Source organism: Monodelphis domestica, chromosome 1, assembly GCF_027887165.1.
Source record: "Monodelphis domestica isolate mMonDom1 chromosome 1, mMonDom1.pri, whole genome shotgun sequence".
Taxonomy (NCBI): domain Eukaryota; kingdom Metazoa; phylum Chordata; class Mammalia; order Didelphimorphia; family Didelphidae; genus Monodelphis; species Monodelphis domestica.
Window position 1 is genome coordinate 381,356,223 of NC_077227.1, and position 144,179 is coordinate 381,500,401.

Consider the following 144,179-nt stretch of genomic DNA (forward strand, 5'->3'; position numbering starts at 1 on the left):
AAACATTTTGGTACTTCAATGGGTATGGCACCAAATAACTAAATTAATTTGGGCAGGATTGTCATTTTTATTATGTTAGCTCATCCTAGCCATGAGCAATCAATGTTTTTTCCACTGCCTCTCGAGGCTTAGCACTCTAGTTGGGGTTGGAGGAGTCCTGGAACCTTCCTTCTGCCTTCCCCTTAAACCCAAATATCCTTGAATTCCAGCTTTTGGGGGGGCGTACCTTTTGAATTGAGTCCAGCAGGAGGGTTCCTTGGCTCTGTCTTGTTGTTAGGTTTGATTTTGAGTCCCCTAGGAGCATTAGTTTGTAATTGGTAAGGAAGGGTATTCAGAGGTTTGAACTTTTGCTGCTTTTACACCGCCATCTTGACTCTTCCCCGTGATAAATCCATTTAAATACCCCATCTGCACCTCAAATTTAATATATCTCAGATGGAACTGAACTTCTCACCTAAGTCTTCCTCTCTACATAACTCTTTCCTTTCTAAAAATTCCAAAGTTTTCCTCTGAGTATGCCAGGCCTATAACCTGAGTCACTTTTAGCTTTCTTTCTTACTTCATAATCTAAATAGTTGTCGTCTTGTTAATTCTTACCTTGACATCTTTAGCATCTATTCTTTGCTTTCCATTCCTACTGCATATGGTTTTGAACATCAATACCTCTTCCCTGGAATATTGTGATAGTCCCTTATTTGTTCTGCACTCCTCTATTTCATCTGCCTCCATGCTGTCCTTCACATTATAGCCCTGATATTCTTTTTAATACAGTCTCCTCTATTAAGAACTTCAGGACTTTCTACTGTTTACTGTTCAAACTTCTTATGTTAGCATTCTAGGCCTTTCAAAATCTGGTTCCAACCTGCTTAGCTTTTATCCAATACTATTTCCTTTCATTCATTTCAATGGAACTAGTCACTATGCCCAGTTCTTGCCCAGGCCAGGACTCTCAGCTTTATGCCTTTACCATAAATATACTAATATTATTATTATATAATTATGTAACATTATATAATAACAATAAATATTATTCCCCAGACTTGGAATGAATATGTCTTTATCTAGTCTCTCTTCTTCTATCTTCCTTCTGAAATATGTCCTTTAAGGGGTTGACTCAGGTACTACCTCATCCTTGAAAACATTCTTAATATTTTCCTTCGCCTCTAAGATGAAAGTGATTTCTTTGATCTCTTCTTCCTCACATTTCAGAAAACATGTTTCCTGACCCTTTATTTAACTCATATCACCTTCTGTTTTTACCAATAATTTTTGTATTTCCTGTCCATGTCATCAAATTATAAACTTGATGGCAAGTACTATGTTTTTTCATCTCCATATCCCCAGCATTGACCACATGGTCTCGTACATAATGGATGCTTAATAAAGGTTTATTGAATAGAATTTAAATGTAGAAGAAGCTCCATGAGAGTAGCATTGAGAATGCATGGTCAATTAGCACAATACTAAATACTATATCTGTCCTGAGAGGCAGTTAGGTAGGATAGTGGATAGAACCCTGGACTTGGAAACAGGAATTCCCAAGCTCAAATCCAGCCTCAGGTACTACAAGTGTAATCCTAGGCAACTCTACCTACCTTAATTTCCTCATCTGTATGATGGGAAAATAATAATAGGACCTACCTCCCAGGTTTGTAAGGATCAGATGAGATGAATATTTGTGAAGTACTTAGCCTAATGCCTGGCACATAGTAAGCAATATGTGAATGCTAGCTATTATTATTATTAAAGCCTTGAATTAGATTTTGTCAGGTTCTGTGTCTTCGTTTCTCATTTTTTTTCCTGAGAAGAGTAGCTAGTTAACTGGTATACAAAGATCTAAAATGTCATATTGCTGCCCTCAACCAACAGATAAGAAGACACTGTTATGTTTAGACACATTTGATACAAGGTTGAATGTGATTGTTATGAAGGAGTTCAGACCATCAAGTGCAACAAAATGTAGCTAATTTCTAAGTTCAATAGGTTTACAATAATAAGATCCAGGGTGTTGCCTTGTTTTCAGTCAGAATTCAAAGTGTCTTGCCTTATTTAGGCTTCCATGATACAGTCTTCATTAAGTTCTCTGGTACTATTCAGATCATTTTTGTGTGTGTGAGAAATGGCAAATTTGCATTAACAAAATGTATAAGATTTTCCCTCTGAGGGCTTTCTATGCTTCAGAAGAAATTAAGTATTGCTTTTCTCTGAACATGTAACTCCCACCCCCAACTCCCAGGTACCTGGATGCTGTGAATGATTATTAGGGGCTTGGGTGATTTTATAAATAGGGTTTAGCTTTGGACCTAGTTTTCAAAGTGGTACAAATATGGAAAAGATATCTTCTATTTTTTGATGGATGAATCAAGATCCAGAAAGATTGTTGATAAGATAGATGTATCCTTATTAAATTTTAAGCCTCAAGCTTGGCTTAAAAAAAGAACACAACAAAATAAAACAGCACAGGTACAGATGAAGACACAATCCATGTAGGAAAAGACCTGGGGATTTTAGTATCATATCAGTTTAGTAAGACACATGGTCCTATTGTGTGACATGGCAACTACGAAAGTGAGTTTAATTTCTGACTCCATAATAGGGGCAGTGTCCATTAGGAGGACCATGAGTCATTATTCTCTGTTCTAGTCAGATCTTATCTGAATTCTGGACACCACCTCTGTGGGAAAATGTCTATTGTCAGCTAGGTGGTGCAGTGGAGAGAGTTTTGGGGGCTTGAAGTTAAGAAGACCTAAGCTCAACTTCTGTCTCAGGTACTTAACAGCTATGAAACCCTGACCAAATCATTAAGTTCACTCAGCCTCAGTTATCTTATCTTTAAATTGAAGATGATGATAATAATACCTATCATGCAGGGTTATTGTGAGAATCAAATAAGATAATATGTAAAATACTTTGTAAATGTAAAATCATTGTACAAATGCTGCTGCTACTGCAGCTACTACAACATATCTAGAGGGACTATTGTTTTTTAAAAAAAAAAAGAAGGAAGGGATGTACCTTGACGAGAGGAAGGCTTGGACCATGAGGTATGGAGAGGGGGAAGGAGAGGAGAACCACCCCTTCCCACAAAGTGGGGTCCTGGGGAGACAGCAGCTGTAAAACTCAGAGAGAGGAGAGGGGTTTGAAGATTTTTCCCCTTTCTGCCTTCCCTCCTTAGCTAAAGCTGCTCTCCCCAATTCACTCTTGTCCTTCTTGCCCCCCCCCCCCCTCCACTACTCAAGACCAAAAGGCCTCCCTTCGATTCCGTTCACTCACACTCAGCTTGGGGAACAGATAACTTTTAATGTTAACTCACTCAGGTAATACAAAAAGGAATAATGGGCAGGGAAGAATGGGAAAAGGAAAGTGGGAAAAGGGGTCCCTGTCTCTATCTAAACCCTTTCTCTCCCTCCTCGAGTTTGGGGGGAACTCAGGCCTTGGCAGCCTGAGCCCCCCTGAGAGAAAGTCAGGTTGACTCACCACTGGGCCATAGGAGCTGAGGTAAAGTCTGCTCAGGTTTCTCTTCAGAAAGTCCCTTCAATTTGGATGTGTTGGGGGGAAAGATTTCCAGTCACCAGCAGGAAAAATGGAGAAAGTCTTTATCCACCTTCTCTCTTCTACATCTCAAGACAGAGAGACCCTCACTACTCTCCTGCCAGAGTCTTCTCTCCTCAGGAAATTCCCTCCTGGGGCCCCTCCCTTATTGAGGTGATCAATTTCATATACTCTTCAATTTGGCACTTTTTCTCTAGTGCCAGCCTCTATCACACTATAGAGGAAACTATAACATAGGAGAACTGTTTCATTGAACTGGAAATGACTCACCTCTTGAAGACTTAGTGGGCATTATTAGTGAGGGATTCATATTTCCTTCAGGCATTTGAAGAGGGATTAGAATTTTTTTTACTTGGTGCCAAAGGGCAAAAGAAGCCAAAATAGGTATAAATTGCAAAGGTCTTGGTTCCATTTAAGGAACAACAAAGACTAAAAATTAACAACTGAAAGCCTTCCAAAAATGAAATATCCACTTGTAATATGTGGTGTTTGCTCATATCATTGCTAAGTTGTAGAATGGAGATTAGATGACTACTTGTTGGGGAGGTTGTAGAAAGACTTCCTTCATGTATCAGTTGGACCAAATGGTCTTTGAGGTACCTTTCAGATGAGAGGTTCTTGGTCTGGAGTTTTAGAATGTAAGCTCTTTAAGAGTGAGAATTGTTTCCTTCTTTGCCTCTATATCTCTAGTACCTAGTATAGGGCCTAGCACATAGTAGGCATTTAAATGCTCCTTAGGCTGCCTTAAACTTTAATGATCTGAAGCCAATCTGCTTTGTCCATGCCTGTAGCCTGTAGCATTGTCCTGTAGCTTTGTCCATGACTCTTCCATTGTGCTTCTGGGGTTATTTCTGTCCATCTGTTCTATTATCCCTTTCCCATGTATTCTTCCATTTTCCCTCCTGTTATTCAGCTTTCCTAATTGGAACCCTGAAGTTACAAGGATTTGTTATGGCACAGGTCATCTGATTCCCCATGTCATACAATCTGATTCCCTCTATGTCATACAATCGAGGTAACCAAGCTTTTTCTTTCTGCTGTAGGCTTACCTGACTCCTATATCAATTCTTTGTGTTTAGAGTCTGCTCCACAGCAACAGATACACATTTGTTGTTGGGTTGTAAAGGGGTAAGGAGAATGGGGGAAACAGGGAGAAAAAATAATTCCTACAGGGTTTTTTTTGTCAGCTTTATCATTCATAGTGACCCAAATTCAAATCTGAAATTCCTCACTAGATTCCTACTAGAGATGATTTCCTTTGAGTTGAGAGCCCTTTGTCTAACTCAGTTCCCTAAATGTAGACCAGCCATTCTCCAGTGAATGGATGATAGGATGATGCCTTTCAGAAACATTTGTATGAAACCTACAGAGTCGCTTTGAGGAGATACCTTAACTCAGTGAAGGTATGTAGGAATGGGACATTAACTATGAAAAAGATGCCCTTGTGTTTCCATTTCTCAATATCACTACATGCTCCAGCAAAGCCAAACACTCCTCTTTTCACTGTCACTCACTCTTCCTACTAGGGAAGGGGAAGGACCAAGATGAGTATTTAGGCCAGACCTCTTGTAGGAAGTGGCACTTGTAATGAGCCTTGAAATAGAGTGTAGGAAGGGAATAATTGGCAAAGGATATAGAAAGATAGGTTTTAAAGAAATTTAAATGCCAAACAGAAAAGTTTGCAATTTATCCTAAAAGCATTAGGGGGCCCCTTAAGCTTGGGAGCAATATAGTCAGACTTTTGATTTAGGAAGATCAATTTGGCATCTGCGTGGAGGATAAACTGGAGAGGTAAGAGATTGATGGCATAGAGCCCAATGAAGAGGGTAATTCAGTAGTCCAGATGAAAGGTGATGAAGGTCTGAACTAGAGTGGTGGTTGTGTGAATAAATAGAGAGAAGATGAATGTGAAATATGTTGCAGAGGCAGAATCAAGACTTCATAAACTGGAGTTAGGAGTGAACTAGAGACTCAAGGAAGTTTTTGAGACTGTTAAACTGGATAACTGGATAGATGATAGTTCCTTCTACAGAAATAGAGAAGATATGTCTTCCTTCTAGTGGTCCATAACATCTGAATAGAGTACACAATTTGGCCTTTTATATAACTTAGCACATAAGCATCCTGTATCATTCACTATGGAATGGTCTTCATCCCCAAATTAAAGTGTAAACAAACGCAGGGATTGGACTGTGTCATTTCCACTATATAAAAAATCCAAACTTCTTAGCCTGTTAGTTATGGTCATCTATGTCTTTTCTTCCTATCTTTCCAGCCTTAATTCATGCTATTTCCCTATCCATATCTGACAATCCAGCCAAAATTCACCATAGTGAGAAGAGCTATGGAGTAAAAGGACCTGGATTCAAGTCCCAGACTTGCTACTTACTCCCTATGTAACCTTAATCAAACCACTTGCAGTTCAGAGAGCTGCTGTTCTGGCTCTTTTTGGTTGATTTCTACAGTAGTTTGAATCTTCCAGATTCTTCCAGGACTGGTGTGGTGTGATGCGGTGTGGATTTGAGCTCTATTTCAAACCCAGACTTAAGTCCTGCCTGTTTTTTTCTGTTCTTCCACTCTCCTGCAGAGATCTTTTGCAGCACAGAATATTGCTGCTCTAGTGCTTGCTCTCTGTCACAGTGCCAGCAAGCTTGCTAAGCCTGGAGCCTGTATCTTCATGACACTGGAAAGAAAAAGGGAGAACCAGAGTGTAGGGTTTTGTTTTGTTACAAATGTCTGTGTTGGGTCCTTGGGTCAGCTTGTACAGCCTCATTGATGGAAACATTGAATTTTTATGAGGATGTAACCACCCCCAGCATGCCCCCCCACCCCCAACCCCTTCAGGTGCTTGAGCACTGTGGGATGTTTACTAAGGGGCCTGGATGAATTTATAAACAAGTTTCATTGCTGGGCCCAGTTCTTAAAGTGGCACAAATCTGAAAGAAATATCCATATTTTGATGGTAGAATCAGGATCCGAATACTTCCCTTTAGATGATTAAATGTAAAGCCTTGGGCTTGGTTAAAAAAACCCAAACAAACAGCACAAGCAACAGGAAAGGAATAACAATCCATGTAGAAAAAGACCTTTTGATTTTAGTAATAGAATTTTTGCTCAATTGCTCACATGAATTTATCTTTCTATGTTTCTTTTGATTCCTTTGTTGGCATTTCAAAATTTCTCCATAACTCTGGTCTTTTCATTGCAAATGCCTGAGTATTTTTTTTTCTATTAAAGGTTCATGGTTTCCTATTTAGTATTATACTTATATTTGCAGCATAAGTTTTCTCAGTTATAAGCCTTTATCTTTTGTAGTATTATATTCCAAGATTTTCTCTTCTTTATAGTAGTTTTAGCATAGCTTGGTATGATTTTGGCTGTGCTTTCTTGATATTTAAACTCTTGCTTCTGGATGCATATAGTATTTTTCATTTGACTATATTTTAGTTGTACTATTATTGGGCATTTTCAGTGTTTTTTTTTCCCCAAGAGGTGACTAGTAGATGTTTTTCTATTTTTTACTTTGCCTTCTGGTTGTAAAATGAATGAGCAGCTTTCTTTTATGATTTCTGCAAGTATATTCTTCAAGTTTTTTGTTCAGTCATAGTTTTCAGGGAATCTTGGGATTCTTAAATGTATCTCTCTTTGATCCAAGTCAGCTATTCCTGGTAATGCATATCTTACATTTACTTCTATTTTTCAGCCTTTTACTTTTTTCTAAAATTTCTTGTTATCATGTATAACCATTGAATTCTGATTATTCTATTCTGTTTTTCAGGGAGCTCATTACTTATGCAAGGTTTCCTCCATTCTCTTCTAATATTTTTTTCTTCTTCTATTTTCCTCCATAGTTCTTACTTCATACTTATTTTATTTTTATTCATTGATTTCCTGTAGCCATTCTGTATTTCCTGTGGGCAAGCCATTTTTCTCTATTGTTCTATTAGTAATTATTGTGGAGATATTCTCTTCATATGGGTTTATCTCTTGGACTCCTCTTAATCTATAGTATTTCTTTTTTAGTTTGCTTATACATTTCCCCCCTAATGCAGCCACTTCTATCAAAGTTTGTAAGATTCAGATTTGTTTTCTAAGTTTTGGGTTGACTTGCCTGGTGTGAACCCCTATGTTGAAAACAGTGTTGGGTTTCTATTTCTATTTGCTTTGTGTACTTTGTAGTTATTTTATTTGGCATACTCTTCATATAGTAGGTTATGTAGGAGAGAGCCGGGCTCTTCTACTTTCCTTCACCAAGTCATCAGAAATAGAAATGGGGAGTGAATTCTCTTCTTTGATTTCCTCAGAATAGTGTTGAAAAGCTCAGACTAGAGGTTTTGGACCTTGGTCACCCAACTATTGTTATGGGATGGGCAGAAGAAAGGCAGGTGATATGTAAAGGAATGGAACCTGAGGAAGGGAAAAGGTTTTGCTGAGCATATCATCCCACTGCCTTTTGGACTAAAAGTAGGACAGGGATCATGTAAGAATGTTCTAATCTGGAGCAATACCTTAATGGTCTGATTAGAGGTTAGGGAGAGAGGAAGAGGATTCTTGCTTATAAATAAGCCCCTAGGACTGAATGCTTAACATTTAAGCTTCTGGTCCTGGTAGCCCTGCAAGAAGAGGGGAAGAAGACACTTGCAGGGAAGTTTTTGGGGTCAACATTTCCTTAGATCTTATCAGGGTAGTCCTCCTTAGTTTTGTTTATCTTTCCTAAAATGTGGTTGTGTGAACAAAATACAGACCTCCAGATGTCATCTGACTTATAGCAGGGCTATGACTTCGCTAGTCCACCTAATAGGCTCACCTTAAGAAAGGAGTGAGGTCAGGGTGCTGGTCTCAATGGAAAGTCCTGATACTGATACATACTAGTTATGTGACTGAGAAAATCACCTCTCAGTATCCAAGACAACCCTAGAAAAATATAGGTTTCAGAACAGTTGCTGATCTATTTAGATATATAGAGCTTTCTGTCTGGGAGTTTCCTACATAAATTATAGATCACAGAAATCACATCTTTGGACTAAAAAATTAGACTGCCTAAGTTTGAACACACTTTTTTGGCTGTCATTTGACACTGTTGACTCACATTGAACCTGTAGTACACTACAACTCCCAGATCTTTTCCGTCTAAATTATGGTTCAGTTCCTTCCATTTATGCATATGATACTGGTGCTTTTGAACCCAAGTATAAGACTTCAAATTTCATCTTATTTGATTTGGATTAATGTTACGGATTGTCATTTTTTTGGTTAGTTTCTTGACTGTTATACAGTAGATGAGCTATTGCTTCTAACTGTGAAATTTAGCAATATGTTATCTAGTCAGTGACACCAATTGAGTTTGGATAGGGATTGGATTTATGATTGCATTAATATGGAAATCTCCTGAGGAAACTCTCTATTAATGTAGTATAGGTAGCAAAGTTGCTCGGGGGCTAGAGTACCAGGTGTGAAGTCCAGAGGACCTGGGTTCAAAAAAATCTGACCTCAGATACTTCCTAGCTATATGACCCTGAGCACACCACTTAACTGTGTTTGCCTAGCTCTTGCACTTCTGTGTTAGAGTTATTATTAGAACAGAAAGTAAGAGTTTTAAATTTTAAAAAAGGATAGCACTTGCTTCATACCTTATGTATGTATGTAATAATATGGTATTATGGTATCAAGATTCATATAGAATCACTGAAAATCTACATATTGACTTACAAATTACTATTATCTAATTGAGTTGTATTTTTATTTATTTTTTAAGCATTTTTCAATTAAATTTTTATCTGATATCCACAGGCTTCTGGTCTAGAGCACTAAGAGATTAAATGACATGATGAGAGTCATATAGCTAGTATGTATCAAAGTCAGAACTTTAACCCAGATCTTCCTGGCTCCAAGGCTAGCCCTCTATTCTTTCTCACTTTTTAAAAAAATATTTTATTTTCCAAATTATATGTAATAACAATTTTCAACACATACTTTCCAAAATTATAAGATCTGAATTGTCTATTTGGAAGCAGGAAATTGATGGTTTTAGATGAATACTTCTTGTCAATTTGAAGGAATGGCCCATTTATTTCTACGCCTTTTAGTGTTTTTAATAGAAAGGGGTGTTACATTTTGTTGAAGAAAATTTCTGTGTCTATTCAGATAATCATGTGATTTCTGTTAGTTTGATTATTGATATGGTCAATTATGGTAATCATTTTCCTAATATTAAATCAGCCCCACATTCCTGGTGCAAATCCCACCTGGTTATAGTGAATAATCCTTGTGATATATTGTTATAGTCTTCTTGCTAGTATTTTATTTAAATTTTTTGCATCTATAGTTATTAATGAGAGTAAGTCAAATCACACAGAGTTATGCACAGACCTATGAATCACTACTATACTAGAGACTTTCCAAGATGAAACTGAACCATTAATGACAAATTTGGGGGTTTGTCCAGGCAACCACTTCTAAAGTCTTAAAATGATGTAAATTATTAATTGATCTGTTGGGTCTCAAATAATGGAAATCTCCCCCATGAAAGGGGGCTCAAGGTTTATTTGTCCACCCTTGTGTTCTACCAATGAATTCATTGAGCTATGCTTGTTGATGGTAGGGACAGCTGTGGTATATAATTGGTTCTCAGTCTTGTTGCTTCCAGTTTATTTTAAAGGAAAGAACCACAGAGAAATCCCTCTGGATAAGGGGAAGCATGCTAAATTCTTTGGACAGACCATGATGGCAGCAATGGGGAGTAGTGCTTCAATCACACTTTATTAAGGCGCAGAGTACAGAGGCAAGTGTCATAGAAATTATAGAAGCAGAGAATGTGGAAATGGGAAATGAGGTAGTAAAGGGAGCTAAGCAGCAGGGAGAAGAAGAGGGGCTCAGAGAATCACTTACATAATCTTGGATTAGAGTTGGGAGCATTTGGGTAGCATGGACCCATGGTAAAGAGAGCTTACTATTATTAGACAGGAGTTTGGTGTTCCATTTCTGTAAGGTTTTGGTGGAGTATAGACTTAACTCTTATCCAAACCATCTTTGGCTTAGTTCATTAACATATCAGTAAAGTTATCAATACCACCTTAGGGTTCCCTCATTTACATAATGTGTTACTGGTTTTAATGTATATGTCTAAAGTTTATCTATAACTTACAGTCAGAGTAGTTAGTGAGATTGAAGTCTAGCGGGCTTTCTCTAATTTAGCATACAGTCTCAGGATGTGGTCTCAGTTAATTTATGAGGCAGTTGCTAGTGACTCCTATGCTCCCCTCATTTGTGAGACCATTTATAAGAAACTGTTATGCTCATTTAATTTATGGAACAATTTTAAGTGACTTTTCTGTTCCTCTTTTTCAATCTTTTTTCTTACTGTTACTTTAGACTAGCTACTAATAAATTTACTATACCAACTAGAGGAGGGAGAGAGCCAAGATACAGTTTTAAAACTCTATAGTTATCCAGACAACTTTTTTCCATATTGTTCTTGAGAACGACATCAGTGACTTTCTTGAACTATTTGCTGAAATATGGGTAAACTATGTCTTTGACATTCCCTTCATAACCAATTTTGAAACTGTGACTGAAATGAAAATAAGGTTAGCCTGGCATGACCTATTTGTTTTTTTTTAAATAGAATGTTTTTTGCACAGTGGCTGTATTAGTTATGTCTGTATCATTCCATTTTTAGTGTATGTGCTACTGAATGACCCTATTTTTGATGAAGCCTTACTGGTTATTTGTGATCATCGCTTCCTTTGCTATTAATTCCCAAACCATATCCTTAATAATGCAGTCTTGAATTTTGCCAGGAATCAAAGATACGCCCACTGGTCTATAATTGTCAGCTTCCATTTGCTTCCCTTTTGTGAAAATCAAGATATTTGTTCTATCTTTTACTGCCACTCTCATTCTCCATAATTTTTCCTTTTTTTTTTAATTAAACCTTTGCCTTCCATCTTAAAATTGATTGATTCTAAGGCAGCAGAGTCATAAAGGCTGGGAAATTGGGGTTAAGTGACTTGCCCAGGATCACACAGCTAGGAAGCATTTGAGGCCAAATTTAAACCCAGGTACTCTCTGGCTCCAGTCTTGGTGCTGTTATCTGTGCCACCTAGCTCCTCCCTCCACTCCCCTTCCCCAGTAATTTTTTGAAGATTGCTGACAGGTTATCCTTTGTGTCTAGATTGCATTTCCTCTTCATGTGCTACTAAGAATCCTTAGGTTCCTTAAAAATTTATCTCAAGGCCCATCTCCTTCATGAGGCCTTCCAGATGCCCCTCCCTAAGTTATTTTATATGTATTTTAGATTCGTACTAATGTTTATGTATTGTTTACCCAAATATAATGTCAGTAGGTATTGTTTCTTGTTTGTGTGCTATTAGCACCTACCTAGTCTAGTGCCTGGCACATAGAAGGCATTTAAAGTAGACATGTAGGTCAATTGGCAATGTGACTCAGAAATCACAAATTTAATTCTTTTAGTACATGAGGCTGTAGTAACCTAGGCTTAGTAATTTGAAATAAAGGAGGGAATCAAGGTCATTTTTTACTCTCTCCCTGCTTATCTTGAGTCTCAGCCCCCCATGCCATTTCTTTAGCTATTTATTACATTCCAAAGACCATTTTCCTTGTCAGAGAACACAGAAGCAAAGAGTTTGTCCTTTTTCTCATCAGTGGTTAGCATGTTGTAGTCCTATTCATACCTAAATAACAGTTTGAGCCTGTTTTTTGACCTCTCTTTTTCTTTTATGAATCTTATGAATACTTATGAATCAATTACTTAAGTCAAATTAATAAGTATCAAACATGTTTAAAGCACTGTGCTAGCTGCTGTGAATACAACTACAAAGGTAAACTAGTCTCAGCCCTCAAGGAGAATACATTCTAATGGGGGAGTGTGTAATTAGAAAGAATCTTGTACCTTTGGACTCCATCTCCCAGAATTCTTTTTTCATCTCCCAGCATCCCTTTCCCTTCTCCACCATGTTGCATGTTCATGTTTGTATATAAGTTTTGGTGACTCCTTCCTTCTCTCTCATTTCCCCTGTGTGCAGCTGGAAAGGTTGTTTTACCCAGGCTGTTTACTTCAAGTTATTTATAATAAACTTTATAAATATATACATGGAATATTTTGGACATTAACTTTTAATCTACATATTTGGCTACCACTTTGAGATAGTACTCTCAAAATTTTTTTAAGCCTTTGAGAAAAGAATAGATAGCCTAGATAAATTTTGCAAGTGGCATTTTCTCTCCTGCCACTTCTCTGGTCCATCTGCTTGAGCCAGCATTTCTGCTGCTGCTGCTATTGCTGCTGCTGTTCATGCCATTGCTCCCTCCCTGGTCTCCCTATTGCTGAGGTGTGCTGGGAAGTCTGAAAGTTGTTTGGAGTTTGGAAGCACCTTCTTGGTCCTGCACAGAGGGTGATGTATAAATCCTTTTATCCCCCTTTCCCTCCCAATGTGAGTTTCAAACCTGTGCTAACCACTTTTCAGTGGGGGAACACTGTGGAACAGCAAACCTGTGGTATTCAGCCCTACCCTCCTCATTTCTAAGCTGAATTCCTAAGCTGACCCTGCCATTTTTTTTTCACCCTACAACCCAACATAACAGGGAGGGCAGATGGCCCAAATCAATGGATTTGAAGTTGGAGTTTTTGGGATTTTGTCTCTGATTTTTGTCATTTTTTCCTGACCCTAAAAAATTACTAAGAGAAACCAGTCTCTCATATTAAAATACCCTGTTGTTCTCCCTGGCAGCTTTGCCATTAGTAAGGAGGTGAAAGATCAATACTTTTCCAAGCCTCCTAGCTAATTGCTAACCTCCAAGTCAGGGTCTTTTGTTTTTCCTGTAAATGAAACCCATTGAACCTTATTTGAGGAGTAAACATGCTTAAAAGCATGGCTTGGTTTCTTGCCTATCTCAAACATCTCTCATTCTGGTCAAGCATTACAGAGGTAGCACAGCTCAAAGTTTGGGAGTGTCTTTTCTTCCTTTTGTTCCTGGGGTTTTCTGTGCTGATTGGATACCTTACAGTTGATAGCTTGACTAATCTTAAGATTCAGATAGGAGATCCATCTCCTTACACTCTCTTGTCATTTTGGCCTCCTCAGTTTCTGCACCAAACCCAATATGAGAATTGTTCAGAACTCCAGAGGTGTGACAAAAGAAATGAAAATGGATGATAAATACTGGGGAGGGGAAGGAACCTTAAAGAAATCTGGAAGCTTATTGATGTTAAATGTTTGAGTTTATTCCTCTCCAAAGACAGTGAACAAGTCTTTTCAACATGACTATTGAAATTGGAAAAAGGACTTTTGAATTCAATGCCTATATCCTGTCATGCTTATTGTATTTTGTTGATTATTTGCTTTAAGCTTTAATTTTATTTTTTTAAGTTCATATATTAATCTAATCAATACTATTCTGTTACACTGAATTATTTTAAGCTACTGTGTTTTGACTCTTAGATATATTCTTTTACATCATCATTCTTTGTTCCTTTCCCATATTATTATACTGAAGAACATATTATTGTGAAAGTCCATAAACACCTTGCACAAACCGTTTTCAGTGGCAAAACCATGACTCCTTAGGTATGTTGGATTTGTCACCTGATCCATTGAGGTTACATTTTGCTTTTTTACATACAGCCTTTTGTTTCTTTTTGCCTTTGTTAATTATCACATAGATGATGAATGGACTCCATTAAAACTGGTTATAACCTGTATACAACCTTTGGAAAATTTAATCAGCTGAGAATTGAAATTAATTTTAATTATATATATACATATATATGTATATGTATATACATATATATACATATGTATTATAAAGAATGTTGTATTTAAAGGTAGAGAAGAAAATAGAAATTACTGCCACAAAAGTTTTATATAAAGCATGAAACCAAAGTAACTTCTGCATATTTTAACTCTTCAGTTTAATGGACTTCCACCAGAAAAATCTAGATTCTTAGTGATGTTTTAGACACAAACTATTTTCATAAAAAATACAGAGAGATGTGTGTGTGTGTATGTGTGTGTGTGTGTGTGTGTGTGTGTGTGTGTGTGTGTGTGTATGTGTTTTCCCCCTAGGCTCCTCTGCCAAATTTTGGAAGGATGTCAGTAATAGACTTTGTTAAAAATGTCTTTGCTGAGGTTGAAAGATTCACAACATCTGTAGAACTTGTGACAATTATCCATCAGTTCATATATTTTTAAATGTCAAAAAGCAGGTGGATATATAGCAACTCATATGAATCCTATATGATAGTGGGTTTTGTTTGCTATTGTTATTAACTGGGCTATTGTGAATTTTTGGAATTTTTTAACTTCTTTGAATGTGCATCATCTACTGTACTACTGTTTTTATAAAGCTGTTACTTTGTGAAAAATCATTTTCACTCACACAGTGTTCATGGCCAAGTTAAAAAGTAAATGGATCTCATTTTTGGGTGAGAAACCTTTGTATTCTACCTTTCCTTGGCTGACAGTATGTCACTAATGGTAAGCTAAATATTTTTTATTTTTAAAAGATTTTAAAAATTATTTTTCTTCCTGGTATGTGCAGTATAGTATTTGAGTTTTATTTTTTCTTTCCTATTTTGAACTTGAAGCACATGTTACCAGTATTATTAAGGTTTTTTTTTTTTTTTGATTTTGCACTAGAGTAAGTTAAATGTCCATTAACCCTAATGTCAATGAATACCCAAAAGCTTTAGACTATAGAAACCTGCCATTCATTGTTTAAAAATTATGGGACTTTGTTTAATGATTCTGTCTGATTCCAGGAGAAGGGAATAAAAAAAGAGCCAAAGAAGCACAAAGCTAACCTGCATAGTGCTAATTTAATATAAGGTCAAAGAGACCAACCAATCCCAGTAGAATTGATAAAATTTTGAGCCAAGACAAAAGGACTTGAACTTGTTTGGGGTTCAAAGTGTGGCTGTTTGGACATGTCAGAGGCAGGTCTTCCCTGAGCCATATTATACCTAGCACCTCACTTTGGCTGCCATCCTGGCTCTAGGATCCCTGAAAGAAAAGGTAAAATCAGACCAAGGAATAATGCTATTTCCCAATTTGCTATTGACACCTAGCCCCTTTTCTGTCTTTCATAGTGTGGCAAACTTTCTATAGTCCTGGATATTGATTGGGTAAGTGCATAATTACATAAATCATTCTAATCAGGCCCTGATTCAAGAACCTGTTATAGATTTATTTTTCCTTAGCTTAGAATTTTTACACATAAGACTTTTGATATTTTATCCACAAATTGTTTTTTCTCTTTTATTTGGATTTTTTGATGTTTTTGATTTTCTTTAGCCAATTGATTCATATACCTCATAACTCAGCCATGCATCTGTGAGTGATCCCTGAGTGGTCCTTGTGTTTTCAACATCCTCTTTGGGGGGAGGACTATGTTATTGTTGTGAACTTTGATTTGAATTTGAGTGTAATTTAAAATAAGAGACTACCTCCCAGAATCTAGAAGGTGAATTTTTTGGAGAAGGTGCCACAGAGATATGCCTACAGAGACCACATGCTGCACCAGAAGATCCAGTGTGAACTTTGAGTTGTGGTGAATTTGAACTATGGGGGGGGGGTTGAATGTATTCGTTTTGAATGTATACTCTTATGCCAAAAAGGGGACTTCCCCCTAATTGGTTTTTTGTCAATGCACCAACCATTGGTTTTGTTCTTCCTTTTTTGGTCTCCCCAAGAACACAGGGGGGGGGGGACTGTGCAATTAGAAAAAAATCTTGTACTGTTGGCCTCCATCTCCCAGAATTCTTTCTCATTTCCCAGCATTCCTTTCCTTTCTCTACCATGTTGCGTGTTCACGTTTATATATAAGTTTTGGTGACTTCCCCCCCCCCCCCCTTTTCCCATGTGCATGGCTGGGAAGGCTGGTTTTACTCAGGCTTTTTATTTCAAGTTAGTTTTAATAAAAATTATAAATATAATACTTGGAGCATTTTGGATATTAATTTTTAATCTATAGGAGACAACATGCCCATATCGAGTTATATATCAAGCACATAAAACAGATGCAAGATAAGATTGGGGGAGGCTCTAGCACCTGGGATAAGGGGAATGGGAGACACTTAGGAGCAGCCTTAAATAGATGATAGATCTTCAGTTGAATCTTGAAAAGAACAAAAGATTCCATGAGGAGGAAGTGTAGTGGAAATACATTTCAGGAGTGAGGGACAACCACAGCAAGGACACAGAGACAGAAGAGTGTGGAGGTCAATGTGGTTGAACCACAGAGTGTATGGAGAGGAGTAATGTATAATAAATCTGGAGAATTAGAAGGGGCCGGTTTGTGAGGAGTTTTAAGTGGCATACAAAGAAGGTGATATTTGTTACTAAAGATAATAGTTAACCACTAAAATTTATTGAATAGGGAGGGGAGAATGACATGATTAGATCTATGCTTTAGGAAGATCACTTTGGTAGCTCTGCGTATTAATTTAAGACAGGGAGCTAGATGAGAAGGCTATTTGCAGAGGTGAGAAGACTTAAAGGACTGAAAAAAGCAGTAGATGTGGAGGTAGAGAGAAGATGATGAAGATGATGATGAATGCAAGAGATGTTTCTGTGTAGAAATTACAAGATTTGGCAATTGATTTTAAGTGTGGGGTGAATGAAAAAATGAGGGACTAATGATTGGGCCCTCAACAGAAACGGAACCTTGAAAATGAGCGGACTTTGGGAAAAATAATGAATTTTGTTTTATACATTTTTATTTTGAGTGGCATGTTGCCCATCCAGTTTTAAATGTATGAAAATCAGTTGGCAAGCTGGGAGTCCTCTAAATAGAGATTCTAATGAAACCTTTGGGGAAGATAAAGTATATGGAGAAAATGAGAATAGTGTTCAGGACAGAGCTCTGGGGACACCTACACTGGGGGCATAACACAAATGATGACTGAGCAAAGGAAATTGAGAAGTGATGGTCAGACACATATGAGGGGAGAACAAGAAAGTACCAAACAATGGCATTAACATTTTTGTTGTTAACATTTCTTGCCGGCCTCAGCTCATTTTGAGCTTCAGCTCTCCTAACATTATTCTTATTCTTTGCTTTAGTAAAGCTTTTACTGATACCTCCTATGTTTTTGACAACATAGTAGCAATCCCCAATTTCCTTTTCCCTTGCTCTGTTCCTCTTTCAGAGAGATATCACATATAACAAATAGTTTTTAAAGACAAAAATAGAGGGGGAAAAAAGAAAAAAAGCCCAAGTGATCAATACATTGAAAACATGTATAATATATAGCATCTGTGGACCTTCTACTTCAGTAGCGTGGTGAGTTGGGGATAGACCGCCATATTCTTTATTCAAGTCACAGTCACATATCATCTTTATGATTTTGTTACATTCACTTTTGATTTTTTTTTTGAAGTGGCTCTTTCACTGGATATACCTCATTCCACAATTTCTCCAATATTTATTCTTGCCATTTTTTGGTCATCTCTCCCCCTCTCCCCCCACCAGCATTGTAAACTTTAAAATGTCTTAAACTTATAAATGTTGGAAATTTCACCATTGGGAAATTTCATACTTGAAAAATTTCCTATTGATAGTGGGAACTCTATTGGAATGTGAACCCCATTGGCATGGGAGGTTCCTCCTCCTCCCTTCTTAAGATTACTTTAGGACAGAAACCTTTTGCTGAACAATGGAAAGGGCTTTGACCTATGCTTAAGCATAGAACAGGAATTTCTTTGAGTCATGATTGATTTTAGAATTGATACAATAGAGATAATTGGAATGACAGAGCCAGGTCTTGGAAAATACAATTTCCACCCCACTCAGTCCTAACAGGATTTAGGAAGGGCTGCAGCAAAGGATCAAGATTTAATTATTTGAGAATATGACCTTCAACAGACATGTGCAAAGCCACAGACCTCTGGGCGGTCCTGGGTTAAGCTAAAGCCACCATTGGCACAGGGAAGACATGGATAGTGATTGGTAGATGTGAGAACTGAGGGGAGGGAACTTGGATGGTTTCCTTAAAGATAGAGGGGTCTGAGGACTGAGGGGGTGGTTGGTTGGAGAGGTTTTGGCTCTGAGAGGTGGTGCTTTGAGAGTTGGCTCTGAAGGAAGCTGGAGGTGGAGGCCCCTGAGACTGTTTCTCCATTTTGGTCATGTGAATGATAGGGACTGATCTCTTTTCTTTGCCTCAGCTATCTAAGGGCTTGGGCCTTTTGGCCCAGCCTAAACAGAAGGGGTATTTAAGCCCTATTCCCTTCTCTCCCCTTTCTCTCTCCCTCTCTCTCTCTATCTCTAATTCCTTTCTTCCTCCTGTTTGTAATTAAAATCTATAAAAGGTTGACTGCTGACTTGAGTTTTCATTTAGGAATTACATAGCTGAATTCCTTGGCGACCTTAAATTAATATATATCAGTCTTTTAAAGTGAATTCCTTGTCACAGTATTTAGGATGTAAGGTGAAACCTCAGTGCTGTTTTGGTTTGAAGTTCTGTTATTAATAGTGATTTGTAGCATTTTTTCATATGATTATGTATACTTGGCAATTATTTTGATAACTATTTGTTCATATCTTTTGACCCTCTTGTCAAATGGGGAGTGGCTATTAGCCATTTATATTTTTTATTTTTATATATTTGATACCAAACCCTTATCAGATATTTGATACAAAGATATTTTTTTCTCCTTTGATCACTTCCTTTTTCCCTCAAGTCCATTAATTTTGTTTGGATAGAAGCTTTTTGTTTTCAAGTAATTAGTTATCTATTTTATCTTTTGTAATTGCCTCTATCTCATATTTGGTTAAGAATATATCTCCTATCTATATGTGAGAGGTATATGATCTGCTTCTCTTCTATCTTTCTTATAGTGTGATAACTTTAATGTATTAAGGTCATGTGTCTATTCAGAATATATTGTAGAAAATGGCACAAGAATTAAACCTAATTTCTACCAGACTGCTTTCCAATTTTCCCAATAGTTTTTTATCAAATAAGTTTTTTTCTAAGTAAGTTAAATTTTCCATTTTAGCAAACATTGGATTATTGAGTTGCATTATTATTGATTCTTTCTTTTCTAGTCTGTTCTATTGGACTGTCTATTTTTTAATCAGTATCATAGGGTTTTGATGACCTCTACTGTATTTGAGGACTAGTAGTAATATTCTTCTTTTGTCCTTACTTACTTCTTTTCATCATTGTAATTCATTGTAGTTCCAAGATATCTCCTCTCCCACACACGTGACAGAAAGCATCAATCGACTATATGTGTATATGTGTGTGTATGTATGCATGTGTATATATAAAACTATATCTTGCTTATTTCTATTTATCAGTTCTTTTTCTGGAGGTGGACATACACAAATTATTCTCCAAACAATATTTCTGTTGTGATATAATGTTCTCTTTTCATTTTACTCTTCATTATTTCATGTAGATCTTACTGTGTTTTTTTTTTTAATAACATGCTTGTCATTTATTAAGTTGCGGTAGTATTCCATCACAACCATATGCCACCACTTGTTTAGCCATTAATTCCCTAATTGATAAGCATCCCTTCAATTTCCAGGTCTTTGCCACTACAAAGAGAGTGGCTGAAATATTTTAGAATATATAGGTTTTTTTTTTCTCTGATCACCTTAAGAAACAAACCTAGTAGTGGGTGACATTGCTGGATAAGACTGTATACATAATTTTATAACTTTGAACATAATTCCAAATTTCTTTCCAAAATGGATCAGTTCGTATTTCCACCTACAGTGTATTAGTGTCCCCATTTTCCCACATCCCTTTCAACTTTTGTCATTTTGCCATTTTTATAATTATAGCCAATCTGATAGTTGTGAGGTGATATTGTAAAGTTGTTTTGATTTTTATTTATCTGATCAATACTGATTTACAGTATTTTTTCATATGACTATATATAGCTTTGATTTCCTTATTTAAAAAATTTCATCTGTATCTTTTGACCATTTTACAGTTGGGGAATGACTCACATTCTTATAAATTTGACAATTTTCTTTATATGATTATTTTAAATATGAATGTGATCTCTATCCAAGAAACTGTCTATAAAATTTCCCCCAACTTTCTTTTCCTTCTAATATTGCCTACATTAGTGTTATTTGTACCAAACATTTTTAATTTAATGCAATAAAAATTACCCATTTTATATCTCACAATGCTTTCTATCTCTTCTTTATTCATAAATTTTTCTTCTTTCTACAAATCTTATAGATAATATATTCCCTGTTCTGATTGGCTTATCATATCTCACTTTATGTCTATCATACATTCATTTTGAGCTATCTTGGTAAATGGTATAAGATATTGGTCTGTACCTAGTTTCTGCCAGAACACTTTCCAGTTTTCCCACAATTTTTTACTGAATAGAATTCTTTCCCCCAAAGTGTGAGTCTTTACTTTTGTCAGACACAAGGTTGCTAAAATCCTTTATTACTATTTGTTGTATGTCTGTTATGTTTCACTGACCTAATTTTATATTTCTTAGCCACTTCCAGATAGTTTTGATAATTACTGCTTTATAATACAGTTTAAAACCTAGTGCTGCTGCATCACCTTCTTTTAATTTTTTTATTAACCCCTTTGAAATATCTTGACCTTTTTTCTTCCACATTAATTTTGTTTTAATTTTTTAAACTTAATAAAATTATTTAAATCTTACTTTATTTGTTTAAAAGGTGTTTTATAATTATGTTCATTTAGTTCCTAGGTTTTTTTGGGCATGCATTTTCCTAGGTATTTTATTGTCTATGAGTTTTTAAATTTATTTTTATTATCATACAAAACACACTTCCATAGTGGTCATTGTTGTAAGAGCAGATTCATATAGAATGAAAACCCCAAAATGAAACCATATATACACTGATGTGAAAGATAGTATGCATTGTTCCATCTGCATTCAACCCCTCTATGACTATTTTAAGCAAATGATCTCTTACTGTCTTTTCTTGAGGACTTTGTTCATGATATATAGATATGCTATGTGATTTTCATGAGTTTATTTTATATCATGCTACTTTGCTAAAATTATTAAAGTTTCAACTAGTTATCTAGTTCAATCTCTAGGATTTTACATAGTATTAATCTTATTGTCTATAAAAAAATTTTTTTGGTGATAATGGGCATCTTTGTTTTACTTCTGATCTTATATGGAAATCTCCTGACTTATTACTATTTAGAGATGTTTGCTGATGGTTTTTCGTATATGCTTCTCACCCTTCTAAGGAAAAATCCATTAATATCTATGCTTTCCAGTGTTTTTAATAGAAATAAATGAGTACCATATTTTATCAAAATCCTTTTCTGCACCTATTGATATGATTTTTGTAACTTTTGTTGTTGATGTAATCAATCATGGTAATAGTTTTCCTTGTATTAAACCATTCCTGCATAATTAATATAAATCTTGTTTGATTACAGCGTATATAATGTTTGTGACTAATTGTAATTTCCTGGCTAATATTTTATTTAGTATTTTATATCTATATTCATTAATGAAATTGGTCTATAATTTTCTTTCTATGTTTTTACTCTTCCTTCTTTAGTTATCAGTACCATGTTTGTTCCATAAAAGGAGTTTGGCAGAAATCCTTCTTTACCAATTATTCTAAATAATTTACTTAATATTAGAATTAGATGTTTGGTAGAATTAACTTCATCTGGTCCTAATGTTTTTTTCTTAGAAAGTTCATTTGTGTCTTGTTTAATTTCTTCTCATAAAATAGATTTATTTAGATATTCTATTTCCTTCCCTGTTAATCTATGCAGTTTATATTTTTGAAAGCAATCTTCCATTTCACTTAAACTGTTAAATATACAGGTACATAATTTGGCAAAATAACTCCTAATAATTGGTTTGATTTCATTCTTTTTAATGGTAAATTCACCCTTTCATTTTTGATACTTGTGATTTGGTTTTCTTCCCTCTCATTTTTAATCATTCTAGCCACTGATTTATCTATTTTGTTGTTCTTTTTTAAAATAGAATCAACCCAGTTTTATATGACTTCAATGATTTTCTTAAACTCAGATTTATTAATTTCATCTTTAATTTTTATTTCTTTTGATATTTCAGAATTTTGTTTTTAAGGAATTTTATTCTTATCTTTCCTAATCTTATCATCTTATCTTTTATCAATTTCTTATCTCATCTTGTTATCTTATCTTTTATCAATTTCTATAATGTATCTCCTTGGTAATTTGATTGGTCAGCATTAATAGTATAAATCAACTTGTATTATCATTTTTATTCTATTAGCATTGCCTATCCATGAGCACTGAATATTCTTCCTGCCATTTAGATTGTTCTTCAGTTTTTTTGTGGAGCACTTTGTAATTAATGCCATGTTTTTATTCACACTGTTAACTGCTTTTGCTTCCATCTTATGTATGTGTGTTTTAAAAACCTAAGTTGATTGATGGATTCAGCATTTTCATTTTTCATGTCTCTAGTTTATATAGACAATTCCTCATTTTCCTTCTCAGAATTATTTCTGTTTTCAGAATTCCGTTCTTGATAACAACCCTCCTGAATTAAATTCTTCTATAAATTTTTAGTTCATGTGATCCTACTTATTCTTTCTCTTAATTTTTTTTTAAATTAAGGAATCTAGGATATATGTCAGATTATTGAATTTTATTTCTCTTGCTTTTCACAAACTCTAAGTTAGAGTCAACTAAAAAAGTAGTTGAAACAATAACTTCAGTATAGTTGTAGGATATACAACAAATGCTCATTATATGCCATTAGCATTTCTATTATTTAAAAAGTTCAGCAAGAAGTGCTTTAAAGGGAAATTCCATTTAAAATAACTGTAGAAAATATAAAATACTTGGGAGTCTACCTATCAAGACAAGTCCAGGAACTATTTAAGCTTAATAAGAAAATACTTTTCCAACAGATAAATACAAATATAAATCATTGGAGAAAATGTACTTGTTCATAGGTAGGTTGATCCAATATAGTAAAAAATAATTCTGGCCAAATTATTTTACTGATTCAGTGCCATACTAATTAAACTAACAACAATTGTTTTAAAGAGCTAGAAAAAATTCATCTGGAAGAACAAAAGGTCAAGAATATCAAAGGAATTAATGAAAAAGTGTAAAGAAAGGTTACCTAGCAATACCAGATCTCAAACTATATTACAATATGGCAATCATGAAAACAGTCTGGTACTGGCTCAGAAATAGAGTGGTAGATCAATGGAAAATATTTGGTCCATAATGCACAGTAATAAATGACCATAGTAATCTAGAGTTTAATAAGCACAAAGATCTAAGCTTTTGGGACATTTCATTATTTGATAAAAATTCCTGGAAAAAGCACTAGGTATAGACCTCATCTCACATCATATGCCAAGATGAGATCAATGTGGGTACATGTTTTAGATATAGTAAATTAGTGGAGCATAGAAAATTTTACCTATCAGATCTATAGATAAGTGAAGAAATTATGACTAAATAAGAAACAGAGAGGATCATGGGATATAAAATGGGTAATTTTAATTACATTAAGTAAAAAGTTTTTGCAAAAACAAAACCAATGCAGCCAAGAGTAGAAGGAAAGTAGGAAACTATAGAAAACATTTACAGCAAGTTTCTCTTATAAAGACTTCATTTCTTAAATATATAGAGAACTAAACCAATTTATAATAGTGCAATAATTCCCCAATTGATAGATAGTCAAAGTATATTAACAGGAAGCTTTGAGAAGGAAAAAAAACAAAGCATACTACATACTACAGATAATAGTCATGAAAAAATGCTTTAACTCATTATTGCTTAGAGGAAGGCAAAGCAAACCTAACAGATTGGCTAATCTGATGTAAAAAGAAAATGATGAATGTTGGAGGTGATGTGCAAAAATTTGGGGCACTAATACACTATTGGTGGAGTTATAAACTGATACCATTCTGAAAAGCAATTTGGAACTGAGCCCAAAGGGCTATAAAACTATGCATCCCCTTGGATATAGTAATGCCACTACTAGGTTTGTTTCCAAAATAAATTAAAATAAAAAAGGAAAAGGTCTTACAAAAACTTTTATAGGAGCTCTTTATGTTGTGGCAAAGAATTGAAAATTGATCAGATGCACATCAATTGGGGAATGGCTGAACAAATTATGGTATGTGATTGTGATGGGATACTATTGTGTTATAAGAAATAATGAGCAAGATGATTTCAGAGAAACTTGGAAAGACTTATATGAACTCATGCAAAGTATGAGGAGACCCAGGAGACCATTGTGCAAAGTAACGGCAATATTGTAAAATGATTAGCTGTGAATAATGTAACTATTTTGAGCAATACAACGATGTATGATAATTCTGAAGGACCATGATGAAAAGTTCTCCATGTACAGAGAAAGATCTGATGAAGTCTGAAAGCAGATTGAAGCATATTTTTTCATTTTCTTTATTTTTCTTACTTTTTTGTAACATAGCTACTATGAAAAAATATTTTGCATGATTTCACATGGATAATTTGATGTTACAATTTTTGCCTTCACAATGGAGAGTGGAGAGGTGGAGAGAGGAAGGGAGTTTGGAATTTAAAAATTTTAAAAATCAATGTTAAAAATTAAAATATATTAAGACTAGATGTTGACTTTTCTATCTTTTATAAGATAAAAGTATAATATAAGCTCAGAATTGTTTCATTGTTTGTCCCAGCACAGTGTTCGACATATAATTGACACTTCAAGGAAGAAGAGGAAGAGAATGAACACTTATTAACTACCTACTCTTTACATTACAAATATTATTTCATTTGATCTTCACAACCTCTCTTGAGGGATAGATCTGATTATTATACAAAGTGAATTTAAGACAGACACAGATTTTAAGTGACTTGCCCAGGTTCAAATAGCTAGTAAGTATCTGAAGCTGGATTTGACTGAAAACATTAGTTATTACTCTCTTTGGGCAGAGAAAGAGCTTTAGCAGTCTCCCATCATCAAAGATCTAGAGCTGGAAGGGACCTCAGAAGCCAGCTAGTCTAATTCTCATTTTATGGTTAAAGAAACTGAAGCTGAAAGAGTCTAAGTGATGTGCCCAGCATAAGAATTAGGATTTGAACTCAGGTTCTCTCACTCAAGAGCCATTACTTTCTTCAATGTACCATATCTACTTTATGCCTTTGCCAAGATTCTGATAAGTTTCACAAATCCCTTATGTGTTTTCCTTCTCTTTTTTTCTCCTTCCATTGATCATCACCCAAATACTGTCTTCCATATTTTCCTCTTCTGGTTCCTGAATATTCTATTTCCATCAGTTTACTTATTTACATTGTCTCAGTTTCTTCTGTAATAGAAAAATTATACCATATTCCCTGATTGAAGAGATTCAATTTCAGGAATTGAATGAAGAGTCTGTAGATGGATTTGATTTGGACATTTTTTCTTATTTCTCTGTGATAGCATGTGAGTTCCCTTAAGCTTATTCTTCAATGACAGGTATGTGTAGAAGAGTCAACTCACTAAGAGCTAAGTCTAGGACTCCAGTGAGGTTCTTTCATAAACAGTAATTTTAGAAACAAAATATTTTCCAGATTTTCTGGAATTTTCTATTCTTTCCAACCTCTTTCTTAAAGCCTCCCTCCTGTGAATACCAGCTTCAGACAATCTGACTTTTCCCTTAACCCTGAAACAAGGACTTCTAAACACCCTTAGAACCTTCAATATTTTTCACATTTTACAAATGATAAAAAATTCCCAAATATATGCTTTTGGTTCTGACCTCATTTATTACAAATGTCTGGATGATTCCTTTACTCCAAGATAGCAGCAATAGAAACAGACCTAACTCTGAATGAATTTTAGTCCCACTTTGATGAATACAATTGTTTCTATGAACAAACCTGGCTATGAGAGCAAATTCCAAGTATCCAAAATTTGGCTTTGGTTTCTGTTGTGATCCTGGATCACAATTTATTTCTGGAAGGAATATCCTTTTCTTTTCCATTTCCTTTGAAGGCTTAAGGTGGCGTTGCTTGGTAAGTGTTTATATATATATATATATATATATATACACATACATATAAATATATGTGGTTTATATATACATATGTAATATGGTTTAATGTATTATATATTTTTATTCCACTCTATTCCCTTATTAATTCTTTTTTTTTTTCACTCTTTAAACTGTATTTTCTATGTGGCAGTTGCGGCCATGCATCAGAAACAGCAGGTGGTGCCAAATGCCAGATGGAATGGGAAGGAGAGAGAGAGAGAGAGAGAGAGAGAGAGAGAGAGAGAGAGAGAGAGAGAGAGAGAGAGAGAGAGAGAGAGAGAGAGAGAGAGAGAGAGAGAGAGAGAGAGAGAGAGAGAGGCAGAGAGAGAGAGAGAGGGAGAGAGAGAGAGAGAGGGAGAGAGGGAGAGTGTGCTCTGTGTGCTTATTGCAGGCAGGAGCTACTATACTCTGCTCTTAGCTCACTGTCAGTAGCTCTTGTATTCAGGCTGCTACACCCAGGAGCTCTGTCCCTTCAGCACCATCAGCCTGAAGCTCCTGATTGAGAGAAAACCAACCCTGCTCCTCAGATTGGCCTGAATCTGGCCTGACCCTTCAAGCGTGGTTTGCTGTAAGTACAAGGGTTTACTTTACTCCATTTCCCCCCCATCTCACCCTACCCCACCCTCTTTATGACACCCCTGGTTTTTTTCTTTTCTCATCAACAGGATTGATAAGTGAAATCAGGTCAAGCTAAGCTGCATTGTGGTTCTAAATGGAGGATTCTTCCTTTGACTCAGAACGAGTCAGAGAGGAGAAATGCAGGGTATTTATTTAGTTAGGCATTGTGCAGTTTGATATAAAAACACATATGCTCATACTGTGTTGTAGCAAATCCAGTGGCGGTTATGTTGATTGAATCAAAGAACTAGATAATAATGAGGATGAAAATGCTAAAAAGACTATGGATACACATAATGAACATGTGCACATTCCTTTATGAATTTATACATGGACACATGCACATGCAAACAATGCACTTCTTAGTGGAAGCTTTGCTAAAGAGAAACTGTAAACAAAAAAATAGCAGTTCAAATAGTGAGGTGAAATGTATCATGCTGCATGATGCTTGAGAGTATTATGATTTTGTTCTACCTTCTTGTAATGTCTTTTCCAAATGAACAGCTTGCATTTTTAGCTGATGTTTTAAATTATTTCTGTTTTGCATGTATTTTAAAATCACATCTTTAATCAATTTGCTTTTGGCTTACTCCATACTGTGACCGTTGAATCCTATATGCACCATGACAAGGGAAACAGTTAAATGAGTCATTTTACAATTGGAATGATGTCTGGAAACCCAACAAAGGTGTCATCAAAGAAAGGATTACTGAAAGATCTGAAGAATTATGTGTTAGCCTCAAAAGAGCAGAATTCAAATTCAGTCTCAGATACTAGCTGAGTGATCCTAGGAAAGTCATTGCATCTCACTAAGCCTCAAGTTTTTCCTTTGGGAAGAAGGGTTAATAATATCTGCTTGGTTTATTTACCTTAAAGAGTTGTGAAAAAAGAGCTTGGTCATCTTTTAAATTCTAAAGAAATGTAAGCTATGAGCTATAAGTTATGAGCTTTGATTATAATGTCAACCAGTATGGAACTATTTAGGAAGGAACTATTTCCATGTCTGTAATTTTTTTTCCTGCACTCTCCTTCTGCTGTCACCTTATTCATATGGACTGTTTCAGGTCTGGGAAGTGAGGCACAAGAATGGTGAAGCTGGGGAGTAATTTGAGTGACAAGAACAACAAACAGCCTTCTGGTGAGGACGGCTTTCAGACTGTCCCTTTGATAACACCCTTGGAAGTAAATCACCTGCAGTTTCCTGCTCCAGAAAAGGTAAAACCAATTATTTCCCCTCTTCTCCCAAAAGTCAAACAGATTATTTTCTTACAAATGTGTTTGTCTTATGGTGTCCCCTGAATCCTGTCAATGAGATATAAAGTATTTTTTCTTTTGCAGAGTTTTAACATAGCAAATGAAACATAGCATCATAGTTTTAGAGCTAAAAAGGACCCTAAACATTGTATAACTGAACATTTTCATGTTGTGTATATTTAAACCAGGCCCATAAACTTTAAGTGACATATCCAGGTTATACAGGGGATTTGGAATTAGACCCATCTCCTATAAATCTGAATCTAGCTCACTTTGCACTCATTGCACAGCACCTCAATGAATGGAATTGGAATACAAAGAGAGTGTTGTAGCAGAAGGGGTTTTCTAACATAGGAAATAGACTGAAATAGTTGGAAGGGATCATATCAGGAATCATTTCTGTATTGGAACGTATCCAGAATGTAGAGCTGAATGGGGCTATAGAGATTATCCAATCTAATTACCTCATTTTATAGATGAGGAAACTAAGACTTGGAGAGGGAGAAGTAACTTTATCAAGGTCACACAGAAAGGGTATAGCAGAGTTGGGGTTCAAATATTGGATCCAGAATGGACCTGAGAGCAAAGAGTGTCATTCCCTGAATGGACCTGAAGAACAGCTATCTAGTTCAAACTTCCAAATTCACAGAAGTAAGCTGAGGCCAAAAGAAGAAAAGTAAATTGACCAAGATCACAATACAATTCTGAGAGTTGTAGAGTCTAGCTGACTTTGAGAAATATATTTAGTCAGTCATATGAAAGATTTCAAGCATGTCTATGGAATATCAGTTAAAAGAAGGTAGAAACTATTATAAAGAAGACATAAGTACTTAGCCTCTAGGGTGAGACTTGTCTTTTCAAAAAAGATGAAGAAGATAATTTATGATAGGTCTGGAATTTTTTTGTGCTGAGTTTTTAATATGTATTTGGTTAAAGTGTCCTGAATATATCTGGAAAGAAAACAATGGAATCTTCTGCAGGAAATATAAAAATGATTTTTCTGATGATTTTATTTTTTCATTGGCAAATGTGAGGGAACAATGAGAGTTTTAGCTAATCAATTCAATTAGAATTGAGTGGAACCTTAGAGTGATCTGAAGTGCATGGCTCACTGATGAGGATTATTAGTTATTTTTTGAAAGTGCAATAGATATTAATATAAAATCTCTGTCATATAAAAAATGCAGAGTCTCAAAGGACATTGAGAAATCCACAGTTCTTTCTTCCAGAAAGAACATGGGTTCTATTCCCACCTCTGCCCTTAACTGGCTGTATGGCCTTGAGCAAGTCACTTCATAGGATCATAGATCATAGAATCATAGATTCAGAGTTGGAAAGAACCTTGCAGCTATGAAATCTAACACTCATTTTATAGCTGAGGAAACTGAGGCACAGACAGATTAAGTGACTTGCACAGGGAGCCCATAGCTAGTAAGTGTTTGAGGTAAGATTTGAACCCAAGTTTTCCTGATTCCAAGTTCAGCATCCTGTTCACTACTTTTGCTACCAAAGACTTCAGCCTCTGAGCCTCTGTTTTTCCATATATTGAATGAGACAGTCTTGGACCAGAACTAGATACATGCACTCTAAAGTCCCTTCTAGCTCTACTAGTCTCTGTTCCATGGTCTTAGAACCTTTTTCGATCAAGCATTTTGTTCTCTTAAGGCTGTAGCCATTTCCAAGAATCTGTTCTGAGGCCTCTTCTTGCACTGATGTTTTTTCTAAGTTCTAAGTTCCTTTCTGACTCTGATTTTCTATACTCTGTTTTAAAGTCTCTTTTAGTTCTATTGTTTCATTTTTAAAGCTATCTTTCCCTTCTAACATCTTATGAATCCATGATCATGACTTCCTATAAATATAATGCTCTAGATTTTGTCAGGATTCAAGTGGAATCATCCTCTCAAGGCATCAGTCTATTCATGGTTCTTGTATTTGCATATCTCTATGAGATAAACAGAAAAGAAATAATAAAGTGCTCCACCTCCAGGATAAATCTGAAGCCCCTGTGGTAATGATCAGAGAGCAGAGTGGCTGCAGGGGCATGCATATTCTTGTTCATCAAGGATGTGACTTTTTTCTGCTTTATTCCCTCTTCTCCCCAGCTTCCAGCCCATAGGGTTGGACATTGAGTCAGAGTCATATTTTATTAGCAGTGTGGCCCATCTGGAATGGGGATGGACAAAGTCATTTTCTTACAATGTCTCTCTCTTCTGTGGTCATGGTGTAGAACCAAGTTGATCAGAGGATTTGGTTGATTCCATTTCACTACTGCAACCCTTGACCATGTATGAGGCAGAAAGCAGCCACCAGATCAGAGGCCTTGTAGCTGGAAAGGATCTCTAGAGGTCTAGGATCCTCTATCCAACCCTATCATTTCAAGATAGGTGCTGGTTTACATAACAGGATAACAAAGCTTCAAAGATCTTTGAAATTTTAAATCCAACTGATTCTGACAATGTTTATAGTTGCACTTCCACTAATGAGATTCATCACTCCTGAATGTTTCATGTACAACATTAATAATTATATAGTACATTTATTTTATACTTTGAAGTTTTAAAAGAAAGTTCATAGCCACTGACTCATTTGAGCCTCACCATGCCTCTGTGATAGAGAGAGGGGTAGGGATGATAATTCTCATTTTATAGATAAAAAAATAAGGTTTAATAAGGGTGAAATTACTTGCCTTAGATCACATGCCTACTAACTGAGGAGCCTGGACTCAAATTCAGATCTTCAAATTTTGAGTTCACTGCTTTTTCCTCTACTTCATGCTGCTTCTCCTAAGTTTCCATAGTAACTATCTACTAGGGATTTGGAGTGGGACTTTAGAGAGCATCTAGTCTAATCCCTAATTTTATAGATGAGGAAATTGAGGTCTAGGTAGGGGAAATGACTTTTAGAACACACAACTAATAAGTGATAGAAACAATATTCAAACTTAGTTCCTTTGTAGATCAAAGGCAGTATGCCACTTGGTCTTTATATTGGGCTAGCTTATATTTATAAAAATGTAAGAATAAAAATTATAATAAACAGTCTTTTAATTCGGATGCAACAAGATTGTATTTCTAAGTAACTCAGTTCTTCCTCTGAATTCAGAACTAGAAAGGACTTTGCTAAATCATCTACTTTTCCTGACTGCTTTAGTTTAAACTCTCATTCAAATCATCTTTTAAAAAATCAAGTCCTTGAGCATTTATTAAAGTGAGCTATTTACATTTTAGAAAGAAAATAAATGCCATGAGTTTCCTGGCAATTTATTCCTCTGTATTTTTGTGATCCTCATCAAAAGAATTATAACAAAATTTGGCTAGCAAAGTAGAAGCTCATGTATCCATAAGAAAATTAGCATCGTCTTAATTCTGTAGCTGTCATTGAGCATAGTACAGTAACTGGCTTCTCTCTTGGCCCATTTGCTCCTCACCAATCAAGAAATCAAAGAGATTCTTTGGACACCTTGAATTTGTTCTCTGTGCTACAGGAATTAAAATTGGGCTTAACTTTGTTTTAAAGATGGGGAAATTGAGTTACCAAGCAGGAAAGTGATTTGTCCTAGGTCATTGGCATGTGTTCACAACAGAGTTAGATCTTTAATCTCTCAACATTTTGTGCCTTTCATTTTTCTACTAAAGCTCAATCTCTAGTCCAATCAGGCAGTCTGGATATGTATACACTGGAGTAGTTTGCTTGTGTGTGTGTGTGTGTGTGTGTGTGTGTGTGTGTGTGTGTGTGTGTATGTGCATCCATGATGGTAATTTGAGATAAGCTATTAAATTTCTAGCCTTCCTTTTAAGCCTAACTCAAACACCACTTCTTTCATGAATCATTTCTGACCTCCCTAGTGCTCAGATCATACAGAGTACTCAGTCTATACTTTCCAATTCCCTTATGCAATATTGCATATTACATATGATGTCCCTCTACCACACAGCTCCTAGAGGGCAGGGACTATTAGGTCTTATCTAAACTTTTTATTTTCTCTAGATCTTAACATAGTGCTCAGTGCACATGAAGCATTTAAACATTTGATGGATTGAACTGCATTAAATAGTTTCTCCTAGAAACTTGCATCCAACATTTATTTGTCTCCTGCTATGTAAAAGGCACTGTCATAAGCTCTGAGGAGACAAAAAAAGATTTTATATAGGCATTGCCCTCAAATGACTTAACCATCTGAGAGGAAAGATAAGAAAAGGATAAACACACAAATAATTGTGATACAAAGTTGGTTAAGATAGATCTAGAGAAGAGGCAAGCAAAAGAGCTAGGAAAACCGAGGTGGAAGAGATTACTTTCCCATTGGGAATGTGATGGTCAGAGAAGATGACAAAGCTTTTTGAAAGAGATATCCCTTGAATTGTGCATCGAAGGAAATGAGAACTTTCAACAGATGGGGATGGTAGGAAGATTGTGGGACGGAAAGCATTCCTGGCATTGGACACAGCATGAGAAAAGACTTAACATTAGAGATCATAGAAGTCAAGAAAATGGAGAATAAGACAGTTTGATTGGAATATAAAATATGCAGAGTGTAAGATGGAGCCAGTAGTAGTTGGGAGTCAGATTATAGAGGGCCTTGAATGCTAGGATCATAAGTTTATATTTTACTTGTTTAGGAATAGAAGACTCACTAATTATTTTAAGGTAAAACAGTGACGCATTTATGACAACACATTAAGAAAATGACAAAGTGAATTGTATGGAGGATAAACTGGAGATGATAAAGGAGAAAAGAGTCAGGAAGGTCAGGTAAGAGGCAATAGTCTAGGTGAAGAGATGGGGTTCTGAAGTTTGATAATAACATTTCTGATCAATAAAAGTATTTGCATATATGTGTATGTATATTCCATCCCTATCTCCCTCCCTCCCTCCCTCCCTCTCTCCCTCCCTCCCTCCCTTCCTTCCTTCCTTCCTCCCTCCCTTCCTCCCTCCCTCCCTCCCTCCCTTCCTTCCTTCCTTCCTTCCTTCCTTCCTTCCTTCCTTCCTTCCTTCCTTCCTTCCTTCCTTCCTTCCTTCCTTCCTTCCTTCCTTCCTTCCTTCCTTCCTTCCTCCTTCCTTCCTTCCTTCCTTCCTTCCTTCCTTCCTTCCTTCCTTCCTTCCTTCCTTCCTTCCTCCCTCCCTTTTATCCCTTTCATCCCTCCCTTTTATCCCTTTCATCCCTCCCTCTCTTCTTATTAGATTTGACTCAATACTCTTGTCTAATATTAGCTGGCCCGACTCCTGGATATATAGGGGAAGGCCCAATGGTCTGGTAATTATAGAAATCTAGTGTTCAAAGGGATCTTAGAAATCATCCAGTTCAACCCATACCCCCCAAAAGAATCCTTATTGCAACATATCAGCAAATAGACATCCCTCCTTTAATTAAAAACTATAATGAAGCTCTTGTGCAGACCAATACTTTCTGGAACAGCCTGATCCACTTTTGGGGAGCTCTAATTTTTAGGAAGTTTTTTGTTTACATCTAACATAAATTAATTTTTTTTCAATTTCTACACACAGCTTTGAAATTTTGCCTTCAGAAAGGCATTTTCAAAACGGAACCAGAATAGACTGTTCTTTTCAGTCTTATTCCTTTTTAAGGAACTAGCAGCTTGCCCTCTGGTGTTTTCTACCCCATTAATAATAATAATATCAAATTAATCATTGATATTAATTTAATAATAATAATGACTACTTTCCATTGATTATATATATCTCCAGTGCCCAGCACATAGTAGACACATAATAAATGCTTGTGATTATTCTTTCATTTTCTTGTATACTCTCACATCAAAGCATTTTACACACAGTACCTGTTTGTTTAATCTCCTTGAAATCCTTGTCCTTTGGGGGCCAAACAGAATAAATCTCATCCATCTTTTATATGATAGCTTTTCAAGTACTGGAAAGCAACCATCACGTTGCCTGTGAATCTTTCTTCTCCATCTTAATCATCCCCATTTCCTAATTCAGTAGACTTCTCTATGTTTGAGTTCCAGCTATGCTACTAACTTGTGGCATGAGTTCAGCTTCTTCATCTTGCCAGGCCTCAGTTTTCTCATCTGTCAAATGATGAGATAGAAACTATACATCTTAAAGATTCCTTCTCTTCAGTGGTTTTTCAAGTTCTCTTAAGATCTGGGATATAGGGTTTTCTCTTCAGTTCTAATAACGTATTCACTGTATTATCTCAGGCAAATTATTTACCTTCTATGAACATGTTTCTTCCCTACAAAATGGGGACAATAAGAATTGAAACAACTCTCTCAGAGAGGTGTTATAGGAGAATCACATTGTAAATCTTAAAGTACTGCTGAAATTAGGCATGTTGATAGCAAATGGAATCACTGAGAAGTCTCATACTAGCCTTTTTCTAGAAGTTCTAGCAACTTAGAGAGATGTTGCTCTAATTTTGTTTCAGCATTTTCTGTTTCCTGCTACCCAGTTCATACTGACACAGGACATTCAAAGGACCATAGTTGTTTTGAACTGGAAGAGACCTTAGAGATCCTCTAATTCAGCGTTCTCCTTTTAGAGCTAAGGAAACTGAGAGATCCAAGGTCACACAACTAGTACAATGGCAGAGCCAATATTCACATAGATTGTTTCCTTGATTCCTAACCCACAAATTTGGAAGGAGAATGTTCTTACATACAAGAAAACAGGAGATTCAGAGAATTGACCTGGACTATTCTCTCATAATAGTCCACCTCAATACTTGAGCATCAAACCTTGGAGCTCAGCTTAACAAGAAGAAAATCCTTACTTCTTCCTCAGCATTTCAACATTTTATATTTCTTCCCTGCCAATCATGAGGCTTCTTACAGTGAAGATCTCTCTATTATTAATAATTCTGGGAAGTAATATTTTAAATTTTTATGATCTGCACTTTACACAGTCGGAACTGCAATGTATTATATGAGCTTCTCTTTAGACGTCTAGAGTTACATCAGGGCAGTGTGGTCTTTTCAGAATGAATAATTTATAGCATTTTCACAATGCCAATTATGTCAAATCATATTACTTATTTCTTTATAGTCACTGCTCATGTTAATAGGAAGAGAAATTTCTAATAAAATCCTCCCTACATGTGAAAACCCCAAAGCTTATTTGACAAGTCATCATTAAAATATGACTTCTAATAAATATAATTGAGATAATTTATCCAGAACCACTTTTAGTACACAGACACACAAACATACAAACACAAATATACACATATGTAAATGTGCATATACCACACACATACACTCCTTTGCCTTAAATATTTTTCTTAACCAAAGAAGATAGTGCAGGAGACTATAAAAAACAGAAGATGAAACACTTACCTTCAGTCCTGGAATTGATATTCAGAATTGGTCCAGAGCAGAAAAGCAGTAAACTGGACTAGGCAATTGAGGTTAAGTGATTTGCCCAGGGTCACACAGCTAGGAAGTGTCTAAGGTCAGAGTTGAACTCAGGACCTTCCTTCCAGACTTAGCTCTCTATCCATTGAATTACTTAGCAGCTAAGTCTTAGCTGCTCCAGAACAATAAAATTCTGAGAAACCCTGGATTTGGATACTGGCTTTATTATTTACTATTTATGTGGTGCTAAACAAATAATTTCCTCTTTCTGGCTTGTCTGTAAAATGAACAGTTTTGATAAGTGATTTTGAAGGTTTCTTCCAGCTTTAAGATTCTGTGAACCTATAAAATTCAATGATTTGCAATTTCTTAGTTCCAGTTTTTATCTTCAGAAAGGCATTTCCATAATGGAGGCAGAATAGACTTTCTTTTCAGTCATTCCTTTTTTGGAAATTGGCAGATTACTTCCTTTTTTATTGCAATAATAATAATAATAATAATAACTTCCCATTTATTATGTGTTCCCAGGTTCTACTATGTAGTAGATCATCTAATCCCTTCATATCATAGATTGTAGTCAGCTCCACCCTGATTATCTTGTATACATCCCAAAGTTCTTTAATAAAGAGCTAATAGAGCAGCAGGGCCACCCAGGGTATGCCCATGGGAAACTTCCAGCCCCTTAACTAGCACTGTTTATGGCAGTGCACTCTATCTTCCCCTACATCTCTAATACAAGAGGGAAGAAACAGACCCAGGGAAAATTCTAAGTCCATTTCTCCAGACTCCTCTAGTACCTTCCTTAAAGGCAGTGGGGCTTTGCATAGTAGCCTGAGCCCTAGACTAGAAGTAAGATGACTCCAATGTGCCACGTCCCTTCAAGTTTCAGTTTTATCATCTGTAAAATAAAAAGTCTGGATGAGGCGAGCTACAAGGTCACACCCAGGACTGTCTTCAAGGTTTTGTTTCTCTGTGTGTCATGGAAAGAATGTTGGACTTGAAAATGATGAGACTTGGGTTCAAATCTGGGTTTTGAACCTTCTTACCCATGGGACCAAGGCATATGAATTTCTCTGAACCTCAGTTCTCCCCTCTGTAAAATGGGGATTCTATTATCTGCCTCATAAAGTTGTTATAAATAAGTGACTCCCAATTGCTTTACATCTATTATTTCATTTGGTCTAACAGCCATCCTATTAGGCAGTCTGTAGTCAGTACTGTGAATGATTGGAGGTATTTGGATATGATGATTTCTCTGCCCCCTTATGGTCCTGAGGCTTGTTATCTTCATGATGTCTACTTTTTGAGGGTGGGACAGGGACTAGACCTGTGACTTAATTAGTATAGGGAAATTCTGGGAGGGAACTGATACCATGGTGGGGGAGCCTCTTTATAAAATATCTCAAGCTTGGCATCAATTTGAATGTTGACTCTTATACTTACTAAGTGTATGACCTTGATCAAATCATTTAATATTTCCATTCATTAGTCTTCTCTTCTGTGAAATGAGAGCATTAGATTAGGTCATCTGAAAGGTTCCCTCCAATTCTACATTTCTGTATCTTTACCTGAAGTGTAAAAACTCACTGACTGGAGAGCAATAAGACTTGGATTTGAATTCTACCTCTGAAGCTGCATGTACTTGGATAAGTCTTTTCTACTCTTAGAGGACCTTATTCTTCAGTAAAATCATAATAATGATAATATTTGATTAATTAATTAATAATAATAAAACAGTTATATATAAATAAATATATGTGTATATATATACACATATATATGTGTGTGTATATATATATATATACATATATATATATATATATAATGCCACCTTAACAGGGTTATTTTGAGGAAAACATTTTATAAATCTTAAAGTCCTATAGACATGGGAGCAATTGTTACCACTGTTCTGGTCCTGATACTTAACTGTGGGGCTTTAGGCAAATTATTTCTCCACTCTGGGCTCAATTTTCCTAATTTTATCTTATCCCTCTCTCTCCATCCTACTGAACTCTAGCCCTGGGAAACTACCACCATTTATCTTCTCTGTTCCTCCTCCTCATGTGCCACTGAATGGTGCTGGAGGAAGGAAGTCTCACAGCCTGTTGTCTGTTTTGAACTGGGTCTACACTGCTTCAGGGTAATCCTTTTGTTCTTTCCCAATTGACTTCTCAAAGTGACTATTTTAAATCTCCACTTACCTCAAGCCTACTCTGCTCCTTTGCCCTTCCACTCAGAGATCATTAGTTATGAACACCTTCCCTCCTATTCTCTACTAAAATAACTCCTTGACATTATTCCTCATTATTTATTTCCTTTGCTCCAGTGTGTACATTGTTTGTAATTTTCTTAGTCTTTTATACAAATAAAATTAATATACAATTTTGTAGCCACAAATATTAAACATCTGATAAAAGTAATGCATAAAATAATGTAAATCTCTGTGCCACAATCACTGTGCTAGTATCAAAGGGTCAAAGATTTAGAGAGATAAGTTGTCTTAGAGGGCACTTGGTCCAGCCTCCTTATTTTGCAATTGAGGAGACTCAATTGGCCAAAGTTACACAGTGACACGGCAGTAAAGATTTGAAACTAGGTCTTCTAACTCCAAATCAAGCACTCTTCTGCAACATGCTGCCTCCTAAAGACACAATGAAAAGCAAAACAGCATCCTTTCCCCCTATGAATCTCCTAATTTTTAGATCTTTTAGGATGTATTAGGAACCCAGGACTGGCTGGGGTAGGGTAGGGGTAGGTAAAGGATTGTCACTCTAAAGCTAAAAAATTGAGAAGATAAAGGCACAGCCATATGGAACTGCTCCACCCTTCCACCCCAAACTCCCATTCCTGACCTCCTTCATCCAAGAGGATGTAGGAGACTTAGGAAATGTGAAAGATAGAATGGCACTAGAGGGGTCTATGGAACAGAAGTGTCCTAGCATCTGACTGATGGGATGCATCCTCAGACTTCCATATCCACAGTGCCTAGCTTCCAGCTCTACCCACCACATACAACCTATGAGAAGCAGCAAGTCAATATTTGGTTGTAAGTCATAGCCTTAAACATCTACCCCTTTCTCCAGTAAAAGGTCTAGGTCTTTTCCTGTAAGACCAAGACTTCTATTGAGAATATGAGTGAGAAGAAGGTATGAGTATCTGTGGCTACTTCTACCCTTGAGTCTCTTGCCCCTTTTTCTATTCATACACTACCAATTCTCAGTCCAGGATCACTCCCACCAATCTACTTTTTACATTCCTATTGGTGTCCTGATTACGCCAATGTCAACTGGTTCCAATACAAATTCTTGTTATCTAACTTTAGATAAGCCTGTCTGCTCCAGGAAGATCATTTTAATTTTACTCTTTTGATTACCTCAAAGACTCTCACTTTCTCTTTCTGAAGCCATCTCCCACCCCTTTTCACTATCTCCTCCCACTTCCCACTAAGTCTACTACTTGACTGAGAAAATTTAGTCAATCTATCAAGATCTCCCTTGTTTCCTTGCCTTCCTACCTCATAATCTCCCTGTGTCTTCATCCATCCTTCCTTTCTCTATGTATCTGATGAAGAAGAAGTCCCACCTTATCCCCATCTGTCTCATCCAGGAATTGGCCCTTCTCTTTCATTTCTTTAATCTTTTTCTATTTATTTACTCCTTTCCCACAGCCAGTAAATAGCTTTAGATTTCATTATCTTTAAAAAATGAACAAATAAAAAACCAAAAACAAACCTTTCCTTTATCCCACAATGTGATCAATCTAGCTCTCCTTTCCCATGTAAAGCCAAACTTAAAAAAATCATCTATACTCACTGCCTTTATTTTCTCACCACTGCCAATCCTTTATAATCTGGTTTTTGACACCCAATATTATACTGAAACTGCACTACTTAAAATAACCAATCATCTTAACTGCTAAACCCAATGGTCTTTCATCAGTCCTCATCCTCCTTTTACCATTGCCCATCTCACTACCTACTGTCTTTCCTGTGTTCCCTTTGATTTTGTGATAATGGTTCTGTCCTGGTACTTCCATGCCTTCTCTCCTTTATCTACATTTTTTCCCTTGATGACTTCTGATGCTTTACACAGAGCTCCTTTTTTGTTGTCTTGTAAAGGACTGACTCTCTGGGGAAAAGAGTGGGAGAGATATAGTTGAAAACCAAAAGATAGAGTTATTTTTTAAAGGAAGGGTGTAAAGTTCTTGAAGGCAGGGACTGCTTTATTTTAGTTATTGTATCCTGAGCCCTTGACATAGTTTCTTATATGCAGTTAGCATTTAATATATATTTTAAATGATTTAAAACATTGCTTTCTGATACATACCTTCAGAGTACTCTCTGCTTTGTCTTCTTGAAGCCAGCTAGGTGATGTGCTGGGCTTGGAGTCAGGAAGAACTAAGTTCAAATCCAGCCTCAGATATTTCCTATTTGAGTCACTTTGGGCAAGTCACCTAACCTGTGTTTTCCTCCATTTCTTCACCTTAAAATGAGAATTATAATAGTTCATACTTCACAGGGATGTTTTGAGGTAAGTTCTTAAATACTGAAGAAAGCAATCATTAATATTAGTAAGTTTATGACTTTGACCAATCATTTCCTTTCTCTTGACCTCAGTTCCTCATATATAAGTAGAAAAGGCTGGACTAGATGATCTCTAAAATCCTTTTCTATCTCTGATATCCAAAGATCAGCTGTACAATACCAGCTTTTTATCCATCCCTATGAACTTTCCATTCTTTTTTTCAGATAAAATATAGGAGCTTTTAATGATTTTTTGGTCTTGTGGATGGTTTCATTATCTTTTAAAATGTCTAATAGAAACATTTTTCTTTTTAAAAAAATAAATTTATTTATTTATTTATTTAATTTAGACTATTTTTCCATGGTTACATGATTCATGTTTTTTCCCTCCTCTCCTACCTTCCCCTTCCTATAGCCAGTGAGAATTTCAAGCAAAACAACGATTCAGTGTATCATTGATCAAGACCCATTTCCATAATATTAATATTTGCTGTAGAGTGATCCTTTGGAATGTAATAATTAAAATAGTGGAAGACTTAAATTGTGGCAGATATAAGAGTGGATGAGTAAATTGTGACTGCAGAAAATATGGTTTCAAGACAGTGTCTTGTTTTAAATCAAATATAAGGTGGTCGCCAGGGAAATATCCCTAATTATGAAATATACCCAAGTCAACTGGGTTTTATAGAGATTTTAATTCATACAATGATGAATTAAAGAAAATGAGAGAGCATAAGAAAGGAATGAAGGGCCTTAAAGCCAACATGGCCTAGACCTGAGTCTTAAGAGAGAGATCACTCAGTCCTTAATCACTCACCACAAGATCTGTATCAGGCCAGCTTCATCTCAGCTGACTCCACCAGCTCAATCCTGAATCTGAATGTGAATGTCAATGTCAATCTGAATGTCCCCAGCTCTTATCTGAGCTCCCTTTTAAAGCGAATTTTCTCCTATGTCACCTCCCCTAAGTTCTCCCATCTACCAATCACAGTAGACATTTTCAAAGGACAGACCATTCTTATTTCACACCTAACAAGGCTTTAAATTTTTTATTAAGTTCACACCAGAAAACTTCTGAGTAAGTTTCTCACCTCTTTGCCCCGTGTAAATTCACAAGTTGCCTGACCTTTATAGGTACTTAGCACCCTTTTGTATTATATCCAAAAATAGGCATAGCTTAAGAACTTTTGCCTTATTATAAGTATGGGTTTAAGTACTTTTCATTGTTCAGCAAGGAGTTTACAACTTTATCTTCCCCTAAAGTATGCTTAAGTAGGGGTGGAGTAGAGGTCTTCATATTCCTGATCTAAGTAGAAGTCTCACATTCCTGATCTAAGTTCCTTCATTGTTTAAAGTGGGGAATGGTCTTAACCCAACCTTATGAAGTAGGGTCTGAGATTTAAAAAATATTTTTTTTAAGGTTCACAGAGTCGACATCCCCACTCATGTCTCCTCAAACCATGTGATCAAGCAAATGTTTATCTTTTGTGTTTCTATTCCCACAGTTCTTCCTCTGAATGTGGATAGTGTTCTTACTCATAAGTCCCTCAGAATTGTCCTGGATCACTGTATTGCCACTAATGGAGAAGTCCATTACATTCGATTGTACCACAGTGTATCAGTTTGTGTACAATGTTCTCCTGGTTCTGCTCTTTTCACTCTGCATCAATTCCTGGAGGTCTTTCCAGTTTACATGGAATTCTTCCAGTTCATCATTCCTTTGAGCACAATAGTATTCCATCACCAACATATACCACAATTTGTTCAGCCATTCCCCAATTGAGGGACACCCCTGTCATTTCCCAATTTTTTTGCCACCACAAAGAGTAAAGCTGTAAATATTTTTGTGCAAGTCTTTTTCCTTATTATCTTTTTGGGGGTACAAACCCAGCAGTGGTATGACTGGATGAAAGTGCAGGCAGTCTTTTAAAGCCCCTTGGGCATAATTCCAAATTGCCCTGCAGAATGGTATAAACAACATTTTGTAGAAATTATTGGATTAAATGATGATATACACCAAACTGCCTAGCAATAAATAAAAACAATGCAAATGGAAATTATTGTACTGAAGGTCACAGAAAGATCATAGCAGAAGCAGTTAGCATGATAATATTTAGGGCAGAAATAACCTGGTGATATATATTAGAATTAGTTTTTTAATATAGGAGCAGGTACCACTATATGGAATATTTTCTCCAAACCTTTATCTAGACATTTGATTCTGTCTTTTTGAGTTTTTTTTCTTCTTTTTTTCCCCTTGGTATTGAAACCTCTTTGCTGGATGTCAGAATTTCATAGCCAGGTTTATAGTCAGGAATAATAAAAATATGGTTAGAAACAAGTAAGACTTAATATTTTCTTTTCTAATTTATGCCCTTCCTTGAAGGGCTCTACCAGTTAGGTGCAGAGGGAAAAATAATTCATGTATCTCAGAAATTTATTTACATCTAGTATCTATATTAAGCAGATTATTGGAATCAGAAGAGAGATAGTAAAGATGTATATAAAATAAGGAAGAGTGTTTATGTATGACTGTGACAGAATCTTATTGGACTGAAGAATTGAGGTATTAGGGTTTATCTTTAACTATTTCTCTCTAGCCTCCAAAGTCTTTCACCTAGAGCAAGGGACATTCTGCCTTTGAATAAGTTAACTTTTAGGGCAGACAAAACAATCTTGCATCCAAGTCTATCATGGGAAGATCCTTAGGACCATCAAGCAAGTTTATAGTGATTGTAGACCTTACCTTCCTTGTTGAGAAAAAAAAAAAGTAGAAATGAAACACATACCATTGCCAGTCATATCTGAAGTCCCACATTCTATATGCAATGGTCCTTACAACTCTGATATATGGACAGTTCCAATCAGATATCTAATTCCATTATTTCTGATATCTCAAACTTGTGCTCTTTCCACTGTGCTATGTTCCCTCTCTTAGTTTATCTAAATCCTGTCAATCCTTCTGTCAGAAAGGTGTAGTTATTGAGCACTTACTCTGTACACACTAGTTGATTAGAGGTATGTGGATAAAGGGGGCCAGAAGAGGTAGAGAGAAAAGGGAAATGTGGATATAAAAACAAGAAACTGAAAAGAAAGCAGGCCCTAACCTCAAAGATTTTAAAGCTAATTTGCTCCCTTACCTAGACATGAGGGGAATAAAGACATAGAAATAGTACAGAAGGTATTATGAATATTCTTGCTGTCATTAAAGAATAGAATATAAGCATACTTTCTCAAAGCATTTTGTAGGTGCTAATGGGCTGTCCTGCATAATTACTAGCACTCTCTTCTAAAGGGCATACAGGAAGGAGATTAGTTGCCAAATTAAACCAGAAAGAATTACAATTTATGTAATTTAAGCAGGATCTCTCTCTAAACATCCTGTGTTTTTAAAAAAATAGCTTTCAGCAAAAACTGGCTATAGCTAGTATCTTGTCTTCATTAAAGGCTTGTTCTTCAGTATCTAAATATCACTGACTAATAACAGCTGCTACCTTCAGGACATTTAGTGTACTTCATAGGTTATTGCTGAGAAAGACCTTTGAGGTAATCTGGTCCAACTTCTTCATTTTACAGATGGGAATATGGAAGGTCAGAACAGTTAAATGAATTGCTCTCACACAGCTAATGACACAAACCCAGACAACAATACTATACAATGTTGTGTTACAAATAAATATGAGAGTTCCAAAACTGTATGAGGTTTAAAGGAAAGCTCATTATTAACTGGAAGATCAGGGAAGACATAATGGAAGAGGTGACATTTGAATGGCCTATAAAAATGGGTAGGAATTTGATGAGTGAAGAGAAAGGTATGGCATTTTATGCAGGAGTTTGGAAAACACAAAGACTAATTTGGCTAGAGCATATAGTGTATGGAGGATAGTACTATGAGATAAAATTGGAAAGGAAGGATAACATCAAATTGAAAAAATCCTTGAATATTAGATAGTGGTCTTCAGATTTAAGCATTAAGATTTACATGGTAGCTCCAAAAGAATGGTTTGAAAAGAGGAAGGCAGGAAGGTAAGCTTCTTAGGAGCAGGTAGTAGTAGAAGCAAGACTAGAGGGGAAGGGACAAATGAAAGGGATGTTACAGAGATGGAATAGACCAACCCACTTGAATATTGAGGGAGAGGGAAAAGTAAAATATAACCTCAGAATTGCAAACATGAGAGACTAATGAATAGTTGTACTATAGATGCCTGCCTCTTTTAGGAAAAGTCATTCTGGTGGTAAAAAGAATAATTTTAATTGTGGATTCTATTGAAGATGAGACATCAATGGTCAGACATGCTGTGCTGACTCTGAAGAGAGATTATAGATGAAGAGATGAATTTTAGGGTCATCAAATAAAAGGGATAGTTGAGGGTGTGGGTGAGATTAAGATTACCTAGTGAGAGAACATAGAGAGTAAAGAGGAGCAAGGACAGATCTTGGGGAAGATCCACATTAAAAGGTTGGAAAGGTGATAGGCAGTCACAGAAAGGAATAGAGAAAGAACAATTAGAGAGGTTGAAAGAGAACCAATAAAGTATGATGCTGGGCTTACTGCAGCTCAGAACTCTTTAAATTCTAGAGATCTGTCAACTTCACCTTCCCAAAGAGCTAGGATTACAGGTGTTTACCACTATGCCTGGTTCTGTAATTATTTCTGTTCCTGTTGGATTTTGTTTGCAATGTACAGAAATATTGATACTTTATGTGAATTTATATATCATCTAGATTTGCTGAAGTTATTATTTTAATTAATATTAGTTGACTTTCTAGAGTTTTCTAATAAAAAAATATATCATCTATGAGAAGGTATAATTTTGTTTCTTCTTTGCCTCTGCTTATTCCATGAATTTCTTTGTTTTGCCTTATTACTTTACTTAGCACTTCATCAGTTAGTAATAGTGATAATGGCCATCCTTGCTTTTGCTTTGCTTTTATTGAAGAGGCCTCTGGTATATTCCTATTACATTTAGTGATGACTCATTTAAGAACAACAAGTCTATTTCTTCCTATGTTAATATTTTTAAAAAATATGGATATATTTTGTTAAAAGGTTTTTTATGTATGTTGACATAAGTATATGACTTTGTTGTTCTTATTAAAATAGCTTCTTATGTTTATAGTTTTCCTAATAATAATCCAATTCAATAATCTTGCTTTAAATTCAACTTCATCACAGTGTATAATTTTTTTGTGGTATATTGATGTAGCCTCTTTGTTAATCTTTTATTTAAAATTTATTTAATATATTGTTCTATAGTTTTCTTTCTTTGTTTTGACTCTCCCTGATTTAAGTAATGATACTGTATTTGTAGCAGATAAGAAATTTGATAGGATCTCTTTTTCCATTTTTGTAAATAATTATATAGTTATAATTATTTTTTCTTCAAATGTTGGGAAGAATTAATTAATATCTATCTGGTCCTGGAATATTTCTTTTTCTTTTGTGAATTCATTTATTATTTGCTCAGTTCATTTTTTTTCCTATGAGAAGGTTATTTAAATTCTTTATTTCTTATTCTTTTTGTATCATTATTCTATATTTTTGGAAATATTCATTTCATTTGTCAGATTAATTGGCATATTATTTGGTGAAATAGCTTTTAATAATGTCCTTTATTTCTTTCTAATGTCTGTTTTTACCTTTTTGTATTTATAATTTGGTTTTCCTCTTTTAAAAGACCAAATTACCTTATGGTTAAACTACCTGATTAAGAAAGATTCTAGTTCTATTTATTAATTCATTTTTATTGTGTTCAGTTTTATTAATTTAAAATTTTTTTCTAATTAATATTTTTGTGCTTACTTGGATTTTAAAATTTGTTTATTTCTGTAAGTTTTTTCCCCCTTTGGTTCAGTGTCCAATTCCTAATAGTCATTTCTCTTTTCTGTTGATTAAAGAGTTTGTGGCTATAACTCCCCCCCTAAAGATTGCTTTGACTGTATCCCACAAATTTTAATATATTATTTTATTATGCTATTTTTGAAGTTGTGTAATATTTCTATATATGGTTTTGACCTACTAATTCTTTATGATTACTTTATTTAGTCACCTTCTGAAATCTTTAATTCTCCATTTTTGATCATTTACTGAATAATTTTATGCCATGTGGCCAATAAAGGATATGTTTAACATTTTTGCTTTTCTGCCTGACTCTGTGAAGTTTTTATGCTCTAATAAATGTCAATTTTTGTAGAAGGTAAATGGACAGCTATTAAATATGTGCCCCTGTTAGCTTTTCCATTTAGAAACCACCAGAGATTTAGCATCCCTAGCTTTTCTAAATTTCTTTTCAGTCCTTTAATTTCTTTCTTATTCCTTTTTTTCTATTGTATTAGACTAGACTAGAGAAGAGGTAAATTGATATTCCTCACTACTATCATTTTACTATTTCACCTAAAATTTCAGTTTTAAGCATTTAGATACTATGCCATTACATGCATATATCTTAAGAACTGATGTTAATTCATTATCTATGGTACCTTTAAGAATAATACAGTTTTTCTGGTTTTTTTTACCAGCCTATTTTTTCTTCTGACTTGCCAAAGATTGTGTTTACTATCACTGCTTTATAAAATTAGAATTAAAGTATAATAATAGGTTTCCTGAAACTTATTATTTTAAATCTGTTTTATATGTTCTAATGTAAAACTTTCATTTCAGGCATGTTTTTTTATAAACATATTGTTTTATTCTGTTTTGTAATATATTTTACTATCCACTCCAGTTTTACCATCGAATTCATTTGCTCATGTTAAAGGCTATGATTGTTCACTGTGTATTTCCTTTTATCTCATTTGCTTTTTTCTTACTTTTTTCTCTCTGGTCGCCACACCCTCTTCACAAAGAAAAGGATGATGAGTGAGAGGGAATGAATACAGAAGTAGTGATCTTTGAAGTTCCTGCTCTTACTTAGGCTGTTTCTCTCCCTTGATCTTTGTTAATATGGTTGTGGGAGAGAATACTGGACAATACTGCTTTCTCCTACTCTGCCATTTTTATCACTTGCCCTCCTACTTCTCATCCTTACATTTTTCTAACTTCCCCAATCATTGGATACTACATTCTTCAGTATTACTGGTGATTTAGTAATCATTAAAGCCAAGGGCCTTTTCTTCTTCTTGATTTTCTAATCTTTTTCCAGCTTTTGGAACAGACAGCTTTCTTTCCACCCCCACCTCCATTATTTTTCCTCTCTGGCTTCATTGACATTTCTCTTTCCTTATTCTTCTCCTACCTGTATGACTACTTCTTCTTACTCTTCTTTGCTCAATCACCCTTCTCCCTTACATTGTTCAAGGGTGTTCTTTAGGACTCTTTCTAGGGCCTTCTTTGTTTATGACCATTCTTTTGACTGTCTTACCAGATCTCATAGCTTCATTTTTTAAATTTAACATAGATGACTCCAAAATCTATTTCTCTGTACCTGAGTTTCCTTCCACTATAGTCCTGCACCTAAAGTTCAACCTGTCTCAACTGGAGCCCATCATCTTTCCCCTAAATTTGCCCATCCTCCTAACTTCCCTATTTTCATTGAGAAAAAGAGATCATATAATAACATAAGTTCATTACTCTAGAATCATCCTTAATTGTTCTCTTTCCTTCCTGCCTCATATCTAGTTATTTTTCCAGTCTCAATGATTCTCCCTTTGCATATCTGTCCCTTCTTCTTACTTCACTTGTCAGGCTAGTAACGTATACTGCATCATGATATAGTTGACAAAACACTGGTTTTGGATTTCAAAGACCTTGTTTTTAACCCCAGACTGTTTACTTACCACCTGTATAAATGCCTTGGACAAGTAGCTTAAGCTCTTTGGGCCCTTGTACTTCATGATAAAATAAGGGTGAATTCAGTGATCTGTAAAGTAAGTTCCATCTCTAAGTGAATGATCTTATGATTCCAGGCTTGAATTCTTGCAGTGACCTTTGAATTCTTCTCCCTGCTTTTATTCTTTTTCTGCTCTACTTCATCCTTACTATGGATACTTAAGTAATTTTCCTAACCACCTTGTCATTTACCCCTTCAAAAACCTTTAGTGGCTCCCTGTAGCTTCTATATAATATACAGTGTGTCTCTCTAGTCTTTTCCCCCCATTACAGATATATTTTGAGTTCCAAATTCTTTCTTCAACCCTCCCTGAGATTGCAGGTAATTTGATATAGATTACACAGTGGTTATCATATAATACATATTTCTATATTCATCATTTTGTAGTAGAAGACATATATCACTTGAAAAAAACTTTCAGACTCCATCAGTTCTTTCTCTGGTATTAGATGACATTTTTCATCTTGAGTTCTTTGGAGTTGTTTTGGATCATTGTATTGTTCATAATTCCCAAGTCATTCACAGGTGGTTATTGACAGTATTGTTATTGCTGTGTATGATGTTCTTCTGGTTCTGCTCACTTCACTCTGCACCAGTTCATATAAGTCTTTCCAGGGTTTTTCTGAAATTGTCCTGTTCATCATTTCTTATAGCACAATAGTATTCCATTACAATTGTATACTGTGATGTGTTCAGTTGTTCCTCAATTGATGGACATCCCCATAATTTCCAATTCTTTGTGCAACAAAAAGAGCTGCTATAAATAGTTTTGTAAAATATGTCCTCTTTTTTTTTAAAGATCTCTTTGGGATATAGATGTAGCAGTGGTATTGCTAGATCAAAGTCTATGCACAGTATGAGAGCCCTTAAGGCAGGGTTCCAATTTGCTCTCCAGAATGGTTGAATAAATTTACAACTCTACATCCAGTGCTTTAGTGTCCCAGTTTTCCCACATCCCTTGATGTTTAAAGTCATTCATAATCGAGTTTCAACTTGTCTTTCAAAAATTATTTCACATATCTCCTCTGAAAACATTTTGTTTCTGTGGGCCAAATTTTGTCTACAAGATGAACTTTATATTCCATATCTTGTATTCAGGCCTATCCTCAAATTTCCTTTCAGTTATTTGTATGCATGCTGTAAATATACCTTCTCCCATCCCCCTTCTTGGGGGGAGGAACTTAATCACCCCTGTTTTTGTTTTTTAGCACCAAAGTGCCTTGCATTCAGCAGCTACTTGAAAAATTATTTTCCCTTATTAAATTAAATATATTTTCTTCTTTGACCAGAAAACAGAGTGTACAATGAGTTTTGTGGAATGGGAGTGGGGTGCTGGACAAGTTCATATGTTCATTGGCACCTCAGTAGAAGTAAAGGGAGTGGTGGAGGTAGAGGGCTAAGATTTTGCAAAGAAAAAAGAAGGGAAAAAGCTTGGGACAGACTTTGGAGAAATGATTTGCAACATTTGAAGAGAATTATAACAAAGCAATAATAGATTATTTAATAGCATTGAGTTTCCAGATGAAATTATTTAGCATAGATTTTTAGTGTTTGAATGCTTCCTTTTGTGCTTTGGGGCTTGGAAGAGGCTTTAGATAAAATATAAACATATCCTTTTGCAGATGATTAATCTGAGGCCAGAGCAAGAACTTTACTCCAAATTCCTTTCATTCTAAATTCAGTACTTAAAAAAAAACCCTTCATCATTCTTGAATTCCTATACATCCTAGTAAGACAACTAGAAATATTACCACCTCAAGAAAGCTTTTTTTTTGATGCCACTAGTCAATAGTAACCTTCCCTCCAAGATGACATCTATCCTTTTATTGGCAATTTCCTCTAGCATTTGTGCATCGTTTTTCATTATAATTACCTGTGTTTATGTCCTATTTGCTATCTGAGATCAAAGGGTAAGTTTAATCTATGCTTTGCATATCTTCTTTTGCCCTGCATATTGTAAGTGCTTCATAATATTTATTGAGTTAAATTTAACCTTACAGACTATAGGATAGAGGTCATAATTGTAGTTTTTGGAATGTCTTAAGGCTTGGATAGTTAATTTAGCCTTCAACCCAGGAAATTAGAAATTATTATATGTAGTGACTTGTATCATATTATATAATTATTATGTATAATATCATATTAAAAACAATAATAAGAGACATCATGGTATAGAGTCAAGAAGACCTGGGTTTAATTCTAACCTCCAACACATAATGGCTATGTGATGCTGTAAGTCATTGAACCCCAGGCAATTCTCCAAGACTAGAAGTTGTGGATTGCATCTAATCTTCATTGCTGGAGGGATTAAATATTACCCCCATCTCACAGAAAACTCATCAATTCTTGCCACCTATTATCTCAGATCCCCTCCTCCCTTATGTATCTAAACTCATTTAGCTATATAGGAAGTAGAGAAAATTGCCTACAAGGGTACCTCCACTTCCTCTCCTTTCATTCTCTTCTTGACTCTGCAGTCTAACTTCCTCCCTTATTCAACTCTCCAAAGTTATAGATGATCTCTTAATTGCTAAATCCAAAAGCTTTTTATCATTCTCATTCTTTTTCTTTCTGCAGCTTTTTGACATTGTCAGCCATCCTTTTAATAATCTCTTCTCTCTAATTTTTCAACTCATAAAGATTCAACTTTTATTTTTATGCTAATGATTCCCAAATCTTTTTATCTATCCTGGGCTTCTTTTCTGACCTCCAATTTCATGTATTCACCTCCCTACTGGACATATCAAACTGGAGATCCAACAGAAATCACAAATTCAACATGTCTAAAACTGAATTCCTTATCTTCAACTCTTTTCTACTGATTTCCTCAGCCCACCTCCATAGCCGGAACCTACTGCCATGTCTTGTCAATTCTAACTTTGTAACATCTAGTGCAGATTGTTATCACTTCTTGTCTGGGCTACTGTAGTAGCCTTCTAGGTTTCTCTTCCTCAAGGTTCTCCCTCATCCAGATAGGCTTTACTCAGCCAACAAATTGATCTTCTTATAGATCTGACCTTGTCTCTCTCCATTCCGATTCAATAAATTCCACCTTATTACCTCCAGGATCAAATGTGAAATACTCTGGCTTTCAAACCCTTCATAACTTGTCCGCTTCCTGTTTCCAATGTTCTTAATTATCTCAATATATTCTGTGATCAATTGACATTAGTTCCTTTAATTTTTTTGCACAAGAGACTCCATCTTCTAAATCTATGCACTTTCATTGGCTTTCCTCCTTTCCTGGAATGCTCTCCCTCTAATCTCCACCTACTGGCCTCTCTGGCTTCCTTCAAGTCCCACCTAAAATCTTACCTTTGGAGGCAGCTGGGTGGCTCAGTGGATTGAGAAGCCAGGCCTAGAGATGAGAGGTCCTGGGTTCAAATCTAGCCTCAGACACTTCCCAGCTGTGAGACCATGGCCAAGTCACTTAACCCCCATTGCCTAGCCCTTTACCACTCTTCTGCCTTGGAGCCAATACTCAGTATTGACTCCAAGATGGAAGGTAAGAGTTTAAAAAAAAAATCCTACCTTCTACAAGAAGCCTTTCGTAATACTCTTTAATACTAATGCCTTCCCTCTCTTGATTATCTCCAATTTATTGTCTCTATATTGTTTGTACATAATTGTTTGCATATTCTCTTCTCCATTAGACCATAAACTTCTTGAGAGCTGGGACTATTTTTTTGACTTTCTTCATATCTTTAGCACTTAGCATAGTGCCCAGTGCTTAATATGAACTTAATAAATTCTTGTCGACTGATAGAAATAAATAATCTTTTGGACCCAAAATGCAATATTTTAACATTATCTACAGAAAAGTTAAAAAACATTAATGGTATATAAATGTTTCAGGTGATTGTGAAGACAAGAACAGAATACCAGCCTGACCAGAAGAACAAAGGAAAACTACGGGTGCCAAAAATTGCCGAGTTTACAGTCAGTTTTACTGATGGAGTAACAGAAAGATTAAAGGTAAGATTGGCTACCATTAACTATGATATCTCTAGTAGATCTTGGCAAAAGTAATAATACAAGATAGTCAAAGTTACCTTCTAGGATTAGCCTTCAGGTTAGATTCACTGATAAAGATAAAATAGGAGATTTTGATCCTGTCACATCCTCTCCTATCATCCTTTTTCACTCTCACATTTGGTTTCTATATTTTCTAATTCATCCAACAGTGAGGCATAGTAGGGGAGCAGAAAGAACTTTGGACTCAAGTCTTGCTTATATATTTATTAGCTATATGATCCTTTGTAGGTCCCTTCTCTTCATTGGCCCTTAGTTTTTTCTTCATCTATAAAATAAGAGGTGGAACTAAAACATTTTAAGGTCCCCTCCTTCTTCAATAGCCTGTAATTAGGATCTCCAAGACTTCCCTAAGGTACCATGTTTTGTGTATTTTTTCCTTTTCTCTCTCCCCATATGACCAACCTCTTATCCTTCCTCCAGCAGTGAAATGTCACACTGATAAAACCAACTTCATTATTTTTCCCATTAACTTTGTTTTTTTTTCCTGAAAAAAGATAGATGTATTCTGAGCTGCCATTCACCCACCTAAGAGATAAGACATTCAGCCCTTATTACAGCCCTTAATATTATCAATTAGTCAGTAAACATTTATTAAGTAACTATTATGTGCCAGGAATTTTTCTAAGCACTAGAGATACACAAAATAAAAACAACAACAACAACAAAAAAACCCCAAACAACAAAAAAGATAGTCCCTGCACTCAATAAATTTGCAATTTCTTGAGGAGACAACATGTAAACAAAAATATACAAAGGATACTAGGATAAATAGGAAATAATTAATGTCACCTATATATAACATTAGAAGGTAGAAAGGTAAGCCAGTTGGGATAGTTCAAGGCCCTGGTGACCCCTTATGGATGGTTCTGAAGGAAGAGACCTCAAAATTTTCTTTATCACCTGTCATCTTTTGTAAATGCATTAGTAAATTATCCATTGTATTTGTTGTATTTTACTATATGTTCATTGATATTGTTGCTGTCATTATTTTATGGTTCTTTTGGATTTTGGGCTTCCCTCCCCATTTTCTCAATGCCTTTTCATTCTTTTCTGAATTCTTCATATTTATCATTCCTTATGATATCTATCAGCTCAATTATGATACTTGTAAAGACCCAGAGTGTCACAATGGAAAGGCATTTCTGGAAATAATTACTCTCACAACCTCATTTCACATATGAGAAAACTGAGGCCCAGAGGGAATTTCTAACTTGGTCAAGGCCATGCAGCTCTCTCTCCTCTTTTTAAATCTCATAATAAATAGATGGCGTTCACATAGAGTTTTACAAAAGCATTTTATTTACATTTTTTCACTGGAGCTTCTCATCCCTATAAGGTAAGTACTATGTAATCTTCATTCTGTGAGAATTAAAATTAATATATAATAACTCCAAATTTTATATTTAATAAGATTTATTTTCTTGATTTGAACCCATTGCTTTGTTGTTAGTATTTGCATTAGAGTGTTCATTTAAAGTCTATCCTCTGTCATGTCCCCTCAACCTCTGTATTCAGGCAGTTGCTTTTTCTCGGTGTTTCCACTCCCATAGTTTATCCTTTGCTTATGAATGGTGTTTTTTTTTCTCCTGGATCCCTGAAAGTTGTTCAGGGACATTACACCGCCCCTAATGTAGAAGTCCATTACGTTCGATTATACCACAGTGTATTAGTCTCTGTGTACAATGTTCTCCTGGTTCTGCTCCTCTCGCTCTGCATCACTTCCTGGAGGTTGTTCCAGTCTCCATGGAACTTCTCCACTTTATTATTCCTTTGAGCACAATAGTATTCCATCACCAACATATACCACAGTTTGTTCAGCCATTCCCCAATTGATGGGCATCCCCTCGTTTTCCAGTTTTGGGCCACCACAAAGAGCGCAGCTATGAATATTTTTGTACAAGTCTTTGTGTCCATTATCTCTTTGGGGTACAGACCCAGCAGTGCTATGGCTGGGTCAAAGGGTAGATATTCTTTTGTCGCCCTTTGGGCATAGTTCCAAATTGCCCTCCAGAATGGTTGGATCAGTTCACAGCTCCACCAGCAATGAATTAATGTCCCTACTTTGCCACATCCCCTCCAGCATTCATTACTTTCCTTTGCTGTTATGTTAGCCAATCTGCTAGGTGTGAGGTGATACCTCAGAGTTGTTTTGATTTGCATCTCTCTGATTATAAGAGATGTAGAACACTTCTTCATGTGCTTGTTAATAGTTTTGATTTCTTTATCTGAGAACTGCCTATCCATTTCCCTTGCCCATTTATCAATTGGAGAATGGCTTGATTTTTTGTACAATTGATTTAGCTCATTATAAATATGAGTAATTAAACCTTTGTCAGAGGTTTCTATGAAGATTTTTTCCCAATTTGTTGTTTCCCTTCTGATTTTAGTTATATTGGTTTTGTTTGTACAAAAGCTTTTTAGTTTGATGTAGTCAAAATTATTTATTTTACATTTTGTGATTCTTTCTATATCTTGCTTGGTTTTAAAGCCTTTCCCCTCCCAAAGGTCTGACATGTATACTATTCTGTGTTTACCCAATTTACTTATGGTTTCCTTCTTTATGTTTAAGTCACTCACCCATTTTGAATTTATCTTGGTGTAGGGTGTGAGGTGTTGATCTATTCCTAGTCTCTCCCACACTGTCTTCCAATTTTCCCAGCAGTTTTTATCGAATAGTGGATTTTTGTCCCAAAAGCTGGGATCTTTGGGTTTATCGTATACTGTCTTGCTGAGGTCGTTTTCCCCCAGTCTATTCCACTGATCTTCCTTTCTGTTTCTTAGCCAGTACCAAATTGTTTTGATGACTGCTGCTTTGTAATATAGTTTGAGGTCTGGGACTGCAAGGCCCCCATCATATGTGTTTTTTTTCATTATTTCCCTGGATATCCTTGATCTTTTGTTCTTCCAAATGAACTTTGTTATGGTTTTTTCTAAATCAGTGAAGAAGTATTTTGGTAGTTCAATGGGTATGGCACTAAATAGATAAATAAGTTTGGGTAGGATGGTCATTTTTATTATATTGGCTCGTCCTATCCATGAGCAGTTAATGTTTTTCCAATTGTTCAAGTCTAGTTTTAGTTGTGTGGCGAGTGTTTTGTAGTTGTGTTCATATAGTTCCTGTGTTTGTCTTGGGAGATAGATTCCTAGGTATTTTATTTTGTCTAAGGTGATTTTGAATGGGATTTCTCTTTCTAGTTCTTGCTGCTGAGCTGTGTTGGAGATATATAGAAAAGCTGATGATTTATGTGGGTTTATTTTGTATCCTGCAACTTTGCTAAAGTTGTTGATTATTTCAATTAGCTTTTTGGTTGAATCTCTAGGATTCTTTAAGTAGACCATCATGTCATCCGCAAAGAGTGATAACTTGGTCTCCTCCTTGCCTATTCTGATGCCTTCAATTTCTTTATCTTCTCTAATTGCTACTGCTAGTGTTTCTAGTACAATGTCAAATAGTAGAGGTGATAATGGGCATCCTTGTTTCACTCCTGATCTTATTGGGAATGCATCTAGTTTATCCCCATTGCAGATGATATTAGCTATTGGTTTTAGATATATACTGTTTATTATTTTTAGGAATGACCCTTCTATTCCTATGCTTTCTAGTGTTTTTAATAGGAATGGGTGTTGTATTTTATCAAAGGCTTTTTCTGCATCTATTGAGATAATCATGTGGTTCTTGCTAGTTTGCTTGTTGATGTGGTCAATTATGTGGATGGTTTTCCTAATGTTGAACCAGCCCTGCATCCCTGGTATGAATCCTACTTGATCATGGTGAATGATCCTTCTGATCACTTGCTGGAGTCTTTTTGCTAGTATCCTATTTAAAATTTTTGCATCTATATTCATTAGGGAGATTGGTCTATAGTTTTCTTTCTCTGTTTTTGACCTGCCTGGTTTTGGAATCAGTACCATGTTTGTGTCATAAAAGGAGTTTGGTAGAACTCCCTCTTTGCTTATTATGTCAAATAGTTTGTATAGTATTGGGGTTAACTGTTCTCTGAATGTTTGATAGAATTCACAGGTGAATCCATCAGGCCCTGGGGATTTTTTCTTAGGAAGTTCTTTGATGGCTTGATGGATTTCAATTTCTGATATGGGATTATTTAAGAATTCTATTTCCTCTTCTGTTAGTCTAGGCAGTTTGTATTTTTGTATATATTCATCCATTTCTCCTAAATTGGTGTATTTATTGCCATATAATTGGGCAAAGTAATTTCTAATGATTGCCTTAATTTCCTCCTCATTGGAGGTGCTGTCCCCCTTTTCATCTTTAATGCTGTGAATTTGCTTTTCTTCCTTCCTTTTTTTAATTAGATTGACCAGTACTTTGTCTATTTTGTTTGTTTTTTCAAAGTACCAGCTTCTTGTCTTATTTATTAAATCAATAGTTCTATCACTTTCGATTTTATTAATTTCTCCCTTAATTTTTAGGATTTCTAATTTGGTTTTCTGCTGGGGGTTTTTAATTTGATCGCTTTCGAGTTTTTTCAATTGCATTTCCAATTGATTGATCTCTGCTCTCCCTTGTTTGTTAATATGAGCTTTCAGGGATATGAATTTGCCTCTGATTACCGCTTTGGCTGCATCCCAAAAGGTTTGAAAGGATGTTTCGCCATTGTCATTTTCCTTGATGAAATTATTAATTGTTTCTATGATTTCTTCTTTAGCTAAACGGTTTTGGAGTATCATATTGTTTAATTTCCAATTGGTTTTAGATTTGGTTTTCCATGTACCATTACTAATCATTATTTTTATTGCCTTGTGATCTGAGAAGGCTGCATTCATTATTTCTGCTTTTTTGCATTTGTGTGCTATGTTTCTGTGACCTAATGTATGGTCAATTTTTGTGAATGTGCCATGTGGTGCTGAGAAGAAGGTGTATTCCTTTTTATCCCTATTTATTTTTCTCCATATGTCTATTAATTCTAATTTTTCTAAGATTTCATTCACTTCTTTTACCTCTTTCTTATTTATTTTTTGATTTGATTTATCTAAATTTGATAATGGTTGGTTTAAGTCTCCCACTAGTATGGTTTTATTGTCTATTTCTTCCTTCAATTCTCCTAGTTTCTCCATTAGAAATTTGGGTGCTATATTATTTGGTGCATACATGTTGATTAATGATATTTCCTCATTGTCTAGAGTCCCTTTTAACAAAATATAATTACCTTCCCTATCCCTTTTGATCAGGTCTATTTTTGCATTGGCTTTATCAGATATCATGATTACCACTCCTGCCTTCTTTCTATCAGTTGAGGCCCAGAAGGTCTTACTCCATCCTTTAATTCTGACCTTGTGGGTGTCAACCCGCCTCATGTGTGTTTCTTGAAGACAACATATGGTAGGGTTTTGGATTCTAATCCATTCAGCTATTCGTCTACGTTTTATGGGTGAGTTCATCCCATTCACGTTCAAAGTTATGATTGTCATTTGTGGACTCCCTGGCATTTTGATTGCCTTCCCTAATTCTAACCTTTTCTTCTTCGGCTCTACCTTTTAGTCCAGTGATTTACTTTGAATCAGTCCCCCTTGTCCCCTCCCTTGATGTTTCCCTTTTTAGTCCCTCCCTTTTTGTTCCCTCCCCCTCCCCCCCTCTCTTTCCCTCCCTTTTTGTTCTCCCTCTCCCCCTCCCCCCCTTGGTTTTCCCTTCTCCTTACCCTTGTTGGGTAAGATAGAATTCAAGATCCCAATGGATCTGGATGTTTTTCCCTCTCAGAGTTGATTTCCCTGGGATTGAGGTTTAAGTAACCCCCCCCCCTCTCTTCCTCTCCTTCTTATAGGAGTTTTCTTCCCCTCCCCTTCCCCTGTGAATCTTTGTGTGAGAACCATTATTCTATTTGGTCTTTCTTTACCCCCTATTTATACATTACATTTTCCCCACATATTAGTATACATAGGTTGATATAAATGTAGTCCTTATAGAAGAGAGTTTGAGTAAAAGAAGATAACATTTTTCCCCTTTCCTTAATATTTACCTTTTCAGGTATTCCTTGCTCTTTGATTTTCGGTATCAAACTTTCCACAGAGCTCTGGTCTTTTCTTTGCAAAAAGTTGGAAGTCTTCTATTTTGTTGAATGCCCATACTTTCCCTTGGAAGTATATAGTCAGTTTTGCTGGGTAGCTGATTCTTGGTTGGAGACCCAGCTCTCTTGCCTTTCTGAAGATCATGTTCCATGCCTTACGATCATTCAGCGTAGAACTTGCAAGGTCTTGTGTGACCCTGATTGGCATTCCTTTATATCTAAATTGTCTTTTTCTGGCTTCCTGTAGGATTTTTTCTTTTGTTTGATAGCTTTGGAATTTGGCAATTACATTCCTGGGAGTTGTCTTTTGGGGGTTTAGTGTAGAAGGTGTTCTGTGAGCTCTGTCAGTGGCTGTATTGCCCCCTTGTTCTAGAATCTCTGGGCAATTTTCTTTGATTATATCTTGTATCACCATGTCCAGTTTGGTGTTTATTTCTGGCTTTTCTGGGAGTCCAATTATTCTTAAATTTTCTCTTCTCCCCCTATTTTCCAGATCTATCACCTTGTCGGTGAGATATTTTATGTTCTCTTCTAATTTCTTGGTGTTTTGGCTTTGCTTTATTAGTTCTTGCTTTAAAGCCTGGTTTTCTTTTACAGTTTGGTCAAACTGGTTTTGTAGATGCGTGAATTTCTTTTGCATCATTTCCCACTTTTCCTCCCAGAGGGCTTCCATCTTTTTGGTCCTTTCTGATTCAAATTCTTCATGGGTTTGTGGAGAGTTTCTATTTCCTTTGGAAGATTTTGGAGAATTTTCTTGTATATCTTCTTCTATCTGCTCTGTATTTTGTATTTTGGCTCCATAGAATGTGTCCAGAGTCGCCCCTTTCTTCTTATTTTTCTTGGTATTTTGGGGCTTCTGTGCTTCTGTGGAGTTTGTCATCTCTGAACGTGGAGGATTGGCTTTTCTTGTCTTTGTCTGGTGATCCGAGGCTTTAGTCCTGGGCAGATGTTGGTTCTATGAGCGTTCCCTGGGTTAAACTGAATATGCCTCACTGGAACTGGAATGGAAGGGTCGGACCACGAGGCCACACTCTCCCCCTGGCTCGATTTCCGGAAGTTGCCTTCAGAATCCCTGGCCGTGAGGCTGTTTCGTCGGCCTGCGGGGGTATGGGCTGCCGCTTCCCCAAGCTCCGAGAGCACAGACTTTCACTGAGACTTGGATAGCAGGATCCAGCCCGTGAGGCTGTCTTGCCCGCCCTGAGGGTTGCTGTTGTTTTGAACAGCTCTCTGCAGCGGAGGCCCCAGGCAGTAACTTTCACCCGGACCGACCGGCTCTTTGCAGCGGAAGCCCCAGGCAGTAACTTTCACCTGGACTGGGACTTGGGTAGAAGACCCTGAGGGTTGTTGTTCCTCAGACCCTGCTCTCTGAGCCCGGCCGGGCTGCGGCTTCCGGGAGCCTTGGACTCTGCACTCCTACCCCTGAGGTCCGAGGGATCTCGGGTTCTGGCTTTTAAGGGGAGCCGTACCTTTTGAACCGGGTCCAGGTCCAGGAGGAGGGTTCCCAGGGTCTGTGCTGTTGGTCGTTTTGAATTTCGGCGCCTTAGGAGCTTCTAGTTTGAGATCGGTCGGGAAGGGTTTTCCGGAGATCTGAACTTCAGCTTTCTCTAAGCCGCCATCTTAACCGGAAGTCCATATGTGGGTTTTGAGGATAGAGAGAGGCGTTTTATGGGTGATGATAAGCTCAAGGGAGTGATTACAGGGAAGACTGATAATCTGAGATGTGAGAGAGTGCAGGGAGAACACGAGGAGGTAGGGATGGCGAAGAGCCTCACATAAGCAGAAACTGGAGTATGTGAAGGGGAAGAACTATAGGTAATACAGGAAAGTTTACTCTGGAGACAATTCCCAGAGGGTTTTGAACACCAACATCAGGACTTTTTACTTTTTATACTGGGGGAATGGAGAGTCACTGAGGCACTTAGGTGGCCCAGTGGATAGAGCACTGGACCTGGAATTAGGAAGATCCGAGTTCAAATCTCACCTCAAACACTTACTGTATGTTCTCTGTCTCAGTGTCCTCAACTGTAAAATTAGTATAATAATAGCACATACCTCCAAAGATTGTTGTGACGATAATATTTTAGTATAAGCACATATAATATACATATACCTTTAAAATATACATACTCTCAAACTATATACATATTATAGATGTGCACACACACATACACAATATACATATATATTAGCTGTTATCATTATTTGAGTAGAGAAGAGTATTGTCATATTTATATAAGAGGCAGCTGGGTCGCACAGGGCATCGAGTGCTGGTGGGCAGGAGTCAGGAAGATCTGAATTCAAATGTGTCTTTAGATACTTAGCTCTGGGCAAGTCACTTAATCTCTATTTGCCTCAGTTTCCTCAAATGTAAAATGGGGATAATAATAGCACTAACCTTGCTATTGCTTGGTTGAAAGATTTAAATGAGATATTTGTAAAGCACCAGTTCTATATAAATGCTTCTTCCCTGCCTCCTGTTTCCCCCACATACATAGTAAACACACAGTAGTGGCTCACACGCCCAGTGGTCAGGTGTATCAAATTGAGCAAAAGTGTCTAAAATTTATTACACAAAACTCATGTGAGCATTGCTTCTTTGTAGCAGCAAATGCAAATGTTTCACTGTGAATGTCTCAGTAAGGCTAGGAAGTTGGCAAATTCAAGCTAGAATGTAACTTCAAGTGACATTTAACAGAAAACAAGGCATTCTGACTAATTCCAGCACAGAGACACCCTCAGTACTATAATGATGCCTTTCCCTTTATTCACATTCATGGCTCCTGTGATTAGTTGGGACCCTTTTGTTTATGGATTTCTAGTTGGGAGAGTGGAGACTAGAAAGCTACAGTTTTTCATAAGATGGCCTCTGGTCTTTGAAATGGGATTTCCTTCTTCTGGTAACTAAATTGGGAGCTTCTGATCTTCAAGAAATGGTCCTGGTATGCCTACCCTATCATTGTTGATTCAGAGTGAGTGGATGAGAGGGAAAGTCATGATAATTTGGAGAAGTGGTAAATTTAATCAAATTAATATGTCATTTACTATCCTTTTTAACTTCTCTGCAAGACCACAGTCCTTGATTACAACATCCTTTGAGATTAGGAAGGGACCTCAGAGACCACCTAAACCAATGGTTTTCAACTTTGTACACAGAATAGTTTGGCACTTGGCATATATGAACAAAACACATAAATACTAGCTCAGGGGTTAGAGTCAGGGTGGAGGGGTGGTGAGGAAGGAATGCTATAATGTGGGGAGAAAAGGAGGTTCAGGAAATTTTTGAGTAAGGCAAATGGCAAGTTGATCATTTAGCCAGAAAGGAGAACTGAGTTCTATCCCCAGATGTTTTTTGCTAGAATAAAATTATTTTATCTTTTAGTGCCCAAGGCAACTTTTTCAGGTTATAGAATTATAGAAGACTGGCAGCTCTGCTTTGGTGGAGGTGATTTACATACTTAGAGGTCTCTGTTGATGTCATAGCTCTTAATTTTTTTTAGAAGTATACTTTTGCTATTTTATGACTAGTATTATCATTTTTCCAAATTTTCTGAGAGACTGAGTTTGGGGAATATTAATTCAGTCAAATCCCTTCACCTTGAAGATGGGAAAACTAAGAGCCAGAAAGGGAAAATCCTTTTTAGAAATAAGGACAAAGTAGTTAACTTTTTTACCTTTTTTTTTACCACTTTTAAGAAATTACAAATCAAACTGATTTTTTTGAGGAAAAAATTCTGCTCTTTTTATTTAAAAAATTTTAATCTTATATATTCCTTTTGCTCTTTACCATATTCCTTTCTGGATATACCCTTCTGCCATTCCCTATAGTATTTTATAACAAACATTTTGAAAAGGAAGAAAGAAGTCAATCAATGAGCCTTTATTAAGTACTTGTTCTATGCTAGGTACTGAGCTAGGCACCAAGGATGCAAAGAATAGTTTCTGTGCTTGAGGAACTTACACTTGAGTGAGTGGAGATACCACGGACATATGTAGATAAGTACAAAAAAGATGTAAAGTCATTTGGAAGTAGGGAAGGCACTAGCAGCTGGGAGCATCAGGAAAAACTGCTTGATGCAGATGGACTTGTGCTGACTCTTGAAGGAAGCCAGGGATTAGAAGAAGAAGAGATAAAGAAGAAGCACATTTCAGGCATGGAGGTGGGGAGCCTCTTATGTAAAGCACAGTATAGGGAAGTGAACATTTGTGGGTGACGAACAATGAGAAGATTATAGTGTACATGAAGGGAAGCAACATTCAGTAAGGCTGACATATCCTTGAACCAGGTTGGGAATATCTTTAAAAGACATACAGAACAGTTAATATTAAAAAAAAAACAACTTACCTTCCACCTTAGAATCAATACCATTTATTTGTTCCAAGGCAGAAGAGCAGTAAGGACTAGGCAATGGGGGTTAAGTGACTTACCCAGAGTCACACAGCTAGGAAGTGTCTAAATTCAGATTTGAACCCAGGACCTCCCGTCTCCAAGCCTGGCTCTCAATCCACCCAGTTAGCCAGCTTCCCCCAGAACAGTTAATATTTAAGAAAAAAAAGTCAGATCAGCAAAAGTAACCAGCACATTGACCCTATTTGAAAGTATGTGAAATATTCCACACCCATTGTCCCCCACCTCTTCAATCCAGGGAAGGAGGTACATATTGTGTGTTATGTCATTTCCTTTGGGTCTATACTGCCTCTGCCTGTTCAAGATCCATATACTGATGAACTGAAATTTTGACTATTTGGAGAGACTACTATATCCCATGACTGAGAGTCATGTAACATTACCAAGAGACTACTAGTGTTAAAAAAAATGAGATCATTTTAGGGTCATTAAAAGCAGGAGGGCATTTTCCAAATGTAATCCAGTCCATTTTTGTTCAACTCGGAATCCAGTTCATTGTTCATCTGCAGTGCCTATTCAAGATACATCTACTGATAAACTAACTTAATGGAATGCCCACCTGTCTAAATGTCAGCCTAGGAGATATGCGTTCCTTATCTACAGGCAGATGAAATATTCCCATCAAGAAGGTCATGGACACATTGAAGTACCAACTCTGCTTCCTCTTGTCAGCACCCCAACAGAATAGATATTTTAAAAGGTCTTGTTAGGGTCCTGCCACCACCGACTGCCAGAGAGACTACAGAAAGGTGTGGAAATCTTGTGACAAAGGCCACATTCCCCAGCCCTTCAGTGTCACACCAGTGACCTTCTCAGGAAGCTTATCCTGCAAGAGTTTTCCAAGGATTTGTCAAACACAGTGGAACCCAAACACTAGCACATGGGAAAAAGTCAATAAGGTCTCCGCGGAATTGCAGAATTTCATAGTATCACCTCAATGGTTATCCATCTAATCAATACCGTAAAAGAATCTCTTCCATAACCTAACCCAACAGAAGGTTCCTTTGCATTTGCTTGAAGTCCTCTAGTGAGGGAAATCTGATTAATTCTCAAGGCTTGAAGCCATTTTTTGGAGAACTCTTATTGTTAGAATTTTTTTTTCTGACCTCAAGCTTGAATCTGCCTTTTTTGTAACTCCCTTCTCGTGTTCCTTGATTTTTCCAGTGTAATCCTGCAGGTACCTAACCATCCAGATTCCCCAAAGTGTCCCTGCTCTGTCAACAAAGCTCTCACCTGGCTCTTTTTCTCCTTCCTCCAAAATAATCCACTCCATATCCACAGTAAAAGAGTCAGTCTAATGGAAGGCTAGAGGCCCGGCCCTTCTGGTTCTGTCTGCTAATTGTAGACAGCCTCAAAGCATGAGAGAAGAGGGTACCCTTGTCAGGGTCATCCTCACACAACAACTCAATGTCTCTCCTTTCCTGATTGTAGTAACATGTCTGGTGAAACTCCAGTAGCAGCAGCAGCATTTAGTGAGACTCCACCAGAAGCATTATTTTTAAGGTTCCTCACAGATTTTCCATGGCTGAATGGTTGATAAATTCCTCTTATATAATGCTGGATGGTGGCCTGTTTCATTTTCAAGATGTTTTTCTTTGTTTGAAATGTATCCGCATGCTATCCCTCTTAGCTCCCTATTATGCTGATGTCATTCTTTCATTAACTGCCCAAGCCCACTGCCACATTTGTGATGAGAATGGCTGTAATTTATAGCTTTCTCTCCACCTGGCTCCCCTAAAATTCTCTGTGCTGTATTACATTCATAGTCTTCTATTTGCTGACAGAAATGAACCCAGATAACAGATTATATTTTATTATCTTTTGTGCTGGGTTTTTATTACTCTGCACTTTTATTTAGATGCATATTTTAGGCATGTTATTAAAAATCCCTCCCGCTGGTTATGTGCATATCTATTATCTGGTATTGATGAAATTGTTCTGCATGTGCTGTTTGTGGCAGGAAAGCATAATAATGTTTAACTTTTATTATTTCACTTCTGGCTATGATTGTATTTAAAATATGAATGAGAACACTTCTGTGATTTTGGCTGGCTGTGTCTTGCTGCATTTCATCCAGTGATCTCATTGGACTCTTACAGTGACCTTGTCTTCATTAATGGGCTGTTGAAAAACAAAATATGAGGGTTTTGGGTTGTTGTTAATTAAAATGAATCATTTTCCACAAGGGAGAAAATAAGCCTAGATTTTCTTATGTAGAGCTAAATCAATGTTTAGATGAAGATCTTGGTATCCAATATGATCTTTAAAGCAAAGGACTCTGGGGTCTCAATCTCTTGGTAATTAGTAATTCATTGATTCAGATAGGATTTTAGAACATAGTATGTAAGACTTGGATAGGGACTATAGAACAAGGATTTTCAGAACTGAAAGGACCTTTGAAAATCATCTGAGCTGACTCCTTCCTTTTATTTTATTTTTAAAATTTCATTGATGCCTTTTATTTTTTAATGAGTCATTTCCCATCATATTCCCATCACTCCCATCAATTAACATAGTTCTTGCAACATTAAAAAAAGTATATAGAACCAAACACTGCAACAACAACCTCCTGCCAGAATGCAGGTTTTCTTATTTGTAGGGCCCAGTCTTTTGACAAGGAAGATGATGATGTGTTTTGTCATATAAGGCCATGTTGGTCCTTATGATTAGCCAGTTTATCTTCTTTTTAGTGTTGTTTTAGTTTATATTCATCTTAGTTATGCACAATGTTCTACTGAGTCTGTGTATGTAACTCTGCATCAGGACTTATAAATCATAGATGCTGTAGAGTTAGAAAGAACCTTAGAAATAATCTAGTCTTATCTCTTCATTAAACAGAAAAGAGAAACTGAGGTCAAGAGACGTAATGCTACTTGCCTGAGGTTACATGACCTCAGTAAGTGACAAATCCTCAGTTTCACCCAGGTGTAACTACAAATGCAGTGCTCTGGCCACTCTACAACAAGGTCTTCCCATGCTTCTCTGCATTCTTCATGTTAATAATTTCTTATTTTACATTTACATTATTTTTCTATTTACATTATATTTCTATAGCATAATTAGTTCAATGATTCTCAAACCCTTACCTTCTGTCTTGGAATCAATATCAGTCCCAAGACAGAAGAAGGGTAAGGACTAGGTATTTGGGGTTAAATAACTTGGCCAGGGTCACAGGTCCAGGAAGTGTGGCTGAGGCTAGATTTGATCCCCTGAACTCCTGTTTTCAGTCCTGGCTCTCTATCCATGCCCTCATTCTCATAGTACTTAAGTTATCCTTACTCTCATCTTTAAGACTTTCCTCAATCATCGTCCATGAAAGCACCAGCTTCCTCTACCTGATTTACTTTTTTGTACTTTTTTACAGAGCTAGGAGAGACTGAACATAGAATGTCAAAGCTAGGAGATCCTTCAAATACAAAGTGGAAAAGTCAGAGTTAGAAAGCTTGGCAAAACATAAAATATACAATATGCAAGCTGGACTGAACCGTAAAATATTAAACCTAGAATGTCAGAGCAGGAAGGAGCCATACACAATCAATCAAAAAGCCAGGACTAGCATGAGTCTTCAAGAGTATCTGGTCCAACCCCCTCATTTTCAAGATAAGAAAACTGAGACCCTTACAGGCAAAATGATGTACCTGAGGTCACATACCCAGTTAGTAGCAGATTCAGCACTAAGGTATGATTCCCCAACCAGTTGTCACCATTTTCTCGGAAGCACCTTGAAGCTGTGTGAGAGAGGAAGCCGTGGTCTGGAAAAAGGCAAGGGGAAATGACAATTTGCCTGTAAAGTGGAGGCAAAGAAGTATGAGAAGCAACATGTGTAAAGGCAGAGGGGAGGGCGTAGGAAGGAGTTGCAGCTAGAACTTTGGCCTAGATCCTCCAGTGTATGACACTGAGCCATGTGAGGCAAGGTAAGGTTCTACTTGGGAAGAGCTTTAAATGCCAAACCAAACAGTTTGAGCCATGAAGAGCATCTTCCTTAGGTGGTTAAATTGCTTTAGGAAAATTACGTTTGCAGCTGTGTGGACAACAAATTGGAAAAGGAGAGTTTCAGTCCTTGTGATAATCCATGTGAGGTAATGAGGGTCTGAAAGAAGGTAACAATTGTGTGAACAGAAAGAAAAGTAAGAGATATTGTAGAGGTTTAACAAACAACATTTGGCAGGATCTAGGAGCAATGGTGGTATAGGTGTCTGAAGAGTCAAAGGTGGCATTAAGGTTGCAAACCTGGGTGACTTGAAGGGTAGTGATATTCCCCCTGGGAAGCTGATAGCACAGTGAATAAAGCATTGGGCTTGGAATCGGATAGAGACATCTTCTTGAATTCAAATCCTGTCTTAGATTCTTACTAGCGGTGTGACCCTGGGCAAGTCACTTGACTTTGTTGACTTCACTTTCCTCATTTGTAAAATAAGCTGGAGAAGGAAATGGCAAACCACTTCAGTATCCCAAATACTGACAATTGTCCCAAGACAATCCCAAATGAGTTTACTAAGAGCTGGATATGACTAAACAATGATTTAACAACAACAACAACAATATTCTTCCTAGAAATAGAAAATTTAGGTGGATGTACTGCTTTAAAGGGGAAGATAACAACAAAATCAAAGTACTTTACATGTGTTCACTCATTTTATGCTTTCAACAACCCCATGAAGTAGGTGAAAATGAGTTTTACTTTGGACATGTTGAGATTGAAATACCTATTGAACATTCAGGTGAACCTGTAGCAGAAAGTATGTGCTGAGCTGGAGCTCAGGATAGAGATAGAGGCTGGATATAGAGATTTGAGAGATATCTGCATAGATGTTGACAGTTGAACTTGTGGGAGCTAAGGAGATCTTCAAGAGAGTGTATAGAGAAGAGACAAGTAAGTCTAGGATAAATTAATAAAAATAAAGGAACTAAACTAGACATAATCCCTATGAATAATGCTTTGACCATGATGGCTATTCAACTGAATGAATTCAACCCTCTGGAGTTTTACCTTTTATTGGGTTTTTGGATGACAAACTTACAGTGTTTGGTTAGGCTATATTAAAAACTTTTCCAGTTTGGTAGGACCCACCAGGGCATATGCTTTCCTGGAAATTTTTCTAAAAGCCCATGATCACCTCTGCACAATGATGGGGCATTGGAGGAACACTTTAAAATATTAATTTTTAAATAAGTGAAGTACATCTCAAAATAAGATCCTAGAAAGTGCCAATAGGTCAGTAAGTGATCCACATCATGCCTACCTTGATCTTCTCTCTTTTTCTAGAGCCTATGGCCACTTGTGTGGTAGAGGTGAAGGAGTTGGGAATGTGGGACAGACAAATGTGAGTCTATGACTATAATGATTTGGTAACTCAGTTCCTATCAGGGCTTGAAAAAAACAAAATATTTACTTACGAAGAACTTATGATTTCGTTGTTTTGAGGAATTCCCTTTACCAATGTAAGTCAGTATCTTCTTAGCAATTTATAATCTTAGAAAGATGCCTATCATGCTGAGGGATTGGAGGCAGCCCAGGATGCTATAGTCAGTAGGGGTCAAAAGCAGAACCATGAATCTAGATATTCCTAATTTTAATGTTGATTCTCTAGCCATTCTCCCATATAACCCAGTTTTCACTTATCTCAAGAGCTTTTCAGCAAAGGACAGTTTTGTGAACTGAATCCTAATGAATTAACTGGAAATTTTAAGAGAAAGGGGACTAAACAAACATCAGAAAATACATATTTTTTCACGTAAATATATTCAGCTCAATAAGGAACTAAATAGCCTTGTTTCTTTAGGATTACTGCTAAAGATTGTTTTCTAAAGTCATTTTCAAACCTCACTGGGATTTAAGTCATTAAACCCCAACAGGGTTTCCTGTATATAGCCATCAGAAAGTAGTAGAAAAATCTGAACCGCAGGGAAAAACAAAACAAAGAAGGAAGAGATAACAAATCTCAGAAGAGAAACCTTTTTTCTCGTCCCCATACCTTTTCAGCTTCCCTACTTCATTATTGGAATTGATTCTCACCTCAATTTTAGCTGTTGAAATCCTTCTTTCCCTTTAAGGGTTATTTCAGATTCTATGAAGCTTTATCTGATACTGCCCTTACCCTAACTGAACATTTTATCTTCCCTATAAAATTATTCCTGGGTATTTTCTTTGTTTCTTTCTATTGCCACTATAGCACATGACTTTCCATCGTCCATTTTTGAAGTAGATTTTAAATTTTTTGAGGTCAGGGACTGTATCATTTTCCCATCTATTTGAGTGCATGGTATCTAGCACAAGACCTTTGCAAAGAAGGTGCTTAAGAAATGTTGGATTAATTGAATTGTTCATCTCATCTCACATCATCATTGCTTGCTTCTCATTCTAGCAATGGAATAACCTGAGCTACAGACTCAGACCAACACCAGTACCCATTAAGACTCTCATCACATCACATAAACAACACAAGAGAAAGAGACCCAGGTCTCTATCAGTTTATCCAGCTACCAGTGGTCTGTCCTTCTGCACTCATTTACCAAAATTCTCTCCAAATTGTGCCTTCTAACTGCCAAATAGTCTTTTTGTTCTATAGTCCCTGAAATAAATTTTTAGTGTTCCCTAAGATCCTTCAGAACCCAAACAGAATCAACCACCTCAGTCAACTACCTTCTTCTAATCAACTATTTCTTTACCGTTGAGAGTTTCAAAGGGTTCTCTCCACCATGGGAATGATCACCTCTGCATACTCCTTCCTTTCCCAGTCCCATATATAACCCTTACTTGCCTAACAAATGTGGCTTTGACTTCTACGGGCATACAAAGTAGGAAGAAGGCCTGCTTTTTATAATATGACTCAATACATTTAACACATTGTCCTCAAATTTAGTAAACCCTGGGAACAAATTAGCAAATTCAATTAGCTGGCAACATGTTTTTCACAATCATAGAAGAGCATTGTGGTGTCAGTTTGACTTTAGAGCTTTGGACTTAGAGCCAGGAAACTTGATTTTGAATCCCAACTTTGCTGTTTTCTACCACTGTGATTTTCAGGGTGGCTTTTGACTGTATGGGCCTCATTTTAATAACCTCCATGTCCCTTTTGACCCTAATTCCTAATTTTTTTTATTTCTTGGTTTCTGATACAAGCTGAGAGTATCTTGGATCATATTATTTTCCTTTACAGATATTTTCTTTTATGTTTTGAAATACCTTGATCCAAAAAAGAATCCCTGGGAATCAAGCCTTTCTTTTTCACTTGGGAAGACATGCCATCTGCTCCTCCAGGTTGTATAGCTGTGTTACAAGGTTTTATTCAGCAAAGGAATAGTAACAGCCTCTCAATAAAATTCTATGGGTTTTTGACACATAACATGTGTTAATTGCCAAATATTTTAGAGTCAATTTACCCTGGTTCCATGGATTGTTAGAGGAAGGCAACTTACAAAATTCCTCTCATATACATGTTGTATAATTTCACCTCGCCTCGCTAAAATTTTAATAAAACTTGTTACCATAGCAACTGCTGCATTATCATATCATGGAGTTATCCTAGAGATTCTGAGAAGCTACTGGAAGTTCTCATTATGCTTATTAATGTAAATAGACTAGTTGGCAGGTGGATCATGGATTTATAGCTGAAAATGACCTCAGAGATCATCTAGTTATACTCTTCATTTTATAAATGAAGAAGCTGAGGCCCTCATTCTGGAAATTTTTATTCTTATTGCTAGAGAGTCTAGTACCATGGAATATTGGTATTTTTCCCTATTAGGAAATTAAATAGCTTAGTAGAAGCTACTTTTTATGAAAGGAAAACATGGTTAAAATTTGATGTGTTCTAGTAACCAAGTAACATCTCAGAATCACAGAATCTTAAAGTTAAAATGGTTCTTAGTAGCCATCTCTTATAACCTGTACCTCTGAATAGGAATTCCCTCAACTGTATCTCAACTAGCTGGTTACCTGTCCTCTAACAGAGGACCTTCAGGGATGGACAATTCAATATAGCCTCAAATAGCCTTCTCAATTTTTGGATAGTAGTAATCGCTAAGAAATGTTTACCTATATTGAACTAAAATTTGATTTACTGTAAATTCAGTATAATATTCTTCATTCTGCTCCTTTCCACCAAGAAGAACAAGTCTAATCCCATCCCTTTAAACTCAATAATTAGGCTTTTCTTGCTAGTCTAAAGATCCTTAGTTCCTTCAATAGATTCTCAAAATGATGTTGCCTCTATAACTCCCCTTTCATCACCATTCACTTTTAGGGATATATTCCAGTTTGTCAATTTTCTTAAAATATGGTGTCCCAAATTAAACCAAATACTATAGATTTGTTTGACCATCTAGAGAGAATATCTCCTCTGCTTCATTCTAGATACTATTAGTTCCTTAATGTAAGTTTGAGTTACATGAGATTTTCTTAGCTGCCATTTTACACATGCTGGGTTTGTACTACCCTACCACCCCCTAAATTCTTTTCTCCTGAACTAGAAAGATTTAGTCATGTCTCCCTCATCTTATGTGCTTGCAGTTTATTCTGTGAGCCAAGGTGAGCCTTTGTTCTTTAAATTTATTCTTACTTGTAACTTATTAATTGGTCCAGTATTCTAGCCTGTTGAGATCTTTTAGGATTCCAGCCTTGCCATTCAATGTATTGAGTACCTCTTCGAGTTTCATGTGATCTGTAAATTGGATTAGCATATTACATGGAACAAGAACAGATCCATGGGATACTCCACTACAGACTTATCTCTGAGATAAAGCTATATTAAAAACTGCACATTTAGATAAATGCACGAGCAATCTAGGACCATAACTCAGGTAGTCCTATGGTCATACCACATTGATCTTATTGTGTCCAATTCTGGGTGCCCTGTATTAGGTAGGAAATTGACAAGTTGGAGATTGTTTAAAAATTGATGAGGAACAGTTCCATATACAGCTTATTGTGCTAACATTTAGCCGACCTCTCTCCTTGTTCAGAAGAATATCATGACACACTTGATCAAATGTCTTGCTGAAATCTAATTACCTTAAATTTACCTATTTACCATTTGAACATCAACTATCCAATTTACCAAAAAAAAATAGCACCTATTTTTATTTATTAGTTCAATGGCATTTTTACTTTCAATTTTCTTAACTTTTCTTTTGATTTTCAAATTTTCTATTTGTGTTGAATTTGAGATTTATAATTTTCCCCCTCTCTTTTGTTGATTTAAAAATTTTAAATATAAGAATTTTCCTATATTTAATGATATTATTGATTGTTTCTATGATCTGGTTTTGACCCACTTATTCTTTAGTATTGAATTATTTAGTTTCCAATTAATTTTTAGTCTGTTCTTCAAAAATGCTCTACTGAGTTTAATTTTGATTACATTTCGATAAGAAAAAGATGCATTTAACAGTTCTGAATTTCTGGATTTGTTTGTGAGGTTTTTATGCTTAATGGTATCTGTGAACCTGATTTTTCAGTTCAGCCTAGGAATCTGAATAGTTTTGGTCCTTCCAAGGTAATATGACCTGGGGAGAAGTTTGTTTGCTCCTGGTAATTCTTGACACAGGTTTGGGTCTGTTGGATTATGTATGGTTGAGTTACAATAGATCGATACTGGATTTAGTCACTATTAGCCTGCTCAGTAAATCTATAGGTCCAGAGTAACTGAACTGAACTGAATTGCTGGCTCCTATTTCAACTTGTTTTTTCTGACTTTGTTATTCTATTGCAAACTTCTGTGAGGGGCTAAAGGTTGGAACCAAGTCTTAATGTCCCTCTCTCCTCCTCCTAGTTAAGGGCTCAAAGCCACACAACCAAGGTTTTGGAATGTGTTTCTTTTTCATACACAACTTTGGCTATTCTTATTTTTTGCTGCTTCTTTCTTCCCTGGAATCTGGTCCTGGACCTGGGTAATGGATGAGAGAGCTGCCAGCTGGCATCTTGCCTCTTTCTTTTCTCAGTACTTTCAGGAATCTTCTGACATTTCTTTTTGTCTCAGTATTTCTATCCCTAGTATTCAGTCATAGCTACTTTCCTATCTCTGGGTACTAGAATGCTCTCTATCACTTCTTCTGTAGCACTTTGTTCCTGGCTAATCAGCTCCCTAGTACTAGTCCATTGACTTCTCTATCTTCTTAAGCTGCTCTGGACTGGAAAAATAACTCATTGTGACTTGACTTTCCTAATCATATTTAATTCTGTTGCATTTTCTAGGTTGTTGTGGAGGAGGTGAGTTGGGTGAGCTGGGCAAAAAATGCAGCCTCTCACTCTTGACTGTCTCCCCAAGCTCTTCTTGATGCCGTCTAGTAGGCCTGCAGATACTGGTTTCCCTACACACTTGGATGCATTGCTGATTTACCTTACTTGTTCTCCTGATATCCTTGAGGTCTGAGACCAAGGTCATTGTGTGTCCATTACTTAAGGACCAGCCTATTCAAAGCTGGGGACACTGGTCACCACAAGGTAGATCTTGGAGTAATGATTTTTTTCTTCTATAGCAACTCATGAAATCAGTCTAGTATTTGGATATGTGTTGGTGGTTAGAACACAAATATAAATGAAATTGTATATACTTTAGGTATTTTTAAAAATTACAATGTACCTTGTACAACTTGAATTCCATACAAGTGGCTAATTTTCTACATTAATATAATAAAAATGCATTTTTGCCATGCATTAGTTTTATGACATTATATCTTTTCTTTCCAAGTAGATTCTAAATGTCTTAAAGACAGAGAATATATCTTATGGTTCTTTATTTCCCTACAGTGCCTAGCACCATGTTGTATTTGTTGACTGGATGAAAAAGTGTGGTGCAGTGAGAAAAGCATTGGACTTGGAATCAGGAGAACTATTTTAGATCCTGAGCTCTGCCATTTACTAGCTCTATGTAACCTAAGATTAATCACTTTTCTTTTTCTAGGTTTCAGTTTCCTCTTCTGAAGATGAGGGAAGTTGGACTTAATGACCTTTAAGGTCTCTCCTAGCATTAACAATCTGTGATTTTGTAATTTGGATTCTGAACCTGAGTAGGCAGGTTTGGGAGTTTCCCCAAATAGAAAAGGATTGTGTAATTTCTTCGGAGATGATAATGGGTAAAGGCTAGAGAGAATTCCAATTTGCAGCTCTGAAAAGTACATGCAAACAGCTGCCTTTATTTCTGTACCCACCCTCTCCAAAACCAGTCTTTCTAGGACTCTGAGCCCGTGCTGTGATTTGTGCATTAGTCTGGAAGGGGTACTTCCAAAATATGCCTCTGGCTCTCTCCCAGAAATAGTGTACCCAGTGGAGCTGTCACATGGATTCTAAGAGACTGCAGTAGGTGTTGGTTGACCATAAAGCCTTGAGAGATTTTGTTCAGCTGTACAAAGAAAAAATATTTATTTAGCTTTGGGTTACATAATAAAATATGAAAGGGATTCTTTCCATTTCCATTTCCCCAAGGCAATCCAGGGAAATAATTCTTTAAGAACTAAAATGAGACCCAAAAAATCAATTGCATTTTATTGCAGCCTAAGTTGATATAATACAGGAATGCATTAGTTATTCAGGGCAGTTCAGTATTAATGATAAACTGAAGGTACAATCTATGGGAATATATTTATTCAGTAGCTGAAATGGAACTCACTACACTCACCTTTATATTTATACCTGAAAGACAATTTAAAAAAGAGTGTCTGAGAAGCCACTTAGATCATTTCATTTCATAGGATAATAAATTCATAACTCTGAGGTTATGAGTGGTCTCAGAGGCCATTTAGTCCATTGTCCTAGTTTTACAGAGAACATGGAAGCATTAGAAGATTGAGGGACTTGTCCAAGCTCAGATAGCTAGTGAGTGACATTTGTAGGATTTGAATCCAGTTCCTCTGATTTAAGTGTTGTTTCCCTTTTACCATGCTGGAAGACTTGAAGGACTATCAATTACAACTTGTAGGTGAGCACAACTATTCTCTACAACTTTTTTGACAAGCAGTAAATCTGAGCATCTGCTTGAAGTAGGATTACTCATTTGTTAGTCAATTCCACTTCTGGAGCAGCTTGACCCGTTAGGAATTTTTTCCTCTAATAATAAGACATTGTTTACCTTTCTCTTTTACCCATTGTTTCTGTCTTTGTCCTTTGGGGCCAATTAGAACAACCTGACAGATATTCAAGGACAGTGGTCTTGCCTTCTCTCCTCCCTTCCCCAAATAATCTTGGTTATCTGAACTCAGTCACTTCAACTGATCCTCATATGGCTGATTTTCTACTCCCTTTACCATTCTGATCACTGTCCTCTGAACACTTCCCAGCTCATCAATGTTATTTCAATTACGTTGCACCTGTTATTGAACTTACTATTCCAAATGTGCTCTGACAAGGGTAGAGAATAGTAGGAGTATCATCTCCTTTATTCTGAATTCGACTGTCTTCCTTAGGCAGGAAGTGACTCTTCTGTGAACTGTTCATTGAGCCACACTGTTAAACTCTCCAGGTTCTATCTATGTGTCAAAATAAGGTTTATATCTAGGGTACATCACAAAACCCTTCTAGGATGCTACTATCTACCTCAGAGAGTGTCCTCAGAAATTGAATTATCTTCTTAACTGTGTATTTCTTTTAAGCTGTCCAAAAGAATCCCTGGTTGATTTGATAAATTCCTCCAGTTAACTGATGAGATTCCAGAGCATGGGCATTTGTCAGGGGGCACCTCCTACGGAGATAGACTTGCATAGTCTAGTCCTAGTCCTATAGTCCTATACTTAGTTTCTTGCTAAGATAACACAGAGCCCACCACAGAAAATACAAAAGATACAAAGGGCTGACAGAGTGGCAAGAAAGAAAAGAGATACAAAGCATACAAATCACCCAGTGGACTCTATAGATTCCCCCTAGAATTTAAAGACACTTTGTGAGACTGCTGAACAAATATTCTCAATTCACTTTGGACCTTCAGTCAGTCAAAAACATTTATAAAGCCCCTACTCTATGCCAGGCACTGCATTAAGTGCTGGGCAGACAATACTGTCTTAGTAACTCACAACAGTATCTTGGAGGGCTGGCAAAAACCAGATCTTATTATAACTTTACCTTTGGGGAAAATATAATGAGTTTAATATATTGAGCCTTTTTTGTTTCTGTAGTTATTCATAGTTGTCAGGAGTTGAAGACCAGATAACCTGGACTTTGCCAACCATTCATTTTACTTCCTTGAATCACTCAGACAGTACAGATTAAAGATAAACAAGAAGAATTTATTCAGAAGTCAGACAGAGGGTTCTAAAGAGTCTAGTAGGCTCTTTGAGTGTTTTGTATTGCTGTGTTTGTTCCGAGACACATGTGAGTCATGAAGTTGGATATACCATCACCTATAACCATGTAATACCTTGAGTGATTATGCAAGAGTTGGAGACCCTAGGGGTTACTTACATGTGGGGAAATCTTGACAAGAGCTGTTTGCAAAGTCTTACTCAGATTTCTCCAGAGCATTATGTCTTGGCAGGGGCAAGAAACTAAAGAGGGATATTAACTCCATAGAGCCAGGGTCAAACTTGATCCTTTCAAGCCCAGTATCCATGACCCTAGGCTTTCATGCATATCTTGGGGCTCTCCTGGAATGTCAGAGGTTGATCACCTTAGTACTTAATTCCTCACATATCTTTGGGGTTTATCTGAATACAGCATGTTTTAAAAGTGATATTTCAAGGGTGTTATGAATTATGACAATTTATCTATATTTGTATTTGGATACTCCATGTTTTCCAGGGAGAAATTTTATTTGAAACTCTGTTTTAGTGTCAACACCTATGAATTTTAATAAAAGATGAAAGAAAAGAAAAACAATTCTGACTTCTACTTTAATTAGTGTAGTCTAAGATATCATTAGCTTTTTTTTGACTACTGTCACACATATTGAGCTTGTAAGTTTGCTGAAATACGTCTGCCTTTTTCATAGAATTGTTGAATAGCTATATCTCCATCATTTATACTTGTGAAGTTCATTTTTTGAGTCCAAATTAAAAATCATCCTTTTATAAAAGGTTATCTCCTTAGATTCAACTCATCATCTATCTTGCCAAGACCTTTTTAGGATTCTAACTCTGTAGTGCTTCTTATTAACTGCCCTTTACAGGTTCTTGTCATTTTCCAATTTCATAATTATGCCATCCATGCCTTAATCTAAGACCTATATCTGTATTTCTCTTCTTTCTTTTAGATATTAAGGAACATAGTATGTACCCATTTTAATGATTTTGGACCATTATCTACCCAAGATGCATTTAAATGTGACAGCTATATGTGTTACTTTCTTCAAAGAAAAATTAAATGTACAGTGTATTTTCTTTTACTTCTCAGCTGATGAAAGAAAGAAAAGAGCAGAGTCAGCTCTCAGATTCAGGGAAACTCGGGGGCAATCTTATGTTAATCTTGATGTTCTGGATCAGACAATCTGATATTGCTCCAAAGGCCTTACGTAAGAAAATGCATCTGTTCCTCTGAATCTCCTTCCTTAGCTGACTTCTCCAGAACATTAAGCCAATTCAGGGAGAACAAGGCACTCTGAACTCTTTCTGTCTGAACTGCAGCTCAGAAATGCAGTTGCCCCAGGAGGGAGATTACAATTGACCCTCTTCCCTCCAGCATTACAAATATAGCATTAGTGCTGTATGGGTTAGATGGATGAGTGGGTGGAGGAGAAATGGATGGAGATCATGACTGAATAAACCTGGCCACATTACAGACACAATAGGGGGTTCAGTTTGTGGAGTTTGGGTAAGTGCTTTAAGTGATGAGCTTTTGCCCTCAGCTTTCAATTGGTAGGTCTCTTTGTGGCATTTTGGGCATAGCTCCCATTTATTTTCTCATTTTTTTAGTTCTTGCTGAGCTAGAGGAAAATTTGATTAGAAAAGCTTTTTTTCATCATTTTAGCCAGAGATGGTGGTTAGGAAGAAAAGGGTTTATTTTACTGCTGAAAGAGTAAGATTTATGGAGGCTGTGGCTCCTGACAACAGAAAATTTGGATTAAAAGTGAAAAATCCATAGGTTCTTGGGTCCAGAAGGGACTTTTGAAATCATCTAGGCCAGTGCCTTCATATTTTTAAAAATATGAAACTGAGACCCGTGGGGCCACACAGTAGGTTAGTAGCAGAGCTGATGAAGGTGTATAAGTCAAGTGCACTATACACATCCTGCTGCCCTTTTTGAAATCAGTCGTCGGAAAGCTTATAAGTAACACTGAAATTCTATGATGCATCTGCAATATCATCAACTTGGATCCTGCCTCCATCAATGAAGACCATAAGTAATCCATGCCTTTATGACCCTTTCGTTTATGATGTTTGTGAGTTGATATCTGCCCATCAGCTAGGGTGCTGGAAGTTTCCTTCTCTTTCTTCTGATATTGTGAGGAAACTTCTAGAATTCTCAATCTGTCCACTTGTCATCCTTCCTCCTCACTACATGTCTAACCGATCTTCTTTTCTTGTTAGATGTTTCTATTAACATTTTTAGCTTTCATTCTTCTTTGAAAGTCTTCATTGGCTATGTTTAAAACCTCCTCATATCTACCATATACTTCTCCATGACTCTCTTCATGATAGTTATTTTCAATTTTTTTGAAGACTCAAAAATTATATTGTTTTATTTGCTATCTTTGCATGTGGAAAGATTAAATGGATGAAGAATGTCCATTACTCAGATTATCCCACTGATGAACATCCTGTTGAGCTTGTCCATCAGGATTTGTCCTTGGCACATATAAAACAAGTAGATAATTAGTAGGAGTTAACATTAACAGGAATTGCACAGATGGCTGAATATCCTTTAGAAAATTGTAAAGCCCCTACCAGGAACAAAGAATCATCTTTTTGATATCAATATTTTAATTAGGCATGGTGGCGCATGTTTGTAATCCCTGCTACTGAGGAGGCTGAGGCTATTGGAGCTTTTGAACTTAGGAATTGCAGTGATTGAAGTCAATCTGTGCTTACTTTAAGTTTGTCATTAATATGGTGAACCTTCAGGAATGTTGGAACCACCAGGTTGCCTAAAAAAGGACAAACTTTTCCAAGTTAGAAATGCAGCAAGTCAAAGCTCCCATACCAATCAGACTGGTATTGGGCCTGCTAATTGCACCTATATTTTTAGCCCAGAAAAGATAGAGAGAATTGGTCTTACATAAAAATTAATATTCCACTCATATTATGTGGATATGAGACATAGAGCACAACAGTCTCTGAAGAATTGAAAATTAAAAATTGATGAAATATGTTTAAATATTCAAAATGAGACAATTGAAGCATTTCACCAATTTATTCCTTTATTGTTTAATTTTCTTCACAATAAATTTAAATAGCCTAAGCACTGTTATATAAGCTTCATTTTCCATTTACCATGATACTTCAAAACCTTGTGAAGTAGGTGGTGTAGTACTCCCTCCACTGCTGCTGATCTAACTTCTCCAAGATGTAGTTTATGGTTTTATGAATGATCTGATTCCTTAAGGGATATGCTTTTTCTTACTCCCCTTCTCAGAAGACAGGAATTCTGTCTGGTGCAAAGACTTGTGCTCTTTCTAGGACCTACCAGAGCTTGAACTCCATTGCCCCAGCCTTCAAGAACTCAAGGTGACCTTCACATAAAGGGCTTCAGAGGACTTGAACCATAGGAATTGAGATGGAAGAAAACTTAGAGAGTATTTAGTCCACCTGCTCCATTTTCCAGCTAAAGAAACAGAGGTCTAGAGATGTGAAAGGACCTGCTCAATTCCTCATATGGTTAACAGAGCTGAGGCTTGAGCAGGTCATTGGCTTCACCCTGGCTAGACCAGGCTGCCTCCAGAATATGTGGTATTATTTAAGATAATTTTCTTGCTTGATAGATATATGTATAAATAATAATCATAATTTGCACACACACACATAGAGAGAGAGAAAGAAAAAGAGAGAGAGAGAGAAAGAAAGAGAGAGAGTGAGAGAGAGAGAGAGAGAGAGAGAGAGAGAGAGAGAGAGAGAGAGAGTACCTTAAAGTCTGCAAGGTCCTTTCTTCTCCAAAACCCTGTAGGATATGGGGCATAAAGATTAGTGCCATTTTACAGAAGAAGAAACTGACACTGTAGAAGTTTACATGACTAGTACATGATCACATAGCTACTAAATATAGAGGCAAGACCCAGGTCTTCTGACTTAAATCAAACCCTGAATCTCTATGTTTAAGTGTATCAACTACTGAAACAATAAATTAACAGTCATATATATAGGAGGAATTAAATGTACTGAATCTAGTCTCTCAAAGAGATGATCATTTAATAGTACTATTATCTTCCTTGACACCCATGCTTGCCCCCCATTCTCCCAACTTCTCTTCTCACTATGGGAGGGTTTTTCTGGAAAGATCCAGTTTTTAAAAGAAACATAGAAATATAGGCATTACTGACAGAGAGGTTAGATACAAGGTACCAGATTGGAAAATCCTGTCTTTCCTCACATGCCCAATATCAAAAGGGCACTTGATTGTCTGTTAGGGAAAGGAAGAAAGTGAAAAAAAAACACTTCTTTATAATACTCTAGCCTGTATTCAGGACATGCAGATCAGGAAAGGAGAACGTGCCAACATGTGGTGAAGAAGGGACCAGAAGAGGCAAATTTAACCAAGAGAATGGGTGTTTGATTAATTTTTTTCCTAGAGCTCTAGACAGTTTACTGGGTTCCCTGAACATACACACTTCTGGAAATAGTAGGATTTGGACCATGGGTTAGCTTTGGAGAGATAACAACTGTCACTTCTATTTCTATCATGTCTTCTTTTAGGTATATGCAGTGATTTCCCTATAACAAACAATTCTGAGAGGTAGAGGAGTCATGGGAGATCTTAGAAGGGATAAAAAGAAGAGCTGCCCCCAAAGTATGTTAGTACAGAAACCAAAACATTATATTATGAGTCTTGAAGGGAGAGACAACAAGATAGGACTGTGGGAAAGAGAAACTCACACTAGAATATGGAAAAGTTTTCAGAGCCCTAGCTGATAGGAGTTCTTTTACATCTTTTCTATTTTTTTTGAATGTTTATATTCAGCTGGATCCCACATTTTGGCAAACACATACATGAGCTAGCATACTGAGATAAGTTCCTGGAGTAACCACAGGTAGTGGCAGTGAGCTAAAGTGAAGGTCTGATCCCCAGGTCTGAGTTCAGCCCATATGAGTCTAAAGCTTTGGGAAGGGGAGAATGGGAAGGCAGATGTATGTAGAGGTCATTAAGGGTTGGGCCACAAAATTTCACAAGTATGGAAGATGAATTTTTTTTGCCTTTACTTGATCATATTCTTTCAAAATTAAAAAATAAAATTTGTAAGCAACAGTACTTCCATTGCTAAAAATTTCTCAGTCACTTGGCAAGAAATGAGGAAAGTGGGTCCTAAGACAAGTGAGGAACATCAAATCTATATCAAGTAACAATGACTGACTTACTGACCCTCACACAATCCTTGCCCTTCACTGGGTTCTTCTTTGATCCTAGCCTTTACCAAGTTCTCCCTTCTCTTAGTCTTCCTAGCACTTGAAGGGGGTGCCCCACCATTCACGGCGTCAGTTTTCATGGATTGTCTTGGATTGGTCTTTCATGGAATGATAAACCCATAGATTTATATCTAGAAATGATCTCAGAGGACTTTTCATGTGGGTCACCTTCCTGACTAGACTTCCCTTAGAGGACAGGGACCCATGTCATATAGTCCTGGATCTAACATAATTTGAGAGACATATTTCAATTGGATCATAGGATTTAAGGCTTGAGAGCCAGAAAGGACCTTTGAGATTATTTAATCTAATCCCATGTTTATAGTTGAGGAGACAAAGGCTCAAAATGGAGATGGGGAAACTGTGTGGGGTATGGGAGTGAGTTTTGTAGTTAGCACAAGTTAGGTCCTTAGGTCTGTTAGTGCAGCATCACTGCTGGTAGAACAGGAGGTAGAGGATAGATACTGTGGGAGCTCTGGGCCAGTGAGCCTCAGTTCATAGGTTTGGGGTTTGTTTTTAATACTTTTTTAAAAAAAATCTTTGTTTCTTAGATCATGTAGACAAATAAAGTTGCTTAAAGTTTAGTGGATAATTTCTATTTTGGAGAGGTTTGAGACATTGTGGGCATTAGAGAAAATATCTAACCCTCCTAAGTTCACATGGCCTAGAAGTATGTCATTATTATTATTATTACAGGAGCATAGATCTAGATCTGGGAGGAATTTCACAGACTCTCTAGTCTAAATCACCTATTTTACAAATAAGAAGACTGAAACCTGGGAAGTGTAAGTTATTTACCCAAGGTCACATAGGTAGAAGATATCAGACATGGGGTTTCAGCCCAGATCCCACATTTGAAGTGACTTTTTCTTTTTCTCAAGCATTATAATTGATTTTTGTTTATGTCTCAATTCAATCATTTGGATGAATTGTCCATTTTAATTTTGTGGTTACTTCATCTGCCATAGATTGTAGCCTCAGTTTCCTTATGTTAAAATATGAGCAAATATACTTGTTTTACTCCAGTCATGTAGATATTTTTAGGTCTTTGGGATTAATTTGACAAGTCATTGGAGCCCTCTGGTAGCACAAAGATTTATGTTCTTTTACAAGGAGAGTCATCTGATCCTTGATGATTTTCTTCTCATCGATAAGCTAATGGAAATTTAAAGTAGAAAATGTTCTATCATATAACAATACTTACCATATACATGTTGCTTTGTCTCTTCCAAGGCCTTTACTATTACTGATGAAATCCTGGCTCCAAGCCCTTGGTTCCCACTCTCTGACCATCCCTGTTTCCCACAGGGAGTTTCTGAAAACAGCTCCAAAAAGAGATTGAAATTATTATTCATAAAGTTGGAGGCCACAGATGTTTCATTTTCTCCTTCCTTTCAAAGCACAATTTATTAAACAGTATTCATTTGGATCCTGTAGTTTGGGCTCCCTTAATTAGATTTTCAGTAGCTTGATGTTAGTCTGGAGTTGACCAAACAGTATCCTAATAATAACAGCTCCATTTTGGTTTGGAAAGGAAAAGAAATTATTTTGCTGCTTTCCCCAGTCTTCACATTATAATCAGCTATTTCAGCAGCCAGAAAGGGATTCACAACTGCTACTGATAGCCTACAAAGGAATGCAAAAGGGTACAATTAATCAGAGAAATTCATTTAAATTCAGAATTTCAGGCTGTTAGACACAAATTGCCTTTTAAAACCACAGTAAGTGATGAAGATTTGGAAATGTAACTGTGTGTTCTTCATTCGAGGTTCTTGCCTTGGCACAGGGATATTCTGGGTAGACTGCAGCTGGCACTGTGTGCATCTAAACAAATCCAAGCCTATTACTGCCTAAATAACTCAGAGAAAGAAAGGCTGTTACAAGAAGGAGACCAGCTCAAACAATCAGTCTGTGGTTATTGCACACATAATTTAATTACCTGATGAACCATTTCGAATCTGGTTTTGCATTCATGTAATATTCATATTGAGCAGAAGTTTCATGGAAAAAAGGCTGAATTTGAGATCACAGAACCTCAGTTAGAATTACACTGCTCTTTACTACTTGTGAGATTTTGGACAAGATACTTGGCCTCCTGAAGCCTCAATTACCTCCTGCAAATGGAATGATAATGTTGACAAAGTCTGGGTTCCCTCCTAACTATGGTGTTGTGAGAGAACCAAACTTAAACCAACTTAAAGAACCAAAGAAACATGGACCTTTGACATTATGGTATTTTAATGCCGTTGGACTCTAACCCTACTCCCTAATGATATGTTTACTTAATATCGATAATAGAAAATCCCATGTATGGAGCATCAGCAAGACATAACGGTTTTGGTTGGCCTTGAAGTCAGGAAGACCTTGATTCAAATGGTGCTTCTTGGACTTACTATAAATGGGAATATGGGCAAATAAGCTTTATTAAACTCAATTTCTTTATCTGTAAAATAGGTATAAGTAGTCCCTATAGTATTTATATAACTTATGCAATTATTATATGGATCAAATGAGATTTTATGTTTGTATAGTTACAAGGTGGAACAAAAGTCTTCATTAACTTTTAGCTTTAGTGAGCTTAAAACTGCAGCTTTATCAATGTGAAAGTGCTGTAGAGATGTCCCCTTTTAGTATCCAGTGTCTACCTCTCTTTTCCTCCTATTATTTATGGTTAGTTCATTGTTAAGTGACTAATATGAAGCCAGAAAACTGTAATTGTGTTCTTTATGCTGTTCATGACTGAAATATGCCTGAGTTTGGAGTCAGAAGACCTGGGTTCATGTTCTGGATCTGCCCTGGGACTCAGTTTCCTCAAATGAGTGATTCCTTCTTGTTTTAGATCTAGAATCCTATTGTTCTATGAAATAAGGATCCATTTCTATAGGATCGTATAGCTTATTGAAGCATTTTCCTGATAATAACTCCCTGAGGCAGGCAGTGCTAAGAGTATTATCCTCATTTGACAGATAAGGAAAGTTTGGTCCAGAGAGGTGAACTCATTAGAAGTCACTTCTTCAGGAAGCAGGCAGAAAAATGGGATTTAAACTCAGGACTTATACCTCTAAATCCTGTACTCCTTTGTACTGTACCATGCATTCTGCCTAATGTCACCATCGTCTCTGTCACGTAGATCTTAGAAGCAACATGATGCAAGGGGAAAGGCCTTCCCTGCCTTGGAGTGAGAGAACTGAAGCTCAATGTCTGACTTTGACCCTTAAAACTATGTGACCTTGGACAAGTTATTTGGCATTTCACTTCCCTGGACTTCATTTTCCTAATCTGTAAAAAGAAGGGGAGGAGATGAAGTGACCTTTTAGACTAGATCTACCTATAATCTATACTAAAATATGATTAATGCTCAATTAGAGATCAGAGAAAATAGTCCTATTGTGGTGACACTGCTCAAAGGATTTTTCTTGTTTTTAATTTTATTATTCACTGCTTTTATTGTTTCAATTCCAAAATATGGAACCTGGAATCAGAAGATTCAGAGGTGAAAGTGACAGTGTCTAGTCCAAACTCCTTATTTTATAGAAGAGGTAGCTGAAGCTGAGAAAGGAATTGATTTGTTCAAAGTGACACCATAGTAAGCAGTGGAGAGAAAGATTTGAATACAGGTTTTCTAATTCCACACTCAGTGTCCTTTCCACTACAATGAACTACAGAAAAAGGATTCAATTACCTCCCTTCTTTGTCTTGTCTTTTGGAGTGCTATTGATGTGTGATTGAGGAGTGATATGATGGCTTATTGAACTCCCATGCTGGAGTGTGAATTGAACAATAATTTTGAAGAAGATTATATTTCATCTAAAATGCAGCAAAGGAGTTTTGCCAGTGGACAGAATGAAATAACTTTAATTAAAAGCTGGATAAAAGCAGAAAAATCTGGGGTGAGTTTTATGCCTGGATTTTAAAATGATCTATTTGGACTATTAAGATTCACAGTGGTAGGTTTCTATATGACTAGATGAGATGCAGTCTTAGTGGGTAATTATACACAGAGAAAGACACTAAAGAGTGTGTGTGTTTTATAAAGCTCACTCACATTTTTCAGTGTCAGCCACAAATCTTTTTAATGAAATCATCATGGATTAGAAATGGGATAACTTCTTGATCCAAAGTGGTCATAAACACTGGCCAAGAGTTTCAAAAAGTAACCCCATTGCAGATTGAAGAATGATGCATTTTATTAATCAGGTGACAAAGCTTTAGCATGTTACCAATGACAACTTATGGGACCGAGATGTTCCAAATGACTTAAAAGATAGGATCAAAGTAGCATAAGCTCACTAAGAAGATGTGTATGACCCAGGATAGCATGGCTGGTCATCTATAGAGAATAAGGGTAAAACATGGCCCATTCATGTCCTATAGGGTGATAGGGCAACAGAATGGGAAGAGGACTGAATCTTTAGTGAAAGGAACTGAATTCAAATTTATATTTGAGTTCATACTATCTGTCCAGTCTTGAGTGAGTCATTTAAATCTCTCTGGACTTCAGTTTATTTATCTGTAAAATGAAATTTTCTATCCTTGTCCATGTGTAAATGCGTATATATGATATACAATATACATATATCTAAACATGTAAATTTATATGTATAACACATGATAGATCCTATTTACCCATTTATATATTACACACATTTACATATTTATACATTAAAAGACTCAAAGGAAGGCACTTTTGCACAGGGTAGATCCTCTATGGATTTGGGGAGAAAAAACAAGTACAAGAATCTAAAAGGATGAGGAAGTTGTGATTGTCTCAGTGGAGAGAATGCTAGCACCCAGGAGACCATGAATTTATTGGCCATTTGAAATGAGTAGCAAACAAAATTTTTATTGCTGATGATCTAACCACATCTGTCATGCTAAATGAGAGTTCTCTGTTACTTCAGGGATATTAACTTGACTATAAATCTTCAGATAAAATTCTAGAGCCTGAGATTTTCCTTTATATTTTCTTCTTGTATCTCAATCAACCTGTGATAACTTTAACATTAAATGTGCCTATTCCCTACCCTCTAAAAGAAGCCAGTTGAGAATTAAAGCTGAGGCACTGAGATGTTCTCAGGGTACCCTGGGAATAGAATTCAGCATGGAATTTCTCAATTCTACCAGCCCAGAGATTCTTCATTGAATTCAGCACATTTGTTACGCCTTTATTTTTGAACATTGTACTTATGTACTTTATGTTCTAGCTAGACTAGATCATTATCTATCTTGTGTCATTTTCTCAATGCTTTTGCTCATGCTTCCCCCTCCATACTTGTAATGAACATTTTTCCTCCCTGTTCTTCTTTCCTTTTTCCTCCCTCCCCACCCCATCTTATTCTGTTAAATGTCTCCCCCACTTCTATTAAGGTATAACTCAGAAGTCAAAGACTTTATAAAAGTTTTTCTGATAACCCCATATTTTATGCCTTTTCTCCCTGCTTTCCTCAAATCCAGCCAAGATGAAATCAGACTTTTCTTAAAGTTCTCATAGTACTTTGCTTTGTTGGATCTCTCCTTTATACCATTTTTACTCTTCCTTTTATTATAGTTATTTATATGTTTGTATTTATTCCTCTAAAGTTCTAGGTTCCTTGAGAGGTGAGCTCTTATTCCCACTACCCAACACATAGTATTATCCATAATATATGCTTTAAAATGTTGTTTGAATTGAATTGTTCTTTACTTCAGATTGCAATCTCTATAGCCACTTAGAAAATATAAAAGAGACTTCCGGATAAACATGATGGCAATTTAGACACAGGACTCTCCTCACCACCTACTGATATAGACTACCTCAAAAGGCCAAAAAAAAAACAAATTCATATGAACAAAGGGACTTGTAATATTTATTGGGAAAGGAAATAGGAAGATTGGAAAACAGGGGATAATGGGAGGTTTGTATGAGGGTAAGGAGGAGTTAAGGGGAGAGAGGGAACACTGCTTGGTGAGGCAAGGGAGGGTGATGCTCCCTGCTGAGAGGAAACAGCAGGGGTCCGATAAGGTCTTTTATTGCCTTGATGACTGAACTGATTTTCAGCTCCCTCTATGACCAGAAAAGATAGTCCACTTATCTGACTGCGAATTCAAATTATATAAAGTTTAATAATCCAGTTGGAATTGGAGTTTTTCCTTAGCTTCAGAGTATAGGGCCAGGCCCTAGAGGCTGGTGGAGGGTTTTCTCACTTCTGTCTCCTCTATATCAGTCCAGTTTTGTATACTTCAGAATCTTAGCAGTAGATATAAAGCAAACAAGAACAGGTCTAACTTTCAGAAGCGACTGGGCCTGAATCTTCCAGCTGAACCAAGAAGAGCATGCTACTCCAGACAGACTGAACAAGCTCCACTCTCCTCCAACCCCTGGCAGCAAGTCCCACCCAGCAGGAAGGAAGTGCTAGTCACAAGACCCAACTGCCACACCTGGCAGGAAGGAAGTGCTAGTCACAAGACCCAACAGCCACTCCCAGTTGGGCCCTTCCCCCACAAACAGTCAGTCTTGTTTCCTTTCCACAGACTCTACAGTAGGGTGCAGCATTGAAGGTATGGATGATTTGGGAATTTCCATTCTATAAGGGGGTGAAATAGCTTCCATCAAAATGAGAGCTGATCAACCCTCCCCTACCCCACCTAGGGAGCCAGAGTCAGAGCCAGTGTGTGCTTGACGCGGTGAGTGGGTGAGGGGCACCTCTAGAGCAAGCGAAGGGAACCTCTAGGTCATTGGCAGCTGACTAAGACCACCAAAGACCTACTCCTGAGAGCAGCTAGACCTGAGACCCCAGCAGGCTGAAGAGCTCAGACCTTGGGCTCCTGTACAGAGATAGCACAGAGAAGGGAAGTAACAGTAGAAACTGTAGAGACTCAAGAGGTGGCCTCAGGAAAAAAAAGACCATGCTCCTTAGCTCCATACATAGTGAGCCTTCCCTACTCACTCAGACTTCAGACTAAAAGGGGAAGGAAAAACCCCCATTGGGATGGCAAACAAAGCCCAGGGAAAACAACTTCCCAATTCCAAGAAAAACAAGAAAAGGCTTTGACCCTCAATAATTTTTATGGAGGAAATTCCAAACTACAGAGGAAATAGAAGAAGATGACTTACAAATAAATGTATCCAAACCTTCCAAAAATTGGCCACAAACCCTTGAAGAATTTAAATTAGAGCTTATCAAAAGATGGAAGGATTCTGGAAAGAAAAGTGGGAAATAGTTCAAAAAGAAAATAACAGTTTAAAGGACAGGAACTCCCATTGGAGAAACAGCTGGAAGCTGCAAAAAGCAGGGTAGTGCAAACTGAAAAGGAAAATCAAAAGATTATAGCAGAAAAACAAAAGATTACAACAGAAAACCAGATCTTAAAGACAAGAATTGGGCAATTGGAAACCAATGATCTTGACAAACTGCAAGAATTAATAAAACAAAGTAAAAAGAATGACAAATTAGAAGAAAACATAAAACATCTCCTGACAAGATGACAGATCAAGAAAACCAGTCTTGAATAGACAATTTGAGAATCATTGGTCTACCTGAAAACTCAGAAATAAACAGAAATCTTGACATCATACTACAAGAAACTATCCTGGAAAACTGCCCTGATATTCTTGAAGAAGGGGGCAAAATAGACATTAAAAGTGTGCATAGAACTCCCTCTACAATAAATCCTCAAAAGACAACCCCCAGGAATGTATTAGCCAAATTCAAGAGCTTCTAAGCTAAGGAGAAAATTTTACAAGAAGCCAAAAAGAGACAATTCAGATATCAAGGAGCACTAATTAGGATAACACAAGATATGGCAGCTTCCACACTAAAGGACCTCAAGACTTGGAATATGATATTTAGAAAGGCAAGAGAATTGGGTCTTCAACCAAGGATCACCTACCCATCAAAACAGACTATATACTTCCAGGGGAAAGTATAAGCATTCAACGAAATAGAAGATTTCCAAATATTTGTAAAGAAAAGACCAAGACTAAGTGCAAAGTTTGATCAATAGAAAAATAGAAAGTGGAAAGTTTGATCAATAGAAAAAAATCAATAGAAACATGAAAAGGTAAATAAGAAAGAGAGGAGAAAGGGGAAAATTGTTTAAACTTTCTTCTTTAAGTGCTTCAATAAGATCAAAATTTTTATATTAATGTATGGAAAATGTTATTAGAAATGGTCAAAAATTATATTCACTATTATTGCAATTAGAAGAATAATTCACAGGAGAGATTGGGGTAATAAGTGGTATAAGATGATATGCACACACACAAAAAAAGAAAAAGTAAAGGGGGAATAGAAGATGGTACCAAGAGAAACCTGAAGAAATAAGATGAATAGGATAATCTATATCACACAAAGAGGAACATGGGAAGAGGAGGGAAAGAATACTAATATAAGAAGGAGAGAAAGAGAGCACTAAAAGGTAATACTTAAACCTTACTCTCAAGAGGGAAGAGCATCTAGATCCATTGGGGTATCAAATTCTATCTTACCCTATGGGGAAAGTGAGAAGGGAAAATTAAGGGGGGGAGTGGGATGGGGAGTTGAAAAGGATTGAAAGAGAGGGGGAAGGGAACCTAAGAGACCCCCCCAATCAATAAAAAGGGAACAAAAAGGGAGGGGACAGTAAGGGAAGTATAATAAGGGTGGAAATTAGAGGGACTGATTAAAAGCAAACCACTGGTTTAAAAGGATAAGGATATAGTGAAAGAAGAAAGGACAGAACTATGAGAGAATATCAAAACATTGGGGAATACACAAGTGGCAATCATAACTCTGAATGTGAATGGAATGAACTCATCCATAAAATGAAAGCAAATACCAGAGTAGATTAGAAACCAAAATCCTACCATATGTTGCCTACAAGAAACACACATGAAGAAGGTAGACACACATAGGGTAAGGGTCAAAGGCTGGAGAAAAATCTATTGGGCCTCAAATGAGAAAAAGAATGCAGGAGTTGCCGTCATTATATCTGATAAAGCCAAAGTAAGAATAGATCTAGTTAAAAGAGACATGGAAGGTAATTACATCCTGATAAAAGGCAGTATAGACATGCAGAAATATCAGTACGCAACATGTTTGCACCAAATAATATACCATCCAGATTTCTAAAGGAGAAACTAGTGGAATAGAAGGAGCAAATAGACAGTAAAACTATACTAGTGGGAGACCTGAACCTTCCTCTATTACATCTAGATAAATCAAACAAAAAAATAAATAAAAGGTAAGAGAAATGAATGAAATTTTAGAAAAATTAGTTAATATATATGTGGAGAAAAATAAATAGGGACGAAAAGGAAAACACTTTTTTCAACAGCACATGGTACATTCACAAAGTTTGACCATGTACTAGGGCATAAAATCATGGCAAACAGTGCAAAAAGAGCAGAAATAATAAATTCAACTTTTTCAGATCATAATGCAATAAAAATAATAATTAGTAAGGATTCATGGAGAGTCAAATAAAAAATTAATTGGAAATTAAATAATATGATTCTCCAAAATAGGTTAAAGAACAAATCATACAAACTATAATTTCAGTGAAGAAAATGACAATGATGAAATATCCTTTCAAAATCTATGGGATGTAGCCAAAGCAGTACTCAGGGGGGAAATTTATATCCTTGAGTTCATATATTAACAAATTAGGGAAGGCAGAGGTCAATGAATTGGACATGCAAATTAAAAAAATGGAAAATGAACAAATTAAAAATCCTCAGATGAAGACTAAATTAGAGATCCTAAAAATCTAAGAAGAAATTAATAAAATAAAGAGTGAAAGAACTATTGAATTAATAAATAAGACTTGAAGCTGGTATTTTAAAAAAATAAATAAGATAGATTATGTACTGGTCAATCTAATAAAAAAGAGGAAAAGAGAAAGCCAAATGAAATATATCAAAGATGAAAAGGGAGACCTCACCTCTAATGAAGAGGAAATTAAGGCAATCATTAAAAATTATTATGACCAATTATATAGCAACTAATATGGCAATCTAGGTGATATGGATGGATATTTACAAAAATATGAATTACCTAGACTTATAGAGGGAGAAATAGAATACCTAAAAAACCCCATATCAGAAAAAGAAATTGAACAAGCCATCAAATATCTCCCTAAGAAAAATCCCCAGGGCCTGATGGATTCACAAGTGAATACTATCAAATGTTCAAATAACAACTAATCCCAATATTATACAAACTGTCTGATACAATAAGCAAAGGAGTTCTACCAAATTCTTTTTATGACACAATTATAGTATTGATTCCAAAGCCAGTCAAAAACAGAAAAAAAAAAACTATAGACCAAACTCCTTAATGAACATAGATGCAAAAATCTTAAATAGAATACTAGCAAAAAGACTCCAGCAATGATTGCCAGGGTTATTCATTATGCTCAGGTGGAATTTAAGCCAGGAATGCAAGGATGGTTAGGAAAACCAGGAATGCAAGGATGGTTAGGAAAACCATCCACATAATTGACCATATCAACAAGTAAACTGGCAAAAATCACATGATTATTTCAATAGATGCAGAAAAAGCTTTTGACAAAATATAACACCCATTCCTATTGAAACCCCTAGGCAGTATATATCTGAAATCATCAGCAAACATCATCTGCAATGGGAATAAATTAGAAGAATTCCCAATAAGATCAGGAGTAAAACAAGGATGCCCAATTATCACCTCTATTATTTAACATTGTACCAGAAACACTAGAAGTAGCAATTAGAGAAGAAAAAGAAATTGAAGGTATTAAAATAGGCAATGAGGAGACCAAGCTATCAATCTTTGCAGATGATATGTTTGTCTACTTAAAGAATCCTAGCAAATCAACTAAAAAGCTAGTGGAAATAATCAACAACTTTAACAAAGTTGCAAGATACAAAATGAACCCACACAAGTCATCAGCATTTCTATATATTTCCAACACATCTCAGCAGCAAGAATTAGAAAGAAAAATTCCATTTAAAATCACCCTAGACAAAAGAAAATACTTAGGAATCTATCTGCCAAGACAAACACAGGAACTATATGAACACAACTACAAAACACTCTCCACACAATTAAAACTAGATATTAACAATTGGAAAAACATAAACTGCTCATAGGTAGGAAGAGCTAACGTAATAAAAATGACAATCCTACCCAAGCTTGTTTACTTAATTTAGTGCCATACCCATCAAACTACCAAAAAACCTTTTTTACTAAATTAGGAAAATACATGTCAAAATTCATTTGGAAGAATAAAAGATCAAGGATATCCAGGGAAATAATGAAAAAAAAATGCAAAGGAAGGTGGTCTAGCAGTATCAGATCTCAAACTATACTATAAAACAGTGGTCATCAAAACAATATGGTAGTGGCTAAGAAACAGAAAGGAGGATCAGTGGAATAGACTTGGGGTAAGTGACCTCAGCAAGACAGTCTGTGATAAACCCAAAGGTCCCAGCTTTTGGGACAAAAATCTACTATTTGATAAAAACTTCTGGGAAAATTGGAAAATAGTATGGGAGAGTTTAGGTTTGGATCAACATCTCACACTCTCTACACCAAGATAAACTCAGAATGGGTGAATGACTTGAATATAAAGAAGGAAACTAAGTAAATTAGGTGAACACAGAATAGTATACTTGTCAGATCTTTGGGAAAGGAAAGATTTTAAGACCAAGCAAGAGTTAGAAAAAATTACAAAATGTAAAATAAATAATTTTGATTACATTAAATTAGAAAGTTTTTGTACAAATGAAACAAATGCAACCAAAATAAGAAAGGAAGCAATAAATTGGGGAAAATCTTCATAACAAAAACCTCTAACAAAGGTCTAATTACTCAGAGTTATTAAGAGCTAAATCACTTGTACAAAAAATCAAGCTATTCTCTAAATGATAAATGGGCAAGGGACATGAATATGCAATTTTCAGATAAAGAAATCAAAAGTATTAATAAGCACATGAAAAAGTGTTCTAAATCTCTCATAATAAGAGAAATGCAAATCAAAACAACTCTGAGGTACCACCTCACATCCAGCAGATTGGCTAACATGACAGCAAAGGAAAATAATGAATGCCGGAGGGGATGTGGCAAAATAGGGACATTAATTCACTGCTAGTGGAGTTGTGAAATGATCCAGCCATTCTGGAGGGCAATTTGGAACTATACCCAAAGGGTACTAAAAGTCTGTCTCCCCTTTGATCCAGTCATAGCACTGCTGGGTTTATACCCCAAAGCGACAATAAGGAAAAAGACTTTTACAACAATATTCATAGCTTTGCTCTTTGTGGTGGCAAAAAATTATAAAATGAGGGGATGCCATCTGATTGGGGAATGGCTGAGGAATTGATGCAGAGTGAAAGGAGTAGAACCAGGAGAACATTGTACACAGAGACTGGTACACTGTGGTACATTTGAATGTAATGGACCTCTCTATTATTATCATTGCAATGATCCAGGATAATTCTGAGGGATTTATGAGAAAGAACACTATCCACATTCCGAGGAAAAACTGGGAACAGAAACACAGAAGAAAAACAACTGCTTGTTCACATGGGTTGATATGGATATCACTGGGGATGTAGACTTTAAATGATTACCCTAGTGCAAACATCAACAATATGGAAATAGGTTTTGATCAAGGACACATGTAAAACCCAGTGGGATTGTGCATAGTGTACGGAGTGGGATGGGGTAGGAGAGGGAAAGAACATGACTCTTGTAACCAAGGAAAATTTTTCTAAATTGACTAGTTACATAAAATTTAAAAAAATAAGGGAGATGAGAACAAAAAAATTAAGAAAACATAAAAGAAGTTTAAGATGCATGGTCTTCCCTAGAGGTTCCCATAACCTAGTTAAGAAGGCAACACGCACAAGCATACATATACATACACAATTAACAATATGACATAGAATAGAACTAGAAGGGACCTTAGGAACCAATTAGTTTGTAGAAAGAAGCACATGAAATTATGAAAAGCAATAAAAGTAGAACCAAGAGAATATCATATACAGCTACAGAACTAATGTTTGAAGAATCACATACACAGAAAGAAGTGATAAATAGAAACACAAATGACAGTTAATTTTTGTTTTGTTGTCAAGTGATGCCTTTTCAAGTGCGAGGAGGGGAAGCAAGAAGGGAGATACCTGGGAATTTTAATGTAACCAACAAATATAAATTTAAAAACCAATTAGTTCAGCCCCTTAATTTTACAGATGATAAAACTGACTCCCAGAATAGGGAAAGTGACTTAATAGTTTAGTGAACTGGAAACAAATAACTTTCATTGGTCAGTCAATGGGCATTTTATTGAGTGCTTACTGTATACTAAGCACTGTACTGAGTGCTGGGGATACAAAGAAAGACAAAAACAGGGTCCTTGCCTTAAATAAGCTGATACCCTAACGAGGGAGGCCACATGCTAATAACTAAACCCTTATAAAACTATTTTGTAAAATAATATTAGAGAAAAGGCATCTGTGGAGGTGAGGGGGGATGAACAAGATACAGCCTTCTGTAGAAGATGCAATTTGAACTGGGTCTTGACAAAAGCCAAGGAGACAAAGAGGGGATGGTGAGAAGAGAGAGTGCCTTCCAGGAATGGCAAAATGTCACTGAAAAGTTTGGGTGATGGAGTGTAATGTGTGACTGCTGATTACTGAAAATTAAACATGGTATTTTGAAGACCTTTCCTCACACATTACTGAAGAAATAGAAACTAGTTGCTGTGATCTTCCTCCGTTCTATTGCTCTCCCTTTCCAAATCTCTTACTATCAGCCTCAATTCTTTCATTCATTCTGATCTCTGATGAAGAGGCTGTCCTTTTCCTGGCCAAGGCCAACTCCTCTCCTTGTCTTCTAGATCTCATCCCCTGCTGTTTTGTAGGCAGTTCAAATCCTATGCTATTCGTTTTTTTGTTGGCAAAATTGTCAATTGTTTCTATGATTTGTTCTTTGGCTCAAAGATTTTTCTCTATTTAAATTTCATTCATTTCTTAAACACTTTGACATGTGGCCTTGATCTCATCCCTGCCATCTCCTCAGACAGGTTACAACCTCAGCCATCCTCTTTCTCTTGCTAATCTCCATCCTATTCCCTTTTGCTGTTTCCAGGCTGCCTGCTTTCTAAATGTGCTCAAATTTCAGCCTTTGTTAGACCCCATTATCCTACTCCTCAAGCTTTTGTCTCCCCTCTCTTCTCTTACTAAGGCAAGCTGCTTGAAGGAATTGTCTGCTTTCACTTGCTCCCCTCTTACTTCTGACATCATCACTCAATTGAAACTGTTCTCACTAAAGTTATCATTGAGCTCTTAATTGCTATAACTGATGGTCTTTACTCAGTCTAGATCCTTCTTAACCCCTTTGTATCATTTGACACTATGGTGTTAAAGACTATTCCTTCCTTTGGCATATTTTCTCCTGTTTGGGTTTTTGTGATACTGTTCTTTCTCAGCTTTCTCTCTTTCCTTCTGGCAACTTCTTCTCAGCCAGGAAGCTAAATGGCATAGTGTATAAAACTCTGGCAGGAAGACCCAAGTTCAAGTCTATCCATGAACATTTATTAGCTGTTCAATCCTGGGCAAGTCATTTAAACCTCTGCCTACCTCAGTTTCCTCATCTGTAAATGAAGATAATAGTAATTCTTATCCTCCAGGGTTATTTGAAGACTAAAATGTGATATTATTTGTATAGCATTTTTCAAACCTTAAAGTGCCATATAAATTCTTTATTTATTATTATTATTGTTATTTCTCATTTTCCTCTGTTGGATATGTGCATAGTTTAATAGTAGGTGTACCTCACGGCTCTTTCCTGCTTCCTCTTCCTTCTTAGTGACCTCAGTAGCACTACAGATTCAGATCTAGCCCTACTCTCTCTTGAACTTTAGGCCAATATCACCAGTACACTACTGTACATTTTGAACTAGATTTTCTGTAGGCATATGAAACTTAAAACAGTCAAAAGAAAACTCATTGTTTCTCCAAAAACCATCTCCTTCCTGAAGTTCTCCATCTCCACCTGGGGCACTGCCATTGTTCTAAGGATGTGGGTTTGCAATTTAGAGTCATCTTTGATTCTCCACTTGCTAATGATGCTATAGAGAATATTCATGCCTGGGAAGCCAGTTAGGCTAGATGACCTGAAGTTCTTCCAATTTTGTTCTAAATTAATGACTCTCCTTAAAATTTTATGATTTGTAGAGTCCTACTTATTTTTTTAAAATTCATTTTATTTTTATTTTCACTTCCAAGTTCTCTCCTTCCTTTCACTCCCTCTCTCTCACACATTGACAATAAATATGATATAGGAGCCTACTTCTTAGGCTAAAAGATTTATGGTGTAAGAGAAAGAGCACTGGACTTGGCATCAGGAGATCTTAATTCACTTTCTAATTCTGCATCTAACAATTGCTTTTTAGAGATCTAATTATTTATTAATGTTGGCTCATTCCATTAATACTATCTATGGTTTGTTTGTTTGTTTTAAACCCTTACCTTCTGTCTTGGAATAAATACTGTGTATTGGTTCCAAGGCAGAAGAGTGGTAAGGGCTAGGCAATGAGGGTTAAGTGACTTTCCCAGGATCATACAACTGGGATGTGTCTGAGGTCAGATTTGAACCTAGGACCTCCCATCTCTGGGCCTGGCTCTCAATCCACTGAGCTACCCAACCTCCCTAACCTAACAAACTATGTAATCAAGCCCAGCTCTCTGACCAATGTGCCACCTAGCCGCCTTGATTGAAAATATTTCTAATGTAAATAGTTTTATCACCTCATTGGGATTCAAACTCAGAACCTCTGACTTCAGAGCCAGCACTCTTTCTTCTTCGGGATGAAGCAGTGAGGATAACTCACATGTGTCTAGGGGTTGCTGGCAGCCTGACCTGGGTCATAGTGAACCTGCAAATGTTCCTTCCAAAAATGTTAACTTCTGGTATGGCAGATTAGGGAGAGGAGTGTTGAAGTGAGGGCAGTAGTCATAGTAGTAGAATAGCAGCAGCAGCAGCAGCTGCAGCAGCAATAGTAAAAACTAGAACTCTGAACCAATCTTTATTTTTACAGATGTTCTGGATGAACTAGTGATGCTTCATCCTAGCTCAGTACAATGTTACATATAAATATGTGTATATATATATATATATATATATATATATATATATATATACACATATCCTATAAATTCCTATAAATCCCCATAAGACTGAGAAGCCAGTATGGCAATTTTTCACTTACAAGGCATGGCCACCATGAACAAAAGCCTACCTTACTTACTTGGAGGAACATTTACTGTGTGCAGCTGGTGTCACAGAGGGTGGAGTACTGGACCTAGAGTCAGGAAGACCTGAGTTCAAATCTCACCTCACTCATTTACTAGCTATGTGATCCTCGACAAGTTACAATCTGTTACCCTGTTTCCTTACCTGTAAAATGGTGATAAAATCACCAAAATCCCATGTTGTTGGGAGGAAATAATATTTGTAAAGCACTTAGCACAGTGCCTGGCATATAGTAGACTCTTAATAAATGCTGGCTCACTTTTCCCTATGTAAGCCACAGATTCTGCCTGTCTGAGTGATATTCACAGTATAGCAGAGGAAGAGAACTATAAAATAAAAATTACTCTGGTAAAGAAATGCAAAATATTCAGTGTGGACAATTAAACTATTAAAACCCCTATCCTGGCGTAGCATAAATGGGTTCTAGGCATATTTGGCTATTTAGGGTCCTGGGCTAGAGCTGGAAGGAAACAGAGTGATTATCTAATACAACCTCCTTTTTCTACAAGGCAGGAAAATGAGGCCAAGAAAGTTTGAATGATTTATTTAAGGTTATAAAGCCAACTTAGATGAGACCAAAAGAGTTAGCCCCTCTGATACCCTGCACCTTGTTCAGATGGACATTTCTGTCTTTCTGCTTGGTATAGCCATGTCCCTGGATTCTGCTGAATAATGCTAATGAGAAGAATGATCTTGATTTGCATTTTGTACAACCTAAAGGCTACCAAATTGTTTTCTATTATTAATAAGATGAAAATTCACATTTACTGAGGGCATTTTAAGTTTGATAACTGCTCTGGCCATAACAACTCTTTTAGGTACATAGTAACATTATTATTATCCCCATTTTATAGATATTCCTTGACTTGATCAAGCTCCCTGATGTGCTCATATAGTCATCGCCAGTAAAAACCCCATGACTACCATCATCACAATTGTTGAATTATGGTGTGGGGAGATATGTTAATATTTCAAATTTTCTTGAAGGATATGAAACTGGAATGTGACAAAAGGAAAACAACCAGGATGAGGAGGGGCTTGAATCCATAATTTTAAGGATTAGTTGAAGGTACTAAGAGTGTTTAGGTTGGAGGCAACAAGACTTGGACTTTAAAAAAAATCTATCTGTGGGACTATAATGGAGAAGAGGGATTAGATTTCTTTTGCTATGTATTGTCATGGTTCTGGGTGTGGGAGAAGAGATAAAGCTTAAATGCCAAGATTAGAGTTTGCAATAATGGGTAGAAGATACAATGTGGCATATTTTGACTCAGTGTAATGAAATACTCCTTAACAATGACAGTGAACAAAAAATAGAACACACTTATCCTTAGTGGTGGCGAGTTTACCTCACCAGAGGTCTTCCACTGAAGATCACCATTTGCCAAGAATTTATAGGCACTAGTTGTCCTTTTGGTAATGGTTCACTTAGTTGATCATTGAGATCCCTTGCAATTTTGGGATTCTGTGACTCTGTGATTTTAATGTTCAAATTAGGAAAGGGGAAAGGAAAGGGACAAAGTTGACTAAAGGACATTTCAGACCCTTTAAGTCAGGAGGCTGGAGTCCCATAAAATTTTCTTTTAGTTCTTTATCCCTGTAGCTTTTGGGGTCCTCTTTGGGGAATACACAGTGTTAATTCTTCCTCCCTTAAGTCCCCATATCGCTGCCACTTAAAAAAGATTAATGTCTGTTGTGCATCTATGTTTCAGCTCCTCACAAATTTTATTTCCCCTATGTGAGTGTTTTTATTGCTCTGAGATTTCCAAGGTTCATGTTATTCATAAGAAAGTGGAGGTTTATTGGGTATTACTGAATTGAGATTCTTGACTATTTGAATGCTAATGAAGCATCATATTTTCTGGAATAACTATAGCACTATATCTTCATTCAAAGTTTGGCAGAATGTAGCCGGATCTTTTCTCTTCCTTTCCTGCTTTGTCTTATCCCTCTGAGTTTCAGCAACATTTGGGACTTATCAACTCAGAAGAAAGAATTTTGTATCACTGTTTTATAACATAGTGGGGAGATTGGGTTTGAATCATGGCTCTAACACTTTCAAACTGTATGACCCTGGGCAAATCACTTGTCCTCCCAGAACCTCAATTTCTTCATTTGCAAAATGGGGGTGATGTAATAATACTTGTGCTGAACTCCACAGGATTATTGTGAAAAAGGCATTTGTTAAGGTTTAAAATACTAGAGAAAAATTCATTGATCTTTTTTTATCGCCATATATGATAATCATCAATTATGTATCATCCTTGATCACAAGCTGTGTGCTTTTGCTAAAGGTCATAAAATGCTGATATTCTCAATTTTTTGCTCTAAGACTTTGAATCACAGAATAAAACTATCAGGAAAAATCATAATTGCACTATTTCAAATAGGATGATATAGCAAGTATAATTAGCCTATAGCCTGTTAACAAAGATGGCTTACCTGTGAAGAGTGACAGAGAGGGCATCAAGAGTATTTAAATCAGAAAAAGAAGATGGGTCAGGCCTGTAACAAAGGAGAGGGGTCACTCACAATCACCCTGGATATTGCACAGGCATCCATGAAATATGAAAACTGTCAGAGCAAGACCTCCACTGTTGAGGATTGTTGGAAAGACATAAAAAGGAATAACATAAACTAAAACAGCATAGGGGAATCATAATCTGCACTGATGGAAATCCTCACAAAGATGAAATCCTAGACCCAGAGAAGTATTGAAGTATAATATTACATGACATGGCAAAGTTGAAATTCCATAGAAATTCAAGTGAGTGAAGGAAAAGGAAAGCTTGTGTGAATTTGAGCCAATCTGCTAAAGAGTGCTAGAGGGATCACTGATTTGAGATTACAGAGGCACCAGATGTCTAGAAAAAAACTTACTTTCTGTTTTAAAGGGTCAGTGAACAGACAAGAAGAGCATTGAAGAGTATGATTGATAATTATTTTCCATGTCAGATAAAATACTTCTCAGGTTGCTCTATAATGGCCATTAAAACAAAAAAAATCCTATTAGCAGATTGGTTTATTTACTTCTATATTCATTTTGACACTGAACCAGCTAAATCAGTGCCTCTGAGGCAAATGGAGAAGCTAATGTGCTTTGTGGATTTACAGCAGGTTGTAGTTTATGTGGAATAATGGGTATGCTTATGGTTGAGGAAGAAGGATGTTTATAAAGTATATCACATTATTTAATACCTACTGCAGCTTCCCTTCCCACACACTAGGCTTTAGGGATACTAGTGGAGAGGATCCAATCTGGGTTAAAATTCTGACTCTGCTACTTCTTGGGTATCCTGGGCAAATAAGTTAACCTCTTTGCTCCTCAAGTTTTTTTATCTGTTAGTTGGAGGTACTTATTGAACCACTGACATGGACTTTTCATGTAGATCACATGAGATAAAATGCACTGGGTTTCATAAGCTCTAAAGCACGATGATTAGTCATTGATGGCTCTTGTTTCTACTTCCCATTCCTCAAAGTCTGTTAGTCTCTATATCTCCCATAACTTCACTACTTCTATGAGAGGTGGAAGTGAAGTGGAAAGAGCACTTAGGTTGGGAATCACGGGACCTATGTTTGTCTCAAGATTGACCTGCCACTTACAACCCTAGCAACCACAGACAAGGAGTTGCTTCACCTCACTGGGACATAGTTTTCTGGTTTATGAAATGAGTAAGTTGTACAAGATAATCTTGGGGGTCCTTTCCAGCTCTAGACCAATAATAGTTTCCTAGGGTACCATGAAAGAATAGGGTATTGTTGACTCCTAAACAGACTATTCCTGTGGTGCTCAGCTTCTGCAATAGTGTTGATTCTATTTTTTATAGTAGTATGATTATATGAATAAAAATGAAACTGAGTAAAATAAAATTAGTCTAACCAGGCCCATTTCCTTCCATGACGATATTTCTGAGCTGTATATTCCTTCTTAAGATCAAGTACTTTTTGCAAATTTCTCTGGAAATAACAGGATGACTTAGAATTATAGAATTTTAGACATAGAAGATATAACATATTTTAAGTGTCTACCTAGTATACAAAACACTGTGTTAGATACTGAGGAAATATAATGTTTAGGTAAAGAGTGATCCCTGACCTCAAGGAGCTTACTATCTAAAATACCATAGAAGTCATCTAGTCCAAACCTCTAATTTTATGGATGGGACAACTGAGACCCAAGGTGAGAAGTGACTTCCTCAAAGTCCAACCACAATTTAAGGGCAGAGCTGGTACCAAGCTCATGTTATGACATTTCTGGAATCCCAAACCAGGGCCCTTTACAATACATCTGTTTGCTTGAGATACTACAAGATAATTGGCCATCCTACAAGGTATAGCTCCTAGTCATTCTCATATAGAGGCTGGCCTAGTAATTTCTCCACAACTCAAGATCATAATTAACCTCAGCCTAAATATTCCTTTGTTGTTTTCTGGTTGATTTTAGTTATGTCTGACTCTTCCTGATCCCATTTGGGCTTTTCTTGGCAAAAGTATTGGAATGATTTGCCTTCTTCTCTAGCTCATTTTACAGATGAGGAAACTGAGGCAAACAGGGTTAAGTGACTTTCCAAGTATCACTCAGCTAGTAAGTGTCTGGAGCTAGTCTTTCTGACTTCAGACCCAATCCTTTATCCACTGCCCAACCTAACTGCTCCAATATTACTTTAGCTCGTTCCTAACTGAGAATCTTGTTCCATAGCCAAAGTCAAAATCATGCATTTAGACAAATACATGATTCAAATTAGTCCCTTATTTCCTCTTAATTTTCCCCACTACTCTTTTTTCAGTTGGGGGGCCTAATTGCCAGGCAAATTCCTTTCAGAGTCTTTGGGTTTGGATCTCTATTCTGTTACTGTGTGTGACTTTGAATTCAAATCTCTTTGTCTTACTAGATTTCAGTCATTTCAGATGAAAAATGATAGTGTCAACCTAGATGATCTTTATAGACTTTTTAGATTCTCAATTCTATCACCTAATTTCAGCTAAGAAGATAAAGAGCATGATGATATGCTTAATCATTCAATCAAGTATTTATATAACATAACATGCCTATTATGTGTCAAGCACTGTTAAGGGAAATATGTTTTAAAATGAGACCCCTTGTCTTCTTCAGATGGAGTTTCTAGGAGATTCCTAATTGACCTCTCTCCCTCCTCATTTCTGTTGTGCTTTGAAATTTACAATCTTCCTCATAACAATCTTACATCAGCGCCATGGTCAAGGGGAGAGGAAAGCTAGGAATAGTCAGACCAATCAGCACCATGGTTAGCGAATACGTCTCCAAGGACATACTGAAGCAAATACAGAGAAAAGTTTTTCATTAGGCTTCCTCCTTCTATAGTTTTATCACAAAAGACCCCAGAAAAACATCAGAAACATTAAAAAACAAAAAAGGAAACAGACTATTTGTTTCATGCAAGTGTTTCATGTGAACAGTACTAAAATCTAGAGAGAAAAGCTGAATTTGCCAAAGGCACTGCTGCTGCCTCTGATTGGAAATGAGAAAGCATCAAGTGGTGCTGTGACATGGGATGTTGTAAGGAAGGTGATTTTGATGAACAAGTCTAGATTTGTAGGAAATGTACACACATACACACACACACACATACACACATACAAACTTCATGACTTCTGTAGGCAAAGCCCTAACTTATTTATGAGGGCAGCCTTCATTAAACACACACACACACACACACACACACACACATACACACACACACACACACACACACACACAGAGACTTCTCATTTAGCAGTGTGAACAAATATTGCTTAATGTTATTTTAGACAGTAATAGTTCTTTCAGAGTTTCGGAGCAGACCTTTCTGACATTCTTTCTTTACATAATTTTCCAAGGGAGAAAATCCTTTATTTCTTTCTGTGAACAGATATCTTATTTTACTCTCCAAATAGTCTTCTTTTGATTTCTCAAGATAAATTACAAACATTGTATCTTTAATTCATCATAGCACAGCCTTGTAAAGAGACTGTTATACTAACTGCTACCCCCATTTTACAGATAAGGATACTAAGGCTTAGTAAGATCATGTGGGCCACATTGCTATCAAGGTAGGAATTTAAATATAGCTCTCTTCTAATTGCAAGTGTGATACTCTTTCTACTATATCACATCAACAGAGCTACAACATGGTCCTTAGACATTATACATTTCTTTTATTTTACAGATGAGACTCAGGTTGGAGAAAAGACTTGACCAGAATCATACAGCTACTTATAAACCAAGCCTTGAGCTTTATTTTATCCACTGGCAATTTGATGCTCTTTAAGAAACTTGGGGGGCAGTTAGGTAGCTCAGTGGATGGAGATCCAGGCCTGGAGATTGGAGGTCCTAGATTCAAATCTGGCCTCAGACACTTCCTAGATATGTGACCCTGGGCAAGTCACTTAACTCTCATTGCCCAGCCCTTACTGCTCTTCTGCCTTAGAACCAATACATAATATTGATTATAAGACAGAAGATAAGGGTTTTTTTTTAAAGAAAGAAACTTCAACAACTTCCCTTCTAACTCAGTGACTCTTATAATAACTGCCTAATAATAGACTCATAATTCTCCTAATTAAAGAGCTGTAGCTGTTAGGAGGTTCAATAATCTCCATTTATAAACGATATATAGGTCACAAGATTTAGAGACTTTAAAGAATGTTTTTTTAAATTGTATCTATAGCACTTAGCACAGTGCCTGGCATATAGTAGGCACTTAATAAATATAGTATTGAATCTTATTTCCTTGGCCAATCCCTTCTTTTTACAAATGAGTAAACTTTCTGAGCAAAAGGCAAAATGATTTCTCCAGTCACACAATCATAAGCAGATCCAAACCTTAACCTTTGGACTCTAAACCCAGATATTCTTTAACCTTTTCTTTGTTGGTATTATTCTCTTCCTCACCCCCTCCTCCAATTCTTTAATCACCTTCAGGGGCTTTGCCTTTTCTAGGTATCTTTCTATTTACAATAATACACATATGGCAGAGACATTGGACCTAGACCTGGGAGCACTGAGTTTTAATCTTGGATTTGACATTTACTAGTTGAGTAATTGCAGGCAAGTCATTTCATCTCTCTCAGTTTATATTAGTAAAATGGGTATAATAATACTGCCCACCCACCTCACAGGATTGTTTTGAGGAAAACACTTTTAAATTTTAATACCTTTAGAAGTGAGAGTTGTGATTATTTCTCTTGAAGCCTATAGTAGTAGTCCCTTGGCATGAATAGTATTGAATATCATAGTAAAGTTTATAACACTTCAAAACATGGTAAATAATGTTTTTCTCTGTCTTCTATATTGTTATCCTTGTGCCCTTCCAACACTTTCTGGACTTGCAGGTACCATGGATTCAAATTCTGTTCCTGCCACTTAACTATATAACTTTGAATAAATAATTTCCTTCCTCTGGACCTTAATTCCCCTATCTTTCAAATGGAGAGTTTGTACTAGATGATATCTGGGGGGCTTTTCAAGGTCAAGATCTTATGACTCTCTGTCTTCCATGTTATAAAATAAACCCAGGACTCCCTGCTTGATGTGGCCTTTGTAAAAGTAAACAGTGTATTCCATTGTGATAGGTGGGAAGGAGGTAGTTCTTGGTTTCTCTATTATATCAGCATTAAGTTACTCATGCTTTTAAAAATTCCAATTTTTGCTTAATCAATTTTTTTAACTGTCTCCACTGATGTGTTGTTAAGGAGATGGCAAAGTAAGAGGAATGCTTTTTACTGAACCTGGTTCTTTTAAGCAAGGATGCTCCTTTCGTAGTAATGACAAAGAGTCAGAGTTGGAGGGACATATCATACTTGGCTATGTTCAGAGGTACTCATATAGCATCAGATCTGAAAAGCATCTCAAAAATCTGAGCATGGAATTGTAGAGCTTAGACTCTACATAGAATCACCAAACTGGAAGATGCTTTAGAACCTAGAATAAAGAATGATGGAGTTAGGAAACATTTTAGAAAATAACATGTCTGAACTGGAAGGAATGTTCCAGAATATCTCATCAAATTCCATCATTTTTTAAAAGAAGGAAACAGGGGGGCTGATAGTAGAATTGATTTTCCCAGGATCCCACAGCAAATTAGCAGCAGAGGAAGGATTTTAAAAAGGCAGGCTTTCTTACTTTCAGCCAAGTCCTTTTCTTTCCCTCCCAGTCTTCTTAGCAACCCAGGGAGAATGCAAACATGACATTTAATTGTCATGTTGCTTTGATGTATCAATTCCCTACATGGAGACTAACAGCTGATTTCTGTCCTAGGTCACTATTCTCGTCAGCCTGGCTCTGGCATTTCTTGCCTGCATTGTGTTTCTGGTGGTTTACAAGGCTTTCACCTATGACCACAGCTGCCCAGATGGCTTTGTTTATAAGGTAAGGGAAATCCATCAGAGCGGTTGCCTGGGCTAATCAGGACATGTAATTGGGTCCATATTACTGGCCTGCATCCGTTTGTATCTAGGTAAGGTACATAATGGGGCAGGGGGATGAGATCCGGGCTGAGAAGTCACCTCTGGTTAACTCTACTCAGTCTCTCTCTTTTTCTCCCTCTCCCCCCCCACCCACTCCCGCTCTCTCCCTCCTCCAGCATAAGCGCTGCATCCCCACCTCCCTGGACGCATATTACTCCGCACAGGATTCCAGCTCCCGGGGCCGGTTCTACACTGTCATCAGTCACTACAGCGTGGCCAAGCAGACCAGCTCCAGGGCCATTGCACCCTGGCTCTCTGCAGCAGGACCTATCAGCCATGAAGCAAAGGCTGTGAAGGCGGAGGGCCATTAAAGATGCCCCAGGGGAGGAGAAGGAAAGGGGAGGGGGGGGGGGAGGAGAAGGGACCCGGGCCTGACAGAACCCCGCTCGCTCGCTTACTAGACGACTCTGTCCCCCCGGGTTCCACAAAGGGAGGAGCGAGCCTAAAGGAACACACCGGAGGAGATTGAATTGATATTTACTTTGGTCCATTGTTATTCTCGTTGATTTGTAACTAACTTGAGTCGAGCTCTTGTATAAAGGCATGTTTGGTGTTGATTGTTACAATGTAAAATATTTTTCAAAACCTTGCTTACTATTTGTTAGGGAAAAGAAAAGACAAAATGAAATAAAAACAAGTCAGTCTCCCAGAACCCGGCCCAATCCCAGAGACACCAAGAGAAAGGGAAGGATCTGCAGAGGTCCTCTTCATAGAGAGTATGGCCATGGCCTGGGCAGGCTCAGGAGAATGGAGGCGAAGCCAGTTTTCCAGTGGGGGCGGGGGGAGGGTTAGGGAGGCAGCGGGGATCTTTCATGCCATGTGTGTGTGCTAGGGTAATCTGTAATCTTCTGTCTGGGCTTGAGCTGGCCTGGCCTCTCACTGGTTCATAGAACCTACCCCTGCCAGGGGAAGGGAACTTGAAAAAGTAAGTGAAGGCTTAGTGGAAGTATTTTCAGTCTGAGGTAGTGACCTGGGAAGGGCTTACCAGGCTATCAGGGTATGGGAAGACCAGGAAGACCCTGTAGTCTTTGCCCACAAGATATTTTCTGGAAGGTTCTTGGCACAGATTCTTAAATTGGCTCCTACTTGCAGTATTCATTCCACAGCAAGGGCAGATTTTGCTCATAAGTGTCATGGGGACTGGATACCATTACTGACCCATTATCCTGCTAAGCTGCCCATCTGCTAATTTGTCCTGGGCAGGCCATAGGGAAGTCATGTTGTAGGAAAAAGGAAAGAGTCAGATTAGCAAGACAGGCCATTTAAAGCATGGGGGATAGGGCTTCCCAGTAATCTACGACAAGCTGTTTGAAGAGTATAGCAGAAGAGACCTAGATCTGATGAAGTTGTCGATGCCATTATACTCAACAACTATATAGAAAAAATAGTATAGTGAAACTGTAATGCCAAAAGCTATAAGCTGACTTTTTGTCCCCACCATGATTCACCTGTAAATTCATCTGTCACTAGAAATGGGAAACAAAGAAACAAAATGACCCCCAGAAAACTGCTGAATAATTTATAATTTTGTGGCGTATTTTTGTCAGTAGGTAGCAGAGACTGAAGTATTTTTTGGTGTAATTCTTGAACTTTTCTGAGAAGAAAAAAAATAAAGATAGATGTGTCTGAGAGTCCTCAACTCTCCTGACTCCCTGTGTCTTTTGTTCATCCTGTCCAAGATTGGAAGGGCATGGGAATGCCTATGACAGATAGAACATGGTACTGAACATGCTGTTTAGTCAGAACTGTGTGGGATAGGACCCTCTAAACCTAACTTGGAAAAGAGATATTTCATATGCTGGTGATCTGGTGGTAGTGGAGAGAAGGAAACTTACTCTATGGATGGCTGGTTTAAAAAAAATAACTTTTATTTATATAGCACCTATTATGTGCCAGGTACAGTGCTGCTAAGCACCTTACAAATATTATCCCATTTGATCCTCACAACAATTCTCAAAGTACAAGCTATTAATATTCTCATTTTAAAGGTGAGTAGAGCAAACAGAGATTAAGTTGACTTGCCCAAGGTCATGATTTCTTTTCTAAGATAGGGAGTTTTGAGTAGGATGAGCTTGATTCTGAAAATGAGTTGGGCTCAAAATGTTAAAGCATTTTGTATATAAATAAAGTTAGTCCTTGGCAAAATTGAGAAATAGAATCTTTGTCTCTGTAGAGTAGCAGGGGACCTCAGAGGCATCTAGTACATTACTCCAGCATCTCTCCACAACTCTTATAGAGTTATAGGACTTAGAACTGGAGATATAAGAGCTAAACTAACCCAACCTCATTGAACAGATGAGGGAACTAAGGTTCAAGAGAGGTAAAATGACTTACCCCAAATCACTTAGTAAGTGAGAGAGATGGACTTCAAATCTTGCTATCTAACAGCAAATCCAAAGCTACATTGCAATTTCTAAGTCGAGCAACAAATATATATGTCATTACTTAGCCTTGGATATTTGTACCATTTATAAAATGGAGATAATAATAAAGGTGTAGGTGCCTACCTTAAAGGAATTTTCATTCATTCAACAAATGCTTATTTTTTTAACCCCTACATTTCATCTTGGAATCAATATTGTGCTTTGGTTTTAGGCAATGGGGGTTAAATGACTTGCCCAGGGTCAACCAGCTAGGAAGTGTTTGAGGAAAGATTTGAACCCAGGACCTCCCGTCTTTGAGCCTGACTCTCAATCTACTGAGCCACCTAGCTGCCCCTCAACAAATATTTACTGAGCTCTGTGTCTTGGGTATCTTTTTTTGTGGGGGGGATTCAGGAAAAATAAATAAAACTATATTTATAAAATAATCATTGGCTATTACAAATCAATATGAAATCTTTTTCAAGGCCTTGGCCAAATCAGATTGGTAGTCCAGGAAATTATTTCTTCCTTTGTTTCTCTTTCTTTGTCTCTGTCTCTCTCTGTCTCTCCCTTTTCTCTCTCCATGAATGCACAGCACTGAGGTGTTTTTTTTTTACTTTTGTTTATTGGGGTGCCATTATTCAGATATAACCTAATAACCAACCAACCTTCTGTCAAGGAGAATGCGCTTGGCCAAACTCAGTAAGGCTGGTCCTTAAAGAATAGATAATACTGAAGACAACTTGGACATGGACAAAGAGAAAGAAGATAACAAAGATAATAACATCAAGGGATCACTGATCACTTGCATAGCTTTTCTTCACTGCTAAAGCTCTAATAAATAGATGAAGTCAAGATAAGTGGAACTATTCTGTCAAGTGTGAATGTAGTATGTACTCTGCCCTGTGCCCACTTATACTACCTGAGAGAAAATAACAATGCCTCAGCCTTCTATTAGCCATTAGTGCCCTGTCACTGGGCTTTTTACCATAAGGACAATAGGACATTTTTAGAAAAGCAGTCTCAAATATTATTCTCAAACAAGAGCCAAGGCTTTATATGGATGATATACTTAGTGTATATCATCCACCACCATCTTGGGGGTGAATTAGAGGGGCTGGCATCAAGCATGAGTTCAGTTGGATTGGATCTCCTTGTGGATTCTATCCCTGCTTTCTAAGATCCTGAGAGGAGGGAGACCCAGTGAATGGGTACTTCCTCCATCCTACAGATAGCTAACTCTTATTTCCTCCTCCCCTCATTTTTGTGTTTTAGAGTCATCATTTACTGAGTTGAAAACCTTCCCCTACTATCCTGTCCCTTTTTCTCATTCCCATTTGTCATAGCCTCCCCACCCCCCTTCTCTTGTTCCTGGCACTGTTCTCTGTGGATGACCTTCCCTTCATCATAGACCTTTCTTCAATCTTTCATCCTTTTTCATTTTCTTGTGTTCACATAAGCCTGTAAAACTCATCAAATTGCTATATCCTTAGTCATTTTTTAGTCCTAGATTTTCTAATTGTCATGCCCCCCCCCCAAATAGTGGACCATTAGGAGGAATAGGTGTTTCTCACTGCACTTCCAGACCCTTCCTCCATTCCCTTCATGTATATCACACTCTCTTGTGCTCTAAAGTTTTCATAACATGTTGTATACATTATCTCATTTGAGCCTCACAACAATCTTACAATGTAGGTATTAGATATACTTATTTTCTCACTTCACAGATGAGGAAACTAAGGCTCAGAGAGATGAAAAGCTTTAACATGATCACTTATCTATGCCATTTTCTGCACCCTCAATCCAGCTCTCTGTCTACTCTACCATGTTGCTTCTTGATCATTGATGCAGTCATTTACCATTTTCAGGGTCATTTAGTACTTGACCTTGCCAAAAGCCAATCCCTGTCCACCTTCTCCACCCCAATGTGTATGTCATTGAATAACTCAAAAGGAAGTCACATAACTGATAGTTAAGTTCACTACAGATTTATGTTATGTGATTTCAACTGGGACCTCCCTGCTGTATAATGATCCTTTAATTCTTCTCTGATTGCTCTACTATCAAACAACCATAATAAATATTCTAATTCTTCTCCCATCTCTTCAAGCCTTTTATACTACCAAATCTCTCCCAATGAAGGATCTTATCTCCTTTTTTACTGAGAAAATAAATCTCATCCATCATGAGCTTCCATCTTCTCTTCCATTATAGAGAAGACTTAAGATGTCCTCCATAATTCTTCATTTTTTCCTCATTTGATCCAGCCTCAGGTGAAAAAGTAGCCCTTCTTAGCCTTTAATTTCATTTCTCTGAGATTATCCCTTCAGTCATCACCCCCTACCATCTTTGATCTCTATTTACTAGCCCTTTCCCTTTGTCCTACATATACTGATCTCGCTGACCCTCAAAAATGAAACAAACTTTTCTTGACTATCATTTCCTCAAACTTTTATCTTGTATCACCTGTCTCTTTAATAACCAAAAACCTTGTAAAAGTTATTCACTTTTTCCTTACCTCCTTTCTTCTTCCTTACCTCTACTTCCTTACCTCCTACTCCTCAGTCTCCTTCAATCTGATTCCTAACATTGTCACTTAATGAAAACTCTGCTTTCTCCAAGGTTCACAGTGATCCCTTAAATGTTAAATATAATTGCCTTTTCTGAATCCTCATCCTTCTTTTTTTTTTAAATATATTTTATTTGATCATTTCCAAGCATTATTCGTTAAAGACATAGATCATTTTCTTTTCCTCCCCCCCACCCCCCATAGCCGACGCGTAAGTCCACTGGGCATTAGATGTTTTCTTGATTTGAACCCATTGCTTTGTTGATAGTATTTGCATTAGAGTGTTCATTTAAAGTCTATCCTCTGTCATGTCCCCTCAACCTCTGTATTCAGGCAGTTGCTTTTTCTCGGTGTTTCCACTCCCATAGTTTATCCTTTGCTTATGAATGGTGTTTTTTTTCTCCTGGATCCCTGAAAGTTGTTCAGGGACATTACACCGCCACTAATGGAGAAGTCCATTACGTTCGATGATACCACAGTGTATTAGTCTCTGTGTACAATGTTCTCCTGGTTCTGCTCCTCTCGCTCTGCATCACTTCCTGGAGGTTGTTCCAGTCTCCATGGAACTTCTCCACTTTATTATTCCTTTGAGCACAATAGTATTCCATCACCAACATATACCACAGTTTGTTCAGCCATTCCCCAATTGATGGGCATCCCCTCGTTTTCCAGTTTTGGGCCACCACAAAGAGCGCAGCTATGAATATTTTTGTACAAGTCTTTGTGTCCATTATCTCTTTGGGGTACAGACCCAGCAGTGCTATGGCTGGGTCAAAGGGTAGATATTCTTTTGTCGCCCTTTGGGCATAGTTCCAAATTGCCCTCCAGAATGGTTGGATCAGTTCACAACTCCACCAGCAATGAATTAATGTCCCTACTTTGCCACATCCCCTCCAGCATTCATTACTTTCCTTTGCTGTCATGTTGAACAATCTGCTAGGTGTGAGGTGATACCTCAGAGTTGTTTTGATTTGCATCTCTCTGATTATAAGAGATGTAGAACACTTCTTCATGTGCTTGTTAATAGTTTTGATTTCTTTATCTGAGAACTGCCTATCCATTTCCCTTGCCCATTTATCAATTGGAGAATGGCTTGATTTTTTGTACAATTGATTTAGCTCATTATAAATATGAGTAATTAAACCTTTGTCAGAGGTTTCTATGAAGATTTTTTCCCAATTTGTTGTTTCCCTTCTGATTTTAGTTATATTGGTTTTGTTTGTACAAAAGCTTTTTAGTTTGATGTAGTCAAAATTATTTATTTTACATTTTGTGATTCTTTCTATATCTTGCTTGGTTTTAAAGCCTTTCCCCTCCCAAAGGTCTGACATGTATACTATTCTGTGTTTACCCAATTTACTTATGGTTTCCTTCTTTATGTTTAAGTCACTCACCCATTTTGAATTTATCTTGGTGTAGGGTGTGAGGTGTTGATCTATTCCTAGTCTCTCCCACACTGTCTTCCAATTTTCCCAGCAGTTTTTATCGAATAGTGGATTTTTGTCCCAAAAGCTGGGATCTTTGGGTTTATCGTATACTGTCTTGCTGAGGTCGTTTTCCCCCAGTCTATTCCACTGATCTTCCTTTCTGTTTCTTAGCCAGTACCAAATTGTTTTGATGACTGCTGCTTTGTAATATAGTTTGAGGTCTGGGACTGCAAGGCCCCCATCATATGTGTTTTTTTTCATTATTTCCCTGGATATCCTTGATCTTTTGTTCTTCCAAATGAACTTTGTTATGGTTTTTTCTAAATCAGTGAAGAAGTATTTTGGTAGTTCAATGGGTATGGCACTAAATAGATAAATAAGTTTGGGTAGGATGGTCATTTTTATTATATTGGCTCGTCCTATCCATGAGCAGTTAATGTTTTTCCAATTGTTCAAGTCTAGTTTTAGTTGTGTGGCGAGTGTTTTGTAGTTGTGTTCATATAGTTCCTGTGTTTGTCTTGGGAGATAGATTCCTAGGTATTTTATTTTGTCTAAGGTGATTTTGAATGGGATTTCTCTTTCTAGTTCTTGCTGCTGAGCTGTGTTGGAGATATATAGAAAAGCTGATGATTTATGTGGGTTTATTTTGTATCCTGCAACTTTGCTAAAGTTGTTGATTATTTCAATTAGCTTTTTGGTTGAATCTCTAGGATTCTTTAAGTAGACCATCATGTCATCCGCAAAGAGTGATAACTTGGTCTCCTCCTTGCCTATTCTGATGCCTTCAATTTCTTTATCTTCTCTAATTGCTACTGCTAGTGTTTCTAGTACAATGTCAAATAGTAGAGGTGATAATGGGCATCCTTGTTTCACTCCTGATCTTATTGGGAATGCATCTAGTTTATCCCCATTGCAGATGATATTAGCTGTTGGTTTTAGATATATACTGTTTATTATTTTTAGGAATGACCCTTCTATTCCTATGCTTTCTAGTGTTTTTAATAGGAATGGGTGTTGTATTTTATCAAAGGCTTTTTCTGCATCTATTGAGATAATCATGTGGTTCTTGCTAGTTTGCTTGTTGATGTGGTCAATTATGTGGATGGTTTTCCTAATGTTGAACCAGCCCTGCATCCCTGGTATGAATCCTACTTGATCATGGTGAATGATCCTTCTGATCACTTGCTGGAGTCTTTTTGCTAGTATCCTATTTAAAATTTTTGCATCTATATTCATTAGGGAGATTGGTCTATAGTTTTCTTTCTCTGTTTTTGACCTGCCTGGTTTTGGAATCAGTACCATGTTTGTGTCGTAAAAGGAGTTTGGTAGAACTCCCTCTTTACTTATTATGTCAAATAGTTTGTATAGTATTGGGGTTAACTGTTCTCTGAATGTTTGATAGAATTCACAGGTGAATCCATCAGGCCCTGGGGATTTTTTCTTAGGAAGTTCTTTGATGGCTTGATGGATTTCAATTTCTGATATGGGATTATTTAAGAATTCTATTTCCTCTTCTGTTAGTCTAGGCAGTTTGTATTTTTGTATATATTCATCCATTTCTCCTAAATTGGTGTATTTATTGCCATATAATTGGGCAAAGTAATTTCTAATGATTGCCTTAATTTCCTCCTCATTGGAGGTGCTGTCCCCCTTTTCATCTTTAATGCTGTGAATTTGCTTTTCTTCCTTCCTTTTTTTAATTAGATTGACCAGTACTTTGTCTATTTTGTTTGTTTTTTCAAAGTACCAGCTTCTTGTCTTATTTATTAAATCAATAGTTCTATCACTTTCGATTTTATTAATTTCTCCCTTAATTTTTAGGATTTCTAATTTGGTTTTCTGCTGGGGGTTTTTAATTTGATCGCTTTCGAGTTTTTTCAATTGCATTTCCAATTGATTGATCTCTGCTCTCCCTTGTTTGTTAATATGAGCTTTCAGGGATATGAATTTGCCTCTGATTACCGCTTTGGCTGCATCCCAAAAGGTTTGAAAGGATGTTTCGCCATTGTCATTTTCCTCGATGAAATTATTAATTGTTTCTATGATTTCTTCTTTAGCTAAACGGTTTTGGAGTATCATATTGTTTAATTTCCAATTGGTTTTAGATTTGGTTTTCCATGTACCATTACTAATCATTATTTTTATTGCCTTGTGATCTGAGAAGGCTGCATTCATTATTTCTGCTTTTCTGCATTTGTGTGCTATGTTTCTGTGACCTAATGTATGGTCAATTTTTGTGAATGTGCCATGTGGTGCTGAGAAGAAGGTGTATTCCTCTTTATCCCTATTTATTTTTCTCCATATGTCTATTAATTCTAATTTTTCTAAGATTTCATTCACTTCTTTTACCTCTTTCTTATTTATTTTTTGATTTGATTTATCTAAATTTGATAATGGTTGGTTTAAGTCTCCCACTAGTATGGTTTTATTGTCTATTTCTTCCTTCAATTCTCCTAGTTTCTCCATTAGAAATTTGGGTGCTATATTATTTGGTGCATACATATTGATTAATGATATTTCCTCATTGTCTATAGTCCCTTTTAACAAAATATAATTACCTTCCCTATCCCTTTTGATCAGGTCTATTTTTGCATTGGCTTTATCAGATATCATGATTACCACTCCTGCCTTCTTTCTATCAGTTGAAGCCCCGAAGGTCTTACTCCATCCTTTAATTCTGACCTTGTGGGTGTCAACCCGCCTCATGTGTGTTTCTTGAAGACAACATATGGTAGGGTTTTGGATTCTAATCCATTCTGGTATTCGTCTACGTTTTATGGGTGAGTTCATCCCATTCACGTTCAAAGTTATGATTGTCATTTGTGGACTCCCTGGCATTTTGATTGCCTTCCCTAATTCTAACCTATTCTTCTTCGGCTCTACCTTTTAGTCCAGTGATTTACTTTGAAACAGTCCCCCTTGTCCCCTCCCTTGATGTTTCCCTTTTTAGTCCCTCCCTTTTTGTTCCCTCCCCTTCCCCCCTCTCTTTCCCTCCCTTTTTGTTCTCCCTCTCCCCCTCCCCCCCTTGGTTTTCCCTTCTCTTTACCCTTGTTGGGTAAGACAGAATTCAAGATCCCAATGGATCTGGATGTTTTTCCCTCTCAGAGTTGATTTCCCTGAGATTGAGGTTTAAGTAAATCCCCCCCCCCCCTCTTCCTCTCCTTCTTATAGGAGTTTTCTTCCCCTCCCCTTCCCATATGAATCTTTGTGTGAGAATGATTATTCTATTTGGTCTTTCTTTACCCCCTATTTATACATTACATTTTCCCCACATATTAGTATACATAGGTTGATATAAATGTAGTCCTTATAGAAGAGAGTTTGAGTAAAAGAAGAAGATAACATTTTCCCCTTTCCTTTATATTTACCTTTTCAGGTATTCCTTGCTCTTTGATTTTCGGTATCAAACTTTCCACAGAGCTCTGGTCTTTTCTTTGCAAAAAGTTGGAAGTCTTCTATTTTGTTGAATGCCCATACTTTCCCTTGGAAGTATATAGTCAGTTTTGCTGGGTAGCTGATTCTTGGTTGGAGACCCAGCTCTCTTGCCTTTCTGAAGATCATGTTCCATGCCTTACGATCATTCAGCGTAGAACTTGCAAGGTCTTGTGTGACCCTGATTGGCATTCCTTTATATCTAAATTGTCTTTTTTTGGCTTCCTGTAGGATTTTTTCTTTTGTTTGATAGCTTTGGAATTTGGCAATTACATTCCTGGGAGTTGTCTTTTGGGGGTTTAGTGTAGAAGGTGTTCTGTGAGCTCTGTCAGTGGATGTATTGCCCCCTTGTTCTAGAATCTCTGGGCAATTTTCTTTGATTATATCTTGTATCACCATGTCCAGTTTGGTGTTTATTTCTGGCTTTTCTGGGAGTCCAATTATTCTTAAATTTTCTCTTCTCCCCCTGTTTTCCAGATCTATCACCTTGTCGGTGAGATATTTTATGTTCTCTTCTAATTTCTTGGTGTTTTGGCTTTGCTTTATTAGTTCTTGCTTTAAAGCCTGGTTTTCTTTTACAGTTTGGTCAAACTGGTTTTGTAGATGCGTGAATTTCTTTTGCATCATTTCCCACTTTTCCTCCCAGAGGGCTTCCATCTTTTTGGTCCTTTCTGATTCAAATTCTTCATGGGTTTGTGGAGAGTTTCTATTTCCTTTGGAAAATTTTGGAGAATTTTCTTGTATATCTTCTTCTATCTGCTCTGTATTTTGTATTTTGGCTCCATAGAATGTGTCCAGAGTCGCCCCTTTCTTCTTATTTTTCTTGGTATTTTGGGGCTTCTGTGCTTCTGTGGAGTTTGTCATCTCTGAACGTGGAGGATTGGCTTTTCTTGTCTTTGTCTGGTGATCCGAGGCTTTAGTTCTGGGCAGATGTTGGTTCTATGAGCGTTCCCTGGGTTAAACTGAATATGCCTCACTGGAACTGGAATGGAAGGGTCTGACCACAAGGCCACACTCTCCCCCTGGCTCGATTTCCGGAAGTTGCCTTCAGAATCCCTGGCCGTGAGGCTGTTTCGTCGGCCTGCGGGGGGATGGGCTGCCGCTTCCCCAAGCTCCGAGAGCACAGACTTTCACTGAGACTTGGATAGCAGGATCCAGCCCGTGAGGCTGTCTTGCCCGCCCTGAGGGTTGCTGTTGTTTTGAACAGCTCTCTGCAGCGGAGGCCCCAGGCAGTAACTTTCACCCGGACCAACCAGCTCTTTGCAGCGGAGGCCCCAGGCAGTAACTTTCACCCGGACCGACAGGCTCTCTGCAGCGGAAGCCCCAGGCAGTAACTTTCACCGGGACTGGGACTTGGGTAGAAGACCCTGAGGGTTGTTGTTCCTCAGACCCTGCTCTCTGAGCCCGGCGCCCCTGCCGCTTCCGGGAGCCTTGGACTCTGCGCTCCTACCCCTGAGGTCCGAGGGATCTCGGGTTCTGGCTTTTAAGGGGAGCCGTACCTTTTGAACCGGGTCCAGGTCCAGGAGGAGGGTTCCCAGGGTCTGTGCTGTTGATCGTTTTGAATTTCGGCGCCTTAGGAGCTTCTAGTTTGAGATCGGTCGGGAAGGGTTTTCCGGAGATCTGAACTTCAGCTTTCTCTAAGCCGCCATCTTCAATCCTCATCCTTCTTAAAATCTCTCACCAGGGGCAGCTGGGTAGCTCAGTGTATTGAGAGCCAGGCCTACAGATGGGAGGTCCTAGGTTCAAATCTGGCCTCAGATACTTCCCAGCTGTGTGACCCTGGGCAAGTCACTTGATCCCCATTGCCTAGCCCTTACCACTCTTCTGCCTTGGAGCCAATACACAGTATTGACTCCAAGACAGAAGGTAAAGGTTTCAAAAAAATCTCTCACCTTTTGACATTGTTCTGGATGTTCTTTCTTATTTTGGTGTCTGGAGTGAGGCCTTTTTCTTATCCTCCTGACCACTTCTTAGTGTTGTTGCTGGATCATTACCTCCTCCAGCCCCATAACATGGGTGTGTACCATTTTCTTTCTCCATAATCTTAGACTCATGGATTCTATGGACAGATGACTCCCTAAACTACAAATTGAACACTAATGTCTTCTGAGTATTAGTCCTTTAGAGCCAATTGTCTTTTAGATATTTCCTTTCCCAACACTACCATGTTCCAAAAGAGCTCTTATCCCTCCTCTTAATTTTTATATTTCTGTTGAAGACACCCACATAGTCACCCAGATTTGCATCCTTGGAGTCATCCTTGACATCTCTTCCCTCATCCTTCCCCAAACTGGCCGTCCCAAAAGTCTTAGTGAAGTTTTAAGTGACTAAAACTTAAAGCTACACTAAGACTTTGAAATCATTCCTGAATAATCAGTTGCCAAGTTCTGTGGATTCTAGTTCTATAACAATGTCATTCATGTCTCCTTTTCACTACTCACATACCCATTACCTTAAGTCATCCTCATTGTCTCTTTTTTAGACTATGACAATAGTTTGCTAGTCTTTCTTATCCAACCTGCCAGTCTTTCCCCTCTCAAATCTGTTCTCCAGACAGCTGCCAAAAATTCTTTGTAAAGCACAGGCCTGCTAAAAATCTGCAGGGGCTCCCCAGCTCCCTATTTCTCCCAGGATAAACTACAAACATCTCAACTTGGCATTTAAAGCCTTTAACAACTGAATCTTCTTTTCCAGATATATTTTACATTGCTCCCTTTGATTCACTCTGTGATTATAACCAAACCTGACTATTCTGTTTCCCAGTTTTATGCCTTCGTGCAGGCTTCAATCCCCTCCTTCCCTGCAACACTGGGCATAACTTCATTCTTATCTTCACCTGTTGTAGTCCTTGGTCTCTCTAATTCCCCAGCTCAAGTGCTACTTCCTTATTTTAACTTTTCCCCTCTCCCTTATCTCAAATTATCTATATTTACTTAGCATCATAGAATCAGAGCTAGAAGAAACTTCTGAGGAGATCTGCCCCAAGCCCCTTATTTTATAGATGAGAAAACAGACCCAGAGAAAGGAAATTACTTGTTCCAAGTCTCATGAGTAAAAAAGCATCAGAGCCAGGATTCTGTGTACATGTCGCAACCCAAATACCTAGTTCCTAGAGGGCTATGACTGTTTGGTCTTGGTTTTTGTATTCTCAGAACTAAACCTAGTGTCTTGCATATAGTAGATGCTTTAAAAAACACTTCAATTAAGTTGAACTGAATTTATACAATTCTTACTTCAAAGGGAGGAAGGACAAGTTTCATGATTCTCATTCAAGGTATAAAGAAACTGAGGTGCAAAAGGTACTAGTCCAAATGGCAAAACGTGTCAAAGGTGATTCTGTGACTAGAATCTAGATGTTCTGAATTTTGGTCCAGATTTTTCTTTTAGAAAAGTAGATCCTTCTTTTGATTTTATTTCAGACCTTTCTGAGTTCTGCTAATATGAGAACTCCTAGCCTAGGCTTCTCAGTCACACAGCTCAACTCCAGGGAAATGCTTAGATTAACCCAGTAGATATTACGGAAAAAATGACCTAGGATGCTGAGGTGGCCACCAGAAAACTTTTCTAGGGCTTTGTCCAGAGATCAATGATAGTTTGGCTCCAAAGAAAAGCATCAGGGGAGGGAAAAGTAAGGAGGCAGAGAAATAAGGTTATAAATTAAACAGTAATAGGGTATTTCAATAGCATTTTATGGTTTACAAATCACTTTCCTCCCAATGATCCTGTAAAGTAGATGATGAAATATTTTATATTCGTTATATACAGCTGAGGAAACTGAGAGCATAAGATTTAGAATCAGATTTGTCTCTCATCTGAGCTTTGCTAATTACTTCCCAGGTTATATTTGTCAAACCTCTTTTGCTCTCTCAGCATCAATTTTCTTCCTTTGTTAACAAAGTGACAGGAACAACGTGGATGATTTCTAAGATCCCCTCCATCTCTGGAATCAAGTCTCTCCTCCATGATTCCGTATCTAGCATTCTTTCTACTGTACACCATGAGCTCTACAAGGTCTGGGAATGGTGCAACATCTCCTTAGTCAGATCAAAATAACAAGAGGGTAGCCTCTTTCTTCAGGGTAAATGAAAGTCCATCTGGATAGTCTGGCCAAAATTGAGTCATCCCTTCCGTGAAGCAAAACAGAAACATGCTGGGAAAATAAGGCAGACATATAAGGAAAAAGAAAAAGAAAATCCCAGGATTTTTTTTAGTAAAGACAGATGCTGGACTCATCACAGATTAAAAAAATAACTCCCTTTAACAGATGGGTACAGGCATGTTACCATGGCAACATCAATGTCACTTTCCATGCATTATCTCTCTTCCCACACTGTGAGATGTCAGCGTTTTCTGCCTTGCTTTGCCTTGCATTCATAGCAGCTAGTGCAATGCATTATACACAGAAGACACTTAATAAATGTTTGAGAAATTGAATTTATCATTATTAACCTCATTATGAGTCATAACTCATTCCTGTAGCCCTTTCAGGTACATAGCCCTTTCCTTCCTTCAAAGCCCTATATGGGAACATTATACAGGTGCTAATTTAATCTCCATTTTGTAGATGGAATAAATTGAGCTTCAAAGAAGCTAATAATAACAACTCATGATTCCATAGCACTTTAAGCTTTACAGTGTGTTCTCCCACTAACATTTTGGTAGTATAAATATTATTATCATCCCCATTTTTAGGTGAGAAAGCTGAGGCTTATATAAACTTCCTCAACCTGCTTGTTTACACCTTAACAAATAAATGTCAGAATTAGAACTGTCACTCAAGGCTTCACTTTCAATTCCATCTCTCTTCCCCTCCCTTTCCCCTACATCCTAGAAATATGCCTGACTCCTTAAGGAAATCTATCTATTAATCTACCTATCTACCTATCTATCTTTATATATAGGTACACATGTATGGAAGTATACATTTGGAAATTATACAATTTAATATAAATATATCTTTGGAAATAGATGTGGAATTATATATACATTCACATACACACATATATGTATACAAACACACAATACATGTAAGTTCTATATTGAGTTTATTTTAAAAGACCAACTTCCCAGTTCTGTTTATATAATCACTATTCTCTTTTTTCCAAAAAAATAATTTCAGGGAGCATTGGATTTTCCTTATTTTAATTCTGTTCAGCACTAGGGGTACGAACTGTTCACTTACTAGCAGTCAACAAGCATTGTACTGGGAGTTCACCTTGATTGAATCAATCAATCAATCAAAAGTAAACTAGGTATGAATAAGTCTTCAATCAATTTGAGAGGCTCCCTGGGGCTTAAGGTCATTGGGTGGAAGAAGATAAGGGTCACATAGGAAATAACTTGTATTTGATTGAAGAGAATTAGTCATAACTTCTTTGTGGGAGTATGGCTAGAATGGCAAGCCAGTCTGGGAGTTTGAGCCTTTCAGGAGGGAAACCAATTTAGTGGTGGTCAAACTCTCTGGTAAAGGGCTCCTAAGAGAGAATTGCCCTTGAAGAGGAAAGTATTCTCTCTCTTCTCCTCTCTCCCATAGACCAAGGGTCAGACAACCTTGTAGACTTCAAAGAGCTTCAGTGTCTGTATATTGGTGTCTATACTGGGGTCCATGAGACCCAGGAACTCAATTCCATCTCCAGATACTGATTTGCCTGCTTTAGTGAAAGAATAAACACAAAAGAGGCAACAATAACAAAACAGAGGCCAGTTCATGGATACTGTTTCTTCCCCACCCAGTCCCTCAGAGGCATCTTTCTTATTCAAAAGCTGCTAAGGAAGTGTGTAAGTTCGTTTCTTTGAATTATTCCCCCTCTCCCCCCAATTTAAGCTATCTCTCTACTGGATATTAATTCCTCTGGCTATCTGCTCCTGAGTCATTCCTGGCTTGAATTCCAAATTTCCATGTGTTGGACAGGAACCAGTCAATGAAACCCATTCATGCTCTATATAAACCACCAGTAAGGGGCCATCTGGGCATGTTGTAAGGACTGACCTCTTTCACCAGTTAAAAATGTTATATCCTCAGCAAATCATCTAGAATGCATTTTGAATTTATAATTCATAATCCCAATATAGGACAATTCTCTGGGTGATTTAAGCTTTAGGCATTGATCTTTCACTTGCTTCCCCAGTGTCTTTGTTTAAAAACAAAAGTGGCACAGATTTTATACAGTGTTATGTGTAAAGGAGGAAATCACAATTGTTCTCAGAATTATGGAGATTTAAAAAACAAAGAACATTTGACCAAGTTTATCAGAGATTCCAGCTTGCTTAATACTTAATAAGGTCTTTCCTTGGTGCTTTCAAAAGGCTTTTCTAACCCAAGATCAATAAGGCTAAGAAAAAGGCAAAGAAAATCATATTCAAAATGAATACAAAGACCTAATTTTTTATAATCTGTCACTTATGTTTCTCATTAATTCAGACTGGTCAATCTTTAAATGGATGGTATCTATTTTTTAATCTTTGTGCTTTTAAGGATAAGCATTCTGCCTTGCCCCACAGAGCAAAATGTCAAAGATCAGTTTTTGACCATAAGATCACAGGCATCTCTGGAAACCATTAAATCCAAACATTCATCTGATGCTTAAGAAAACTTAGACTTAGAGACTTGCCCAAGGTTAAACAGGCACCAATTGGAATTTGAAATAGTTAAATGACAATATTCAGAATCTTTTCTACATTAAGGTTCATCATTTGACTGAGACTTCCATCTCCTAAAATCCAATGTTATCTCCTAAATCTTTCTTCTCCATACCCTTTTCACTATATTTGACATTACTGATCACCTTCGTCTTCCATGAGTTTTTGGGATGCTCCTCCTGTCTGCTGCTTCTCTTCCCTGTGTGGCCATTTCTACAACTTCTTTTTGATTCATCATTGTGTTCGCATTCACTAATTTCAGATATCCTTCTTCATTTTTGAGGTAAGATTTCAATCTAGGACCTCTTGTTTCTAGGCCTAGCTCTCAAGCCACCAAACCACCAAGCCACCCCCTTCTTTTTTCTTTACAGTAGGACTTCACTTTATAAGAACTCTACATATTCAGGTATACATGATTGGCAATTGAAACAAAGAACTGCAGAAAAATAAGCAAAATAAAAAAATTCAGTTATGTTCTAAATCTATCCCATTTTCCTAAAGCAGAGTAAGTAAAGTCTGGCAGCAATTTGCCCAATCAGGCTCATTTTCACTCTGAGAAACATTAGTATAAGTCATTACATTATTTTGTGCTAAACATTAACTCCTCCCTCAGTCTTTGTTCTGAGTTCTGACTTGAAACTAGTCCTGACTGTGTCAGAGTAGTGCTTCTCTTTGTATCATAATGCTATTTGTTATTAACATTGGCCCCAAAGTACAAGATTCATGATGCCAATGGCTCTGATAAGGCTAATAAAGTCATAACAAGTCTATGTATGTTGGTATAAGAAGTACTTATTAAATAATGGGCTTTGCTATCATGTGTAATTTTTAAATTACCAGAAAGGTCTTGGAACATATTGGTCACATGAAATGAGGTCCTATTGTACACTCTTCCACTGTTGGTGACTTCATCAGTTTCTTTGGGTTCAATTATTGTTGCTATGCAGATGCCTCTCAAATTATAGACTTAGTCATTATTTCTTTCTCCTTAGCTCCAGTTGCATGTCACCAACTGCCTAATGGATATTTTGAGCTAGACATCCTAGAGATTATTTCAGTTTTGAAAAGTCCAGAACAAAGCTCCTTGCCCTTTTTCCTAAAACCTTCCCCTCCTCCAAGGGTAGGAAAGTGACTCAGTGGATAGAGTGGAGGACCTGGAGTCAAGAAGATCTGAATTTAAATTTGCCATCAGATACTTACTAGCTGTGTGACTCTGATCAAGTCACTTACCCCTGCTTGCCTCAGTTTCTTCATCTGTAAAACAAGATGAAGAAGGAAATGGCAAACCACAAAATGCCGAGAAAACCCCAATTGAGGTCATAAAGAATCAAACACAACTGAAATGAGTAAACAACAACAAACCAACCTTCTTTCAAACATCCCCATTATCATCAAAGGCATTGTCATCCTTCTAACAACCCAGATTTATAACTTCAGTGTCATCCTTTGCATTTCTTTTCACTCACCAAATCTTATAACTTCTACCTCTACAATTTCTCTCATGTATGTTGTCACACCTAGACTCACTCACATATCTCATCTGGTCCCTTGCACTAACTAACCTCCTCTCTGACCTCTCTGCCACAAGTTTCTTTCCACTCCAATCCATCCTTTGTTCACATACCAAAGAGATTTTCTTCAAGTGCAGCTCCACTTGCATCATCCTCTACCCATTAGCTCCCTATAGCCTCGAGGTTCAAATTCTTTATAAATCCACTGCCTCATTTAAAGCTGGTCCCCATCTACCTTTCCAGATTTGTTACACTTAACTCTCATCTCACTCTGCATTCCAATCAATAATCAACCTCTTGCCTCTCTGTGGCTTTGCCTCGTTTGTTTCCCAAGCCTGAAATACACTTGCTCTCCTTACCTAAGCTTCTTAGAATCTCTTACTTCCCTAGGGTGTCCTCTCCCAAAACTCCTGTTGCGTTCATGTTGCACATACCTCAGACATGTAAACTCTTCAGGGCAGGGCCCATTTCACTTCAGAATTTTATATCTAGCACTTAGCACCATCCACATAGTTAGTTTTTTCTTTTAAACTCTTACCTTTTGTCTTAGAATCAATATTGTGTATTGGTTGCAAGGCAGAAGAGTAATAAAGACTAAGCAATAATCCAATATAGTACTTGGATGTTAGAAAGATGGACACAGGGAAAAAGACTTGTACAAGAACATTCATAACTGTGCTCTTTGTGGTGGCAAAAAATTGGAAAATGAGGGGATGCCCTTCAGTTGGGGAATGGCTGAACAAATTGTGGTATATGTTGGTGATGGAATACTATTGTGCTAAAATGAATAATGAACTGGAGGAATTCCATGGAGACTGGGACAACCTCCAGGAATTGATGCAGAGTGAAAGGAGCAGAACCAGGAGAACATTGTACACAAAGACCGATAACTGTGGTGCAATCGAATATAATTGACTTCTCTACTAGCAGCAATGCAATGATCCAGGACAATTCTGAGGGACTTGTGAGAAAGAATACTATCCACATTCAGAGGAAGAACTGTGGGAGCAGAAATACAGAAGAAAAACAACTGCTTGATCACATGGGTTGATGGGGATATGATTGGGGATGTAGACTCTAAATGATCACCCTAGTGCAAATATCAATAATATAGAAATAGGTCTTGATCAATGACACATGTAAAACCCAGTGGAATTGCTATTGGCTATGGGAGGAGGGTGAGGGGAGGGGAGAGAAAAAATATGAATCATGTAACCATGGAAAAATACTAAAAATAAATAAATTAATTAAACTTAAAAAAGGAAAGAAAGATGGACATAGCTGCTTCTTAAGGGGCCAGCCCACCTCAGGAGATAGTACTACCTAGGCTCAGGAGGCACCTTCTACCTAGGCAGAGTAAGCAACCACTTGGGAGTTAGGGAGAGAAGAGTGCTATTTCCTAAGTGAATGATTGAAAAAACACTTAAAAAAATCCTTACCTTCTGTCTTAGAATTAATACTAATGATCTATTAGTTCCAAGGCAGAAGAGCAGTAAGAGCTAGGCAATGAGGTTTAAGTGAGCTATCTAGGACCACACAACTAGTAAATGTCTGAGGCCAGATTTGAACCTAGAACCTCCCATGTCGAGATATCTAGTTACTCTTATAATGAGTCCTTAATATAATATATTTATGTTTTGATTGATTACCAGATTGCCATGCTTTGAGGAGTGGGAAATATTTCTATGGAGGCAGAATTACTAATTTTATAATTTATCTGGATCTTAGAGAGTGTTTCAAAATACATAAAGATTAAATAAGTTGTCTATGATCCAACATAGCTAGTAAGTATTGGAGTCAGGACTTGAACCTAGGTCTTCCTGACTACAAGTTCAATGATCTATATTCATTATGCAGCACTATCTCTCATGCAAAAAAAAAAAAAAGAATTTCAACTCAGCTCACATGGGAATGATTATAAGTTCTAAATGAATGTGATCTGAATTAATGAGGTTTTACTATATAAATCCATTAATATTCTACATGCATAAATATCAAGACTTTTGAATCATTAGTGTGAAAAATGAATGATTTCCAGTGCATTATTTATAGGACAATGAATAAAATTTGATCAAGATCAGACAGTCAGATTAAAGCTTGACAAATCCGGCAAAATTCAACCTCCTTCTTGGTTACAATGGCAAAAAAAAAAGCATTAAAAGCACCTCACAGGTCAACTTGGAAGTTGTATTTTTTCCTTTTCCCACAAATCTCATCTAGATTGTCAAATATTTAACTCAGAGTTTGAGGAATGAGTTCTAATCCAGACCATACTATTTATTACCAGTGTATGACATTAATCAAGTCAAATCATAAATTTGGACTCAACTTCATAGGGTCATAGACGATGTGATCATGCAGTTAGAGTTGGAAGAGTGCTTAGAAGTCTAATTCAACTCGTTTACTCTTCTTAACCCCTACCTTCTATCTTAGAATCAAAACTATGTATTGGTTGTAGTAGTAAGTAAGTGTAAACTTCAAAATTTCTCAGGCTTAAGAATGTTAGGGGTTTCCCCCATTGGGGAATCTTCTACTTAAAAAAATTCCCTAGCTGATAGTGAGAATTCTACTTGAATGTGAGGGCTCCTTGCCTTGGGAATATCCCTACTCCACCCTACTTTGGACTGCTTTAGGACAGAGAGCTCCTTGAGAGCAATGAAAAGTACTTTGATCCATGCTTATGGAAGGGACAGGAAGTTCTTTGAGTCATGACTGTTTTAGAATTGATACAATGGGATACTAAGTACCTATAAAGGTGGGGCAACTTGTAAACTACTTAAACCTAAAAGGGCGATAACTTATTCAGAGGATTTTTCTAATGAAATTTGTCGACACAGCAGCATTTTTTTCCTGACTTACTAAAGAGATTTAAACTACTCAGCTGTGAATTCAAAATGGGCGGTCCTTTAGAAACATCTACAGTGATTAGTAGATGTAAGGACTTAGGGGAGGTGACATAGGAGATTTTGCCCTTAAAAATAAGAGCTTAGAGAAGAGCTGGATCTCATTCTGAGGGAGCTCATTTTGAGAAGACTCATTCTGAGGATCTCGATTTCTGACTCATTCTGAAGGAGAGCTCCTTGAGGAGCTCCTCTGAGGGGCTCTGTCCCTCTGGGGTAGGAGCTCTGGAGGCTCTTGAGAGAGGCCCTTTGAAACAATCTCTGGCTGGAAGACTCTTTGAGGAAGGACGCTGGCCTGGTATTCTTGTTTAATCAGACCTTGTGATGAGTGTTAAAAAACTGACTGATTTCTCTTTTAAGACTCAGGTCTAGGCCATATTGGCTTGAGGCCCTTCATACTTATTCCTTTCTTACTCTCTCTCTCTTTCTTTGATTACTCATTGTATTGTTAATTAAAATCTCTATAAAACCCAATTGACTTGGGTATTTGAATAATTGGGAGTATTACCCTGGCGACCACCTTATATTTGAATTTAAAACCCAAGACACTGTAGTGAAACATATTTCTGAGGTCAAGTTTACTCACCCTCTCTTATATCTATCACAATTTATATCTTCCACTATTTTAATCACTACAGTTTAAGACCTCAACCATTTTAAATCTCACATAAGTAAGAATGGTAAGGCTTGGCAATGGGGGAGTTAAGTGACTTGCCCAAGGTCACACCACTAGGATGTTTCTGAGACCAAATTTGAACCCAGGACCTTCTATCTCTAGGTATGGCTCTCAATCCACTGCATCAGCCAGCTTCACCCAAGTGTCTTTACTTTTATAGGTGGTGATGTGGCAGAGCAAGAATTTGAACCCACATGTTCTAACTCCAAATCTATTGATCTTTCCATTGCACTATGTGGCAGTCCCCTTATCTTATCTATAAAATAAGAATGGGATAGGACCAAAATTCAATGGGCCCCTTTGCAATTGGCATATTCTCTCTAGTTTATCCTCTAAAGCCTTGTCTTTTATAGAATCACAAACCGTTATAGCTAGAAGAGATATTAGAGATCTACTTCATCTTTTTTTAGTCCTTGGTTATAAAAACTGAGGCCCTAAGAGGTTAAGTGAGTTTTCTCTCTATGATCACAAGAGTTAAGTGAGTGGTAAAAGACATAGGGACCCAGTGGATAGAATAACAGGCTGGAATCTGGAAGACCTGTGTTCAAATGTGGCTTTGATCACTAACCATGTGACTCTGGGAAAGTCACTTAACTCTGTTTGCCTCAGTTTCCTCATCTGTAATAAAATGAACTAGAGAAGGAAATAGCAAACCACTTTGCAAAAAACAACAACAACAAACAAACACCAAAGAGGTCACAAAGAATGAGACACAACTGAATGACAAAAGAGAATATAGTCATGACTAAGTTTTCTGAATTGTAAGTCAAATTTTTAGTCTCAACAATGAGGGGAGGGTTCTGTGGAATACATTTTCATTTGAAAAATAGAGTGTTGGGGGCAATTAGGTGCTTCATTGAATTGAGAGCCCTAGAAAGGGAGGTCTGGGGTTCAAATCTAGCATCAGATACTGCCTAGTTGGATGACCCTGGGCAAGTCACTTGACTCCAAGCCCTTTCCAGTCTTCTGCTTTTGAACCAATTCTTAGTACAGATCATGAGACAGAAAGAAAGAGAGAAAGAAAGAAAGAGAGAAAGAAAGAAAGAAAGAAAGAAAGAAAGAAAGAAAGAAAGAAAGAAAGAAAGAAAGAAAGAAAGAAAGAAAGAAAGAAAGAAAGAAAGAAGAAAGAAAGAAAGAAAGAAAGAAAGAAAGAAAGAAAGAAAGAAAGAAAGAAAGAAAGAAAACATCATTAGTCTGTTCCCAAATTACCAATCAGCAGATTTTTAAATATCAGAAGTAATATAGGATAGGGTAAAGGACCACAGATTTGTAGTTAACAGTTACAAGTTCAAACCCCATGTCTGTTGATTGTCTACTTTCTGGAGTTATTGTCAGGAAAATGCTTTTTAAATCTTATGTGCACTAAAAATTCATTCACCTGTGTGACCTTGACCAAGCTACATCATTTCTCTGTGCTTATGTTTTCTCCTCTATAAAATGAGGAGGTTGAATTAGACGAGTACCAAGGGCCCATCTAAAGTCTAAGGTGTTATAGCTGCTGTCAGTATCAATGTTAGTACCTACCAAACTGTACAAACATAACATTGGAGTATTTCATAGACTTCTCTTTGTCTTCTTTCTCCCTTGGAGTCATCTTCTCTCCTCTTCCTTCTCCTCTTCCTCCTTCTTCTCCTCCTCTTTCTCTCTCCCTGTCTCTCTGGCTCTTTCTGTCTCTTTCTGTCTCTCTCTCTCTCTCTCTCTCTCTCTCTCTCCCCTCACTCTATCTCTCTGTCTCTCTTGAGCTTTCACTCTTGCTTTTCTTCCCTCCCCCTCCCCCTCCTCTCCCTTTCTCTCTTCCTTTCCTTTTCCCTCACCCTTTCTTCCACCTTTCCTCCTTTCTCTCCCTCTTTCTCCCCTTCTCCATTCCCCACACTTTCTCTTTCCTCACTTGATTTGCCTCTCCTTTGTTCTCCTTTTTCTGCCCCTTTCAATTGTACTTTTTTTTTTTTTGGTTTGTTTCCCCAGGAATACTTCTTATGTAGGCCTGGCTGCCTTCCCGAATGCTAATAAGGAGACTCTTGGTGTTGGCTGCTACACTGTTCTCACACACTGGCTCTATTTCGGGGTCATGTCAGAAGCAGATCATTTATCAGCAGTGGCATATGTGCCTTCTGTACCTCCAATCCGTCACTTGCTTCCCAAGCTCCCTTAGGAACAAGCCAGGCTCTCACTGAATACTCTCTCCAGTGACTACCTGATTGCCTTCCTTGCTTTTGCCTCTGTAGATTTCCTTGTTATTCTAAGGAACAATAGTAATTATAGAGCCTCTGGGAGGCCAGCACTGAGCTAGGTGACTGGGAATGGGGGATGCCAAACTCTAGGACATGGCCCTAGCCCTCACTGAGTTTCATGCTGGTGCTAAGCTTTAGCCTACATGCAACATATTTAAGGAACCATGCAGGATGTTAGGCTAGCACCTTATTCTGTAGATTTATCGTACAAATCATCACTGTAATCACCTCACAAGGGAGGAGACAAAGGCCCTTAGATTTCCCTAAGATTTGCCTGCTCTCAGGCTTCCTCTAATGCCTTCTGGTGTTCCATGAGGATGCCAGTGCAGCCCAAGATTTAGTGGGTCTGGCCAAACTCAACAGGCTTGGGAACATCCCCAAAGCTGAGCTGAGTCCACTGTATCTGTCAGCCAAGGATCCGTCCCAGTGACAGTTTGGAGAGATTCATAATCAGAATGCTAATCATCAGAGGGGCTATGAGCTCAGTAACTTACAAACTTATTAAGGCATAGAGGGGTTTCTATCTGCACCAGTGGATATAGTTCCCACGCTGATGAAACCTTAGAGTGTTTTTGTATCATGCTAGAATTTATGGAGCACTTTCAGGTTTGCAAAATGCTTTATGCAAGGTATCTAGTTATACCTTCCCAATGACTCTGTAAAATAGGTTCTATTGTTCTCCCCATTTCATAGAAAGAGAAACTGAGGCATGGAGAGGCCAAGTTACTTGTGCAGTATCACACAACTATTAAGCATCTGAGACAAGACTAAAACTCACCTTTCCTGGTTTAAACTTCCACATTTTATGCACTTTTACCACCCAGCTTTATTCACCAGATTAGGGGAAGAAAAAAAAACTCTTATATAAGGTGAATTTTCCAAATAATTAACTAACTCCTTGAGTCAGTTAATATGTTTGGGATGTTGTTGCTTGAGATAGCTGGGTATACAGTGGTTAGGGCAATGGATCTAGTATCAGGAAGCCCTGAATTAAAATTTGACCTCTATCTACCTCATTTTCCTGAGCAGGAGATAACAGTAGACCCTGTATTACAGGGTAACTGTGAGAATATACTAAGATAATATTTATAAAGCACTCTGTAAACTTAAATAATATCCATTATTAGTATTACAATTATAATTTTAGTATGTTATCTTGATATTTTTTATCTCCTAACTACCCTGTAAACTCTAAGAGGGCAGAGACTATGGCTTACTAGTTATGTGATCTTGGGCAAGTCACTTGATCCTGTTTGCCTCAGTTTCCTGATCTGTAAAATGATCTGTAGAAGGAAATCATAAAGTACTCTAGTATCTTTGTCAAGAAAATTCCAAAAAGGGTCATGATGTGTCAGACACAACTGTAAATGACTGATGTGATATTGAAATCATTTTAAAAGACTGATATATATTAATTTCACTTATGTAATTCCTAAATTAAGCACTCAAGTCAGCTGCCAAAATTTTATGGTGTTTTAATTACAACAGGAGGAAGAAAGTATTAGAGGGAGAGGGAGAAAGAGAGAGAGGGGGGGAAGGGAGAAAAGGAAAGAGAGAGAGAAAGAAAGAAGTTTAACTCAGAACCACTCTGGCTCAGGCTGAGCCAAAGTGGACGTTAAGTCCTTGGATAGCCAAGGCAGGAAAAGGGATCAGTCCTTATCACTCATGTGACCAATCTGAAGGAAAGCAGTCTGTGGGCTCCTCCAACCTCAAGCACCAGCCTCAAACTTTCTCTAGCCCTCCTCACAGGAATTCCTGAGAACTCCAGAGGCTGTTCTCTACCTCACTTCCTGCATCTCACATGTGCCAAGCTTGACCTAGGACCTCCCAGAGGTCTGTCCTTTTTCTGTACATGTATGTTGAAGGCCATATTCTCACATAATTAAATCTTGAGTTTGCTGCAGCCCTTCCTAATCTTGTTACACTGAGTAGGGTGGAGAATGTAGTTTCCAAGACCTGATTCTGCTATTTCAAGTATCTCTACTGCTATTGATCAGGAAATAGCTAAATCTGATCTTCTAAAGAATGGTCTGAATAGGGTGGAGTAGTTTTGAAATTCACCATCACCCCCCTGAGGCCCAAGGAAGACTAGTCTCTCTGATGGGTCTTAAAACATACCAGCTATGAAAGAGAGAGAGAGAGAGAGAGAGAGAGAGAGAGAGAGAGAGAGAGAGAGAGAGAGAGAGAGAGAGAGAGAGAGAGAGAGAGAGAGAGAGAACAAAACCAATGTTTTGCTGGGTGCATTGACAAAAGCCAATTAGGGGGAAGTCCCCTTTGGCAGAAGAGTGTACATTCAAAATAAATTCAATCAACATTCAGTTCAATCAACCACATCCCAAGGTTCATTCTTGATCTTGATATAATGTAGGTTTTCTGGCATATTTCTGCAACAGTTCATTCTCTGGATTTAGGAGTTAGCAAGCTTCTTCCTTGAAGATGTTTCTCAAACAAAAAAAACTTTTCAAAATCTTGGATTTTTATTAAAATACAATCCCCTCCCTGAAGTGGGTGTTAAAAAAAACATCAGCTCAGTATGCATTGTTGAGTTATGGGGGTGTATGAGTCAGTTATTAAAAGAATTCAAAAACAATAAAAACACAACAAAACAAAACAAAAATATAAAAAGGGAAAAATATGGAAGAAAGTTAAACTTTTGGGAGAAAGGGAAGAAAAAAATTCAAAATCAGAATCAAAATGCCAAAATCTATGTATATAAAATGTTGAGTAAGCAAGAATAAATTCATAATAGGCCCTTGTACAGGTCCAATTTAAAATAATTTCTATCCCACAAGTCTATAGGACAGAATGCAGTAATATTTCACTTACCCATTTGCAGCCAAGACTACAGGAAGTTGGCATACCATAAGAAGGAAAGGAACTAGAATTCTATTTTGACAAGGAAGGGTCATTCCCTGGTCTGACTTTTTTCATTCTCAGGGATATAGGAAGCTGGCATAATAGTCAGATTTTGGTACTTGTATGAGTACTTCATAAAGAGTGTAGATACAAAGAAGTCCTATGACTTAACATATGTCAAGTGTCTCAACCTTGAGTCCACATTCGTATTTCCTGTGTGCTCTTTTGGCACTATTCAGGTTAAGTCTGTGCTCCTTGTTTTTATCCCATTTCCTGGAAACAGACACAACCATTAATCATAGTCCCATAACATTTTATCAATAAATGGCAGGTTCCCACAGTTTAAAGCTTCGGGGTATGTATTGATATTACAGCAAGCATATATATATATATATATATATATATATATATATATATATATAACTTATGTTACTGCAGAGAAAGAAAAAATTTAATTGTATGTACCTTTTGTACAAGAAATGAGGAAAGGGGGAAAATCAAATATTCAAAAGAAAGGCAATAATAAAAAATAAGGGAATGAGGAGAAAAAAATTAGGAATTCAATGTGTTTTTGAGAAACAGCATCCACTTGTCAATGGATTATTATCTTCAATGCATGTGATAGGATACAGTCAATCAGTCTCAACCGAAGATGCTCTCTTTACATGTGAGCAATGAATCCAAGAGTCCTTCTCTCCAACCTTTATAGATGTTGGAATGGTTAACAATATTTGGAATGGTCCCTCCCACGAAGGCTAAGTTGCTACAGTAAGCTGGAAATTCTTAATATACACCTTGTCTCCTGGGTTCAGGTTGTGAAGTGAAAAGTCTAGTGGTCTGGCTTGTACTGCAGTTCCAGATTCATGGAGTTCACACAGTTTATTCTTTAATTCCTGTATATAGGAAGCAATAGTAGTATCTTCCCCTAATAGTGATGTATATGCCGGGGAGAAAGGTGTAGCCTGTATAGGCAGATGTCCAAAAAGCATCTCAAATGGTGAGATATGTAAGTCTCCTCTAGGCCTGCTTCTAAGATAAAATAGGGCCAGAGGGAGAATTTCAGGCCATTTTAAATGGGTCTCAGTGCATAATTTGCCAATCATAGTTTTAAGTTCTTTATTCATCCTTTCAACTTGGCCTGAGCTCTGGGGATGATATGGAACATGGAATTTGGGAGTTATCCCCAAGCAAGAATATATTTGGTTTAAGAAAGAATCAGTAAAATTACTCCTTCTATCTGAATCAGTACATGCTGGCAGACCAAAATATGGAATAATTTCTTTTAAAAGCACCTTAGCAACAAAAGCCGCTGTGGCTTGAGTCACAGGAAAAACTTCCAGCCATCTGGTCAGTTGATCTACAATGACTAGACAAAATTTATAATGTCCAGTCTTTGGTATTGTTATGAAATCTATCTGTAGGTGCTCAAAAGGTGTGTAAGCCAGAGGATGCCCACCGAAAGCTTTGCCATGAAAGGCATGTTGGTTATATGCCTGGCAGGTAGAGCAGGCTGAACACATTTTAGAGGCTATAGTAGTTATACCAGGGGCTATCCATACTCTCTTGACAGAGTCCACAATGCCCTGGGTACTAAAGTGACCATTTTTATGAATAGATTGGCAAATTTGGAGATAGAAACTTCTAGGGAGCAGGGATTTTCCTTCAGATGACACCAATACTCCATTAATCTGTTTTGCTTTGAATTGTTGCTTCCATTTTCCACTTCCTTTTCATCATAGGAAAGTGATAAATTTAAATCATCAGTGGTTGTTAATGTTAAAATCAATTCAGGTCCTTCTATGGCTGCTAGCTTTGCAGCAGCATCTGCTCAGTCATTTCCCCTAGAGACAGGGTCAGTGCCACCTGTATGGGCAGAGCAATGAACTACAGCTAGGGCTTCAGGCAGTTTGAGAGCAGAAAGCACTTCATTAATAATTTCTGCATTAGCTATGGCTTTTCCAGCTGAAGTTAAAAATCCTCTCTAGAGCCATAACATCCTGACTGAGTGACAAATGCCAAAAGCATATCTAGAATCCATATAAATTGCTGCCTTTTTACCCTTGGCAATTATACAGGCATGTTTCAGAGCTATAAGTTCTGCTCCTTGAGAGCTAATATTAGAGGGCAGCAAAGCTGACCACTCAGTGGCAAATTCTGTGACTATGGCAGCTCCAGTGTAACATATGCTATCTCTCATAAAAGAAGAACCACCAGTAAATAAGATCAGATCTGAGTTGTTTAAGGGAGTGTCCAAGAGATCATCTCAAGGCTTTTCTACCATGGACACTAGTGTTTCACAACTATGTAATGGTTCTCCTGAAGTTGGTAAATATGGAAGCAAGGTGTCAGGGTTAAGAGTTGAACAGCACTTCAAGGTAATGTTTTCATTGTTTAACAAGGTTATTTCATACCTTGTAATTTGCTGATCAGAAAATGCCTGTGTTCTATGTCTTAGCAATAATGCTTCTACCTGATGTTTACACATAATTGTTAATGGGCATCCCAATACTAGATCAACAGTTTTTGTTACTAGTAAGACTGTAGCAGCTACTCCTCTAAGACATGGTGGTGTTCCTGATGCTACTGGGTCCAGTTGGGCAGAATAATAAGCAATTGGGCACTGAGAATGTCCCAAAGTCTGAGTTAAAACACCTGAAGCTACCCCTCTTCACTCATGTACATACAAAGTAAATGGCTTGTTGTAATCTGGGATGCCTATGGCTGGGGCAGACAGGATAGCCTTTTTTAGATCTGATAGAGCTGACAGGTGTTCTGGTTCTAATTTGAGGGGTTCAGGGACCTAATCCCTTGTTAGTGCTATAAGGGGTTTAGTAATTTCCCCATAGTAAGGAACCCATTGTCTACGAAACCCTGTTGCTCCCAAAATTGCTCTCAACTGTTTCTTAGTGGTAGGAGCCCTTAAATTTTGAATATTCACAATTTGTTTGGGAGAAATAAAGTGGGTACCCGCAGTCAGGATGAACCCCAAATATTCTATGTTAGGGAGGCACCACTGAACCTTATCCTTTGAGATCTTATGCCCTCTTTTGTGCAATTCCAAAAGAAGGTGTTTGCTATCTTCCTGATATGCTTCTGCATCTATTGAAGCCAAGAGTAGATCATCTACATATTTGATTAATTTGCTGTTTTTAAATTTGATATCTGTATCTTGACTCAAAAGTTGCGCTAATAAGCTTGGGCTGTCTATGAAACCTTGTGGCAAATGACTCCAGGAGTAATAATGGCCCTGCCAGGTGAAAGAAAAGATATGCCTGGAGTTCTCATATATGGGTCTGGAAAAAAAGGTTGAGCACAAGTCTACTACTGTAAAGTATGTAGATGTCCTAGGAATAGAAGAAATAATAGTATTGATATTGGAAACTATGGAGTGTCTCTTTATAACATGATTTTTCACAGCCCTCAAATCCTGCATGAATCTATAGAGGTGTTTGCCATTGGGTCCTCTTTTTGGGTTTTTAATGGGCAGGATGGGTGTGTTGTATTCAGATTTACAAGGGATTATTATTCCCTGTGCAATTAATGAGTTAATTACTGGGGTAATTCCCTCAATTGCCTCTTTTGAGAGGGGATACTGAAGAATGGAAGGAAGTGGGCTAGATTTAGTTTTTATCTGCACAGGAACATCCATCTTAAGTAAGCCTACATCTGAAGAAGATGTGGCCCAAAGAGACTCCGGTATATCTTCAGTTATTGCAAAGGTGGGATGCTCTTTTTCTCCTGACTCTCTGAGAGAATTACAGGGAGTAAATTTAAAGATTCTTCCAGTACCTCTAATGATAAGTAACCATCTGGGGAGTAAGTTATTGTGGCCCTGAGTTTGCATAGAAGATCCCTCCCCAGCAAATTTAAAGGGGACTCAGGCATCAAAAGGAAGGAATGTTGTACCTCTAGGGGTCCTACAGACACAATTCTAGAGGGAAGTCTTTTAACTCTTTGGGGTATTCCTGATACTCCCATTATATTCTCTGAGCCAACAGAATAACATTGTAAATCAGGTGTTCTCTTTAATACAGACCAGGAAGCTGCAGTGTTCTAATCTTATCCACCTTTAAAGTAACATAGGGTTCATTAGTATGGGGAGGGTAGTGGATAGGGACAACAGGTAGTAGGACATCAGGGTCCGGAAAATCAAAGGTTGTATCCTCTGATTCCTGTGCCCCAGCCCACCCCCCAGACACCTTCATTGTGTTTGTGATCTTCCTTGGGCACCCCCCTGAAGGGCACCCCTCTGAGGGTCATTAGCACCTCGACTATTTTTTGGATGAGCATCATTCCTTATATATTGTTGTTGGGTATTATCATTTTCTTCATTTTGAGCATTGTCATTATTTTCCCAATTCCTATTTCTAAAATTCTGGTTTCTAAAGTTCTTATTTCTATATTCATTATAGTTATTTCCATAATCATTATTATAATTTCTAAAATTTCTAAAATTCTGGTTTCTATGATTATTATCATCATTTCCATACTTGTTATTTCTAAAGTTGTTATTAAACTGTGTATTCCTTCTGATCATCTTAAGAAAGGTTCTACATTCCATCATTTTGTGGCCCTTCTTCTCACAGAAGTGGCAAGTTACTGATTTATTTGTGAATTCCCGCAAAGGGGCTATAGTCTCTCCCTTATTTTTCAATTGTCTCTTTAACATTTCAATTTCTTTCTTTAAATCTTCCACTAACATATTGCCTTCCTCAGGTCTTTTTACACAACCCTTATAAACATATGTTGCTACTCTCCTTAATTCTTCAAGGTCCACAGAGTCCCAATTAGGACAGCTAGTTTTAAAATAGTCTTTTATCACTGAACAACAATTCTCAATGAATTGCCTACATATTTGCCTAATGTCCCTTTCTCTGGATAAATCAAGGTCCATATATGTATTCTCTACGTCAATAAGTCTGTCCATAAACTGGGATGGTGTTTCATCAATATCTTGTCGGGTTCTTTCAAATTTTGACCATTTTTCAGGTCTATCAGAGCAAGCTCTCATGGCTGTCAATAATGCTTCTCTGGCCTGGTTTAGTTTTGTATGATCTAGTTCAACATTGGGGTTCCAATGTGGATCTTCAGTTGGCCAATGATTTCCTTTTTTATCTCATTTTTGATTAGCCAGAGAGACAATATTATTTTTCTCTCTCTGTCAAAATTGCTTCTAATAAATTCTCAACATCCATCCAAGTGGGGTCAAAAGTTCTGAATGAGAGAGAGAGAGAGAAAGAGAGAGAGAGAGAGAGAGAGAGAGAGAGAGAGAGAGAGAGAGAGAGAGAGAGAGAGAGAGAGAGAGAGAGGAAAAAGGGAGAGAAGGAAAGAGGGAGAGAAGGAAAGAAGTTTAACTCAGAACCACTCTGGCTCAGTCTGAGCCAAAGCGGGCATTAAGGTCTTGGATAGCCAAGGCAGGGAAAGGGATCAGTTCTTATCACTCATGTGACCAATCTGAAGGAAAGCAGTCTGTGGGCTCCTCCAACCTCAAGTACCAGCCTCAAACTCTCTCTAGCCCTCCTCACAGGAATTCCTGAGAACTCCAGAGGCTGTTCTCTACCTCACTTCCTGCATCTCACATGTGCCAATGGTGGCTCAACTTTGACCTAGGACCTCCCAGAGGTCTGTCCTTTTTCTGTACATGTATGTTGAAGGCCATATTCTCACATAATTAAATCTTGAGTTTGCTGCAGCCCTTCCTAATCTTGTTACACTGAGTAGGGTGGAAAATGTAGTTTCCAAGACCTGATTCTGTTATTTCGAGTATCTCTATAATAGCTAAATCTGATCTTCTAAAGAATGGTCTGAATAGGGTGGAGTAGTTTTGAAATTCACACTGAATAACAACAACCACTTTCAAATGCATTCCCTCATATCATCTTCTTTACCAAATCCTGTGAAATAAGCTGGCTAGGCAAAATTTTCCCCAATGTGACTCAAGGAAGCAGCCTAATTAAAAAAAAATTAAGGTTGTAATGTTGTTGTTTGTTTTTCACAATATAGTCATTTCCTGATGTACCATCCTCATTTAATACTCCCTAGTAACCAAAAAGAAAAAAAAAGAGAGAGAGAGAGAACCAAATTGATGGCCCAAACAATCCTGTCTGACGAGGTATGCAATATTCCATAATCATTGTCTCTCACTTTTTTACTGAGAAGATTAAGTATGTTTCATTATTTGTTCTTGAGACTAATATTCACAATTCATGAATTGAGAACTCAAGTACTGACTTCTAATAACAGCTAGCATTTTCACAGTGAAAAGCACTTTTCAAATGTTATTTGATTTGACCTTCACAATGACCTTCAGAGGTGGATACGATTATCCCCATCTTACAGATGGAGGTTGAGGTAGACAAAGTTTAGGTGACTTGTTAGGATCACATAGCTGTCTGAGGCAGGCTTTGAGCTCAGGTCTCCCTGATTCCAGGTCTAGAACTCTATCCATCCTGCCACCTAGCTTGCTATGAACTTCTACTTTGTGGTATGGTTAATATCCTTAGATGCTTGCTTTTTAAAATTGTGTTTAATGTGTTTAATGGAAAGACAGCTTTCAGGCAAGGTTTAAGTTTTGGCAGCAAGAGTTATTAATCAAGAAAACTTGGACAAGGCATAACTTCTCTGTACCTCAGTTTCCTCACATGTAAAAAGAGGAGAATAATACCTATAGAGGATCTATAATCCTCAAAGCAGTATAGAAACATGAGTTATTTTTTTAAGTGGGAAGATGGTAGTAATAATGGTAATATAAGATTTTTATCCAACGATTGTTGATTTAGTCTTAAGGGCTAAAAGCATATGAACTTCCATCCCCCCAAAACTACTTTCCAGGAGCTGTGCAATGATACCAGCTTCTTTGAACAATGCTCATGGTGGAAATGATGCAAACCCATGGATAAAAAGACTTGGGGGATCTGAAGGTTTTTTAAAAATTATTATTTTAATGCTACAGTTAAGCCTTGGAGTTTGCCGTCTGCTTTTGTGCCTGTGAAGCAGTGTGACATGGCCACAGCTTAACATCTGCCAAAGACTTTATCAGCATTATGCTGCCCAAGGGATCCTGAGAGTTAGTTAGGTGGTACTTGGGGCTTTCATATGATAGATGAGGGGAGTGAAGGCAGAAGGGCACCTGTGGGTGTAAAAAGAACTTGAGTTGGTGAGTGGGTGGAAATGTGGAGGGCACACATGCCACTCTCTGTTTAAGCAGATGGGAAAAGATCACTTGTCATCTTTTCCCATTGTGATTTCAAACCATGAGGTTTTGTCTGAATTGTTTGGATAATCACTTTGATCTTCTACCTCTAATCAGAAAAAATAGAATGTCAGAGCTAGAAGAGTCATTCATACGTAAAGGGAACATGATGTAGGAATCATCTTGTCTAGGAGTCAGGGAGACATGAGTCCCAGTCTTCCTTTAGGCATGTGTGACTTTTTGATCATGAGTAAGTCACAGTTTCTATCAGCTTCAGTCAGCCCATCTATAAAATAGGTATACAATGCCTGTGGTTGTTTTGAAGTTCAAATGAGGGTAAATATGTAAAACACTATAGAAATACTGATTATGATTATTAAAATGTCAGAACTGGAAGGCACTTTAGGGACCATCTTCATTTTACAAGGGAAGAATCTGAGGTCCAGACCAGAGAAGGGAATGGTCAATCAATTCCCTTTAATCATATAAATGATCTTTACTATGAACATATTTTCAGTGTCCCAACCCTGAAAACCCTAAATGATAGTGATATGTTATTTAAAATCGTGAGAAATAAATGTTATTGGAATAAGGAATTTAAGAGCTGAAGTTGCTATGAGACAAGGGCCAATATTGTGATGATTTCAAGCCCTGGCACTTGAATTCTCAGGCTTCAGTCCCCCATGGCTCATCCCTTCTATGTCAACCCATGGGCTTTTTTCTCTTTTCTTGTGCAGCTCTGGGCCAAATGAATGAGTTTCCTGATGTTTTTATTTGCTCTTTTTAAAAAAATTATTATTGTTCCATCTGGTCCCCTTTTAGATCTTTGGCTGGTGTGTTTGCAGGAGAGTTGGACTACTCTAGGGTTCTACATATTGTGCTATTTTTCAGAAATCTCTTTGGATATGGAATTTCTAAAATCTATGTTGGTTCCTCTGTCTAGTGTGACCACCTCTGGACCTTCTTTTCCTTATCAGCAAGTTGACTTACAAATATAATCTTGAGCGAGTCACTTGTCCTTTAGGTGACTTGGTTCCAATCAATAAAATAAGGATAATCATACCTGCAACTCCCTACCTAACAATAGTTTTTGTGGGTTCTGTGCTTTGTAAAACTTAGAGTGCTACAGAAATGGAAAATGGCAATATTATCAGAGAATAGCAGCTTAATTTTACCTTGTTAGCTTTTTTGTATATGATTCAGTTTTCTCTACAGAAAGAGAAAAGTCTGCAAACTGATTATTTGAAATATAGAGAAAGGATTGGTTGCCAAGTTCAGAAGAGAAGGGAGAAAAGACCATTTGGAAGCAAGAATTAAAGAGGCCTAAAACCACTCAGGCACAGGACCACAAAAGCAGAACTGCAGTGATGCTCATGAGGATGAATCATAGACTCACAATCTGCCAGTTGGAAGGGATATCAGTAGTCATCTAGGCCTGATAAATGCAATGCACTTTGGCCTCATTTCTACTTCTTGGAATCCCTATTTTCTTTCAAGACTCTGCTCAAGTACTACATTCTACATAAAACTGTTTCTAATTCCTCCAGTTGCTAGCACCCTCCTAAAAATTATTGTGTTAGGGTTAGCTAGATAATACAGGGAATAGAGCACTAGTCCTGGAGTTGGGAAGACCTGGGTTCAAATCTCGACTCAGGTACTTCCTAGCTGTGAGATCCTGGCCCCATTTGCTTAGCCCCTTGCCCTGCTATCTTAGAACTGATACTGACAGAAGGAAGGATCAAAAAGCAATTAAAACTATTATATATTCATTTGCACATGTTTTATAAATGTATATATAGTCTTATATGCATATGTTAATTTCCCCACTAGATTATAAACTCCTGGAGGTAGGGGTCTCTTTGGCCTCGATATCCCCAGATTTTAGCCTAGTATCCTGGTACAGAGTAAACATTTAATAAATGCTTATGGATTGAATCACCTAGTCCAACTCATTCCTGAATGAGAATCTCTGGCTTGGTATATTAAAAAAAAATCACCAGCAAGCTTTTGATTGGAGACCTTCAAAGAAGGGGAATGCATTTCCCAAGGAAACCTGTTCCATTTTGGAGTAATTCTGATCATGTCACTGCTGCTGCTGTTGCTGGTGCTGCTGCTGCTGCTGCTGCTGCTGCTATGGCTACTTAGCTTGGAGTGATAGGAAGAGCACAGGTCCATAAGCTGGAAATACAAGTTCTAGCCTTGACTCTTATCACTAAAAAGCTATGTGCTTTTAGCCAAGTTATTTCCTTTTCCAGATTATCAGCCTGATTTTTTCTGAGTTCAAATCTGCCTTCATATACTCACCAGCTGTGTGATCCTTGTTCATTTCAGTTCCTCATCTGTAAAATGACCTAGAGAACAAAATGGCAAACTACTCTAGTACCTTTTCCAAGAAAACCCCAAATGGCAAAGAATTGTAAAGTGAGAAGATACTAATCTATTGGAGAACGGCTGAGTAAATTGTAGTATATAATTGTAGTGGAATACTATTGTGCTGTAAACAATGTTGAGCAGGGGGAGCTCAGAAAAACCTGGAAAGACTTATATGAACTGCATGTAGAGTGAAGTAAGCAGAACCAGGAGAATGTTGTACACAGTGGCAACAATAGTGCGTGCTGAACAACTGTGAATAACTTAACTATTCTCAGCAATACATCCAAGATGATCCCAAAGGACTCATGATAAAAAAAATACCATCTGCTTCAGAGAAAGAACTGAAAGAGTCTGAATTCAGACCAAAGCAAACTTTTTGTCACGTTCTTTCTTAATTTTTTCCTTGAGTTTCCTTCCACAAAAGGATTAATATGGAAAGATGTTTTACATGATTGCACATATAAAATCTATTTCAGATTGCTTTCCATCTCAGAGAGGTGGAGGAGGGAGAGAATTTGAGACTAAAATTCTTTTTAAAATGTTGGAAACTATTTTTACATGTAATTGGGGAAAAATAAAATAAAATGTAAAGAAAACCCCAAATGAGGTCATGAAGAGTTAGACATGACTGAAAATGATTGAATAAGTAGCACTTAAAGACTTATAAAGTATAAGGAGTTACATTATTATTAATGACAGAACCAGAGTTAGCCTCCTGATTCTCAACCCAGTGTTATCTCTGTCATTTCATGGTGCCTTTTTACTGACCAGGTAAGATAGAAATGTCACTAGCATGGAGTGTAAAGGGCTTTGTTCTAGGATTCTGACATGAAGGATGTCTTTCTCAGTGGTGTACACTTTCACACATTGTCCCTGAAGTCACTGCTATCTCTAGCCTTTTAGAAGCACAAGGTATATGTCTTTGTTAGAGTCTTCTCCCCTATTTTGAGATATGTGTTCATGGTCGGTAAGAAGGAACTATCACTGTTGAAGACTCCATCCTTAAATTTCATATATTTTTATGGAGGAAGGAGGAAGTGGTCCTAAGTTCACACTATGCCATTCTCCCCTACCCCTACCCCCCAATTAAACATCAAAATCTAAAGAGATTTGTGAAAGTTGAATGTACTTTGGAAAAACGTTGGGTTAACCAGATGTTAGAAAAAAGAAGATATGAGAATGATACTCAAGCTAAAGATTTTTTTTTAATTCCAAATATACCAAACTATTTATACCAACACTTTTTTTGTGTGTGTTTGCAGAAAACTAGAAACAAAGTGCATGTCCTTTCATTGGGGAATGGTTCAACAAGTAAATGAATGTAATGGGAAAACTATGAACTGATGCAAAATTAAGTTAAAAAAAACACGAAAACTATATGAATTACAAAGGGAAAATGGAAAGAACAATAACCAATCAAAGCTGAGTGCTATGAAATTATAGCAATCAATCTTTGGCCATAAAGAAGTGACAGGAGAAGGCATTCCTTTTCCTTCCTTGTTGTGTTTAGGGTGTGACTTATAGGCATGGGATACTAAATATAATTTCATATTTGATTATTGGTTGTTTAGGTTTTTGTCTCCTTTATTATTTGTTCTAAGGAATGACTCTTTGGCTATTATTGATCACTAATGAATTCCCTGGCTTCTTTTAATTTCCAACAAAAATCTCATCTTTCACAGGAAGTCTAAACCCTCTTGATTCTAGTGCCTTCCCTCTGCTATTTCCTATTTATCCCTTATACAGCTTGTTTTTTGTATATTTGTTTGTATGTTGTCCTTGCCATTTAATTGTGAATGCAATTTGAGGGGGAATATACTGGCAAACTTAGGTGATGTGTTAAGAAATCAATAACAATTTATAAATAAAACAAATAGATAATAACAATTATACTTAATGATCCCTTCAAGCTCACAGGTTTTGTGATGCTCCCATATATTTCAATACTGCAAAGAATCAAAATATGTAGGATCTTCTGCTGAAATAGATCTTAGGAAATGATGTCATCTATTACTGAAGGAGAAAAAAGTTCTTCTGGCCAGTCCTCTGACAATAAATTTCTTTGTATTATAAATACACAGGACATCACTAGTGTCACATAATTTCCACATTGACAGGACCTGCTAGAGGCTTATATTCCTCTGACATAATCTTTGAATACTGAGTTCACTTTGATAAGACCCCAAAGATGAATTC

General features: G+C 37.2%; 1 protein-coding gene across 3 annotated transcripts; it reads left to right on the top strand.

The window, feature by feature from the left end:
* The first annotated feature begins 25,242 nt into the window (after positions 1 to 25,242).
* Positions 25,243 to 107,453, top strand: NSG2 (neuronal vesicle trafficking associated 2). 3 transcript variants are annotated; one of them, XM_056811591.1, is made up of 6 exons: positions 25,243 to 25,432; positions 27,007 to 27,142; positions 28,257 to 28,407; positions 51,984 to 52,103; positions 105,606 to 105,716; positions 105,931 to 107,453. In XM_056811591.1, the coding sequence occupies exons 3-6, from the start codon at positions 28,279 to 28,281 to the stop codon at positions 106,123 to 106,125; spliced, it is 555 nt and encodes a 184-aa protein (XP_056667569.1). In that variant the 5' UTR covers positions 25,243 to 25,432; positions 27,007 to 27,142; positions 28,257 to 28,278; the 3' UTR covers positions 106,126 to 107,453. The 3 variants fall into 3 exon arrangements, with proteins under 3 accessions (XP_056667569.1, XP_001370661.1, XP_056667568.1); XM_001370624.3 differs by lacking the exon at positions 25,243 to 25,432 and having other exon boundaries at positions 26,795 to 27,142; XM_056811590.1 differs by lacking the exons at positions 25,243 to 25,432; positions 27,007 to 27,142 and adding an exon at positions 27,252 to 27,337.
* Positions 107,454 to 144,179: the final 36,726 nt, after the last annotated feature.

What these genes read in the sequence shown, in the direction of transcription:
- NSG2 (XM_056811591.1), top strand. Translation starts at nt 28,279, where the DNA reads ATGGTGAAGCTGGGGAGTAATTTGAGTGACAAGAACAACAAACAGCCT. An exon ending in GAGTAACAGAAAGATTAAAG is followed by an intron (nt 52,104 to 105,605) that starts GTAAGATTGGCT and finishes TTTCTGTCCTAG; the next exon opens with GTCACTATTCTCGTCAGCCT. An exon ending in CAGATGGCTTTGTTTATAAG is followed by an intron (nt 105,717 to 105,930) that starts GTAAGGGAAATC and finishes TCCCTCCTCCAG; the next exon opens with CATAAGCGCTGCATCCCCAC.